The sequence below is a fragment of the Lepisma saccharinum genome, chromosome 7 (genome assembly GCF_977018435.1).
Source record: "Lepisma saccharinum chromosome 7, izLepSacc3.1, whole genome shotgun sequence".
In the NCBI taxonomy this organism is placed as follows: domain Eukaryota; kingdom Metazoa; phylum Arthropoda; class Insecta; order Zygentoma; family Lepismatidae; genus Lepisma; species Lepisma saccharinum.
The window spans coordinates 45,394,323-45,520,845 of NC_139235.1; the positions used below are offsets into that span (position 1 = coordinate 45,394,323).

Genomic DNA, 126,523 nt, shown 5'->3' on the forward strand with positions numbered 1-126,523 from the left:
GAGTGATTCGACCAGTGTGATTCAGACTTTGCAATCGCCAACTTCCCGGCATCCGGTAGTGCAGCGAATATTCCATTGGCTTGTGTTCTTATCTGCCAGTGCTGATGTCTGCTTCTGCTGGGTCCCTAGTCATGTGGGCCTACAGAGGAACAAAGCACCCAGCTTCATGCTACTAAGTCCACCATAGGTGCATGGCTTCATCATCCCATCCTTCACATTGAGAAGAAGTTCTTCTAACCAGACAGCATATTAGACACAGCAGTATAACCCATAGTCACTTGCTGCAAAGGCTGGGTCCTCCGTTGTGTCATGTATGTAATGTAGATTTAAGTATTCGGCATATTCTTGTTTAAGGTGCCGATCTTGCTTACCTCCGGCAGACTTTTACCTTCCCAGCTGTTTGTCATCCCTGTTGGATGATGACAGCAGTGTTTTGTCAAATATTTTTAGCTTCTTGAGATGAGCTGGTCTCTTCCAATGTCTGTGAGGAATATTTCAGTATATTCTCAACTTTTTAAAGTGTTTGCCTTGTGCAGGTCCCTTTACGGCCTTGACAGACTGCAGTTTCCATGGTGTAACTGACATCGAAATAGCTGACAGCACGTGCGGTGTGACATTGTCACATTCAACACACATCTTTTCTTTACTCCGTTGAATAAAAATCTGAATAAAATCGGTTTCACAATGTGAAATGAGAATTAATATGGGTTTTAAAAACTCCTGCAAAAAGCTTCAAAACAAAACCAAGATTGTATTTGAAGGACTACCCAAAACTAAATAAAACAAAACAAAATTGACAAGAAAACGTTTTTCGCAAATATAAATGAATCTGAAAATTAATGAATTGTATTTAAAACCTTAATACCTGCACTATTTTAAAATTCCATCATGGTCAGGATAATTTTTTTTTTAATCACAGAATTTAAATGAAAGCGGTCCTTTGGAAAACACCAAAAAAAGTCACTTTCTTGGTCTCACAACAAAAATTGGGAAGTATACTACAAAAAAAAAAATGTTTACCAAACATTAACACAGAATTGAAGAAGCTAAATTTTGACATAACTTATTTTTATGTAGGTCTACTGACTAACTATAAATTTGAGTTCAAACTTGAGTGTCCATAATCTTTAATCCAATAGTAGTAAGTATAATACAATTATTTGAGATTTCCGAATGATACAATAATGATAAATAAAGTATAATTTTCATGCAAAAATAATGTTTGTAAAATTCTAAAAGAGGGACACCCAATCAAATTCAATAAATATATACACTTGGGAAACGTGAATATTCCATAATGAAGCAGGGTTGGCATTTTGCCCATTTTTTTTTCCAGATAAAACCTGGGGAAAACTGGTTTTTATTATTTTTTTTTCAGGTTATGTTTAAAAATATATATTTTTAAAATGAAATACATTTTCCCCTAGTAGTAATGTATCGTAACATTCAATTTGTATTGCTTTATACCCTGTCCCAACTATCTCTAGAGAAAGTGAATGAAAACAAGTCGCTGCGCAATGAACATCGGAGAGAGAAATGGATTGACTGGAGGGGGGTAAGTGATTGCAGTTACCAGCCTTCACAGCACCGTATACTGCTTCGCTCTGCCCACTCTATTTCCTCCCCTTCTCTGATGCTATGCACACCCTTGCTCCAGAGATAATTGTGACAGGAAATAGTTGACAGAAACAAAAGCTATTTAATATTTCTGTTAACATATTCTGTTCTAAAATATTTACACTGTACTGCAATTTGAACTTAGAATTTTCAAAATTTCCAACAGTTTGATTCTACTCTTCCTGGAGGGCCGATAATTTTTTACGTGGGGTTGTCAACACTGATGAAGTTGAGCATGCGCAGGAGCATGCCCTAGTATTCTGTGCTTGCAACAGAGATAGAATCGTCAGAGTGGGGTTGCATACATGCAGGTAGCAGTAAGGTGGAATGGCTGCCGTAATACAAAATCCCGCCAAATGTGAAGTGAGATCGGTCATACAATTTCTGAATGTCAAAGGACAGAATACAGCTGACATCCATCGGGAATTATGTGCCATTTATGGACCGACAGTGATGAATGAAGGGAAGGTCAGGCAATGGTGCAGAGAGTTTCAGGAAGGGCATTCAAATGTCAATGACGGTGAGCCTAGCAGAAGGCCTAGTGTTCAGTGGAACGAGTTAATGAGAAAGTACATTCCAATTGGCGGTTCACAATATCTGAACTTGCCAAAGAGTTTCCAGAAGTGTCTGCGAAAACAGTGCATCGTATTGTGACTGACAACCTGGGGTATCACAAAATGTGTGCAAGGTTGGTACAAAAATGACAGATGCTCAGAAAGAGCGAAGATTTTTGGCCCACTGGGGGGAGGATGGGGATGACCTATTTTCGCACATAGTGATGGGGGATGAAACGTGGATATCGTATGCCACTGGGGAGTTGAAGCAGCAGTCAATGCAATGGCGGCACTCTGGTTCTCCTAAAGCAAAGAAATTCAAAGAAACACCATCAGTTCACAAAATCATGGCAACCATGTTTTGGGACCAAAAGGGTGTGATTTTTGTGGAATTCTTGGAACGAGGATGAACAATTACAGCAGAGGTGTATTGCAAAACACTGAATAATCTACGATAATCTTATAATACGCAATGATTCAGTCCTCCTTATAATTAAAAGTCAAAATAATGAACGAATTTAAATTATTGCCTCTTTGGATAAGATTTCATGCTATAATATTATTTTATTGATTATTTGGTTCAATACCCAGTGGAGGCACATAGTGGTTCGGATCCCACTTTAAACTGTAGGTCCAGTCCCGATTAACCGTAATGTGCACAAAGTGGATTTAAAACACCAAATCAATCAATTATTGAATAGTTATGCCTAATTACAGTTAACTTCATTTAATTTAATTACATATCAGAGGTAAGAGTAATTTTAAAGAACTAATATTGCTTCATAGTATTATTATTTGATACCTATGACATTCTAGCGTGAACTTTGATAACCCTCCCTGGGAAGAAAGTGGCTAGATTCAACAATATGTATGTATGTATGTATGTGTACGTGTGCGTAACAATTAAGAGAGAAATATGAAGAATGGAACTAGAGAAAGGGAGAGATACAAAAAAAGAAAAAGGCATTAAACAGTAAAGGGAAAAATAAAAATGGAAAAGGAAATCGACAATCAGAGAGAGAGAGGGATACATATAAGGTCTTACATTTATAGTGCCCACCCTAATTTATCAATCTGGAGTTTCTGCCTAACCAATCAAAAATTTCTGGCATCATCCCTGCTATAAAAGTATCTTCAAGTACCATAGAATACCAAACAGAAATATGTCATGTTTTCTCAACAGACCAGTAAATCTTTAAGAAGAAAATGTTAGTATTTAATTGACAGATTGATTTGGTTAATTTTAATTTGCTTTTCTGACACTTTTGGATAATCGCGAAGATGAGAATCAGTGATGATGTCTTGAAACTGATGAAGGGACATTCACAAAGAACACTCATGACCAGACTGGTATTCACACCTGGGGTGAGGCCCCTAGCATAATAGTGCACTGTGATAACCACTCTGTCATGGAGGTCGGCTAATGCTTGTATTTAATTTTTACTTTATATTTGTATGTTCTATAAGGACACGAGTCAATGAATATTCTTATGTGGTGGCACATACCTACTGACTTTCATGCAAAGGTACTAAGGTTGAAAACAATTTAGGTATCTTCCCTTAGGTCTCTCAGTTGTTGTTTTCTTTTGGGAGGGATGACACCTTAATTTACACTACCTCCCATGCATGTAAGAAAACAGACTGGCTCGACAAACACCAATTCGTGTTGAATTCCTATGCACACATAGTAAGGTACAACAATATGGAATCCAAATAACACATTTCAAACACAGTTGCTATTTTAATAATACTCTATTCAGAGAAACCAACACACTTATGCACAAAATTAACAATAAATTTAACTGTATCATCGTCGCCTTGTAATCAAGAGGTCCCGAATTTGATACATGGTGGATACAAATAATGGTTCAGATCCTACTTTAAACTGTAGGTCCAGTCCCGATTAGCCTTACTGTGCATAAAGTGGACTTAAAACAACAACTCAACTAATCAATCAATATAAACATCAACAAACTTAACGGAGAGAGAAATAAAATTTCCTTTTCAGCATCTCATATCTCTAAGATAAACAGCAACAATGAGACTTCCTCGTCTTCTCAAGAATCGACAAGGTGACATCCTTCCCTCAGCATTGATTATGTTTCTCCAGGTACACTGGCTCTCAAACGTCTATAGGAAATGGTCATCTTCAATAGGTAGCCTCATTCCAACAATTACAAGCCTGTTTTCCAATTACAGGTTCCCAGGAGAACAGTAAAGTAAGTACATCAATTATTTGACTCTGAAATCCTGAGATGGTGAGGTTACCTTCAGTACCAGTATAGTTACACAAAATCCTAATACTTGATATTAGACTTTAAAATTTCAAGAAACCCCAAATATTTTTCCATTTGAATTGTTTCGTGTGACCCATCCATAATGCTGGATGACCAGGTTTAAGGGAACATTCTTGAAAATTGACTCTCTAACTTGAATGTGCAAGGCGGCATGTTACTTGAGGCAGCGCATGCGCTCAAAATGACCACCCTCAAATATCATAACATTCCCCGCCCAGTAAATGAATAAAGATTCTGTCAGGACTTGCTCCTAGAATATTGTGGAATAAGGAGTTTTACACAGGAAATGGAGGACGCTTACCTTGACAAAGTAAGTGAAGGTCAAGGAGATGGAATAGAAACAGGTGAGAGGGGTACCACGAGGTGTTTGGTTGGTAATCGTCTGAAGGAGCAACAGCTCGAGCTATAGATTTATTTGTTTACCGAGCAGGGTAAGTTTACATCCTTCACACCCTAATTTGCCATTCTCATTGCTCAGTCAGAAGTGTTTAAATCAAAACATGAGTTTTACATTAATGCTAAGCTAAGTATTCACTCTTGGCAGTGGCGTCTCGTCCCTTGGGGCTTCCGGGGCTTAGCCCCTAAAGAAAAATGGACGTATTGATTTAATTATCAATCACATCACCATAACGCATAACTATCACACAGTCTTTTAAAAGGCGATTTTTACCCACGTAAATTCATCGTCTGTTGCAATACGACAGCGCTCCTAGCGGCATTGATGTCAATTATCGTTTTCCGGGGCAAGTCGCAAAGGAAGGCGTCGCCTACACCCACCTACGCTACAGTGAAGGGCACGTGCTAGCAGAGAGAGGAGGGGAGAGTGCAATGGATTTGAGTGCTGATTCGGGGCTACTTCCGTTGCGTCGCGTTCGATCTCGCGTGTTGTTCTGTAGTGTTTTGGTGGCTTTCGCTATGTTTGAGTGAGTTTGGCAGGGTTGATGTTCGAACACAAATTGATGAAGGACATAGGCTGTCAATTACAAGACACAATGAATTTGTCCGGAAAAATAGGCATATATTAAATAGAATTATCGATTGCTTAAAATTCTGTGGTCGACATGAAGTTGCTATACGAGGACATAATGAAAGAGAACAATCTTTAAACAGAGGCATCTTCCCAGATTTATTATCCCTTCATAGAAGAGGGAAAACTAAAGAGGAAACTTCGTGTTCTTTATTGTAGTGAAGAGTTGAAAAACATAAACTCTATCAGTAGATTGCATTCATTTTTTATTTAAAATTATTTAGAGGGTACCTTTTCAGAAACAGTAAAAATGACAAACATAGTTTTAATAACTCCAGTGGCAACAGCTGAATCTGAACGATGTTTCAGCACATTGAAGCGTATTAAAACCTGCTTAAGAAATGCAATGGGACAAGACAGACCAAATGCCTTGGCACTTGCTTACAATAGAGAAAGAATACATTTCAAACATAGAGGGCTTCAACGAAAAAGTAATAACAAAATTTGCTGAGCAGAAGAACAGGAGTCAACGTTCGTAGAAAGGTATGTTTCACAACAATACCTGTTTATTTTGTAATCATGTGAATTGTCATTATATTTCAAATTCTTTAAAAAAATAAGGGTAAATATGCGATAACGCCCAGACACCTTTAACTCATTAATTTCCTTAATTTTACCACTGGTACTTACCTTTTCTGCATTGCGAAACATTCTTTAACTCTCTTGCTGCGGTCGTCGCATTTATGCACAGCACGCCAGGTGCCTTGCTCCGCAGAAGTCGCATTATTGCAACTTCATACTTCCACTCGCTGCGGGTGTCGCATTTCCGCAGTACGTCACTTTTAGTAGCCTTCTGACATCTGTTGATAGTATTTGGAACTATTTGAACTTGTAGTTTTGTTTTTATCCGTATGATGTCGCTAATTATGCCTCCGTTTAGAATTCTTTGACATACGAGCGTTGAGTGCTCTTACATGTCAGTTTCAAATGCATGTTCGAATGTAAACAACATGGCTTGGTCAAGTCGTCAACACTTGTCTGATAATGATGTTACTCAACTCTTATTTGCCGACTCAGAATCAGAAGGTGAATTAAGTTGTGACGATAATAGCGACAGTTTTTATGAGACTTCAAGTGGTAACAGTGATTGTGTAGTGTCTGATGAAGAATTTGTACCGCCGTCCGTAACATCATGGAGCAGATGTTTTTTTGTTGTTTTTTTTTTCAAAATTTCAAAATTCTTCAAAATATCATACCACCAGGGACTACATACAGAATGGTTTGCCAGTGCAAGGAATGACTTTTGTAAGTTCTCCATAACATATTTTGCAATGTAATTTTGTAAAATTATTCTTTCTAAAAAAATGTTTTTTCTTTCAAAATTTTTCAATATATCATACCACCAGGGACTACAGAATGGTTTTCCAGTGCAAGGAATGACTTTTGTAAGTTCTCTATAACATATTTTGCAATGAAATTGTGTAAAATTATTGTTTCTAAAAAAATGTTTGTAAAATTGTTGTTTCTAAAAAAATGTTGTTTTCTTTCAAAATTTCAAAATTTTTCAATATATCATACCACCAGGGACTACATACAGAATGGTTTGCCAGTGCAAGGAATGACTTTTGTAAGTTCTCTCTCATATATAATGCAATGTAATTGTGAAAACTATTTGTTTATAAAAAAAAAGTAAAGTAAAGTAAAGTGTTCCCCTGTGCATAGCACCACGCCATGAAGGCGTATAGGGGGTGTGGGGGTAACGCCCCACACTTTCTTGATCCGGTCATGAGTGGGGGTGATGTGATCAGCATCACGCCCCTGACCGCCTTTACCCCCCAGGGTTTCCCCCAGGTACCCATGTTATTCGACGCTGGGTGGGCGCCGGGGCCGCTTCCATCGTTAGAAAAGTTCCCGGATTTGAACCGGCCGGGGATCGAACCCGGGACCTTGAGCATGGTAGTCAGACGCGTTATAAAAAAAAAATATTTTCAAATTTAATTACGCAGCCAAGGGATATTGTGTGCCAGAGAATTCCGCAGTGAAAGAGTTAAGGTGAAGTTATGCCTTTTTCCATAAAATAGTGTCAAACTTTTCATATTACAAGTGATTATTTGTCTTCCTTGTTCCGCTTGAGTAACAGACAATATGGCATTCACTCGTCATGGATCATCGCGCCGTGCTTGTGTTTTGTCGTTTTTGGAGTGGGTATGCAGTGTTTCAACCTTCTTAACTGAAAAATACCTACTTTCATGTTCATTATGTCATCACAAACTACTGACTGATAGCCCCAAAAAACCATTCACGATAGCCCCAAAAATCATTCACGATAGCCCCAAAAACCATTTCTGGCAAAGTTAGGTTAGGTTGGGTTAGTTAAAAAAAAAAAGAAAACAAAATTCTCGTAAAAAATGCACGTTTGGAAACACTGACGAGACCGTGACTGACGCTCTCGCCATCTGCACGCACACAATGGAAACAACGGCATAATATGGCAGGCAATGCAAGTTTCTTACGTAAAAAGTGATTAATTCTTGTTCGGCAGCATTCAAATACGAAGTTTTTAGTTTCCCGTGAAAGAAAATACCTCCAAGAACGTCCAGAATGCTAAAGAAACTCATTAAGTACTTTCTCCTGTAAATTTGAATAAATCCATCCGGGCAATAACGTATATTTACCAAAATAAGTCCAGTTTTGTAGTTTAGAAGAAGATAAATACCCGTTTTTTTGTAATTCAAGTAATCTGTCATTACATTTTAAATTCTTTCAAAAAAGTAAGTCCAGTTTTGTAGTCTTGAAGAAAAAAAATACCTATTTTTTGTAATTCATGTGAATTGTCATTATATTTTAAATTCTTTAAAAAATAAGCCCCGGCCAAATTTGAGGCCACGAGACGCCACTGACTCCTGGCCATCAAGTGCTACAATTGGTGGGGGTGAGCAACACCCCTTGGTTCGATCCCCACGTTCCAAAGGCTGGAACGCTATGTGTTGGAGATGCAGGAATTAGCGCGTTGCTTTTCTCGTAATGCCTAATAGATCACTACGTAGATGGCGATGCTTCGGCTTTTCATCCATTTCTACGGAAATGCGGTGAACAATAGATCACTATGTGATTAGAGATGCGAGATTTTCATTTTGCCCTGAATTTATATGACATATCATAATTGTTTTCCCCGCAATTTTTTTCTTTAGGGGGCTATATTATGCAAACTGTGTCAAAACTGTTAAGAGTCGAAGAGCTATATGAAAGCGGATGACCTTGAACAATCTTCGATGCACAGTAGCAAAAGTAGGAGGTACAGACTGGCATGGAAAATGCATGTTGTCGTTCTTTTGTTTTTGAGCGGTAAGAATCAGTTCAGTTTTCGTTGTGACTGTTCGTGTTTCTTCAGTGTGATCGCGAAAATTTGTCAATATATGTGTGCAAGATGGCTACAGAAAAACCTAAGCATTGTGTGCTACAGAAACAAGCATTGGATATGGTGTACAAAGTGTATCAGTTCTTCCAAAGTGAATCTCGCAGTGCAGACAGTCCCTTGTGTTCGCCAGGGAGCTGTGTTGCCAAATGTCAGAAGCGTACAGCGGCTGCATGTGGGATAGGTCTGCGTACAGTTCAGACGATTGTGAAGGAAACCAGGTTGTCGATTGGTGATACAGAGTGGTTCTTTTCTCTCTCGCCTGGGAAACGTCGTAATCGGCAAAATAATGTTATGCACTTGGACGATTTTGATAAAGAGGTATTACATAAAATTATATATGGAATTATAAATTTGCAAGACACGGATTTCGAAGAACTTGAATCAAGTGACAAGGTTGACAGCAGTATGTAATGAGCGTTATTAGTAGAGCCCGGAAGTTTGGCAAAATGCCTCTTTTTATCTACTGCATATATTGATGAAATTTTCCCGGATATACGTTTCTTATGTTGTTTCGAATGTTTTGGAAGCCTTTTCATTTTGTCTATTTTGCCTATTTGGGACCCCACTGCCTATTTTTTATTATAATGGGTTTTTTGCCTTTTTCAATGAATTTTGACATTTTTTTAAAAAAAAGTTTGTATATCAATTATTTTTCTCCCAAAAAACGTTGTTGGCATTTATTTTTCTTCCGTTTATTATGTGAATAATTTTCACCTTATTTAAGTAATATTGAACTCACGCATGTTTCAACATTGCTGAAGGAGAAAAGTAAGAGAAAAAAGTATTTCATGCTGAGTCAGGATATTGCCTTTCGGTTAACATTCCTTGTGCATGATTGACTGCTGAAGTGGACAGGTTGATTTCGAACACAAAGAAAATATTTCTGAAATCTCCCTCTCGAACCCAAAAATTTCAGGAAGTTGCGATTGAGCTTAGTTTACCTCAGCAACCAGTCTTGGCGAGATAGGGAACCTGGTTATCAGCAGCTATATATTATGCTAACAACCTGCAAAAAATCAGTGAGGTGATCGATGCTCTTCCAGAAAATGAAGCAGCTTCAATTCGTGAAGTGAAAAAACTCCTGTGCTATTCAAGTTTACTTTTGCACATTATGGTGCATTGCCAGAGACAATTACAATTATAGTATCCATGAAAATCTTCGAGGAATCTATGCAGCAGATGATGGAAGTGCCAGGAGAAAAGGGGTCAGCTGTTGCGGAAAAGTGCAAACGGGTAGTGAGTGCAAATGAGAACTTGAAACAATTGAAAACAATTTGTGATATTCTAAAAGGTGAAAATGCTGTTACCAAAATGAGTCCAGCTACATTAGCTTGTTATATGTATGCTCCAATAACTTCTGTCGAAGTAGAAAGATCATTTTCTATTATGAAAAACATTCTCTCTGACAGACGACTATCAATGAATGTTGGGAACTTAAAAAGCACCTTGTAGTTATGTGCAATCAAGACGGAGAAAATTGAAATGCTCTTCCCAATTTAGATTTCAACATTTTGCCAGAGATTATAGATAAAAGTAAGCGACTTCTAAATGTGCCTTTTTTTGGTTTATTTTGCCTTTTTTTCATTTTTAGTGCCTATTTACCACATTATAAATGCCTTTTTGCCTGCCTATTTTAACGAAAATAAATGCCTGAACTTCCGGGCTCTAGTTATTAGGGTAGCTACAAACAAGCAGAAATGAAATTCCCTGACTTTTCCAGGTTTTCCAGGACAAAATTTCATTCTTCCCTGACAATTACAAACATAGGCGCCGACTCCATGGGGCTTGGGGGAGCTCGAGCCCCCCAATGTTAATGATGTGGGGGCAGAGCCCCTCAAATAATTTTGCTTAAGAGGATCTAATGTATTATTTTGCTTCTCTTGTAAAGTTTACTCTGAATTGTGGAACATGAACTTAACTTTAAATACACATTTGAAATGTTCTAGACAATCAAATTTGGGGGGCTGAGACCGCTAAACCATCAACTTTGGGGGGGGGCTATGAACGGAGACAGCAAAACACATGACTTACTACTATGTACTAAGTATATAATTATGAGTATTGTTAACATTTTTACTAAAAAAGTTTCAAAATAACTAGGTGATATGACAATTATACCAGTATGTTGTTTAGTGAATTCTGAACAATTTGAGGTCGTAAGCACGACTTTCAGGCCATATTGATATGTACGATATTTAGTTATCCTCGAAATCTCTTCCTCTAGTCCAAAGAATAAGGGGAAAATAATTCTAAAGTCTTTGAGTTTATTTAACACTGACTTGCAGTAAAGTACGCAAGGAAAGCTTATGAAAAGTCTGCATTGTGAAAGCGGGAACGGCTATGATCAAAGGCATTATTGCTAAAGCACGGCATGCTATGTGTTTATTTATTAGTGCAAAATTAAATTTAATAAGTAAAATATTGTAACAAGAACAAAAACGTAAAACTATTTGCATGCGATTTGTGTTAGAATTTATGTAAATAATTAAATAAAACTGTTAAATATTGTAAATATTCGCTATTTTTATGGGTACGTCAACACTAAGGTTCTTTGAACCCGTCACATGTCCTTTCTTTACAAGTCTGTTGCGGACATTAAAACACACCCATGAACTCGCCGGGACTCGAACCCGAGACTTCCGGATCAAAGCGAGTTGAGCCGACCACCCAACATGCTCGGCTACCGAGGAATGAGCAGAAACACGTTTTTCATGTTACATTTCATTTGCATGAGGAATATATTAGCTGCTTAAAAACTGCTATATGAAGACGTAATTTTTATTTTTAAAAAAGGGAGGGAATGAGTCATTCATTCATTTATTTCAGTGATCAGAGCCCCCCAATAATTTTGACAAGTCGGCGCCCCTGATTACAAACTCAACTAAATTGATGTTTTTGCAAATGGAAATAATAAACTCATACAGATTTAGGTATGGATTTGTTAAGTACCAATATTATATTCTATGAAATTTACAATTTCTCTATTCTCTATGATTTGAATTCAAACTGCAAAATAGTGAATTTGGAAAATTATTACAATTCACAAGCTAGGGAACGATTATGGAATTTTATCATACGAAGTAAGTTAAAAATAAAATACGTGATTATTTTTAAAGTTACGGTACGACTAAATGGGATTAGAGTGAAGAGTGATTGACTAAGAAATACAATTTGTAATTTATCAGTCTCCTTATACAATCTCGGTATTATATGTTGATATTTCAACTGAGGTTTGGAACCCTCTGCTTGCAAGAACCGTGAGTGCGAGTTATACCATTATTGCTGACGAAAAGGGTATCTAGGTATTGGAAATTTAACGCAAGCAATTTATAGAATTACGTTGGATAGGCACTTCATTTAGCTAACCAAACATTAAAACGGGAACACTCTGTTAATAGCAGCTTCCAAAAGTTTATATACGAGGGGCATCCAATGGTGCCTGTACGCAGCACTAGTGGCCGGAGAGCAACACACACGTGGGCAGAAAGAAATGGCATGTAGCTGTAATCTGCTACAGTCACAATGCAGCCATTAGGACAGTTCTAGGTTAAAGATTGCAGCTCTCATACAGTCTCCCATCGACTGGGATGAAGGGTAGATGTAGTAATCAGATTTTTGCACGCTCAGAATTTGGCACTGAGCCAGCAGCAATTGTATGAGGTGTGCAGACCGGATGTTGTGAGTGATAGCACAGACCAAGTTATAGTATGGTCAGACGATGGTGCATACAATTTACAGAAGACCAATCGAATGTGAACCCCATACAGCTGAGTACATGCGGGCCCTTTGAATCACTTCAAGCGAGAGATCTTGGACCACTCCCTGTACAGCCCTGGCCTTGCATGTGCAGACTTTCATCTCATTGTTTAACTGAAGAGGTTTCTGGCAGGACAATGATTTGACAGCTACACTGCGGTAGAGATAGTTCCAGTCTTTGTTGTCAGATACATATGCAATGCTACGACAAATGCCAGAAGAACGGTGCTGATTTTTTGCCAAAAATTAGGTTAGGACTCACTGTTACTAATGCAATAAATTACAACTGATATTCTTGTTTTATTGATGCCTAATTGGTAGGGACCTTGATTTTTTGTTATTTTTTTTCAATTTGGTATATTTTTTTATTTTTTACTATTTGGTGTTATTTTCCCTAAAATTCACATTTTCATTTTAGCGTATTTTCTGGCATATATCTGAAATTATACCTTCATGGTGTTTTTAAACTACTGTTTCAAATTGTAAGTCACATGGCCTACGCCTCTTCGTGAGAGTTTGATATCTTGAAAGTTAGTTTGGGAAAGTTATTTTCCATACCCCCTTTTTAGTTTTAAGGTAAGGGTTTTAGATATGTTATGCTATGTTGGAACAGATTTTTGAGGAAAGAGGGGGGAGGGGGCTGGGGGCCCTCGCAAACAAAATTTTGATCTCTTAAAAATTATACTAAATTAATACTACGTATTATTTTCTGGTAAATTTGTAGCAGAGTTAGAAACACTGAGCGGGAACAAACCTGCTATTCCGAAGAAAATCTTCGGAAGCAAATGTAGGACAGCAAAATCCCACCCTTTTGTTGCTTACAAGTTTATAACCAAAGGCATAAAATCTGCCTGCTTTGAGGTTATTACCCTTGCCCTACTCTAAGTTCCTGAAAACCTTTTGCCTTTCGTTGCAAATGACCTTTCCGTTACAGATGGAATCAAAGACTCCACCGAGGCCGAGCGGTCAACAGTAGGGGGTCGAAAGACATATGGAGAGAGTTCTCCAGTACTGACATTGTTATGAGATTTAAAATTGCTCCTTGCTTCAGCTTTAGAGCCACAGATTAGCTTTGTGTTCTTGCTTGCGAGCAAAGTCTGCTATCGGGTTGCTACGGTCACTGTGTATTTGTTCGTGTGCGGGAAGAGCTCTCGTGTTGTTGTGCATTTCCATTTTGAATGGATAAATTTATCAAAACTGGATATTTTAAAACTATCTCAAAACATGTGGAACATGACGACAATGAAGATGATGTTGATCCAAGTTCTAATGTTCCAAAGTTAGACAAAACAAGTGAATGTACTACTGTGAAAACAATTAGTGATCTTGGGGTAGGTAATCCTAGGCAACCACTTTTGCAAAACTACCCAAACACTACGTTCGGAAAGGGAAAGCGATCATTTCAAAAACACTGGTTTGCATCTGCACCATGGCTAGAATATAGTGTAAACTTGACGCATGCTTTTGTTATCCATGCCGTAAATTTGGCACATATTCACGATATGCAGAATCAAGTTTCAGGAAAATAGGGATGCGCAACTGGAAGAAACCATGTGAAAAAATTAAGGAACACGGAGGAACGTCCTAACATCTAAAATGCATGGAACTGGACGAATTACAAAGTGAGTACCAATCAGTTTTGTAAAACAATTATATGTGTGTGTGTGTTCGTAGTTTAACTTAAATTATGAAATGTGTACAGGTAATGGACAAAATAATATGAACACCTTGGTTTGCAAAGGCCTATATACGCCGTCATGGAAAAGGAACAACACTCAGCAGAGATTTCAACCATCTAGTGGCGATGAAAGCAAACATATCAGTCTATCAGAAGCTGGTGTGAGAGTTGCATGCGAGCAGTCAGCTATCCGTCAAATGCAGGTATGTCCGACCTTTCAGACTTCAAAAGAGGCATGATCATAGGAGCCTGCCTGGCTGGAGCATGGACAAAAGCAGCTACACTTGTTGGTGTAGCACGGAGCACAGTGTCAACTGTTCTGACACCCTACAGACAACATGGAAAGACAATGTCTGCAAAGGAGAATAGTGGGTGAAAAACAAAGTTATCCAACAGGGATCGACGTGTGTTAAAGCAAATAGTGACTCGAAAGCACAAGAAAACACTGTCCCAGATAACCGCAGAGATGAACAATCACCTCCAGGACCCTGTATCAACGAAAACCATTCAAAGGGAGCTGCATTCTGTGAACATTCATGGCAGAGTTGCCATCCCCAAACCGTTGGTGACTCCACGTAATGCAGTGACACGAAGAAGGTTGTGCCAAGAGCACAAGAATTGAACACAGCAGCAATGGGAACATGTGATATGGTCAGACGAATCGTCTTTCACATTATTTCAGACCACACGACGTGTTTATGTGTGGAGAACTCCTGCTGAAGCATTTGATATTGACTGCTTAGTGCCTACCGTGAAACATGGTGGGGGGTCTGTGATGGTTTGGGGGGCTATATCTTGGAATGGTGTTGGCCCACTTGTCGTCCTGCATGGGAGAATCAACGCAGATAAGTACTGCACCATCCTGGGTGACCACCTCCATCCCATGGTTCAGACTTTGTTTCCCGATGCATGCCCCATCTTCCAAGATGATAACGCCCCTATTCACACTGCTAGGTGCGTTGATGCATGGTTTGATGAGCACAGTGATGAGGTAGAACATCTCATCTGGTGTCCACAGCAGTCCCTCGATCTTAACATCATTGAGCCTTTGTGGGTTATTTTGGAGGCCAAAGTGCGTAATCGGTTTCCACCTCCAATGACACTTTCGGAACTTGAGACTGTTTTGTGCAAGGAGTGGCTACGTATTCCAGTTCACACTGTACAGGACCTTTATTTGTCTATCCCACGTAGGATACAAGCTGTCATTCAGGCAAGGGGGGGCCCAACCCCCCTACTAATACAAGTTTTCTGCAATTGCATTGGTGTTCATATTATTTTGTCCATTACCTGTATATGTCTGTGTCAAGTGTTCAAATTGAAAAAAATGCTGAGGAGAAAATTTCACAGCTTCCCTTTTCAAATTTTGAGATTTGTACCCGATAGAAAGCCAACTGCGTTGGGCAGAAATTTCTCTTAGAGGAGGGGTCTCAAGAATCCCGTACCTAAAACATATGGACTGATGGTTAGTAAATAACACAAATTTTCCAATTAATGTACAAGAGGTCAGTAATCACTGATCTCGTCTCAGTGGACTTTTATTTAATATCAGAATTATTTTTCTTAGAGGAAGGCAAATTAATCAGGAAATGTTTTCTCATCAAATACATATTGTAATTTGCAAACGAACAACAGTATTAATTTTAATTTAAAATTCAGTGCAGAAACTGACAATTTATATGCTGATATTAATGTAATATTTACTTCAAGTTGAAAGAAGTGATTATGTCAAATTCTTAGCAATAGCAAAATATGATTGAGAATATTTAAGAGGGAAAATTCTTTACCTGGTCAGGAGTTAAATTAAAAACTTCTCCCCCATTTCAATTAGAACACTGGATGTACTTTGATTTTCGTTTCCTGATTTTACATTGCTTTACTGACACTTCTGGCTAATGTCAAAGATATGCAACGGTCATACAAGAAATTAATGAATGGACAGTAACAAAAGACATGCCTGCCTCTCCAGGTGAGGACATCGCATAGTGGTAATGTCGTCACCATATAATTAAGAGGTCCTGACCTGGGTTCGATACCTAGTGGATGCACATAGTAGTTTGGATCCAACTTTAAACTGTACGTCCAGTCCCGATTGGCCTACCTGTGCATGAGGAGGACTTGATACTAAAACTCTTGGGACAAAATCGTAATTCGGTAGCTAACGTGCTCAGCCACTGAGGTGGCTAGAATTCAATAGGTTTTCACTTTGGCTATTTTACCTTTTTTCCTACCTCGTAGGTTAATTTTTACAAGTCGATGTGGATGGATGAATGATGGACGGATGGAAAGGTGATGGGAGCATAGACAAACAGAATGAGTCACCAATGGCTGGTGGCGGTTTGTTTGAACATGGGATCTCTGATTTCCTAGCCCTTTACGCTTACCACTCCGCCACGAACACTGGAATAAATTAAATAAGTAATGCCATTGTTTAGAATGGATGTCGGGGAGAGTGGAAGCCTATCTAATAACAATGTACACTAATGCATTGTTGGCATTGCCAGCACATGTTAACGGTCTACCGATACCTCACACGATGAAGAAATAATCTTTACCCATATTTGCATTGTTTTAAAATATATATATATAGCCCTGACGAACGAATGAACAAAGCTCTATGGTCTAGAGCAGGAATTTTCAAACTTTTTCGTTTCGCGGAGCCCTTAGTGTTTCAAGATTTTTCCATGGTATCCAAATCAGAATGTAGGCCTATCTAATACTTGCTTTGATTGATTGATTGATTAAATTGATGTTTTAAGTCCATTTCATGCATAATAAGGCTAATCGGAACTGGACCTACAGTTTAAAGTGGGATCCGAACCACTATGTGCCTACACCGGGTAACGAACCCTTGACCCCTTGATTACAAGGTGGCGACTCTAACACTACGCCACCGGGGAGGCCCTATCTAACACTTGTAACGCTCTGTTAGTGTGCTTAGGTTGCTTGCCTTAAGTTAAAAAATAAACACACATTTCAAATTCAGAAACATTTTTTATGTAAAATGTTCTAAATAAGAACATGTATTTGGAACAATCATATCAATGACTGAATTTCAGTGAAAATATTGGAACATCTCGCGGCGGCCCCATACGCCTACCAGGGCGCCGCGATGCACACTTTGGGAACCACTGGTCTAGAGATTACAATTTGTGTGAAACTGAGTCCGAGGTTTGAATCCTGAAGGAGATATTATTTTCTTTCACTATTACAATAACTGATCCCATTGTCGTCGTAATCAAAAATAGTTTAAAGTCCATTTTATGCTCAAATAGATTAATTGGAACTGGATTTATAATTTAAATTTGACTCTGACCCATTGTGCAATGTGTCTCCATCGGCACTTGAACCTGACACTCCTTGTTTACAAGGCAATGTGGTAAACCACACCGAGGAGGTCCGAAGTGGTAAACGTGACGTTATAATAAATATGCAATATAAAGCAAAAAAGTGAATTTATTCTTGAGAATGTTAAAAAACAACAACAACAAGAAGAAACAACATTTGAGTCGCCAATAATATTCTGCATATTTCATATCATAATTGTGATGGCGATTTGTGAGTTTTCCTTCATTAATTGCCCTTAATGATCGTCAACATTGTGATTATCTAAAAGTAACAGAAAAGTGGCACAAAATTTAAAAAAATATAATATACGTAGAATAAAAAAAATAGGTGTGAAACTGAAAAAGAAAGGTAATAACAAGTTAATATTTACTACCTACTTTTTGCTTTTTGAAGTTGCCAAATTTTGTCATTTTTGGCGCCAATTTACCTATCTATTTAGCATGCTTTGTGGCTATTATAAACCCGATCCCTACTGATAACACGAACTCAGACAGAAATAAACAAAGTGTGAAAAGACCTACTTCAGTGTCTTCGTGCATGATACTTGCACAAACCATCAACGTCGTTTTGGGAGAATGCAGGGTGCAAGTTAAGAGGTGCACAATTTTCGAAATTACCGCAAAAAAAGTGGCATGCATCTATTTTCCCTACTACATCTTGAGGCACTGGTGTACACATGGGGAAGCTGATGGGGCTATAACTCTCCCGAAATTTCTGTCTCTGGACAACTTTCAAAGGAAAGCTTAAAAGTGGTAATTATGAAATATTTTATACTGTCTCTCACCCCCCTCCCCTCTGAAAAAACCTGCACACGTTAGTGTCTAGAGGAGAGTTACAAATCACTCGCATGATTTAAAGTGCTGTTTGCGCTGGAATACTACTAAATGTGCTAGAATTTAAATTTGACAATAATTTCAATGTTAAAAGCATCATCATTATTAATATTATTAATAATGTTTCTATAATGTCCTATTATTGTTACAATTACATCCCTGCCTAAATTCACAGCCAGAAATAAGATTGATTGATTGATTTATTTTAAGTCCACTTTGTGCACAGTAAGGCTAATCGGGACTGGACCTCAAGTTTCAAGTGGGATCCGAACCACTATGTGCCTCAACCGGGTATCAAACCTGGGACCCCATAATTACAAGGGAACAACGGCACCACTGCGCCATCGGAAAGGGCCAGAAATTAGAATAAAATGCGATCTTCTTTCTTCAGGAAAGCAACATCTTGACAGGCGGCCCTAAGACCAGCACAAAGCTTGAGTGGAGACAATACAACAAGCCTGTTCAACAAATGTTGGCATGATGGTTGCGGACAACCAAAGGTGAACTGCCAGTCATAAAATGTTCCTGTGAGAGGACAGTCATCACTGTATGACTACCCTTTGTGTCGAACCTGACAGGAAATGGCATTCAAATGGCAGGGAAGACTTATGCCTGGGTTGAGTTATTGCACCACTGCTGTTTCAGTGCACCGTTTCTGTATGGTACTATGCAAATACGTTTAAATTTCCCCTTCTCCAGTAAACCTTTGTTTTCGATTCATTTTGTTCATTCTGCTAGATTTTGCTTCTATCCAAGGTGCAAAGTATCAGAACGGTACAATGACCTTGCTGCCCTCGAGCAAGCAATAACTTTAGTGAGGAGGTAGGAGAGCTAGGGGGAGGGAGGCAGGGCAGATTCAAGAGGACGAAGAAAATGTAGCAGTTTACTTACATGATGACTCATGAAAGTATTTGTTATTGCCTGTTTGAAAGAATGAAAGGTATGAAATTAGTAATATTTTTTTTGTTCGCTTCGCTCTCAATATAAGCATTTCTAATAAGTAACAAGTTATAATTGTTACCCCCAAAAAAACTGTGTATATGTGTGCGTGTATGTAATATGATTTGTTAATGATGACGTACTGGATAACAAATAATGAAAAAAAGTAATGTGCTCCCCTGTGCTTTTTGTGCTTTTCGCCATGCCATGAAAGCGTATAGGGGTGTGTAGTTAGGGCTCCACACTTTCTTGATCACGGCCGAAGGTGAGAGTGATGTGATCAGCACCACGCCCCTGGCCGCCTTTACCTGCCAGAGTTTCCTCCATGTACCCACTTTATACGTACGACGCTGGGTGGGCACCGGAGCCGCTCGAACAGGTGAAAAAAATTCCGTTATTCTCTAGAATGAATAGGAAAGATCCTACACAGAATAATTTATCAGATGTCACGAAATCAGTTTAGCACTTCCACAGGGTATATAGTTTTGATAAAAAAGAAGAGGTTGTCATTGAGACAGTCAGAAAGTAAAATACAAGGGTTGATCAAATGAAAAGGTACGAAACGTCGTAACAATGGAATCGTTTATATAATACCGATGCCGCGATGGGAGAACGTAGCGTGATATGTAGGGGTGCGATTGGAGTCGCCACGAGGCATTGGAGCATGGAGGGGAACGCGCATGCGCAGGAGAGAGCAGAGGCTCCAATACAGAGCACCGTCCAAGTGACGTGGCAGTGCGTGTTCGGACAGGATGGCGTTAACATTGGCAAATTCGACTGTTGAGGAGCAGCGAGGCGTTATCCGTTTTCTGACACCGGAAGGTGTTAAACCGGCCAATATTCATCGCCGGATGGTGAACGTTTACGGGGAAGACTGTGTGAGGAAATGGAGTGCCCGTTTTCGTGCAGGCTGTGAGAGTTTGCTTGATGACCCGAAACCAGGCCAGGCGAACACTGTCATCACGGCCGAACTGGCCAGGTTCAAGTGGGAGGAGCTAGATCATCCGCCCTACAGTCCGAACTTATCCCCCTGTGACTTCCATGTGTTTGGTCCCCTGAAAAAGCATCTCATAGGAAAGCGCTTCACCTCGGACAATGAACTCAAGGATGCTGTGAAGGACTGGGTCGCGTCACGGCCAAAGGAATTCTGGGAAAAAGGAATCATTCGGCTTGTTCATCAATGGGATCAATGTGCTCAGGCCTATGGAGGATACTTTGAATAATGTATTCATTTACACCGACAGTATCGTTTTGTACCTTTTCATTTGATCAACCCTTGTACATTAAGGGAAACTGTAAAGTAATAGTTTAATAGTATTACATAAATTCATTTGCTTCCTGAAAATTGTCGAACTCTAATTTTTATTTGACCTCCAGTATTTACATATATATTACATAAACTTCTTAGTAGTTTAATATACCAATGCAATATTATAATGTAATATAATACATATATATCTGTGTGTGTGTGGTGTACATTACACACACAGAGTTATTTACCTTTACTGTCTGGTAATATTTACATAGGAACAAATTTCAGATTTGGCCCCCCAGAACTGATCAACCTAGCTACGTTCCTGCCATCAACACAATGTAAGCAAATGTTTCATTTTTGGACATGCTGCTTCTTGAGAATATTTTGCTTCTAGTCTTGGAAATCTGACCAAATTCTGTCGTGTAATCACTTCATCTTGATAACACAGGGGAACATTCTCTTTCTCATTTTCTGTTGCATTTGATTTTTTCAATTGTTTCTATGTAATTTTTCAACGCTGATTTCAAATATGAATCCAATATTCCCGTACATGCTATATTTATCATGCAATTTGAAACCAAGATTGTATTTGAAGGGCTACCCAAAACTAAATAAAAGTTGAACACAAAATTGTCAAGAAAACGTTTTTAGCTAATATAAAAGAATCGAAAAATTAAGAATTGTATTTAAAACCTTAATACCTGCACTACAGTGTGTCTGAAAAATATATACCAATAAAGAATTTAAATAACTCAACAATCATTAACGACAGAAATGTCAAATAACGTTTATTTGGAAGAGAAAATCATAGAATTTTTTTTTTAACCAAACCAAAGAACAAGAAAAAAAATTCACCTTAGTAGATCTCAATGTGTGCTCCTTTGGTGGCACGACAAACATCAAGGCGGTACTCAACATCCAAGTGTTCTTCAACATTTGATGAGTGACCGAGCCACATGCATCGATAATTCTTTCATGGATATCATTGAGGTCTTGCACAGGGGTTTGGTAAACCATAGTCTTCACATAACCCCAAAGGCAAAAGTCCAAAGGAAGCAACTCTGGTGACCGTGGTGGCCATTTAATGGGTCCACCCCTCCCAATACAATTACCAGCGAAATTGTTTTTAAGGAAGTTAGTAACACAGCAGGCATAATGTGGGGGAAGGGGGGGGGCATCCTGCTGAAACATGTACCCATGAGGTATATGAGGTACAGCATACTGTTGCAACATTTGCAGGTAACTTGCACCTGTAACTGAAGCTTCCTCAAAGAAAAAGGGCCCAATTACGGAATCTCGTGTCAAACCACACCACACATTCAACTTTGGATTGTCGTGTTCATGTTCAATAACTGCATGGGGATTCTGCTCACCCCATATTCTACAGTTATGCCTATGCACTTTTCCGGAAATGTGGAAGGTAGCCTCATCTGAAAATGTTACGCGTGTCAGGAATTCATTGTCATCATCAACGCGTGATAGCAAGCGGGCTTCTCTGGAAAGCTTCCTGAACTGCAATCACTTTATCCTCGCTCACACGCTTCCGACCACTACCTTTCTTCCTCAACAAAGAACCTGTTTCCAGCAATTGTTTATGTCATTTAACAATGTAATGACGTTCTGGTGCTTCCTGTCCATATTGTTGCTGGAATCTTCTTTGTACCGTTACAGGAGACTTCAATTCTGCAAACCAAAAGCAGCACTCAACTTTCTGACGAACAGTAAACGGCACCATTGTACAGGCTACTCACGAACAAAGCCGCGCATGCGTTTAATTATGTTATGATTTTTTTCCTTCTGGTGGTAAAAAAAAATTCCTTTCTTCCCTCTTCCAAATAAACGTTATTTGACATTTCTATCGTTAACGATTGTTGAGTTATTTAAATTCTTTATTGGTATATTTTTTCTCGGACACACTGTATTTTAAAATTGCATCATGGTCAGGATAATTTGTTTTTAATCATAGGATTTCAAAGAAAGCAGTAATTTGGAAAACACACACAAAAAAACGCCACTGTTTTGTCCTCACGACAAAAATTGGGAAGTATACTAAAAAAAATGGTTACCAAACAATAACACAGATATGAAGAGGCTAAATTTTGATGTAACTTATTTTTATGCAGGTCTACTGGCTAACTTTAAATTGGAGTTGAAACTCTAGTATCCATAATCTTTAATCCGATAGTAGTAAGTATAACACAATTATTTGAGATCTCAATACAAAATGGTGCAATAATGATGAATGCACATTTTCATGCAAAAGTAATGTTTGTGAAATTCTAAATCAGTGACACCCAAATCAAATTCAATAAATATATACACTTGGGGAAATGTGAATATTCCATAAAGAAGTGAATTCTGGTGTTCACTACATGTATATTTTACTTATGAAATAAGTTTTGCTAGAAACATTCACTTAATGTCATCACATAAAAAAAATGATATTGTGAATAAGTTTACGAAATTGAGAGTAAATATTATGTTAAAAGAAATTAATTTAAGCTTCTCTTTCAACTTCCTCAACTTTGTCATGGGTATGGTTAGAGCAATCTATTAATAAACAAAAAAAAACCTCTTCCTTGCATTGCTTCCTTCAGTTGTGCACGAAATTGTTTCAGCTGTCTATTTGGGCCTACAATGAAATAGCAGAAAGGACATTGGTAATTTGATGTGTCTCATTATTTGTTTCATCCCAATTTTTATATACCTGCTATATTAAAATAATGATATGCTATCCAAAAATCAAGTTTATGTTAGATCTGCTAATGAGAAACAATCACAATAATCAATACAGAGGTAAATAATTTGATGTAACAGTTATGTGCTATGTAGGAAAGCTACAGGATTAGTGAGTAGATAATTAGTGGTTAATGCTATTTATAAATTCTCTCCCTACATATATATTTTTTCCTATCAGTTATGCAATCATGTGATTTTTCTTGTGATTAACTTACGTAGAATTAATAGGAGGGAAGGGCTAGAAGGAAAGCTTTGATTCGAGGACATCAGAGATCTATAATCTGGCACAATAAGAATAGTTTAAATTTTAGAAGTATCACATATCTAGTGGAAAATGTCAACAGAATCTGTAGATACAGATGAAGTAAGAAAAAAGTTATGTCACGAAATATCTAGAAAACGTTTTTGTTTGTTTTTAATCACTCTTTTATGCTCAGATAGGCTGACCTACAATTTAAAGTGAGGTATGAATCACCGAGTATTATTATACATATTTCCACCAGGACCCCTTCATTATAAGACAACAGCATCATACCATTACTGGAGGAAAAATACATTGAAAACTCAGGACAAATGTGTAATTTTATCTCAACAGAAGATACGTAGATGGGAATATTTGAGATTTTCAGAAAACAACACCATTGTTCAAGGAGTTAGCTGCCTTGATCCATTAATGACACACTGTGAAATTAAAACTTTTACCTTGACTTTCGAAGTGTAATGAACTAATGAAACTACGTTTGTGGAAGAATACATTGTGGCAGTTTCGACTGATTTGATATATTATATATCACTCTTCTGCAAGTTGTGGCCATTATTAATGGTGAAATTGAATGGTGATTAGATGAAAGTGACGAAGGGGTGAACACAAACACGCACACGTGTACACAAACCACAAACTTCACAAATGATTATCTTGAGTGTGTTTCCAGATGCCAGAGACTACATAGTTAGCCTGCGAGAATGAAGTTTCCAGGATGTACTATGCAGGGGAGAGGTTGAAATTTCAGTTTCAGTTTGAATTGAGTTTAAAGCACCTCTTATGCACAAATAGGTTAATCAGACTGAAACTACAGTTTAATGTAGGACCGCTTGATTAAAAGGCAACGATTTTACCACTACACCATCGGGAACACAGGTGTGTGTTCGAAAAGGTCACATCATACAGCCCAAGTCATCTCTGAAAAAGAGATAAATTTCTGGGTACGATGATCTACTTTGATGAATTCTTTGTATCCAAAAACGCTTTCTACAAAATGTCAACTATTTGTTACCTCAATACATGTTTTCATCTAACCATATTCTCTTAATTTTCTCAAGAGAGAGAACTTAGCAAATAATCTCTTCTTCCGAAAAGATTTTTCAATTACTGCATTGGTTTTTTCATGCAGATATCAAAACTTTCCTAATATACTTAGTTTTAATCCATATACATTTGCCAGTTGTAAAAACGTTGTAATCAAATAAATGTGATCATTAACGTCCAACAAGTAAACAATACTTCTTTAAGTTAAGAAGCCACATGATAGGGGCACTATGCTCAGATAATCATTCATTTCAATTATGAAAAACTAATTTAATTCTTCACCATTATCTACCATCCATCATTTCTATCACTGTCACCGAATATATAAAATGGAGTATGTGCCTTGTATTTTTGCTCTTGAAGGACATAATGTGCTGCAACACAAGTTTAAAACTAATTCACAATTATTTCGCAATATTGAAATGCATAATTAGAATGCATGCATACACAAACACTGTCTTGAAATAATTGTTCATAGGAGACGAAGCAAAAGGAAGTGAAACAAGATGCAAGATAGATTAGAAAAGAGGAAACACACACACACACACACAAGCCCCCTAATGAAAATTTCAATAAGTTGACAGAACTTTCGGACAATAGCTAAGAAACTTGGCAACAAAATTCAATTTGGCTGTATTTCGTTCACTTTAATGTAGATCATACTTTTACTGACTTTTTGGTAATAATAAGCAATCATTCAGTCCTTGTTATAATTAAAAGTCAAAATAATAATTATCGTCCATTTGGATAAGAAGTTTTTGCATGCTATAATTGATTCTTATAATCTCATTCCTAAAATAGTAGTTACTTATGCCCAATTACAGTTAATTTCATTTCATTTAATTGCATATCAGAAGTAAGAGTAATTTTAAAATATCAGTATTGTTACATTAGCATTATTATTTGATACCTATGACATTCTCCCTGGGAAGAAAGTGGCTGGATTCAATACGATATATGTATGTATGTATGTATGTATGAATGTATGCGTATCAATTAAGAGAGAAATATGAAGAATGGAACTAGAGAACAGGAGAGAGAGGTAGCAAGCTGACAAAGAAAGAAAAAGGCATTAAAAAGTAAAGAGAAAAGTTAGAAAAGAAAAAGGAAAATCGAGAATAAATATATGTAAAACTCATATAAGGTCTTACATTTATAGTGCCCACCCTAATTTATCAATCTTGTGTGGTGGCACATACCTACTGACTTTCATGTAAAGGTACTAAGGTTGAAAACAATTTAGGTCTCTCCTCTTAATCTGGTCTCTCAATTGTTGTTTTCTTTTGGGAGGGATAACACCTTAATTTACACTAACTCCCATACATGTAAGAAAACAGATTAGCTCGACAAACACCAGTCCGTGTTGAATTCCTATGCACACATAGCAAGGTACAACAATATGGAATCCAAATAATACATTTCAAATACAGTTGTTATTTTAACCCTTAGTACGCCGCTCGGTCTGACGAAAGTAAGCCCAGTGTCGCCGAGGCTTTGAGCGGGAAATTTGAATTTGTATACATAATGGAGAAAAATCGTAATAACTCTGGCACTATGGGACCAATCTACTTCAGATAACTTTTGTTTTGCAGGCAATACATCGGTGCATGCAACCATGTAAAATTTGTATGCCCCAACCGCGGGGGGGTTTACGGGCAGGGGCGCATCCCCCGAATTTCAATGAAAAAAAAACATAAAAATGTGAAGTTTGCCCCCTCTTCTCCAGCTACTTTGGGGAGAAAACTGGAACTTTTGCTTTTTTTTTCAAAGAATGGACCTTCCGCAACAGAATGAAACTTGATTCATGATCGTGGGTGCAATACAATTTGAATAATAAGGCAAAACGTAAAACTCTAGCGAATGGGACCAATCTACTTCGGATAACTTTTGTTTTGCGGGCAGAACATCAGTGCATGCAACCATGTAAAATTTGGATGCCCCAACCGTGGGGGGGGGGGGGTAGGTGTGGTTACGGGCGGGGGCTGCATCCCCCAAATTTCAATGAAAAAATCATAAAAATATGGAGTTTGCCCCCTCTTCTCCAGCTACTTTGGGGAGAAAACCCGAACTTTTGCTTTTTTAGTTCGCACTTGCATCTTGTGTAGCTACTGTGAATCTATTTCTCCCTTTTGACTTGGCTCTTTGTGAAAATATGTCCGGAAGGAAACGATTGTGCGTTAGGGAAATCGATGAGCTGTTATATGATACGAAGTGTTTATGGTGAGGCGTTTGTTAGTCCTAACAGAGGAGGGAAGGGAGCCTTTGCAATCGTTTATTTTGTCTATACTTCTGGATAGACACATGCTTTAGACTCATGCTTCTGGCCTCTGGCTATCGTCAAGCTTCATTGCATTTCTAACATAGGGGCAACAACACCAAACCTCATCCAATCCCCTCTCTCCTTGCCCTACCCCCCCCCCACCACTACTTCAGCTGGATCAACAGGTCTAAACACAAAGAAGAATGTGTGCCTTATCAGTACTAAATCACAGCGTTGGAAGCTTGGAGGAAAACAGCATCGTAAATACCAAGCATTTATTGTGTCTGTCAACTGACGAGCGAACACGTGTTTGGGTGAGCCCAAACACATGACAAGGAGGGGGGGGGGGGAGGATTTGGAATTTTCGAAACACGATTGCAAAACATGTTCCGAACGAACTGTCAGTGTTTCAACCTCAATATACAAATATAAGTGTGGCAAACCCTCGATAATTGTATCTAAAGCTGTTTGTAACATATGTGTTACAGCGGCTACAAGGGACATACTTTTTTTGTAACATATGTGTTACGGCGGCGAACTAAGGGTTAATAATTCTCTATTCAGAGAAACCAACACACTTATGCACAAAATTAACAATACATTTAACTCCTATTATTTCAAACATAGCATACGCCTTCCAGATGGTGCATTTTTTGTGTTGTTGCCTTGTAATCAAGGGGTCCCGGGTGGATGCACATAGTGGTTTGGATCCCACTTTAAACAATAGTTCCAGTCCAGATTAGCCTTACTGTGCACAAAGTGGACTTAAAACATCAACTCAATCAATCAATTAATTTAAACACAACAAATTTAATGGAGAGAGAAATAAAAATGAGACTTCATCGCCTTCTCAAGAATCAACAAGGTGACATCCTTCCTTCAGCATTGATTAGATTTCTCCAGGTACACTGACTCTCAAACTTCTATAGGAAATGGTCATCTTCAATAGGTAGCCTCATTACAAGCCTGCTTTCCAATTACAGGTTCCCAGGAGAACAGTAAAGTACATAAATTATTTGACTCTGAAATCCTGAGATGGTGAGGTTGCCCTCAGTACCAGTATAGTCACACAAAAGCCTAATACTTGATATTAGACTTAAAAATTTCAAGAAACCCCAAATATTTTTCCATTTGAGTTGTTTCGTGTGACCCATCCATAATGCTGGATGACCAGGTATAAGGGAACATACTTGAAAATTGACTATTTAACCTGGGAGAATGTGTACGGCGGCATTTTGCATGAGGCGGCACGTGAGATCAAAATGACCATCCTCGAATATCATAACATTCCCTGCCCGGTAAAAGAATAAAGATCCTCTCAGGACTTGCTCCTAGAATATTGTAGAGTAAGGAGTTTTACACAGGAAATGGAGTATGCTTACCTTTAACAAAGTAAGCAAAGGTCAAGTAGATAGAACAAAACCAGGTGAGAGGGATAATACGAGGTCTTCAGTTGGTAATCGCCTGAAGGAGCAACAGCTGGAGCTATAGAGTTATTCGTTTACTGAGCAGGGTAAGTTTACTTCTTTCACACCCTAATCTGCCATTCTCATTGGTGTCAGAAGTGCTTCAATCAAAACATGAGTTTTACATTAATTTCTAAGCTGGCCCTTTTGGGGCCGTCTCTACCATCAAGTGCTACAATGGTGGGGGGTGAGAAACACCCATGGTTCGATCCCCACGTTCCAGAGTCTGGAAAGCTATGTGCAGGAGATTCAGGATTTATCACGTTGCTTTTCTTGTAACGCCTAATAGATCGCAATGTGGATGGCGATGCTTGGGCTTTTCATCCATTTATATGGAAATGCGTTGAAAAATATATCGCTATGTGATTTGAGATGTGGGATTTTCATTTTGCACCGGATTTATATGACATATCAGAATTGTGTTCCCCATGGATTTTTTTTCCTTGGGGGCCTTTATTATGGAAAGTGCGTCAAAACTGTAAATGATGTTTAATGTTGATACTCGGCTTTAATTCAGAGTTGCTCCCCACTCCCCCACCCCTCGATTGGTTAATCAACCTGAAGCCATGGTCGATCACCAACACAATTTAAAATGTGGAGGAAAATAAAATAAGATGTTTTATTCAGTAGCCACGGGTGACCAGGGAATAACCCTGAGCCCCAGCTTCTTCGCAGTTATTCGTGGCAGGTTGGCAATTTGGTGCATGGAGTGGCCATTATGTTCTATGTCGGACTTGAGGGAGCCTCATTCTGCCCAGAATGTGGCCAGCCTGGGCACATGTCGATGAACCCCTGTCATTCCGCTCATGGTAGCGCTGTCGTTCACTCGAACCCAGTATGATGGTCATGTCTCGATGGCTATGACAGAACTACCACCTGGGAAATTTTTTCATCATTCTCAGGATTCAGACTCAATTGCAACATGGTGTATTCAGCAAGTCACAGCAGAGAGTATGCTGAATCAATTGTTTTTTTTTTTTGTTTTTAAAAAAATTAATTAAAGTTATTTGAAGTTTCAATTTTCTTTTCGTATAAAAACAGACCGTAACATGTGAATCACCAGAAAAGTAACACCAGTTGTGTTTATATATTTTAAGCTGTAATCTGTTAAGATTATTGCAAGGAGGATATTTAATTTGATTTTGTATAATTTTGAAATGCTCAAGGTCAAGTGGTCGACTCACTCTTAGTTAAAATGACTGAAATCTCCTCACCCCTGAAGATGGGAGCCTTGTAGTGAAAATTGACAAGGAGATAGTCAAGAGAATAGATGAGTTAGTAGCATTGCATTTTATTTCACCTTATTTAAGGAGTAAACTGTTTCATTACTGAATTATGTTAATATGTGAAAAAACAAAATGCTAATTGTTGGCTATGCATCGTCAGTTGAACTATAACCCACTCATTAATTATATGTTCTAGTTAAGAAATAATAATAGGTGTTTTACTTGTATGCACAGAAATAATGAAATACGTAAGAGAGTGTGCACGTGTTTCATATATAGGTTTTGGAGCATTTAATGTCTGCTATTATGCAGAGCGTAAGCCGAATTAATAGTAGTAAGAGTGACACTATCATTCCTTTAGTTTAAGGTTGTACATGTCTTCCCACAGGAATTAATTGTGTACAAAGAGGTACCATTAGTCAGAGGAATGACACTGTCATTGTAGCGCAATGACATAAGAATGATTTAGTCTGCATGACTTTTAGTCTGTTAAAACAGCATAATTAAGAGTAAGCTAAATCTTAATAGAAAAGAGAGAATTCAATTCTTCCTAGGATATAACGTCCTGACAATCTACTGATAGGAGACAAATTTACTACAAGAATTCCTCTTTATCTATTGTTTGCAAGAATTAATGTAACAAAGGATGGACTTTTGTGTACCTAGGTCATGTATTAAATAAATAAAATGGTTGTCCAATGTTCACAGCAGAAACTGAGTCTTAATTCACTTTAAGCCCTAAATCGCCAATAATTATTGCATTATAATTTATGACACTTACATAACAATTTAACTGTTATATCTGTAAAAGTAACTGTTGAAAATATACAGTAAAACCTCGTTAATCCAGATTAATGGGGGGATAAGTTGACAGGTTTAACAAAAGTCTGGAACAACTGAAATAACCTAAGGGACAGTTTTTCAATGTCCTGTTAATCTTTCTGTTAACTAAATGCCAGTTGGAGATAACAGCCAGTCTTAACCAGCACCGGGTTTTTCAATGTGAAAGTAACTGCCATTTAACTAACCCATAGTTCGTTCTCCAAAACAGTGTGTTGGCAACTCTGAAGCATGGAAATTACAGGAAATCGATCTGCACGCCATCTGTTAGTATAGTTTCAAAACCGCGTTGACTGGAACACAGCCTGGCATTAAATATAGAACTACAAGAGCGCCATGCTCGAAAGCACGTTATTGCATTGGGATTGGGAAATAATTGGAACAATGGCTGCGTTGTGTATCCATCCTGTATGCTTACGAAATAAATTAACGAAAGCCAGCACTACAAATTTGGTTTTCTTCTAATAAAGGTCAATTCCACGTGGTGGAAATGCTGTTATGAGGCACAAGCACAGATACTTTCTTGTAGAAGAAGCATGAAGAACTCGAAAATCGAAACATTAATAATACCAGTCTGTTGATATAAACACTATTAATATGTAAATATTGTACATTTGACTGCATGCTTTGTACCTCTCTACGCATGTCTGTTTAGCAAAAAAATAACATGTTAATAGTACGCAGGCTTTGTAAGCTTCTAAAAATATGAAGGTATGAGTAAAAATAATTTTAAAATAATTTACTGTAATATTTCTCTGAGAAGATCATTCAACAATAAAACATAAATTGAAGGCAACACACGTAATAAATATTTGAAAAGAAAAAAAAGATCCGTGACCAGGACTCAAACTCGTATTACAAAACACAACATGCTCTCCAAGGTGGTGCCGCTAACCACTGCACCAAATTACTGTAAGGATATTGTCCCGCCTGGTAGATCAGATACACTGGTCATTAATTCTCCAACACACGACCTTGCCAAGCGAATTCTAGCAACTACGCTGCTTAATTTCAATATTTACATGGACATTGGTAAGCTCTGCCAAACAAAACAAGTCTTTTTCTGTACCAATTTAACAGTTTTATGAATCATATCTTGTTTAATCTGACAGTTAAGGTGCGAGTGTTGAACTTTGATACCTGCATGGGGCACCCATATTGCTGTTCTTGACTTCTAGCCACATTTCAAACCTTGCATTCTGTTTTTTTTTTTTTTTTTATTATTTCCTTTTGCCTGTCCAGATTAATTGAAGTCTCCGGCTTATCAGGGTTCAGATTAATGAGGTTTTCCTGTACTTCTGCTGATAAAACTCTTGTTACAATTACAGCTACTTGATCTTAAATAGTAACTGTTACTTGCCAGCACTGTAAATATTTTACAGCAGTCAGATAACTTTGGAAAAGTAATCTGTAGTCACATGCGGTTGTGTTGCTAGCAATTCAGAATGGACTAGGGATGGCCAAATGGATACGGATCCGAAAAATCCAGATCCGGCCGGATCCAGATCCAAAAGTTCAGGATCTGGATCCAGATCCGAAAATTCCAGATCTGGATCCGGATCCAAAAATTCCAGATCCAGGTCTAAAAGTTTTGGATCTGGATCCGGATCTGAGAGTTCCGGAACCGTGGATCCGGATCCGGGTCTGAAAGTTTCGGATCTCAATCCCATTATAATATTACCACACCTTAAAAGGTATTATGATCTTCGATTACAAAGAAATTTTTCGTTAGTCCTACAAGAATTTTTTTCAAGTGTTGTTCCTAAAATACTTTGCTACGCATCGGCTAACACTCTCGTGCACAAATGTCAGAGGTGATTTTGTAAATGCCATTGAAACGAATATGTATTCATTCGAATGTATTGGAAATGAAAACACACATAAATGTGAGACATTCCATTCCAGAATGAAACCTGTAACACATATAACAAGATAGAAATGTTATACAAAAATTATACAGTTGTTCTACAATTACAGTTTTACAAATTAAAATAAAACATTATAATAGCCTACTATATGCAGTGTTAAATAATTACAAAGTGTAAGACTAACAAGGGAGGTTATCTACGTGTCCCCCTCCGATTTCCATGAAACTTGGCAGGTGTATAGTGGGGCTCAATGGAAGAAATATGTGTTTTTTTGTTTCAGCTAAAAAACGGTTTTAAGGAGCAAAACCCCCTCAAATGTCAAGACGAGGACAATTTGAAGTGAGGATCTGACCCCTGTGTCCCCCTCCGATTTCCATGATACTTGGCAGGTGTGTGTATAAACGGGTCCAAATGAAGAAATATGTGTTTTTTTTTGTTTCAGCTAAAAAACTATTTTAGGGGGCAACCCCCCCTCAAATGTCAATATGAGGACAAATTTAAGTGGGCATTTGACATAGTATCCCCCTCCGATTTCCATGAAACTTGGCAGGTGTATAGAGGGGCCTAAAGGAAGAAATACGTGTTTTTTTTGTTTCGGTTAAAAAAACTGTTTCAGGGGGCAAAACCTGCCTCAAATGTCAAGATGAGGACAAATTGACGTGGGGATCATCTGACCCCTGTGTCCCCCTCCGATTCCCATGAAATTTGACAGGTGTATAGAGAGGCCCTATGCCCCCTGTTTCTTCCTATGCCATATTTACGTGGTTTCGGGGTCAGATCCCCACTTCAATTTCTCCTCTTCTTGACATTTGAGGGGGGGCCTCTATAGACCTGCCAAGTTTCATGGAAATCGGAGGGGGAGACTTAGACCTCCCTTCTAAGTGTATTAATTAATTACAAATCGCGCACGCGCACACACACACTATATATATATGTATATTAGCAGGTAACAATATGTTATAAGCACATTCTTACTTTCCAAAGAAGCGCATGTGGGATGGTAAAACGGATCCGGATCCGAAAATTCTGGATCCGGATCCGGATCTGAAAAATTTTAGGATCCGGATCCTTAGGATCCGGAACCAACTGGATCCGGATTTCGGATCCGCGAGGATCCGGATCTGGCCATCCCTAGAATGGACATATGTGTTATGATGATGAGGTACAGGCTAATTGCAGCAACTATTTCCTATGGAGTTTACAACTTCTTTCCACTACAAAAACCTTCTTCTTCTTTTTACAATTTCCAACTTAAAATACTGTCTATTTCATGTTAAAACACATGCTCAAATACAAAATGCTTGCCTCCAACATGAATCCTTGAATTTGTTGACAGAACTGGATTGTGTCAAAAATATTTCTCAAATGCAGAATAGAAATAGAGCTTCTATCCTATATGAATTCCTGAACGTTTTGTAAGATCTCCCTTGTGTCAAAGGCTCTTCAACAATATGAATTTTTGAATGTTTTTGAAGATATGCCAACTCTCTAACTGTTTTTGAGTTTTAGAGTTGTAGCCTGTGGAAGAAGATGGTGTGCAACAGAAAATGTGATCCAAATCTGAGAAATGTGCAACGAAGCTAACTTCAGAACCCAATAACTTCAGAACTATTGATCACAGCCTGGTGATATTTACACACCATACAAATCTCATTGCATCAAAATACCCACAGCTTGCTCACATTAGCAAATAATAAAATCAAAAATATGGCCTTAAAATATTATATGTCAAAACATGCATATCTTATGTGACTGAAAAGACTACTGTAATCCATCCAGGAAAGTGGTCTTATCTTTCCTAGTTACATCATGTGAGCTAAAGAAAAACACATTACATTCCTTACATACCTTGCACACAGCTCATGTTACATGTGATTGAAGATACAAAAAGAATGGAAAAATTACAGGAAAATGGTGGAATTTTGAAATGGTGTACCACAACAGGGACAGATGATATCAAAGCCAAGTTGAGCCAAACCAAGAGTAATGAGACCTTCCCGTAATGTGTGTCAACTTGTTACTCCATGGGACTAGTGCACAGTAAATGTAAATCCTTAATCACCGAGTGCATTTTCAGGAGAAAGTTTAAAATTGCCCAAGGTTTTAAATAAAATTTTATATCTTGGTAACTACGTTACAAATTATATCTCGTCATTTTAGTAGTCAAAGCTACATGACTATTGTTGAAAAAAAAATCTTATTTTCCTAAATAGATGATGAAAGTAAAAAAAATATCTTATTTTCATCCCAAAATTAATAATTTATCAGGCCCCACGAGAAAGTGAGGGTTCAAAACAGTACCTGCAGATTGCCCGATATGCATTACATTCTCATACCAAGAATTGCACACTTGCTGCAGATACTTTCTTAGAAAAATATTCCCAAATGTAAGAGCCGTGATGTTTTTTTGGCACGGAACTATGAATGCTTGAGTAAAAATTACATCTTGTTATCTTCAGTACACACTAGACTACACACTTATGGTCGAATAAACTTAAATTTCATTTATAAAATAGAAGAAGATAAAAGTTTAAAAAATCTATTTTTTTTTAAACTTGAACTTCGTCAGCCAGCCACATAGGCAAGGGCAGGATGGGAGTGTTAAAAATAGTACATATTGCCAAATATGTGTTTCATTCTTGTTTCGAACAGCCCACTTGCTTTTGATGCTCTCGGAGAAAAAAAATAATATCTAATGTAAAAACTGGGATTTTTTCATGGGAGAAATTGTCCCACTTTGTTCAGTAGAAATGTAACCAGAATCAAATTAATTAAACTTTACTAATTATTAATGGGATGCCTCAAAGCTCATGTAGCAGTCAAAACATGTAGCTCCAAAAAATACCTGTCACAGTATCATCCAAAGTTGAAAAACCAAACGTGAAATGTATGTTACATTCCGGCGTTTTTAAGGTTTGAAAACATGTAATGCAAAAGATAACCACAACTAAAAAATTGGGCTTGAACCTCACAAATATCACTAAAAAGGAAGTAGACGATTGCATACAGTTCTTGTATACATAAATACACACACAGAAACAGACATTAACAGTGAGAGTTAAATGTCATTGGACACGCATTTATTTCAGAAACAGAATGGAAAGTTAAATATCTGAGGACACCAGAAAAAAAGGCCTACCTTCCAGGATAGAACTGCAACATGCAAGAATAACAAGTTGGAATTTTGACACACATTAGGGTAATGTCTGATTATGTGGTGAGGCTTGAATATCATCTGTTCCTTTTGTGGTACACCATTTCTAATATCCACCATTTTCCATTATGTTTTCATTTCTTGTATCTTGAATCACATGTAACATGAGTTGTGTGCTAGATATGGAGGCAACCTAATTTGTCTCATCAGTGCAGATCAGAGTTACTAGAAAATATAACACCACTTTCCTGGGTGGATTTTCAGGTACACAAAATATGCATGTTTGGATATGAAATGCTTCTTAAGGCAAATTTTGGATTTATTTAGAGCTGAGCTGATACCAACTAGAACAGGTTGTCTACCAAAATAACAAAAACAAAATTTTTGACTTTTTAATGACTTTTTCTTGACCTTTCATTCCATTTTCTTGACTTCCCACCACCTTTCTCTTAACATTTATTTAATTACCCACTACTTAGGTATAGTTGGAAGTAAAAAAAAATGTATATTCTTATTCAATGAAAGATCCCTACCACAGGACAGGTAAGATAAAAACTGAAGCTGTACTTTAACAAGAAATTTAGACTTGCTTTAATCCATGTAAAAAATAATGCATCAGACTTCATCTTGGATGGAGAATAGCCACATTACTTTAGTTGATATTTTTACAAAACTTTATGCATGCAGGTATGTAATAATTAAAAACAAAATAAACAAATCTTAACCACAACTCAATACAATTTTAATTTCCAAATATTCAATTTTATCAAATCCCAGTACAAGTATACAGGGTGTATTGTAAGTAATAGCGCAAACTGACACAGTTGAAATAAGTAATAGCTCAAACTGACACAGTTGAAAGTACACAATAATAGAAGCAAACAAGTCTCAGTAAACATGGGTCTGCAAGCAAGCCGTTTGAGATAATTGCAAATGTGTGGTTACAAGCTGCCACTGACTTCATTGTTTGTAAACGTTGTCCTAGTTGGTAAAATGTACTCTTCGTTACTGTAAGGTTCCATTTTAACTATGCAGTACAGCACAACTGACGTGACTCCCACAGTATGATTAGACTGTGTACTGATTGTATCCATCCTGTTTGATTACAAAACCACCTCTTGGGAAAAGAGCAAACCTTGGAACGCGCAAGGAGTAAAGCACTCTGTGTTTACAAAATGAAATCAGTGACAGCTTCCAAACACACATTTGGAATTATCTTGAAAATGGCTCGTTTGCAGACTCATGTTTACTGAGACTTTTTTTCATCTATTATCGTGTACTTTGAAGTGTGTCAGCTTGCGCTATACACCCTGTAAAACAAAGTAAATTCACTATACTGGAAAAAAAAAATAGCACAAATTCTTGACAAGCATAATTCCTTGACTATCTTGACCTACCTGTTGATTTCCCGACTTTTTGTTTACATTCTTGACAGGTAGACACCCTGTAGAACTGGCATAGATGCTGATCACCAATTCCCACCAATACCAATACTGATACTTCAAAATTTTAATAATTAAAAGTTATTCAAAAATATTGAATAATATGTATTAGTGGGTACGTATTCCACTATAATATTCATCAATTTAACAACATTTTAACTTTAATATATTCAAGAATCACATAAGAATATTAAATTACATATTATGTTATTACAAAATTTAATTTTTTCACACACAACTAGTGCAAACCAAGAAGAAGCTTTGAATTTTCCATAATTTGGAAGATAATGAGACTCTGCGAAAGTGTCATCCAAATCCACAATTATGACCTGGAAACATTTTCGAAATTGGTCAACCTAACATAGAATGAACCACACGGCTCTGTCCAGTATGGATTCTTGAATGTCCTCTAAGAAGTTACGTGATAAGATGATATTTTACATGTTGTACAAACTTAGCACATTTGCACACGTACCGATAAGATCGATGGCATATCCTACTTCGACATCGAGTGCACCAAGAAACAATGGGGCTAAATGGTAAAGGAGCACACGTAGCTCCGTTTGACAAATTTCCTGGAAGGACCTTTTGATGGTCGAATGCATCGGAGCTCCCCTTGACACATCGAGAGTCAGGACCAGGTCCCTGCGCCTCAGGCAATGAAAAAGAGGACACAGACCCAAGTTATAAAATTTAGCTTGAAGTTATTTTGAGGCAGGCCAGCAATCCAAACCCTACCATAATGATGCTAGAACCTATCACAAATTGAGTTTCATTGACACCTAGCACTCTGCATTTGCATAATGGGAAAATCTAACATAATTTGCTGACTTGCTCCTCTGGGAAGGAGAAATTAACTTCAAAGAACGATATTTTGAGAAATTAAAAATAAAATGACATACAGATTTTAAATCCAAACATGCCTTTCCAAACACACTCTCTCCTATTCATCTTTTCTTTATTCTCCCATTTACCTCGCAAGGAACATTTCATGGAAAGAATTGGTAGAAAATTTTGGGGCATAAATAAAGTGCATGTTCCACTTTGTAGTTGATAAATCATCTCAAATTTTCTCTACTTTAATGTTGAACACATCTCGGAAAACAGATGCATCACCTAAAATTACAAGCATCCTAAAAATAATCAGTAATAAATTACTGTTACTAATTATCAATAACAATTCATTGTTATTGTTTTTTAGATCCTAGCAAAATTCATCAGCATTTAGCAGAATTTCACAGATTAAACAGCTCTTTCTTATTGGGAGGTTGGCAACAGAGGGCAGAAACCATCTGGCTTTCATGCCTCCAAGGTCATGGCGAGAACCCCAATTGTGTCTGTGAAAAAACATGCTGTGAGGGTTGGCATTTTCACAGAAAACTACCCTGGCAAAAGAACGGTACGTGTGCAAGTGTGTTTAGGGTTTCTCTCCACTATGAATTCCTGAATGTACTCTAAGATTTTCCTTGCGTGCAAATGCCTTGTTACATGTTGAACACACATACGGCTTTTCTCCAGTATGAATTCTTGAATGTTCTCTAAGATTTTCCTTGCATGCAAATGCCTTGTTACATGTTGAACACACATATGGCTTTTCTCCAGTATGAATTCTTGAATGTTCTCTAAGACGTTGCTTGTAAGCAAATGATTTGTTACATGTTCTACACACATAGGGTTTCTCTCCACTATGAATTCCTGAATGTACTCTAAGATTTTCCTTGCGTGCAAATGCCTTGTTACATGTTGAACACACATACGGCTTTTCTCCAGTATGAATTCTTGAATGTTCTCTAAGAATTTCCTTGCGTGCAAATGCTTTGTTACATGTTGAACACACATATGGCTTTTCTCCAGTATGAATTTTTGAATGTTCTCTAAGATTTTCCTTGCGTGCAAATGCTTTGTTACATGTTGAACACACATATGGCTTTTCTCCAGTATGAATTCTTGAATGTCCTGTAAGAATTATCTTGTAAGCAAATGATTTGTTACATGATGTACACACATAGGGTTTCTCTCCACTATGAATTATTGAATGTCGTCTAAGATCTTCCTGCCGTAAAAATGCTTTGTTACATGTTGAACATGCATACGGCTTCTCTCCACTATGAGTTCTTGTATGTCTTCTTAGACCATCACTGTGTGCAAATGATTTGTTACACACTGAACATACATACGGCTTCTCTCCAGTATGAATTTTTGAATGTACTCTAAGATTTTCCTGGCGTGCAAATGCTTTGTTACATGTTGAACACACATACGGCTTTTCTCCAGTATGAATTCTTGAATGTCCTGTAAGAATTATCTTGTGAGCAAATGATTTGTTACATATTGTACACTCATAGGGTTTCACTCCACTATGAATTTTTGAATGTGCTCTAAGATTTGCCTTTCGAGCAAATATTTTGTTACATGTTGAACAAACAAAAGATTCTTTTCTAGTTTCATTTCGCACATCAACCACAAGATCACATTTGTCATCAAACAAATTACTGCCACCCCTGCAAATGGTAGGAGATTTCAATGGAAGTAACATCAACTTGAAGTTTTTGCTTGAAGATGAGTAAGGTTCTTGCTGAAAGTGACTTCTAGTCAATTTGCATTCCAGTGATAACCTGAAAGCAGAGATATCTTATGAAACAAAATTTATGACAGGATATTTCAGAAAAAGCACATTAACCTTTCGGGACACACACTTATTTCACTTTCGTGAGCAGTGACATGTACTTTTTACAACAGATATAAATTAACTGCATTCACAAGCTTACTTTAATTTGTACCTCTTGACTCTTTTTCATATTTTTGTATTCATATTTTATTTTATTTTTAACTGTTTTAATCTATTTATTTAATGGATAAGATTTTTTTTAATTTTGGAGGCACCATGCACAGTGGATTGGATCTCACTTTAAACTGTAGGTCCAGTCCCACTTAGGCTATATGTACATAAAGTGTACTTACAACACCAATTTTGATATTCCAAATTCGTTTATTATTTTATGTTGGTGACAAGATTTTTTCAAGAATACAAAAAACTTTTGTAATGTAAGAGATTATTCATTACAGTATTTTAATAATTCACTTGAACTTACATGAAAAAAATAAAAACAAATTCAAAAGTTACACAAACAATGAAATTATGTAAGTATAAATGGTTGCAAAACCATTTATGACTAAATTCGCTCGTCTTCTTTCCCTAGGTTACCATCAATACAATGTAAGCAAATATCTCGTTTCTGGACATGCAGCTTCTTGAGAATATTTTTTTTTAATCTTGGAAATCTGATCAAATTCTGTCATGTAATCAAATCACTTTGTGTTGATAACACAGAGGAATATTTTTTTCTTATATTCTTTTGCATTTGATTTTTCAACTTTTTCTATGTAATTTTTAAACGCTGATTTCAAATATGAAACCGGTTTTCTTGTACATGCTATAGTTATCATGCAATTTGAAACTTTTACTTTTGTGAAAAAGGGGATAGGTGGATAATAACACTTAGATTTACCCGAACCATGCACTAAAACACCTTGGATTGATTCTTTGAATGTATTTTCAAGTCCAGTTTATGTGTAGAAAGAATAATAGTGACCGGACCTGCAGTTTAAAGTGGGATCTGACCATTGTGTGCTTCCACCGGGTAACGAACCCAGGATACTTTGATGACAAGTTGACAACATTCCCACTACATCATCTGAATGGCCCTAAAACACTTTTTTTTTTTTCCACTTTTTCATAACAGATCATGGCTTCTTCACTTAGACATAAGAAAGCAGTTGAGTTAATAGCATGCAGGCTGGAAGAAAAGATTATACTGCACTGATAAGCAAAAGTGTCATATTTCCGAAAGTGAGAGCAGATTTTTGTGGACTTCTTTTCAGAATACAAGCACTCTGTTTACTGCCATGATATCCCAGGACTTCTCACCCAATTAGGTCTTACCTCGTATAGTCCAAAGTATGGCGATTATTTCTCCATAGTTCTAAGTACATTTTTGTGTGATCTCTTGCACAACAGGAATATTTATGGATTAGTTCCAGTTGGTCACTCAGTGCATTTGTGAGAACATAATTACATAAAAGAGCATGTCAAAGGCGACAGGACAAGAATATGATGGCAGACTACAGTTGCCAGCGAGATTGCCCTGAACAAGTTCTCAAAGCAAGAGCTACAAGCACAAATTCTTGCCTGAATAGAAACTATTTGAACTTTAAATGCCACCGATATCAAATTTCTTATATTGCCTTCTGTCTGCATGTAGCCATATGTGTTATTTTCTTTTTTTAAAAAAGCCTTAACTTCATACTTGATAGACGCATGATATGAGGAAGAAGAATTTTATTCTATAGCATGTTATTGATTGGTTGTCATAGTAACGAGTTGTGTAAGATGTACGTGAATGGCTTCCAGGCATTAAAGTTACATTGTTTTGAACCTACGTGCTTGTATGTCTTGTGCATGTATAGATAAGAAATCACAAACACAACACAACAAGGCTTACATCTATGGCACAGTCGTACAGGATATTCTTGGTGAGAAGAAGTAGTATGGATGAAGACGTCATGAAGAGTACGTGACAATCATCATTCCAGCATAGGTTTATGCAAGAAGAAATTGTGTCGGCTTGATCAATTTCTATGGTAAGAACTAAGATTACAAGCTTTGTGTATTATTTACAATAATTGTACAAGGCCAAGGTTCAAATCAGTGTGATACAAATTGTGTCTACGGCTAGATTACAATAATTGTACAAGAACAAAGTTAAAATCATGTGATATGGATTGTGTCTATGATATTGTGATATTTAGTTGTCCACAATTATAAATATGCTCAGAGTTCCGGCCACATGCGAAAGAAATATATTAAATAACGAGGTTTGAACAATCTTGTTTGGCTCATGTTAATGAAGCCAGAAAAGTACCCATACTGATTTCAGTTATAGGGTCTGAAACTTTTAAAGTGTTAAAACCTATCCTTGCACCTGAACCAGTCGAACGTCAAACGTATTCGACCCTCAAGGACAATTTGCTTAAACATCATGGCCAGATAATAAACAAATATGTGGAACATTTTAAGTTCAGGCAATGCATGCAAGAAAGCGACGAGAATGCAACACAATTTATGGTACGTGTTAAGCAACAAGCACTTAAATGTAGTTTTGGACAGTACTTACAGGAAGCCATTGTAGAGCAAATAATTGTAGGCGTTCGGTCTGATGCCTACATTGACTCCAGCAAAATGTCAAGATGTTGTGCTTCAAATGGAATTAATTGAAAGGGAAACACAAATGTTCGTACATCGTGAAAAGGAATGCAGTCCTAATCTAGTTGCATTTGCTGGGACACAGAAATTTAAACCAGGTTTCCAGTCCTCACAAGCACAGAAAAAGAACTTTGTTGAACCTCAGGATAGAAATTATAAAAGCACTGAAGAATGTGATAGATGCTCCAGAAGACATGATCCTGGACAGTGTCCAGCAAGATATTCGATATGTTCATTTTGAAAAAAGAAAGGTCATTGGCATGTATAATGCAAGTTTAGGAAAAATAATGGTGGAGTTGCGAGTAAGACAATTACAACTGATCAAATATCTATGTCTAATATTAAACATTTAGATGCTTTTGTTGAATAAAACATACACAACGAATCTCATGAGTTGTCTTTATTGCACGTTGAAGTTAGTGATTCTCTTGCGCCAGGAGATAGTACTTACACTATTTCATCGAACACAGAAAATACACAAGTGGAAGATGCAACACTCACTCGTTCAGAAGCAAGGAGTGTTAGTTTCAAGCCAAGAGCACAAGCTATAGATGGTGCTAATGTTCTTGTGTCACCAGAACCCTGCTAATTGATCTGTGTATTGCGAATTGTACAGTGTGAACTAGATACTGGATCTACAGTTACTCTGTTTAATAACAAGTCTTTCAAACAATTATTTCCCCATCGGTGAACACAATTCACTACAATAAAGTTACGAGGTGTGAATAATAATACATTGAAGTTGAAAGGTCAAGCTTTCATTGATTTTTCATTGAATGATGTATTGTATAAATTACCGGTTATTCTCTGTGAAGAAGAACTGTGTTACCCGTTGATTGGACATTCATGGCTCGACAGTATTCATCCAGCTTGGAGGAAATTGTTAACACAATGTAACACTGTGTTGACAAACACTGGGTCTGAATGAAATAATAATGCAGATATTAATAATAAAATACCGGAAAGTGAAGGTTTGAGAGAAGATAATTTATTATCTAGCAAATATGCTAAAGTTTCTGATGGTGATCTATCAAAACCCGTTACACAGTTTAAAGTTGATAATTTAAATATTTGTCAATTGGCAAGGAGGAAAGTAAGAAAAGGTCCTGTGAATGAGTGGCCAAGTTTCACGCGTGGGGGAGAGAGTACACATAGAGCACTTTTTCTTCAGAGAAAATAATTTTCTCATTCTAGTCGATGCATTCAGTAAATGGGTTGACGTATGGCCAGTTCATTCTCTGGATTTGGCTGAAACCATACGTTGCATATTACAGTCTTGTTCTTACTTAGGTCTACCAGATAATATTGTGTCGGATAATGGTCCTGTGTTCAGTAGCCTAACTTTCCAGAACTTCTGTTCACAATATGGAATAAGGCACTTAACCATACCTCCGTACCGTAGTCTGAGTAACAGAATGACCGAAAAATATATTCGCACCGTTAAAGACCATTTGAGAAAATTGGTATTGGAACACCCCAATTTGAGTTCTTTACAAATGGACGCGAGGATCACGGAAGTTCTTCTGTTTTTGAGAAATTCCAGATTAGAAGAAACTCAAAAGTTTGCCTTCTACTTCCATGTTGGGATTTCAACCAAGACTCTGGTGGATGGTAACAAATATGACTGAGCAGGAAAGGCGAGTGGATCGCCCATCATTTCTTGGATCATGGCAGGGCCGAGTAGAGAGGAAGAGACTTGACCAAACTACATATCTTCTGAATGATCCAGTCTGGGTGCAGACCCCGAAGGTAAATTCACCATTCGCCACATATATGCCGAATTTGCAAAAATTTCATATAGTCTGAATCTCTTGTTCATTCCGCGTACAACGGTATATCACTCATCTCTCTAGGGCAATTAGCTTCCGATCTACACTTATTTAATTGAAACTCTGCATTTTGCTCAAAATCGGCTCGGTACCCAGAGGCTTACTTGTGAAAAAGGTCTTGGGCGGCAAAAGGTTAATGACCCCCCACCCACACACACACACACAATTTAATTTACCTTCAATACTGTTACTTTTGAAAACTTCTGATAACCCATCAGCCCCCCCCCCCCCCAACCGGGGTCAATTCTAGCTTTGAGGCCTGATAAGTGGAAAATAAATACTGCCTTTCCTTACCTTCCGAAGGTAAAAATGTGCAAGTGTGAAGATAGGAAGCCACCCCGTTGTAGCATATTTTCTCTCTCGTTTCCACTTTTCCTGTTTATTCGACAGATGGTTTACCTGACAATAACGCTTGTCAGTAACACAGTACACTAGAAATTACGGTATATACATATAAGGGTGTCCCAGAAATAGGTGGCATAACTTCAGGAGCATGTTCCTTACATGTTAACAATGAAAAAAGTTGATATGAACATAGGTCCGGAAATGTTTTGTTTGTGAGTTATTCGCTGTCATAACATGAGCTCACTGGAATTTGTCTGTCTTCCACAGGTGGTTTCCTGTAACACAACCAGCTATTTGATGAGTGGTACATGCTGAGTGGGCCTTGTTGAGACCATGTACACCAATCAGGAATGAGCAGATATGCACTTCATGTATGATTTGGCAGATGACAATGCTGTAGAGGCCCTTCTTTTGTACCATGAAAGGTACCCACACCGAAGATGCCCAGGAAAGTTAGGAGTTGTAGCACATTGCTGCAATTACCGTTGGCAGAACACAACACGTGCAGGGTAATCTGCTGGTGATAATGCCTGTACACGTTGCAGATGGTAGGGATACAACTGTTGTTCTCGAAATACTCTCCAGATAGTGGAATGAGGAATATCCACTTGCATTGCTAACATTCGTGTGCTGATTTCAGGAGTTGCAGTCACAATATCCAGAATCTCCTCTTCTTGCACAGGAGTCGTAGATCGAGGTTGTCCTCTTTCAACAACATGAGGTGCAAAATTGCCAAATTCACACAGGCGGCGATGGATACTCACAAATGTTTTCCTATCTGGGCATCTTCAGTGTGGGTACCTTTCGTGGTACAAACGACAGGCCTCTACAGCATTGCCATCTGCCAAATTATACATGAAGTGCATATCTGCTTGTTCCTGATTGGTGTACATGGTCTCAACAAGGCTCACTCAGCATGTACCACTCATCAAATACAGGGTGTCCCACTCGTAAGGGGCCCCGGAAAAAGTGTTATAAAAATCTTAATAAAAGAGAAACCAAATTTGTACATGACATACCTTTATGGTTGAGAAATGAAGGTACATTACAAGAAGTGCTCCCCCCACCTGTATACACAGTTTAACACGGCGCTGCATGTTCGTGAATGTTGCTGCCAGAGTATTCAGTGTGACTGCCTGGATTTCACGGCAGATGTTCTCATGTAATTCATCGATGGTGCGTGGTTTGTTCTTGTACACACTACCTTTAAGGTGACCCCACAGAAAAAAGTCAGGGGGGTCAAGTCCAGTAACCTTGGGGGCCATAATCCTCTTGAAATCACTCAGTGAGGGGAAAATGATTCCACCGCAGCCATACTCGCATCAGACGTGTGGCATGTTGCCCCATCTTTGGCAACAGTAGAACCAGTTGGATGACAAGGAACTGACACTTGGCTGGTACCAGCAAGATGGGGCAACATGCCACATGTCTGACACAAGTATAAGTCAGTAAGGCATCCGACTGCCATGCAGGAGACGCAGGTTCGATTCCCATGCAGGGTGATCTAAGGTCAGAATCTCCCTGGCCTCGTCTTCGCATAAAGCAGCTCTGCGGCTCACCCAGCCTCAAATCAATGGGCACATGGGGGCAACCCTGGAGGGTAAAGGCAGCCGGAGCATGGTACTGATCACGTCACCTACTAAAGAACCTAGATCGAGAATGTGTGGGACCCTACCCTCACATCCTTTAACTGTGCCTTCGTGGCATGGTGCTATACATGGGAGTTTTACCTTTTTATAGTGTTTGCAATAGTATTGAAATATTATATTGGCATAAATACTTGTATTTTGTGCCTGAAATGTTTCATTGCATTAGTATAGAATCGCCTTTATTGAGTGGGTGTGTTTAGGCCTCACAGGCTCCTCTCACAACAAACACTTGTCAAATACATATTGCAATTGATATTTTACACAACACTTTCTGAAAATCAATTTCACAGTAGAAAAGTTAAATTATAAAAAAAATAATAGACATGCACATATAGTGATTTAAGAGCTGTCAAAATGATTGGTTTAATAGTTAATTGGTCTAAAATGCACATATCCACAACCCGAAATCCGGACACTTGGGTCGACCTGCCTGCGAAGCGGTTAGCATAGCATGCTAAAACACCGGGTGCCATGGGTTCGAAACCAGACCAGGACATAGGAGTTCTTTCTGAGTGGCAGTTCAACAATTTCATCTACTCCTCATTCTTCATCATTGTTGCAATTATCCAGTGACAAATAATAACCATTCAACGGACACTCGGTTCTAGGATCCAGATCCAGGTACCTGGTTCTGGTTACCCCAAACTTAACATTGTTGGCTATCTCTGTATATATGTATTTATACGTGGATTTTTCCCTATGGCGTAGTGGTATAATGTCGCTGCCTTGTAATCTAGGAGCCACGGCCAATACCCGATGGAGGCCCCTTGTGGTTCGGACCTCACTTTCAACTGTAGGCTGGCTAGCTTTCTTGCATAAAACGAAGAATGTAAGAATCGGCAATAGTGTATTTTACATTAACAATAATAATGTCACAACCAGCCCCGTTATGGGAATGCCACTGCTTTAGAAACATAATTCACCCTCACAGGAAGTTGACGCATATTCTCGCACCACATCCCAACTTCATATTCTTGTGCGTTCGGAACACACTTCACCACTTTCATTCCACCATTTCCAGTCTACAATTTAAAAGTTCAAAACACATGTTGGTTTCTGTTTATCTTCTAAACCTGTTGTGTGTTGGGACGAAAACACCTTCCATGTTCCAACCCTCTTTCTACAAGGTCATTAGCCGACCACGACTGCGAGCATCTGCAGTGAGCTTGCCAGCCGGGAGCAGGGTTGCTCAGCCAAGACAAGTGAAAAAAAAAGTGATCAAAATGAATTAATTAATTTTAGGGGCGTTCATGCATAAAAGGAAGATATCAATCCATGCTTATCTAGAAATATCCTTTCTCAGTGTTCAGTTAAAATTCGAAAACGTTCTGTCAACTGGTTCTCGAGATAATCGTGACTAAAGTTACCCCCATAAGCTCACATGGAAAATGCTCAAACTTTTCACCGGAGTAGGTGATCGCTTTACAACAAAAAAGAGGCTCCACGAGGAGATGATAGATGCATGATAAGAGGAAGAAGAAGAATTTGTATTTAGTAACCAGTTGTGTAAGATATATGTGAATGGCTTCCAAGCAAATTATATTGTTTAATTTGAACCTATGTATTTGTACTAGGGATGGCCAAACAGATCCGGATCCGAAAAATCCGGATCCAAAAGTTCCGGATCCAGATCCGGGTCTGAAAGTTTCGGATCTGGATCCGGATCCGAGAGTTTCGTATCTCAATCCCATTATAATATTACCACACCTTAAAAGGTATTATGATCTTCGATTACAAAGAAATTTTTCATTAGTTAGTACTACAAGAATTTTTTTTCAAGTGTTGTTCCTAAAATACTACGCATCAGCTAACACACTGGTGCACAAAAATAATCTTACTTGTTTAACATAAAATGTCTGAGGTGATTTTATAAATGCCATTGAACCGAATATGCATTCATTCGAATGTATTGGAAATGGAAACACACATAAATGTGAGACATTCCATTCCAGGATGAAACCTTTAACACATATAACAAGATAGAAATGTTATACAAAAATTATACAATTGTTCTACAGTTACAGTTTTACAAATTAAAATAAAACATTATAATATATGCAGTGTTATATAATTACAAAGTGTAAGACTAACAAGGGAGGTTATCTAAGTGTCCCCCTCCGATTTCCATGAAACTTGGCAGGCATATAGTGGGGCCCAAAGGAAGAAATACGTGTTTTTTTTGTTTCAGCTAAAAAACCGTTTTAGGGGACAAAACCCCCTCAAATGTCAAGATGAGGACAAATTGAAGTGAGGATCTGACCCCTGTGTCCCTCAGATTTCCATGAAACTTGGCAGGTGTATAGTGGGGCCCAGGTTATATGGGGCAAAACCCCTTCAAATGTCAAGATGAGGACAAATTGAAGTGAGGATCTGACCCCATTTGTCCCCCTCCGATTTCCATGATACTTGGCAGGTGTGTGTATAAATGGGCCCAAATGAAGAAATAAATGTTTTTTTTTTGTTTCGGCTAAAAAACTGTTTTAGGGGGCAACCCCCCTCAAATGTCAATATGAGGACAAATTTAAGTGGGCATTTGACCTATGTGTCCCCCTCCGATTTTCAAGAAACTTGGCTGGTGTTTAGTGGGGCCCAATGGAAGAAATACGTGTTTTTTTTGTTTCAGCTAAAAAGCGGTTATATGGGGCAAAACCCCTTCAAATGTCAAGATGAGGACAAATTTAAGTGGGCATTTGACCTATGTGTCCCCTTCTGATTTCCATGAATCTTGGCAGGTGTATAGTGGGGCCCAAACGAAGAAATACGTGGTTTTTTTTTTGTTTCAGCTAAAAAACGGTTTTACAGGGCAAAACCCACCCAATTGTCAAGATGAGGACAAATTGAAGTGGGGATCTGACCCCTGTGTCCCCCTCCGATTTTCAAGAAACTTGGCAGGTGTATAGTGGGGCCCAATGGAAGAAATACGTGTTTTTTTTGTTTCAGCTAAAAAGCAGTTATATGGGGCAAAACCCCTTCAAATGTCAAGATGAGGACAAATTTAAGTGGGCATTTGACCTATGTGTCCCCTTCTGATTTCCATGAATCTTGGCAGGTGTATAGTGGGGCCCAAACGAAGAAATACGTGGTTTTTTTTTTGTTTCAGCTAAAAAACGGTTTTACAGGGCAAAACCCACCCAATTGTCAAGATGAGGACAAATTGAAGTGGGGATCTGACCCCTGTGTCCCTCTCCGATTTCCATGAAATTTGGCAGGTGTATAGAGGGTCCCAAAGGAAGAAATACGTGTTTTTTTGTTTCGGCTAAAAGACTGTTTTAGGGGGCAATACCCGCCTCAAATATTAAGATGAGGACAAATTGACGTGGGGATCATCTGACCCCTGTGTCCCCCTCCGATTCCCATGAAATTTGACAGTTGTATAGAGAGGCCCTATGTCCCCTGTTTCTTCCTATGCCATATTTACTTGGTTTCGGGGTCAGATCTCCACTTCAATTTCTCCTCATCTTGACATTTGAGAGGGGGGGGGCTCTATACACCTGCCAAGTTTCATGGAAATGGGGAATGGAAGACTTAGACCTCCCTTGTAAGTGTATTATTTAATTACAAATCGCGCACGCGCGCACACACACTATATATATATTTGCATGTATGTACTATATTATATATATACCAGGTGGTTATAATTAAAGTGACGGTGTTCAGAGTGGTACAGTACGGGGCTGTAATGAGAGTAACAGTCTGAAACTTCGTAGGTATGCTAATGAAAGAATGCGCTTGCGAATTATGCAAAAAATAAAAGTTCCAATTATGGTCAATAGTTGGTCGCAGCATGTCTAGTGAAATCTGAGCGACATGTTGTTGTATGCTAGCCTTCATATCAGGCAGAGACCCTGATAGACACTATCTTTTAAATATCCCCACAGTCAGAAGCCACATGAATTAAGGTTGGGGGATCTGGATGGCCATGCATCTGGAAACTGCCTAGAGATGATGCAGTCATTAGTGAAGGTTTCTCGCAGCAAATCTTTCACGTGGCGAGCGACATGTAGTGTTGCCCCATCTTGCATGAAAATGGTGGTGTGTTCACAGTTCTGTTCTTGCATAGCTGGAATCGCGTGTAGCACAAGGAGGTCCCTATAACGTGCAGATGCCACTGTACACCTAACAGGCCCTCGAGGTGTCATCTCCTCAAAGAAAAACGGGCCAAGAATGAAGAAGCTAGTGAATCCACACCAAGCAGTCACGTAACCTGAGTGCAATGGTTGTTCCTGCACAACATGTGGACGAGTGGAACCCCATATGCGACAGTTCTGAGTATTCACTGCACCGTCCAGAGTAAAATGCACCTCGTCAGTCCACAGAATATTCCCCGGCCACATGTCATCCACTTCCATGCATGCCAAAAACCGATGGGCAAACTCATGGCATTGTGGAATATCTTGGGGTTTCAATTGATGCACAGTTTGAATCTTGTAGGGATACCAGTGTAAAATGCACCGCAAAACCTTGCGAACTGTTGACCTAGGGAGTGACAATTCACGTGCCACAGCTCTAGCACTGGTTGCAGAAGTTGAGGCATGTGCTGCACGGTCAGCTACAGAAACTTCGTCCGCCTACCTCTCCTTGGTGCAACACCCAATTCACCCATTTCCTCGAATTTCTTCAGCACATTAATTGACATGGGCCCTCTTCTCAGCCCTTTCTGTTGGCGATATTTCCGCCGTGCAGCGCTGCTATTGCTCCAATTCTGGTAAAACAACTTCACTAGCAGTGCACGGTCCTTCTTTGCAACAGCCATTGCTTTTTACATGGAAAAATTCAAACTTTTTAATGTTCGGCGAACATTCACATCACTAAAGGGAAGTAAAGCAACAAGCGTCACCAACAACAAACAGGGAGCTCACACAATGGTTAGGCAATGCCACCAACTTTGATGTCAGAGTTACGGAAAATTCCACGTTTTGACTGCTTACAGTGCCATTTTGTACCATGGTGGCGAGAATTGGAACTTTTTCTTTTTTGCATAATTCGCGAGCGCATTGCTTCATTAGCATATCTACAAAGTTTCAGACTGCTACTCTCATTACAGTCCGTGCTGGACCAATCTGAACACCGTCCCTTTAATTACCTGATATGTATATTAGCAGGTAACAATATGTTATAAACACATTCTTACTTTCCAAATAAGTGCATGTGGGATGGCAAAACGGATCCGGATCCGAAAATTCAGGATTCAAAAGTACCGGATCCGGATTCGAAAGTTTTGGATCCAGATTCGAAAGTTCTGGATCCGGATCCGAAAGTTCTGGATCCAGATCCATCCGAAATTACCAGATCCGAAAAATTTTAGGATCCGGAACCAACCGGATCTGGATTTCGGATCCGCCAGGATCCGGATCTGGCCATCCCTAGTTTGTACGTCTTGTGCATGTATAGATAAAAAATCACGCACACAACAAGGCTTACAATACTCATATTTTACAATATTGAATACATGCTTAATACTCCAAAAAGTGCTTTTATCTTGTCATATTTTCAAACTGTGATGCATATTGTGATGCACTTACATGAGTTTGTGAATAAATTAAGTATATCTTCGCCAAGATGGTATCCAAGATGGCATCCAACTTTAAAATGTTGGATTGAATTTTGAAAAATGGATAAAGTGAAAAATAAAAATGTTGAATTGCAAAAACACTAGAGCTTACAGAGAAAACTGACCTCAGATTTGAAATCATTGCAATCAATTAGGTTAGAATAAGTGCTGGTATCAATGCAACAAAATTATTGTTCCCAGTGTAATGATCTGCAAGGCGTCTCTCCACTCTTACTGCTCTCCCAACTTGGGAGTTTCCTGCACCTCTCATAGACACATCTTTAATTGCCCTCCCAAAGGCAGACCAACCAATGGTTGAAAACTAGCACAGGTATTTGAAGCCTCATGCAAAATACCCCAATTTTAATGTGTTTTATACATATGGGTCCAAGAGAGTTGAATCAATTGGTTGCATCTTTGTCCTAGACTCTCAAAAGTTCCAATTACTCATTACATCATGTCTGTTCTATCTATACAGCACAGTTGCACGTCATCCTCAAGGTACTGGACTTTGCTGACGTCAATGATCTGAGGAAAGTACTTGTCTGGAATGATTCGACCAGCATGCTTCAGACTCTGCAATCGCAAACTTCCCGGCATCAGGTTGTGCACCGAATATTCCAACGGCTCGTGCCCTTATCTGCCAGTGATGATGTCCACTTCTGCTGGGTCCCTAGTCATGTGGGCCTACAGAGGAACAAAGCACCCAGCTTCACACTATTAAGCCCACCAGAGGTGCATGGCGTTCACCGTCCTGTTCTTCTCATTGAGAAGTTCTTCTAACCAGACAGCATATTAGACACAGCAGTATAACCCATAGTCACTTGCTGCAAAGGCTGGGTCCTCCGTTGTGTCATGTATGTAATGTAGATTTAAGTATTCGGCATATTCTTGTTTAAGGTGCCGATCTTGCTTACCTCCGGCAGACTTTTACCTTCCCAGCTGTTTGTCATCCATGTTGGACGATGATAGCAGTGTTCCATCAAATATTATTAGCTTCTTGCGATGAGCTGGTCTCTTCCAATCTCTGTAAGGAAGCTTTTAGTATATTCTGACTTTTAAATGTGTTTGTCTTGTACGGGTCCCTTTACAGCCTTGACAGACTGCAGTTTCCATGATTTAACTGACATTGATGTAGCCAGCAGCACGTGCGGTGCAACACTGTCACATTCAACACACATCCTTAATCCATTGAATAAAAATCTGTATAAAATTGGTTTTACAATGTGAAATGAGAATTCATATGGGGATTAAAAACTGCTGCAAAAAGCTTCAAAACAAAACCAAGATTGTATTTGAAGGACTACCCAAAACTAAATAAAAATTGAACACCAAATTCACAAGAAAACGTTTTTAGCAAATATAAAAGAATCTGAAAATTAAGAACTGTATTTAAAACCTTAATACCTGCATTATTTTAAAATTCCATGATTGCCAGGATAAAAAATTTTTAATCATAGAATTTCAAAGAAAGCGGTCATTTGGAAAAAACACACAAAAAATGCCACTCTTTTGTTCACACAACAAAAATTGGGAAGTATACTAAAAAAAATGGTTACCAAACATTAACACAGATTTGAAGAAGCTAAATTTTGATGTAACTTATTTTTATGCAGGTCTACTGGCTAACTTGAAACTCGAGTATCCATAATGTTTAATCCGATTGTAGTAAGTATAACACAATTATTTGAGATCTCAATACAAAATGGTGCAATAATGATGAATGCACATTTTCATGCAAAAATAATGTTTGTGAAATTCTAAAACAGACACCCAATCAAATTCAATAAATATATATACTTGGGGAAATGTGAATATTCCATAAAGAAGTGAATTCTGGTGTTCACTACATGTATATTTTAATTATGAAATAAGTTTTGCTAGAAACATTCACTTAATGTCATCACATAAAAAAAATGAATAAGTTTACGAAAGTGAGAGTAAATATTATGTTAACATGTTACAAGAAATGAATTTAAGTTTCTCTTTCAACTTTGTCATTGGAAGCGAAAGGATAGTCCATACCTGGGTATCATTGGAGCAATCTATTAATAAACAAAAAAAAAACTCTTTCTTTCCATTGCTTCCTTCAGTTGTGCACGAAATTGTTTCAGCTTTCTATTTGGGCCTACAATGAAGTAGCAGAAAGGACATTGATAATTTCATGTGTCTCATTATTTATTTCATCCAATTTTTATATACCTGTCATATTAAAATAATGATATGGTATCCAAAAATCAAGTTTATGTTAGTTCTGCTAATGAGTTGGTTGGTGTTTTTTTAAGTCCACCTTATGCACAGTAAGGCTAATCGGGACTGAACCTACAGTTTAAAGTGGGATCCGAACCACTATGTGCCTCCACCGGGTATCGAACCCTGGACCCTTGATTACAAGGCGAGGACGTTACCACTGCACCATCAGGGAGGCCCAGTTCTGCTAATGAGAAGCAATCACAATAATCAATACCGAGGCAAATAATTTGATGTAACAGTTCTGTGGGTATGTAGGAAAGCTACAGGATTAGTGAGTAGATAATTAGTGATTAATTCTATTTATAAATTCTCTCCCTACATATATTTTTTTCTTATCAGTTATGCAATCATGTAATTTTTCTTGTGATTAACTTACGTAGAATTAATAGGAGGGAAGGGCTAGAAGGAAAGCTTTGATTCGAGGACATCAGAGATCTATAATCTGGCACAATAAGAATAGTTTAAATTTTAGAAGTATCACATATCTAGCGGAAAATGTCAACAGAATCTGTAGATATAGATGAAGTAAGAAAAAAGTTATGTCACGAAATATCTAAAAAAACGTTTCTGTTTGTTTTTAATCACTCTCTTATGCTCAGATAGGATAATAGGGCTAGACCTACAATTTAAAGTGAGGTATGAACCACTGAGTATTGTACATATTTCAACCAGGACCTCTTCATTATAAGACGACAGCATCATACCATTATTGGAGGAAAAAATACATTGAAAACTCAGGACAAATGTGTAATTTTATCTCAACAGGAGATATGTAGATAGAAATATTTGAGATTTTCGGAAAACAACATCATTCTTCAAGGAGTTAACTGCCTTGATCCATTAATGAAACACTGTGAAATTAAAACTTCCACCTCGACTTTCGAAATGTAATGAACTAATGAAACTAAGTTTGTGGAAGAATACACTGTGGCAGTTTCGACTGATTTAATATATTTTAAATCACTCTTCTGCAAGTTGTGGCCATTGTTAATGGTGAGGTTGAATGGTGATTAGATGAAAGTGGCGAAGGGGTAAACACAAACATGCACACGTGTACACAAACCTCACAAATGATTATCTTGAGTGCGTTTCCATGTGCCAGAGACTACATAGTTAGCCTTCGAGAATGAAGTTTCCAGGATGTACTATGCAGGGGAGAGGTTGAAATTTCAGTTTCAGTTTGAATTGAGTTTTAAGTCACCTTCTATGCACAAATAGGTTAATCGGGACTGAACATACAGTTTAATGTAAAACCCCTTGATTAAAAGGCAATAATGTTACCACTACACCATCGGGAAGACAGGTGTGTGTTCGAAAAGGTCACATCATACAGCCCAAGTCATCTGTGAAAAAGAGATGAATTACTGAGTACGATGATCTACGTACTTTGATGAATTCTTTGTATCCAAAAATGCTTTGTACAAAATGTAAACTATTTGTTACCTCGATACATATTTTCATCTAACCATATTGTATGAATTTTCTCAAGAGAGAGAACTTAGTAAATAATCTCTTCAATTCCGAAGAGATTTTTCAATTATTGCATTGGTTTTTGCAAGCAAGTTTCAAAACTTTCGTAATAGACTTAATTTTAATCCATATACATTTGCCAGTTGTAAAAATGTTGTAATCAAACAAAAGTGACCATTAACGTCCAACAAGTAAACAATACTTCTTTGAGTTAATAAGCCATATGATAGGAGCACTATGCTCAGATATTCATTAATTTCAATTATGAAAAACTAATTTAATTCTTCACCATCCATCACCGAATATATAAAATGGAGTATGTGCCTTGTATTTTTCCTCTTGAAGGACATACTGTGATGAAACACAAGTTTAAAACAAATTCACAATTATTTCGCAATATTGAAATGCATAATTAGAATGAATGCATACACAAACACTGTCTTGAAATAATTGTCGCACACGAAGCGAAAGGAAGAGAAACAAGATGCAAGATAGATTAGAAAAGAAGAAACACACACACACTTGCAGTGATGAATTTATGGGGTGAACCATAGGGAATCCTTTTCGGAAATTAAAAGCCCCCCAACGAAAATTTCAATAAGTTGACAGAACTTTCGGACAAAAGCTAAGGAATTTAGCAACCAAATTCAATTTGGCTGTATTTCATTCACTTTAACGTAGAGCATACTTTTACTGACTTTTTGGTAATAATAAGCAATGATTCAGTCCTTGTTATAATTAAAAGTCAAAATAATGATTATCGTCTAATTGGATCAGAAGTTCATGCATGCTATAATTCATTCTTATAATCTCATTCTTAAAATAATAGTTACTTATGACTAATTACAGTTAATTTCATTTCATTTAATTGCATATCAGAGGTAAGAATAATTTTAAAATATTAGTATCGTTACATTAGCATTATTATTTGATACCTATGACATTCTTCCTGGGAAGAAAGTGGCTGGATTCAACACTATACATGTACAGGTAATGGACAAAATAATATGAACACCTTGGTTTGCAAGGTATACGCCATCGTGGAAAAGGAACAACACTCAGCAGAGATTTCAACCATCTAGTGGCGATGAAAGCAAACATATCAGTCTATCAGAAGCTGGTGTGAGAGTTGCATGCGAGCAGTCAGCTATCCGTCAAATGCAGGTATGTCCGACCTTTCAGACTTCAAAAGAGGCATGATCATAGGAGCCCACCTGGCTGGAGCATCTGTGACAAAAACAGCTACACTTGTTGGTGTAGCACGGAGCACAGTGTCAACTGTTCTGACAGCCTACAGACAACATGGAAAGACAACGTCCTCAAAGGAGAATAGTGGGTGAAAAACAAAGTTATCCAACAGGGATCGACGTGTGTTGAAGCGAATAGTGACTCAAAAGCACAAGACAACATTGTCCCAGATAACCGCAGAGATGAACAATCACCTCCAGGACCCTGTATCAATGAAAACCATTCCAAGGGAGCTGCATTCTGTGAACATTCATGGAAGAGTTGCCATCCCCAAACCGTTGGTGACTCCACGTAATGCAGTGACACGAAGAAGGTGGTGTCAAGAGCACAAGAATTGGACACAGCAGCAATGGGAACATATGATATGGTCAGACGAATCGTCTTTCACATTATTTCAGACCACACGACGTGTTTATGTGTGGAGAACTCCTGCTGAAGCATTTGATATTGACTGCTTAGTGCCTACCGTGAAACATGTTGGGGGGTCTGTGATGGTTTGGGGGGCAATATCTTGGAATGGTGTTGGCCCACTTGTCGTCCTGCGTGGGAGAATCAACGCAGAGAAGTACTGCACCATCCTGGGTGACCACCTCCATCCCATGGTTCAGACTTTGTTTCCCGATGCATGCCCCATCTTCCAAGATGATAACGCCCCTATTCACACTGCTAGGTGCGTTGATGCATGGTTTGATAGGGTAGAACATCTCATCTGGTGTCCACAGTCCCCCGATCTTAACATCATTGAGCCTTTGTGGGGTATTTTGGAGGCCAATTTGCGTAATGGGTTTCCACCTCCAATGACACTTTCGGAACTTGAGACTGTTTTGTGCGAGGAGTGGCTACGTATTCCAGTTCACACTGTACAGGACCTTTATTTGTCTATCCCACGTAGGATACAAGCTGTCATTCAGGCAGGGGGGGGGGGGGGCAACCCCCTACAAATACAAGTTTTCTGCAATTGCATTGGTGTTCATATTATTTTGTCCATTACCTGTATGTATGTATGTATGTGTGCGTATCAATTAAGAGAGAAATATGAAGAATGGAACCAGAGGACAGAAGAGAGGTAGCAAGCTGACAAAGAAAGAAGAAGGCATTAAAGAGTAAAGAGAAAAATAGGAAAAGAAAAAGTAAAATCGAGAATCACAGAGAGGGGGATACATATAAACTCATATAGTGCCCCCCCTAATTTATCAATCTGTAGTTTCTGTTCAGAAAATCAAAAATTTCTAGCGTTGTCCCTGCTATAAAAGTATCTACAAGTACCATGGAATACCAGACAGATATGTCATGTTTTCTCAACAGACCAGGAGCTCTTTAAGATGAGAATGTTAGTATTTAATTGACAGATTGATTTGGTTTATTTTAATTTGCTTTTCTGCCACTTTTGGATAATCGCGAAGATGAGAATCAGTGATGATGTGTTGAAATTGATGAAGGGACACTCACAAAGAACACTCACGACCAGACAGGTATTCACACATGGGATGAGGCCCCTAGCATAATAGTGCATTGTGCTAACCACTCTGTCATGGAGGTCTGCTATTGCTTGTTACTTTATATTCGTATGTTCTATAAGGACACGAGTCAATGAATATTCATTCTTATGTGGTAGCACATACTTACTGACTTTCACGTAAAGGTACTAAGGTTGGAAACAAGTTAGGTATCTCCTCTTAATCAGGTTTCTCAGTTGTTGTTTCCTTTGGGGGGATAACACCTTAATTTACACTACCTCCCATGCATGTAAGAAAACAGATTGGCTCGACAAACTACAGTTCGTGTTGAATTCCTATGCACACATAGCAAGGTACAACAATATGGAATCCAAATAATACATTTCAAATGCAGTTGCTATTTTCATAATCCTCTATTTAGATAAACCAACAAACACACTTATGCACAAAATTAACAACACATTTAACTCCTATTATTTTAAACATAGCATACGCCTTCCCGATGGTGCATTGGTAGCATCGTCGCCTTGTAATCAAGGGGTCACGGGATCAATACCTGAATATAAAAAAAGGACGTTAAAAACTGTACTTGCGTATGTGAGTATGTTGTTCCAATATTTCTTACTGTAGAACGACGTTTCGGAGATTAACTATCCCCTTCTTCAGGTTCGTATGAAAAAACTAAAAAACCTGTATGTATCACTATACAACTTGCAGGTTCGGCCATTCCTACCCAACATGCAGGTTTTTTAGTTTTTTAACATTTTTAACATGAGAATAGGTTTATTGTGCATGTTTTTTTAGTGAACGACGAGCTTTTTATATACCTCTAGGGTGAGGATATAATATTTCGAATGTATCCACACCAACCCTTGTCCACAATTTTTATATTACATTTCAACGTGATACTATGCTAAGTACCTAGTTTTTTCATACGAACCTGAAGAAGGGGATAGTTAATCTCCGAAACGTCATTCTACAGTAAGAAATATTATAACAACATACTCGCATATGTAAGTACAGTTTTTAACGTCCCTTTTTTATATTCTGGAATTGTGAGTAATATGCACCAAACCTACAAAATGCTATGGGTTCAATACCTGGTGGATGCACATAGTGGTTCGGATCCCACTTTAAACTGTAGATCCAGGCCAGATTAGCCTTACTGTACATAAAGTGGACTTAAAACACCAACTCAACCAATCAATCAATTTAAACATCAACATACTTAAAGGAGAGAGAAATAACATTTTCTTTTTAGCATCTCATATCTCTAAGACAGCAACAATGAGACTTCCTCGCCTTCTCAAGAATCGACAAGGTGACATCCTTCCCTCAGCATTGATTATGTTTCTCCAGGGACACTGGCTCTCAAACTTCTATAGGAAATGGTCATCTTCAATAGGTAGCCTCATTCCAACAATTACAAGCCTGCTTTCCAATTACAGGTTCCCAGGAGAACAATAAAGTACATAAATTATTTGACTCTGAAATCCTGAGATGGTGAGGTTGCCCCAGTACCAGTATAGTCACAAAATCCTAATACTTGAAATTAGACTTAAAAAATTCAAGAAACCCCAATTTTTTTTCCATTTGAGTTGTTTCGTGTGACCCATCCATAATGCTGGATGACGAGGTTTAAGGGGACATACTTGAAAATTGACTATTTAACCTGGGAGAATGTGTGCGGTGGCATCTTACATGAGGCAGCGCGTGTGGTCAAAATGACCATCCTCGAATATCATAACATTCCCTGCCTGGTAAAAGAATACTGGTTCTGTCAAGACTTGCTCCTAGAATATTGTGAAATAAGGAGTTTACACAGGAAACGGAGGTCAAGGGTATGGGACAAAACTTGGTGAGAGGGGTAGCATGAGGTCTTCGGTTGGTAATCGTCTGAAGGAGCAACAGCTGGAGCTATAGATTTATTCGTTTATCGAGCAGGGTAAATTTACTTTCTTCCCACCCTAATCTGCCATTCTCATTGCTCAGTCAGAAGTGTTTAAATCAAAACATGAGTTTTACATTAATGCTAAGCTAGTTATTCACACCTGGCCATTTTGGGGCCATCTCTACCATCAAGTGCTACAATGGTGGGGGTGAGAAACACCTGTTGGTTCAATCCCCACGTTCTAAAGGCTGGAAAGCTACATGCTGGAGATTCGGGATTTAGCACATTGCTTTTCTCGTAACGCCTAATAGATCGCAACGTGGATGGCGATGCTTTGACTTTTCATCCATTTATATGGAAATGCGGTGAAAAATAGATCCCTACATGATTAGAGATGCAGGATTTTCATTTTGCACCGTATTTATATGACATATCAGAATTGTTTTCACCGCAATTTTTTTTCTTGGGTGGCTTTATTACGTTAAGTGTGTCAAAACTGTTAATGATGTTTAATGTTGATACTCGGCTTTAATTCAGTCCTTCCCCATTCCCTCACCCCTCGATTGGTTAATCGACCTGAAAGTCAGGGTCGATCACCCACACAATTTAAAATGTGGAGGAAAAGAAAATAAGATATTTTATTCAGTAGCCACGGGTGACCAGGGAATAGTCCTGAGCTCCAGCTCCATCGCGGTTATCTGTGGCAGGTTGGCAATTTGGTGCAAGGAGTACCCGTCATGTTCTATGTCCCAGAATGTGGCCAGCCTACGCACATCTTTCGATGAACCCCTATCATTCTGCTCCTGGTAGCGCCATGGTTCACTCGAACCCGGTACCCTGGTCAGGCCTCGATGGCTATGACAGAACTACCACCTGGAAATATTCATCAATCTGAGGATTTTAACTAAGGTAGAAAGTGGCATTTAATTCTAATAGCCTTTGTCCTTACAGGGGTGCCTTGAATTAATTAATTAATATCTCAACTAGGACTAAAAGTCAATATTAAGGTTATGGCAATGAAAGATACTAATTTAGTGTTAATTGATTCAGACTCAATTGCACCACGGAGTATTCAGTGAGTCACAGCAGAGAATATGCTGAATCAATTGTTGTTGTTTTTTAAAAAAAAAAAAAATTAATTAAAGTTATTTGAAGTTTCAATTTTCTCTTCGTTTAAAAACAGACCGTAACTTGTGAATCATCCAAAAAGTAACGCCAGTTGTCTTTATGGGTTTTAAGCTGTAATCTGTTAAGATTATTGCAAGGAGGATATTTAATTCTATTTCATATAATTATGAAATGCACAAGGTTAAGTGGTCGACTCACTTGTAGTTAAAATGACTGAAATCTCCTCACCCCTGAAGATGGGATCCTTGATACTAATAATTGTAGTGCAAATTGACAAGGAGATAGTCGAGATAATACATGAGATAGTCGCATTGCATTTTATTTAAAGAATAATTTGTCTTATTACTGAATTATGTTAATATGTGAAAAAACAAAATGCTAATTGTTGGCTATGCATCTTCGGTTGAACTATAACCCACTCGTTGATTAAATGTTCTAGCTAAGAAATAATAATAGGTGTTTTACTTGTATGCACAGAAATAATGAAATACGTAAGAGAGTGTGCACGTGTTTCATATATATGTTTCGGAGCATTTAATGTCTGATACTATGCAGAGTGTAAGCCGAATTAATAGTAGTAAGATTGACGGTACCATTCCTTTAGTTTAAGGTTGTACATGTCTTCCCACAGGAATTAATTGTGTACAAAGAGGTACCATTAGTCAGAGGAATGACACTGTCATTGTAGCGCAATGCCATAAGAATGATTTAGACTGAATGACTTTTAGTCTGTTAAAACAGCATAATTAGGAGTAAACCAAATTTTAATGGAAAAGAGAGAATTCAATTCTCCCTAGGATATAACGTCCTGACAAGCCATTGATAGGAGACGAATTAACTACAAGAATTCCTCTATATCTATTGTCTTTATCTATTAAATAAATAAAATGGTTGTCCAATGTTCACAGCAGAAACTGAGTCTTGGTTCACTTTAACCCCTAAATCGCCAATAATTTATGACACTTACATAGCAATTTAACTGTAGTAACTGTAAAAGTAACTGTTGAAAATATACAGTAAAACCTCGTTAATCCAGACAAATGAGGGGGTTAAGTTGATGGTTTAACGAAAATCTGGATTAACTCAAATAACCTAAGGGCCAGTTTTTCAATGTCCTGTTAATCTTTCTGTTAACTAACTGCCAGTTGGAGATAACAGCCAGTCTTAACCAGCACCGGGTTTTTCAATGTGAAAGTAACTGCCAGTTAAATAAACCATGGTTCATTCTCTAAAACAGTGTGTTGGCAACTCTGAAGCACGGAAATTACAGGAAATCGATCTGCATGCCATCTGTTAGTACAGTTTCAAACCACGTCGACTGACACACAGCCTGGCATTTAAATATACGTAGAACTACAAGAGTGCCGCGCTCGAAAGCACGTTATTGCATTGGGATTGGGAAACGATGGGAACAATGGCTGCATATCCATCCTGTATGCTTACGAATTAAATTAACGCAAGCCAGCACTACAAATTTGGTTTTCTTCTAATAAAGGTCAGTTCCACGTGGGAGAAATGCTGTTATGAGTCACAAGTGTAGATACTTTCTTGTAGAAGAAGCATGAAGAACTCTAAAATCGAAACATTAATAATACCTGTCTGTTGATATAAACACTATTAATATGTAAATATTGTACATTTAACTGCCTGCTTTGTAACTCTCTATGCATGTTTGTTGAGTGAAAAAATAACATGTTAATAGTAAGCATGCTTTGTAAACTTCTAGGGAGAATTCACACTGAAGAAACACGCGACATGCAACATGCGACATGCAACACGAAACACGTGTCGCTTGGAAGCCAACACTCAGTAATCAATGCAACCTTTCGAACCGAAGAGACATGGCAAGATGCACGTTTCGCATGTCGCTTACGTGCCTCTCCGACTGTGCCGTTTTCTCAATACTGTGCATCGTGTTGCTTCAGTTTGTTGTTTCCGCATGCGCAGCAAATGCTTCATTCCAACAAGCTGTATTTAGACTCTAGAAGAGAGCTCAACCGTCATTATGTTTGAACCTCTAATTTGTTGATATAATAAAGTATCGATATGTACAATGTTTTAAGAATGCTTTAAGATTTAAACACAACGTTCACTTAGCTTTATCAAGTTTTTTGATGCAGTTATCTATCGGCTGTAATTTGCCTTCAACATCGTGAAAAGAGGCCGTGTTTTGGCCATTTACCTGACTGCTTTTATTTGAAAAAGTCAGCTTATGAGGCACTTTAGTCCAAAATATATTAGTCAACATGGTAAAGTACTATAGTGCATTGTTTTTCAACCGCCCGGTGCTGTGCCCTCGTATCAATTATACTGAGCCCCAAAATGTTCTGCTGAAGCTGGTTGACAACTATCATAATACCAATATCATATTTGAGTTGTGAGTTTTCATTTTTTAAGTCCATTTTATGCATTTTATTTAACCCGGTGCCTCCCCGGTTATCGAACCCGGGATCACATAGTTACAAGGAGACGACGTTGCCACTTTGTCTTCCATATTTTTATATTTGTCAACAATCCTACACACGTAATCAAACTATTATTACTCTTATGATTATGCTAGAATTTATTTATCAATATTTAATTTCATAGGTACATGTTAATTCATGCATAAAATCTTATATACTGTAAAGATTTATGAGGAAAATTTTTCGGCTAAGGGCATTGACTTTAAAAAAAATACCGTGACAAGTTTCACGAAGGTTGAGAACCATTTCTCTAGTGTTTAGGTATTCGCTTTATTCAGGCTGAAAAGTCTAGCGTATAGAGTTTGAGGTCAGTGCATATTATTTCTCAGTTTTCTCGTGCACAACATGCCTCTCCCAAGTTTCAATAACTTGCACAAATTTTATAACGCAATTTACATATCACAATGTCTCTTGTTACGTTATTTTTGGGTGACTAATAAACTGATTAATGCAATTATATAAGTACCATCATGCAAACTGAGCAAAGAAACCAGTGTCGCTAGCCGTGTGCATCTTGTTTCTTCGGTGTGAAACACTCATGTTGTATGTTGCATGTTGCAGGTCTCGTTTCGCGTGTTGCGTGTTTCTTCGGTGTGAATTCTCCCCTAGAAATATGAAGGTACGAGTAAAAATTATTTTAAAAAAATTTACTGTAATATTTCTCCGAGAAGATCATTCAACAATAAAGCATGAATTGAAGGCAACACACGTAATAAATATTTGAAAAGAAAAAAAAGATCTGTGACCAGGACTCGAACTCGTATTACAAAACACAACATGCTCCCCCAAGGTGGTGCCGCTAACCATTGCACCAAATTAATGTAGGGATATTGTCCTGCCTGGTAGATCAGATATCCTGGTCACTAATTCTCCAACACACAACCTTGCCAAGCGAATTCTAGCAACTACGCTGCTTAATTTCCATATTTACATGGACATTGGTAAGCTCTGCCAAACAAAACAAGTCTTTTTCTGTACCAATTTAACAGTTTTATGAATCATATCTTGTTTAATCTGACAGTGAAGTTGCGAGTGCGGAACTTTGATACCTGCATGGGTCAGCCATGTTGCTTCGCAACTTCCAGTTAGGCTGGTAACTGCAAGAAGGAGTAGCAGTAAAGATAATCTCCACCAGAGTTCCAGTTACGAGCTAACTGTACATTTAAAAATCGAAATTTTCACAAACTTCCAGTTACGTGCTAACATGAACTTTAACTGAACATTCATAAACTGGTACTAAAAGAACAGTAAAAGTGCATTAAAATTCTGTTTATAGCAACAAACCAAGTTTATTATGGTGTATTTAAAGAGCATAGGCCTAAATACACTATACAGTACATTACAAAGTCTGCAGGAAACAGAATTTCGTCAGTGGTTGACTGTCTTTTCTTTGGGAAGTTCTCTTCTTGACTTCTAGCCACATTTAAAACCTTGCATTCTGCTTTTTTTTTATTGCCTGTCCGGATTAAGTGAAGTCCAGCTTATCAGGATCCAGATCAATGAGGTTTTACTGTACTTCTGCTGATAGAACTGTTACAATTAGAGCTACTTGATCTCGAAAAGTAACTGTTACTTGCCAACACTGTAAATATTTTATGGCAGTCAGATAACATGAGTCACATGAGCTTATGTTGCTAGCAATTCAGAATGGGTATATGTGTTATGATGATGCGGTACAGGTTAATTGCACCAACTATTTCCTATGGAGTTTACATCTTATTTCCACTACAAAAACCTTCTTCTTCTCTTTACAATTTCCCACTTAAAAAACAATCTATTTCATGTTAAAACACATGCTCGAATACAGAATGCTTGCCTCCAACATGAATCCTTGAATTTCTTGACAGAATTGGATTGTGTCAAAAATATTTCTCAAATGTTGAATAGAAATAGAGCTTCTATCCTTTATGAATTGCTGAACGTTTTCTAAGATCTCCCTTGTGTTAAAGGCTTTTCAACAATATGAATGTTTGAATGTTCTTGAAGATATGCAAACTCTCTCACTGACTCACTGCATATTGAACACAAAATATCGTTTCTCTCACTATTAATTCTTCAATATATTCTAATATATTTCTTCTGTGCAAATGTTTTGTTACATGCTGAACGTAAGTTTTGGATTTTGATGAAATTTGACAAGATGGTTCAATGATGTCCGGAAGGTTTCTACACAAAATATTAGATTCCCTTCGGAAATAGTTTTAGAGTTGTAGCCTTTGGAAGAAGATGGTGTGGAACAGAAAATGTGATCCAAATCTGAGAAATGTGCAATGGAGCTAACTTCAGAACTATTGATCACAGCCTGGTGATATTTACACACCAAACAAATCTCATTGCATGAAAATACCCACATTTTATTCATATTAGCAAATAATACAATCAAAAATATGCCCTTAGAACATTACATGTCAAAACATGCACCTAGTTACCTCATGTGGGCCCAAGGAAAACACATTACACTGCTTCCATATCTTGCGCACAGCTCATGTTACATGTGACTGAAGATACAAAAAGAATGGAAAAATTACAGGAAAATGGTGGATTTTTTAAATGGTGACCACAATAGGGACAGACGATATCAAAGTAGGGATGGCCAGATCCGGATCCGGTTGGTTCCGGATAATTAGGATCCGAATCTTAAAATTTTTTGGATCCGGATCCACAGATCTGGAATTTTCAGATCCAGATCCAGATCTGGTACTTTCAGATCCAGATCCGGTACTTTCGGATCCGGATCCAGAATTTTCGGATCCAGATCTTTCGGATCCTGATTCAGAATTTTCGGATTCGGATCCGGTACTTTTGGATCCGGGTCTGGAATTTTCGGATCCGGATCCATTTTGCCATCCAACATGCGCTTCTTTGGAAAGTAAGAATGTGTTTATAACATATTGTTACCTGCTAATATACATATATATATATATAATATACATACATACACACATATATATATAGTGTGTGTGCGCACGTGCACGATTTGTAATTAATTAATACACTTTCAAGGGAGGTCTAAATCTCCCCCTCAAATTTCCATGAAAATTGGCAGGTGTATAGAGGCCCCCCCCTCAAATATCAAGATGAGGAGAAATTGAAGTGGGGATCTTAAACCGAAACCACGTAAATATGGCAAAGGAAGAAACAGGGGGCATAGGGCCTCTCTATACACCTGCCATGTTTCATGTAAATCGGAGGGGAACACAGGGGTCAGATCCCCACATCAATTTGTCCTCATCTTGACATTTGAGGGGAGGTTGACCCCTAGAACAGATTTTTAGCCGAAACAAAATAAACACGTATTTCTTCATTTGGGCCCATTTATACACACACCTGCCAAGTTTCATGGAAATCGGAGGGGAACACAGGGGTCAGATCCCCATTTCAATTTGTCCTCATCTCGACAATTGAGTGGGTTTTGCCCTGTAAAACAGATTTTTAGCTGAAACAAAAAAACACGTATTTCTTCCTTTGGGCCCCACTATACACCTGGCAAGTTTCATGGAAATCGGAAGGGGACACATAGGTCAAATGCCCACTTAAATTTGTCCTCATATTGACATTTGAGGGGGGGTTGCCCCTAAAACAGTTTTTTAGCCGAAACAAAAAAGAACACATTTCTTCCTTTGGGCCCGTTTATACACACAACTGCCAAGTATCATGGAAATCTGAGGAGGACACAGGGGTCAGATCCTCACTTCAATTTGTCCTCATCTTGACATTTGAAGGGGTTTTGCCCCCTAAAACCGTTTTTTAGCTGAAACAAAAAAACACGTATTTCTTCCATTGGGCCCCACTACACACCTGCCAAGTTTCATGGAAATCGGAGGGACACAGGGTTCAGATTTTCAATTCAATTTGTCCTCATCTTGACATTTGAGGGGGTTTTGCCCCCTAAAACAGTTTTTTAGCTGAAACAAAAAAAAAACATGTATTTCTTCCATTGGGCCCCACTATACACCTGCCAAGTTTCATGGAAATCGGAGGGACATAGGGGTCAAATCCCCACTTCAATTTGTCCTCATCTTGACATATGAGGGGGTTTTGTCCCCTAAAACCGTTTTTTAGCTGAAACAATAAACACGTATTTCTTCCATTGGGCCCCACTATACACCTGCCAAGTTTCGTGGAAATCGGAGAGGGACACTTAGATAACCTCCCTTGTTAGTCTTACAATTTGTAATTATACTATACATATATTATAATGTTTTATTTTAATTTGTAAAACTGTAACTGTAGAACAATTGTATAATTTTTGTATAAGATTTCTATCTTGTTATATGTGTTAAAGGTTTCATCCTGGAATGAAATGTCTCACATTTATGTGTGTTCTCATTTCCAATACATTCGAATGAATACATATTCGTTTCAATGGCATTTACAAAATCACCTCTGACATTTTATGTTAAACAAGTAAGATTATTTTTGTGCACGAGTGTGATAGCCGATGCGTAGCAAAATATTTTAGGAACAACACTTGAAAAAATTCTTGTAGGACTAACTAATGAAAAATTTCTTTGTAATCGAAGATCATAATACCTTTTAAGGTGTGGTAATATTATAATGGGATTGAGATACGAAACTCTCGGATCCGGATAAAGATCCAGAACTCTCGGATCCAGATCCAGATCCGGAACTCTCGGATCTGGATCCAGATATGGAACTTTTGGATCCGGATCCAGATCCAGATCCAGATCCGGATCCGTTTGGCCATCCCTATATCAAAGCCAAGTTGAGCACACTACGTAATCAGACCTTCCCGTAATGTGTGTCAAAATTCAAACTTGTCATTCCATGGCACTAGTACACAGTAAATGTAGACCCTTAATCACAGAGTGCATTTTCAGGAGAAAGTTTAAAATTGCCCAAAGGTTTTAATTAAAATTTTCGGAGTGCATTTTCAGGAGAAAGTTTAAAATTGCAGAAAGGTTTTAAATAAAATTTTATATCTTCGTAACTACATTACAAATTATATCTCATCATTTTAGTACAGTCAAAGCTACATGCCTATTGTTGAAAAAAAAAATATTCATTTCCCAAATAGATGATGATGAAAGTAAAAAAAAATATCTTATTATCCCAAAATTAAAAATTTATCAGGCCCCACGTAGGCACTACCAGAAAGTGAGGGTTCAAAACAGTACCTGCACATTGCCCGATATGCATTACATTCTCACACCAAGAATTGCACACTTGCTGCAGATACTTTCTTAGAAAAATATTCCCAAATGTAAAAGCCGTGATGTTTTTTGGCAGGAAACTATGAATGCTTGAGTAAAAAAGTCTTGTTATCTTCAGTACACACTAGACTACACACTTATGGTTCGAATAAACTTAAATTTCATTTATAAAATAGAAGAAGATAAAAGTTTAAAAAATCTATTTTTTTTAAAACTTGAACTTCGTCAGCCAGCCACATAGGCAAGGGCAGGATGAAAGTGTTCAAAATAGTACATATTGCCAAATATGTGTTTCATTCTTGTTTCGAACAGCCCACTTGCTTTTGATGCTCTCGGAGAAAAAAATAATATCTAATGTAAAAACTGGGATTTTTTCATGGGAGAAATTGTCCCACTTTGTTCAGTAGAAATGTAACCAGAATCAAATTAATTAAACTTTACTAATTGCTAATGGGATGCCTCAAAGCTCATGTAGCAGTCAAAACATGTAGCTCCAAACAATACCTGTCACAGTATTATCCAAAGTTGAAAAACCAAATGTGTAATGTATGTTACATTCCGGCGTTTTTAAGGTTTGAAAACATGTAATGCAAAAGATAACCACAACTAAAAAATTGGGCTTGAACCTCACAAAAAATCAATAAAAAGGAAGTAGACGATTACATAAAGTTCTTGTATACATAAATACACACACAGAAACAGACATTAACAGTGAGAGTTAAATGTCATTGGACACGCATTTATTTCAGAAACGGAATGGAAAGTTAAATATCTAAGGACACCAGAAAAAAATGCCTACCTTTCAGGATAGAACTGCAACATGCAAGAATAACAAGTTGGAACTTTGACGCACATTAGGGTAACGTCTGATTATGTCGTGTGGCTTGGATATCATCTGTTCCTTTTGTGGTACACCATTTCAAAAATCTACCATTTTCCATTGATGTTTTCATTTTTTGTATCTTCAGTCACATGTAACATGAGTTGTGTGCTAGATATGGAGGCAACCTAATCTGTCTCTTGAGCACACATTACGGTTACTAGAAACTATAATACCACTTTCCTGGGTGGATTTTCAGTTGGATATGAATGTTTCTTAAGGCAAATTTTTTATTTATTTAAAGCTGAGCTGATACCAACTGGAAGAGGGTGTCTACCAAAATAACAAATCCAAAATTATTGACTTTTTCATGCCTTTTTCTTGACCTTTCTTTCCTTTTCCTTGACCTTTTTTTCCCCTTTTTCTTAACATTTACTTCATTACCCACTACTTAGGTATAGTTGGAAATCAAGAAAATGTAACGGGTGAATGAAATGAAATTTTCCTATGTATGTTTGTTCGGAAATTATAACATATTTTTCGGGTTTGAAAGCTAGTGGGACACCCTGTATATTCTTATTCAATGAAAGATCGCTACCACAAGACTGGTTAAGATAAAAACTGAAGCTGTACTTTAACAAGAAATTTAGACTTGCTTTAATCCATGTAAAAATTAATGTTTCAGACTTCATCTTGGATGGAGAATGGCCACATTACTTTATTTGATATATTTACAAAACTTTATGCATGCAAGAATGTAATACAGGGTGAGGCAGTCAAACGGGAAGATTTAAAAAATTCACAAAAAATGGAGAGAGCAAATATTTTTTTTATTTTTTGAACATGAATGTACTGTACATGAGTTGAAATTACTAGTGTACCTGAAAAATGTGCAATTTTTTTTAATATGGTGTCAGTAAAACGACGTTCTTGGTTTTGCACACATTGTCGGAGTCTCAGATTGATTGATTGAATTGGTGTTTTAAGTTCACTTTATGCACAGTAAAGCTAATCGGGACTGGATCTACAGTTTAAAGTGGGATCCGAACCACTATGTGCCTCCACCAGGTATTGAACCTGGAACCCCTTGATTACAAGGTGATGACACTACCACTGCACCATCGGGAAGACCTCGGAGTCTCAGACTAAATCTGCCCATGACGTTGCGAGAGGCAATGAAATGGAATGATTACAGGAATGGCTGGCGGGCGTGGTTGGGGGTTATGAAAGTGGGGGCATGACCTTGAGATCTAACACGGTGTACAAATCAGGCAAGGATTTTTCTCCCTCAGAAATTCATTTCTGCAATCCACTAAACGTTATTATTTTGTTTCATCCTACTAGGAGCATTCGGTGTCTAGTGCCAGTGCCATGAATATGTCCGATGTCAGTCGAATAGCATTCAACTGATCGGTAATTCCTTCTGTTTCCCAGCTGCCAGATGAAAATGTGAGCAGTAGTCCTCCAAGGACCACATGTTATGCATCTATGTGATGTGTTCAGTACGCTACTCTTTGCATGGCTGAGCACAGAGCATAATGCACTTGTTATGCACTCCCACAAGAATTTCTGGAAATATTATGTTACAGGTCTCCAGGGTGTGTTCCTGCAAGTGATTTTTGTCGTGGATTTTCAGATTTCAGATGTTCCACAGTTAGAAACCAGGGGGTTAGGTCGGGTGACCTGGATGTCCATTCCTCTGGACAATTCCAACCAATCCAATGACCAGGTAATTCATATCGACACATAGATGAATATTTGCTCCATACTGTGATGGAACTTCATTATGTTGGAAATAACAGGGGAAACTGCCATCTTCACTAAGAATTGAAGAGAAGACTCTCCTGCAGCATTTCCAGCTAGCCCTGTGCATTTAGGGAGAATATGGGTACAGTGAAAACCACCTGCAGCAAGGAGTCCTGGAGGCCCACACATAATTAATTTTTCCAGATGTTTTGGTGTATAACGACTAGGCAAAGTGCCTTCAACGAGCATAACGGGTAACATCGTGTGGTCATTTGGATGTAGTTGTTTCAAATTTTTGAGCTAATAACTTTTGTACCACACAACATGTTGCAAAACAAATGTAATTGCACAAATAAAATTCTGTGGTGAAAAAAATGGCCCGATTTGATATATCATATGTGAGTCACATATGATACGTAACCCAAAGGCAAGATACATCAGAGAGCAGATTTCAATATGGCGGCTATGTTGTAGTTCTATCTTGGAATGTAGGTCCCGTCACACCCTTTTATATGTGGTACTCGGATATTTAATTATCAATTCCTTTTCTGAAATGAAAGGGTGTCCTATGATTTTCAATTCACCCTGTTAATGTATGTCTAAAGAACTGTAAATAATCGTCTACTTCCTTTCTAGTGATTTTTTGCGAGATTAAACCCCAATTTTGGGGTTGTTACAAAAAAGTGGTCATCTGTTCCAATACATGTTTTTTAACCATAAACGCCAAGATGTGAAATATGTCACATTTGGTTTTTTCGACATTTGGAGCATACTGCGACTCAGGCAATGTTAAGAGGTTCATGTCTTGAGTGCTACACAAAGAGCCTTAAGCATCCTATTAGTATTTAGTAAAGTTCAATATGATTCTGAATCACATCTGGCAAATTTGCCAAGGCCCTCAAACATTTCAACATCCGAGTGGCACATAAACCCATATCCCAAATCGGAAGAGCACTACCCAACTTCAAGAGATACTACCTACCCAAATTTGCATCCCCTGGTATCTACAAGACCACATGCCAATGCCACAACACCTACATTGGCAGAACCATCCGCACTGTCCAAGAACGGATTATGAAAATACCTTCTTTAATTTTTGCAGTACTAATCGCAGGAAATTTGGACAGTAAAAATTGAAAACCCCTGCCATCTCTGTCCATTGCTTTCACAAAATTCTTCATGAAGCCCAATTTCAGATTGAGCGGTGGTAACAGCACATTGTCAATGTCAACAAGAGGATCATGCGACACATTTTTTTTCACCTGGATTGAGCTTTATCTCGAAGGCCACTGTTTCACTACATAATGGTCTTTCCATGCCCTACTGTCCCAGTGACACAAGAAACAGCAATATTTTGTAACCAGTCTGCATTCCCAACACAAGCCCCAGAACTTTGAGATCATCACAGATTTTCCATTTGTGGTTCGAATAGCGAATATACTTCAGAAGTAGTCTCATGTTCTTGTAGGTTTCTTTCAACTGAACAGAATGGGCCACTGGTATCGAAGGTTTCTCGTTTCCGTTATGCAAGAGAACAGCCTTGAGACTACTTTTTGATGAATCTATGAATAGGCGTCATTGTTTCGGATTGTGAATCATTCCAAATTCTGTAAGCAGCCCATCAATGTCATTACAATATACCAGACTCTCTGCCATTGAGAAAAAAGTGGAAAGACCAAGCTGTCGTTTAAGGAATGATATACTAGTGTTTGGTTGTAGCAGGTTTCTTTCTTGAAGATGACGAGACCCATTTCTTGAAGATGACGAGACCCAAGTAATTCTGCTTGCCTTTTTGAAAGATTTAGATCTCTTACAAGATCGGTCAATTTTGCCTGTGACAATTGCTGTGGTTGTGGCTGTTATGTAGATGACATGTAATCAAGATATTTGTGATCTATTGTTTGGTCACTACTATCGTCTGTTTCATCTTCCAGTGTCCATTCCGCTGGTGACTTTGGAACTGGGAGCCAATCAGAATGGGGAACTGGGTGCATTGCAGATTCGGGGAAATGGGCACATTGCAGGTTCCAAATTTTGATATGAAACTGTGTGTTTTGATTTACTTGAGATTCCTGTTACTTTTGTTAAATAAAAAGTAGCAATCTGTTATGTGGTCTCTAGGTTCCATCCACAACTGTGGTATGGCAAATGGCATAGATGGGTGGGTTCCATGCAACCAGCCTCTTAAATAGCGGGAGCAACGTGAGCAACAGTTCTGTGGTGCCGAACACTTACCCTCGTCTACCTTTGATTCAAAATACAACTCGTACGCCTTTTTGACGAGCGGGGAAATGGGATGTCTTTGGAACTTCGTCATAAACTCACCACACACATAACAGAAAAGGTTTGGTGAATTAACACACTTCCTAGACATTGCTGAACACAAGAAACATGCGAACACGAACAAACAGAATTCTTCACATTTTGCACAACACACACTGCAGGAACAGACACTGTGTGATCCCACTAGCAACTGACTGATGCAAATAACTGCAACTCCACTATACCTCAATCAAGTGGCTATCTATCCCTTTCCTCTCCACCCCCTCCCCTATGCACTGTCGAGCCCTAGTAACAGGCTGTGCTGATAAGCGCCGTGACAACAATAACATGCAATCATGCGCTGATAAAATTGTGTTTCCAGATAAAAGTTTAGGTGATAGTGAAAAACAATTTCCACTATCGTCATTAGGGCACTAAACTCCATAGGAATCATATGTTTTTGTTCTGCAGCAATTTTCATTGTTGCACAGTGTAATTAGACCTCGGATTTTAGATTTTTAACCTATTTTTTCCTTTACAGGTATGTTAGAAATAATAAGTTATGTCAGCGTTTCAATAAAAAACGCAACAACTGATGAAGTTTTATAGTGCCTAAAAAAACTTATTTTTCTTGTTAGAACCTATTTTAGGTTTATGCTCCTAAATCGAGCCTTTCATTATGTTGGCCTTGTATGTGCTCTGTCTGCACTCTACATACTATATCTTTCTCAACTCCTTTTCCCTCTCTCTTAGAGCCTTCAAAATCTTTGTTCTGACCATACTATCATATGCCTTTCCTATATCTAGAAATGCCATAATCTAATCATTTACATACCATCAGATGGGGTTATTTCAAACGAACAAGGTAATTTCGAACAAAACGGCATTTTTTTCATTTATGTTGTTATTCCTGAAGTTTTGAAGTTAGAATTACCGCACTTGCATTGTTCGAATGTAAAATGAGTGTTCTCACCGGCTTCCGCGTGTTTCCATTGTTAGTGAAAAACAACGCACGCTGAGAGCGGTTTCTATTGTCGGCTTCATTTTGGCTTGTTGAATTCTTGCAGAAACTTCTTTGTCTGCAAGCCGATCAAATGAATCAGGCTGTTGGTGATTGTTGTTTCGTATTTGTCCTGTTTATTTTAAAAGTGAGTGTGAAGAGTTTGATGAATTCAACACTAGGTCGCACACTGCACACAGTTTTCCCGAAGTGTGTAATACGCAGTGGTAATTTCAGACAATGCTGTGTGCATATAAAAGAAAGTTAGGAGCGCAGATACACTGCAACTACGAACAATATTAAAGTAGATGCAGCAGTAAAAGCCATTAAAGCTGGCAAATTGACGGTCCACCTTAGAAAATAAGGTAAATCGAACAAACCCAGAACCCATCAGAGCACCATCTGTTCTTGATCCTGAAGAAGAAGAAATGCTGATTCATGGTATCTTAAAAGGCAGCACAGTGGGGTTACCTTCTCATTTCAAATGATTTACGTTACATTGTGAAAGGATACTTGGACAGGTTGGGAAGAAAAGAGAAACGATTTCAAGAGAATCTGTCAGGCGTCGAATGGGCAAGATCATTCTTGAAGAAACATGCAAATGTTCTTTCTGTTCGTCTGTCTGAGAATATCAAGAGAGCTCGTCCTGAGGTCAGTTCAGAGACTGTTCAAGAGTTTTTTAATCATGTACAACATGCTTTAGAGAAGATCCCACCTGAAAATGTCATCAATTATGATGAAATGAATTTGTGTGATGACCCTGGAAAGAAACACATGATTGTTAAGAGGGGCACAAAACATGCAGAGGGTAATAGACTCTTCTAAGACTAGTATTTCTCTCATGATGTGTGTTAGTGGCAATGGGAAGCTACTTCCCCCATACGTCTTTTACAAGGCCGAACATTTATGGGACACATGGCAAGAAGGTGGCCCACCTTGTACGAGATCCAACAGAAACAAAAGTGGGTGGTTTGACCTTCCGATTTTTGAAGATTGGTTCCTTATGGTAGCACTGCCATATTTAAAACAGCTGGAAGGGAGTCATTATTGGAGACAATTTGTCCAGCCATGTGTCTCTATCAGTGGTCCAGTAATGTGAAAATCACATAATTTCTTTCAATTTTTTACCAGCAAATAGTACACATATTCTTCAGCCGTTTGGGCCACTTAAAAAAGCATGGAGACAAGTACTGACGACCTGGAAAATGTCCACACATATTTCTAGAGATGCCTTTCCTGCCCTCCTGAAAGAAACTGTACAGAAAATAGAAGCACGAAACGCTGATATCATAAGGAGCGGCTTCCACAGCACTGGGTTAATTCCTTTTGACCCACAGACGGTCCTCAAAAGATTTCCAGAAACGTCTGGTAAAAATGAAAAAGAAACATCCTGGTCGTCCAGTTTCGAAGCTTTACTATCTGAAGCATGCTATGGCTCTAGTAAGAGGACAACACTTCACAGTCGCAAATTGAACGTTCCTGCATGACAATCTCTCTTTGGTTGCCACTTCATTCACAATCAAGTTGTTGTCAGAAACCAGGCAGAAAATGAAGCAGTTGTTACAGAAAAGCAGAAAGAATATGACAATGTGGAAATTGAGGCAGAAATTCAAGAGAGAGAACTATGAAGATTCTGGAATTTCTGGACCGGTGCTTGACTTAGAAAGTTTTGTTGTAGTGAACTACAATTATGACAATGGAAACACGAAACAGAGAAGACAGTATGTTGGCGTTGCTGTTGACATAGGAGCACGGGACGTGACTGTAAAATTCTTGTGATCGAACAGTGGAAGTAGAAGAATGTTTGTGTTTCCAAATTTTGAGGATGAGAATGCAGTAACAAAGGACCAGATTGTCAAGATTCTACCAGCACCAAATGATAAACGAGGAGTTTTCATTTTTGATGAAGATGTTATCTAACTGTTCCTATATAGACTAAACTACACAGAAATGTATTGTATTTTCATTTTGCTTTTTGTATTGTATTATCATTTTGCTTTTTGTATTGTATTATCATTTTGCTCTTATGTATCGTTTTGTTCCTATGTAAATTTTTGTAAGATCAGTTTTGAAACAAAAAGAAAAATAGTAGAGAGTTATAAAATTCCCGAAATTAAAAAAATTACCCTTAATAAAAGTGTTGAATAATATTTTTTTCCTAATTTTGAGTCCAAAATAAACTCATACGTGGGATAAATTCGGACAAACTCCTGAAACAAATAACAATCCAAAGTTACCCCAGTACCACCTACTGGGGTAACTTCGGACACAATTTAACATTTTTTTAACACCATATAGTGAATTACTCTATACATTTTCCAATATTCAATATGCTCCTTAAACATGTAGCTAGCCGAATAACATAAAATTATGTACAATTCCCTCATCATTAGTGAACAGTAACAAAGAAACTGTAAAAAGTGTCCAAAATAACCCCATCTGACGGTACTCGCAGTGCCTTTCCTGCATTTATCTTATGGTAAATATCAGATCTACTGTTGATCTGTCTCTTGTAAATCCATACTGTTCCTACCTCATGTTCAGCTCTGATACTTCCCTTATTCTTTTCTCTAATATTTTGTCATACACCTTTGCTGAGTGGCACATATATATGTTATTCCTCTGTAGTTTTTACATTCCTTTCTGTCACCCTTCTTGAATATGGGAACTATCAGTCCCTTTGTCTAATCTCTTGGCACTTCTCTCTCTTGCCTCACTGTTTTCAACACTGTACAGCCACTGCATACCAATCACTCCTGCTCCTAGTATCATTTCCACTGGCACTCCATCTACTCCACATGCTCTACCTCTCATAATTCTCTTCAGTGCTTCCTCCACTTCTTTCCATGTGAGATTCCTGTTTTCTTTATCCTTCACTTCTTCATGTTCGCTTCATTTTTTCCATGTTCAGCAATTTCTTGGAATGATTTCTCCAAATTCTTCTTATTTCTTCACCCTCTTGTACATTTCCCCTTTCATCCCTTAGCTTACAGCTGTCTCCTCTTTCTCTTCTCTTTTCTCTCACTAATCCATACAATACTTCCTTGTTCCCATCTACATCTTCTTCTAGCACTTTGGTCCATTCTTCCATCCACTTTCTTCTTTCCTCCTTTACTACTGTTCTTGCCTCTTTCTTCTTCTCCACACACTCTTTTTGTGCATTTTGTGATTTAAATTTAAACCATCTTCTACATGTGTGGTTTAAATTTAAACCATGCAGGTACAGAAGAGAAGGGGGAAAATTTTGATGTTGTTTAAACATCAAACATCTCTCAGAAGTTTCCTGTGAATAAAAACACTGGTTCCTGGGAAACGTTTGTGGATCTCCTTGTGTAATAATATTAGGCACAGGGTGTACCAAAAGTCAGTTGACCAAACTTTAAATGTCATCATATTAGGGGTAATTATTATTCTTTTGTTGTTGTTCGTGTGTGTTGGAAATTATTTTCTTATTCTTTCCCTTGTGAGTTAAAGTATCATGAATCTACAAATAGTGTATCCAGTGCCACCATACAGTTGTTACATGAAAATCAGATTGAGTTGAAATCTTGGATGGTTGGGAACCTTCATGTGACAGGAAGGGTGTGGGCTAACGTGCAACGTTTTAAGTGAAATACATGTGATAACAACAAACAAATAGTTAAGACATTCTAATGCACAAGTTTCACCTCAAATTGGAATGAGCCACGGTAGCTGTCGATAGTGTGTCTGACCACCATGGAAGAGATTTGGGTTCAATCCCTAGCAGGGAACAATTGAGATTTTTTCCACCTGTTCAAGTGGCTCCTGCACACACCCAACATCATAAAAAGTGGGTACCTGGAGGAAACTCTGTGGGGGAGGGGGTAAAGCAGCCAGGGGTGTGGTGCTGATCACATTTATTTTAAACTCATTTCGCAAATGGAACACATATGCACCACAGGGAATCAGCACAAATACTTCATGCACTCACCTTTCTGTGTCTGCAGCTGGACCTTCATCTTCAATTGTAAGTTCACTCTTTTTCACACATTCAGGTTCTACTTTAACATTGTCACTCCCATCACTTTTGAATGCAACAGAACCAAACTGTGCAATGTCATCACTCGTATCCAAATATTTACTATCCTCCTGTAAAAATTCACTCATTCCTGCACCAGAATGCAAGTATACGTAAAAGGAGCTACCAGCAACATCCACTGACTCTTCCACTTTTATTTCTTCCTTCGCTGGTTCAGATTTAATATCTTGTGATGGTGATGCTGGCTGCCAAGTGTTTTCAAATGGCTTTTCATGAGGAGGAACATCTTGGGGTTCACTTTTGACTGAGGAACTGATAAATTCAGGCTCTGCATTCAGTACAGGAGGTGATGAGTGTTGATCAAACTCCATCTGTGTTGATGAGGGTGAGACACTTGAAACCTGAAAAGACAATACACACATACACATCAACTTGGACTCAAATTCATTAAACAAAAAGTACTATAAGTACAGGGTGTCGCAAAACAACTTCAACAATGGTTAGGTGCTGGTAGATATCATAAAAACTAGCAATTTTCCTTATAAACATTACCTCATAAGAACTTAGTTTCTGCACTATAAGCGCTTAAAATACTACCTGAATGCATGCAACCCAACACAGTAAGCGATCGCTCTGAACTAACTTCCAGGGGTGCCTGGTAGGATTGCCACTAGCATCTCATGTTGAGAGAGGTGACTTAAAAACACCCAATTGGGAGTCTTACCTGAGCAAAATACAAAAGAATAATGATGCTTGCGATGGTGTAACAACTATTTACAAATTGACCAATACAAAGAATTTTGAATGAATGCAGACTGAAATTCAAGTGTTCAATGTTCATTCTAAAATGCCTCCACCATTTTTCGAGTGCCATACAATATACATAATCGCAAGGGGCACGTGTGACAGATCATTTTCATTCGATGATAAAAATCAGCTACAAAAACACCAAATAAGGAAACTAATTCCCACATGTAAATACTGTATGAATTGCGATAATCTCTGTCTATGAATCAAAGTCATTCGATTTCGTGGAGCACTGAATAAACTCGCACAGGCACCAAAATTCCTGTAATTCATTTCGATGAAAAATCAAATTCTTGTTTTAACTTCATTAATAGAGCACTTGAGATGACCCAGTTTGTCTAGATAAAGAAAAGGCAAGCAAGAGAATTTGTTGTAACACAGTTTTTAATTCACATGTTCCTAGAGGATTGATACTGTAGTACTGAAAATAAAATTTCTTGAAACTCACTTTTGTAATACCAAATAATTCTCCTCACATGTATATATCGGTTGTCACTAAAGTTCTTAGGCAGTATGTGTATAGTGAATCCTTCTTGCCACTCTTTTTCAGCATTCATATTGTATGTTGCTAATTTAGTGACCTTTGCCTCATAACGCTTTGCTCCGTGATTCTTACACTGGTAGTGTAGACACTAATTCCGAGGTTTCTTTGAATTGCACAAATTACTCCCATTTCGCCGAAACCTGTTTAGCTTAATGTCAACTAACTAAATAACTCTCTACCCTTCTTGAACCCAAAGGTTCATGGCTGCAGGCCTTCCATCTGTCCCTACCCTGAGCAAGATCTATATACTCTTTTCCATCCCTACCAATTTCCTTTAGGTCCATCTCAACATTATCCCTCCATCTTCATCTTGGTCTTCCTACTGGTCTCTTACCATCAGGTTTCCCAACAAGAATCCTGTAAATTCTTCATTCCTTTCCCATTCGTGCCACCTAAGTCTTCTTGATTTAATCATTCTAATAATATCTGGACATGAATACAAATTATGTACTTCTAAATATGTAACCTTCTCCACTCACCTGTATCCTCATCCCTTTTAGGTCCAAAAATTTTCCTAAGGATCTTATTTTCAAATATTCTCAATTTATGTTCCTTTTTCAATGTAAGGGACCACGTTTCACATCCATATAATATTAAAGGCAAAATTACTGTTTTGTATATTTTAACTTTTGGTTTCTTAGACATTAAATGAGAAGACAAAAGTTTATGAAGAGAAAAGTAACATGCATTTCCTGAATTAAGCCTGCTTTTTATTACCTCTTTAATACATTTTCATTTGTTAGTATTACTCCTACGTACTTGAATTTGGAAACTGGTTCAAATGAGTTGTTATCAATAATTAGATTTTGATTATTACCTAACACTTAATTAGATTTTGATTATTACCTAACACTTAATTAGATTTTGATTATTACCTAACACTTGGCTTCAGCCTGTAAGCAAATATATGGTTTTCTCTTTGCTAACTTCCAAACCTATCTCTTTAGCTGCTTTGAAAAATATTTTAGCATTATTCTTAATTGTATTTACATCATCCCCCAGAAAGCCTACATCATCTGCATATGCTAACAGCTGAGTCATACCGTTTAATTTTAGTTCTTCGTTAGATTCTTTTACCTTTCTAACATTGTATTCTAAGGTAAAATTAACCCATCATGAATTGTAAATTTTGTCAGATATATTAATATTCACATGAATTTTACTTTCTGTTTCACTGGTGCATATTTTTATCATATTAACAAGCTTCTTAGGTATTCCAAACTCTACTAATATATTATATAATTTATCTCTTTTGACTGAATCATATGCTTTTTTAAAAATTAATAAATAGCTAATGGACATTTTGATTATATTCCCACTTTTCTCAAGGGTCTGTCTGATGTGAAAAATTTGGTCTGCTGTTGATCTGTTACATTTAATTCCACATTCATAATCACCTATAATTTCATTAGCATATGGGGTTAGTCTTCCTAAAAGTATGTTAGATAAAATTTTATATGTTGTTGAGAGTAGAGAAATTCCACGGTAATTATTGCAGTTCATTTTATCAACTTTTTTGAACACAGGAACAATTATGGATTCTTTCCATTGTTGAGGGATTTCTTCTTTATTCCATATTAAACAAATTAATTTATGAATTTGACTTACCGAATTCCCACCATTTTTAATTAACTCAGCTGGTATTAAATCAATGCCAGCTCCCAACAATTGTTCATGCATTTAAGACAAAATCCATTAAGACAAGTCTTATTTCTCTCTCTGCAAATTTACAATGCATTACAGAAAACAATCATATTGCGAATGGAGCGAACAAGAAAATTTTTAATCCTTTTTTTTTTTTTTTTTTTTTTTGCAAACTGAGAACAATATTGAATTAATAGGGTGCAAATAATTTCACGAGGTGCCATGGCATTCTCTCTTTTACAACTTTTATCATTTTATCATTTAGATTGTTCCGCGGCCAGGGCCAACTCCTGCCGCACCCTAGCTATGGCTCTGAACTTGACGAGACTAAAAAAAGCAGGCATGCAAGCGAAGCGAGCGAGAAAATTTTATAAAGTGCATTTTTATTTTCTTAAAATTTGAAATCGAGGGGAATAATTGCCACTCTGAGCCCTCTGCAGGTACTCTTGGCCATCAATGTTTGCCACCTTGCCCTCCTTAGAATTGATTTCCATTCAAGGTTGGGGGGGGGGGGCAATGCCGCCTGCCCCACTGTGGTTGCGCCACTGACATGCGCACACAAATATAGTAACAATATATAGTGTGTGTGTGATTCCAATGTATCCAAAAATTCTAATTTAATTTAATTAAATATATCTAAAACATTTAATTTGAGGTCCTTACTTTACATTTGCCATTTCACACACTCAGACTCAAAATACATCTACAAACACAAGTCACACAAATGTTATGGTATATATTTTAACCTGCGAAAAATTGTTAATTGTGTAAGAATTTCAAACTCAAATCTACCTAATCATCTGCAAGAAATCTTATCTTGCAATAATCTTCCATCTGTCAGATTGCTCTACAAACGACAGTAACAAAGTTAACAGATCGAGAGAATTCTGTTTTATTTTTCACACAACATTATTTTCCTTCCTCTATAAAAATAAAAACTCAACATGTGAAAATCTCGCTTCAGGGCATTTATCAATATGTATAAATTCAATAGGTTTTGGATTAATAAAAGTTGCAATTTTTCACGCCTACGGAGAAAACTTCAAGCAGAATTCACGCATAATTCCCGGAGCCAATAATTCACACAGAATTCCTGGAATTCCCGGTGAGTAGCCACCCTGTATTATTATCTTTATCTTCCTTTGGTGCATGATTGTTTATTAAAATAATTTCACACCACCTACCTTGTAAAACTGCATATGATATCCCATCATTAATAAATTCTACTGTTTTAAGGGCCGAGAAAATTCTATTATTTATGAAGAAGCCTGTTCCAAAATTATGATTTTCAGTACCACCATAGAAAAAAGTATAATTTTTAATTTTACAATTACCTTCTCCTGGCCACCTAACTTCCTAGACAGCTACTATATCTAATTTATACTTAACTATCTCATTAACTGTACACTGAAATGCCCCAGGCCAGTAAAGACTCAGAACATTCAAAGTGCCTAATTTAATATCTTTATTCCTAATGTAGATCTTATTCTTAGTCCAGGGATCTCCCAAAGTAGTCCCTGCCCGGAGATTTGAATGGGAGACTATTTTACTTCCAGAATATTTTACCTTGGGAACATCCATGGCCTCATATAGCTGATTCCTGACATGTGTTTTTACAGTGCAGAGTTGTCAACTCTACGTCTAACCCCCAATATGAATGGAGGACCGCACCTGTCGTTGGTCAGCGGATCCCTCGGATCTAGCTGGGAGGATCACATTGTAGTCCACCAACCATACCCTACTTCTGCCAATTGTGGGATGCTCAGAGAGCCACGACAGGACAGCTCTGTAGATCCCAACAGAGCAAAATGTTGACCATTTCACTCTGTTGGTTGACTAACTGCAGTGAACAAGCCACTGGGTGATGGGGTCTTCACATCCCTACGATACAGGGAGTGGAATTTATATGGCCCAAAAATGATTGACCAAATTTGTCTATTTTTATGCACGCATACTGCTCGTGAGTGATCCTAAAGTTCTTACTTGCTATTCAAACCACCTGAATTTCTAATGTACCCATTGAAAGTCAATGGTCATGCTACAACCCAGAAGCGTCCATGATTATGCAAGACCAAAGCCGTGCCAGCCAAGATTACGCATACTCCTCAACTTAGCAAAGTAGAAGATCGACCTCATAAATTATATCATTCAAATAGCAGTAAGCGAAAATTCAAACTGAAATTTAACCTGGGAAATAACAAATGTAGGGTTATGAGATAAGAATCGAAAAAATAATTATGTTATCATATCTATATCTTCTGTTAGTTGTCATGGTACGTAACCCAATAGGCGAGTGTGTTGGACTCACTATTTCACCACCTACTCTTCCAGGTTCGGGTCCTGGTTAAGCATAGGTGTTCCTTTGAGTGTCACTTCATCAATTTCACTTCATCATCATCACATTCTCATAAATAAATAAATAAATACAAAAACTTTTTCCAGGTACGGTAAGTGCCTCAATGATATGGGTGTCTACGAAGAAAAATAGCTTAAAGTATGTACTTTCAGAGTAAAAACATTTCCTTCAACTAACTTCCTTACTTTCCTTTTTGTTAAGAAACGGGAAGTGCTTTGGATGTGCCTCTTAAATAGTTGAATAAACAAACACAATGTGACGTTCATGGTTTACCCAAGATTCGAATTTGCAATATTACCTGTGGACATCTCATGATGACATAAGTTTACAGATTACACGATAACCTCCTCAGGGACAGAGTTAAATTGAGCGGTTGCCTGAGGACCTTGCCACTGAAGGTTCGATTCTTGTTCTCAGCATGGGAGTTTGTTTGAGTCTTCATTGTTGCAATTAGCCAGAAGTTAAAGAAAGTGACAAACTAAAACTAGAAAAAAAAAGTTTACCGGCCGTCACTGAATACAAATGTGGGTGATTGGCGAAAAGAACATAATGAGATGATTCACAACGAAGAGCAAGAAATTACGTATACTTTTGTCCACATCTCAAACCCTTTTATACCACCTTACATAATCCTATGCAGGGCTCCAAGTGACTGGGGGGGGGGGGGAGAATGTGCCCAGCTACCTAAATTTTCGCAAAGCATCCTCATGGTCACCATGCTAGACCATAGGGGCATTCCCCAAAGCTAGCTCCACATAATATTTTCCACTTCAAGCACTAATCCTTAGTCTTTAACATTAACACAATGCTAGTATGAAAATTATCCAATTCATTTCTGGTATAACACAACTATTACTGACATTAAAAAAGATAAATATATATACAGTGTGTTTCAAAAAGAATTACCCAATTTTAAAACCTTAATCTGTACAACCACACACTGCCAGTGAATGAAACTTCCACAACTTGACCCGTAGTGGTCTATAGTTTTAAATGACTGCTGCTAGATAACACTAGTAGCACCCAAATAGATGCTCACCTTAGTCGTTCCCAATAGGGATGGCCAGATCCGGATCCTAAAATTTTTCGGATCGGGGAATTTTTGGATCCGGATCCGTTTTGACATCCCACATGCGCTTCTTTGGAAAGTAAGAATGTGTTTATAACACATTGTTACCTGCTAATACACACACACACACACACACATACATATATATATATATATATATATATATATATATATATATATATAATATACATACATACACACATATATAAAGTGTGTGCGCGCGTGCTCGATTTGTAATTAATTAATACACTTACAAGGGAGGTCTAAGTCTCCCCCTCCGATTTCCATGAAACTTGGCAGGTGTATGGAGGGGCCAAAGGAAGAAATACGTGTTTTTGTGTTTCAGCTAAAAAAAAACGTTTTAGGGGGCAAAACTCCCTCAAAAGTCAAAATGAAGACAAATTGACGCGGGGATCTGACCCCTGTGTGCCACTCCGATTCCCATGAAATTTGGCAGGTGTATGGAGGGGCCCAAAGGAAGAAGTACGTGCTTTTGTGTTTCAGCTAAAAAACGGTTTTAGGGGGAACCCCCCTCAAATGTCAAGGAAGGAGATTAGTATATTTCCCAAAGCTTAAGGGAAAAAGTTGGAAAAAGGATATATGAATTCATAAATTGTCAAAAAGCTGAAATAGAAGGAAATCCAGAAGGAAGTCCAGATCCAGACCATCCATTAAGAAGGAAGTCCAGATCCAGACTGTCCATTAAGAAGGAAGCTCACGTAGGAAATCCAGAAGGAAGTCCAGACCTGTCCATTAAGAAGGAAGTGCAGATCCAGATCTGTCCATTAAGAAGGAAGTCCAGATCCAGACTATCCATTAAGAAGTAAGTCCAGATAGAAGAATATACAAATTGAAGAAAATAAATAATAAAAAACATATTGAAATAAAACTCGACTGTAGATGAGAATTATAGAGAAAAGTAGCTCATCAAGTAAATATTCTATTTCCATGTATCCTTGTTTATATAATATATTCCTTTAAACGTCTCCATTGGAAGGCATCCTGTATCAGGGAGGTGCAGTCTGGCGTTCGGAAAAGTTCGGAACCATTCGTGAACCTCCACGGATGACGTCAGCCACGCGACATCTCGAAGACGAGCACCAGCTACGGTATAGGAATTCACACTTCTTCCGTGTTTTTGAAAAGAAATTTGTTTTAAAAATCGAATGAATGTTCTGACGTGTGTGTGTAAGTAAATGTATATGTATAGAGGAGCAGAGTATATCTAGTAAACTGTATCGCTGAAGGTTAACTATCAATAGAATTAACATGTAATGAAAAGCGGAAAAGCCGGTTCGGGGGTGTAGCAGAGGTTTATTCAGAATGTTCTATTTGAGGTGTGTAAGAGGGTGAAAAGCAAGGATGTATTTAGGAGGGGTCCAGGGGGTCCGGACCCCTCCGAAAAATTTATCAAGCACTTAAATCATGAAAAATATATTCGTTTATCCGTTGTTGTATAATTTCCTCTGAATGTATTGGAAGACACTGATTTTATTGGAATCATATGCTATGAAGCACACGAAGGACGTATTTAGGGGGTCCAGACCCCCTTCCCCCCACACACACACCCGAATACTTATTAAGTACGAAAATTAAATAATGAAAATATACTCGTTTAGCATTTGTTGTAATTTCCTCTGAACTTTTTAGAAGGCAAGGATTGTGTTGGGATCATACGGCTTTGAATGACATTACAAAGAAGATTTATGTACACTACTACTCAAAATAATATGCATAAAATTGTAAATAGAAACTTACTTTTCTCCAACTACATGTAACATCATTTTTGTTATTCGATAAATATTCAACTATTCATCTATTTGGCATTAATTTTATTATCAGGGCACTTGTTTTTATGTAAGTTATTCCGATCTTAACTACAGGTAATACAAGAAATGAATATGTGCTTTTATCTTTATTCTTATACAGTCTTTTTACCTAATCGTGTAATAATAATATAATATTAATTCATGTATTGTAATTAGTATTAATTTGATTAATATAACCATTATTAATATTCATATTATTATAATTCCTGCGACACTTGGTTTGAACCCACCCGAAACATATTTCTAGATACGTGCCTGGTGAAAAGGTATACTTAGAGCCAAAATGACAGCAAATTTGTCCTTTTTTAAAAAATCATGTGGGGTGTTAGGGCGAAGTTGGTGGATAAATCGCTGAGGCAGAGACAGTACAACTGCATTTTTCATACTCCGAAAGTTGCGGAAAAGCGGTGCTAGATACCAAAACATAAATACAAAGGAGAAAGAAAATGTACTACCCTGCATAAGTTAAAATTAATTGATAAATGTGACTTACTATGCCCAGGAAAGAAGCATTAACAAGACGCCAGGAAATATACAAAAAGTACACATGTAGCAGACATAAATAATCCAAACACTATTGTTATTTCACTTCACGCTCTGTTCACGCTTCATTGAGAACCTGGGTAGATGAATTTTTATATCCCAGGAAGCGTCAACACACACAAAATATTGAGTACATGTTTCTCATTTGTTCTCAAAGTCAAATATACATTAATGTAAACTAGATTACAAGCTTTCCCCTCCAAAGACAGTCCTGCCTGACTACAGTTTCAGGTTGGCATAAATTAGACAACAACCGTTTTTTATCTTTCTTGACCTGACTTCGATTTTGTTTAATTTTCGAATTTAAATGTCTGATACAAATGAATGTCCGAGTTTTGACAAAGAGATCTATAATTTCCTTCTTTATCATAGGAAACCTGGAAAGTAATAATGATCTCATTGTTTCCATTACTCAACATTTCCGGCTTAAATCGCCAGGAGAATTGTATAAACAAAATGCATATTCCATTTGCTCAACGATTTGAAAAATCTTCAGTAGGTTTATACAGGGTGACAATTAATGAACTATATGAAATAAAACGGAAATTAGTGACAAACCACGTAGTACACAAACTGTATTGCACACGTAAACGGCACTACAGACATTCGGATTTAGGTTATGACATGTTCGGTATGTCTGCCATCTCTGGCGATGATGTGGGGCAGACGAACAGCAAAATTCTGCATGACCCGCTGAAGTGTCGAAACATCGATGCTGTTGATGACCTCCTGAATGGCAGTTTTCAGCTCGGCAATGGTTTTGGGGTTATTTCTGTACACCTTGTCCTTAACATAGCCCCTTCCAGTGGCCTCTGGGTACCCCAGAGCCAGAATGCGGTCCCCAAAATACTCCTCCAGGACATTTTCACTTGCAAATGGCCGACATCAACACGTTGCGTGCGCATACGCATACAAATTCCCATCATGCCCTGTGGCCAGCCACGCAGTTTGGACGTCATCACGCGAACCGTTCAGAAATTATGACGGTTTTATTTCATATAGTTCATTAATTGTCACCCTGTACATGTAGGTTAAAGCTTTTCTTGTGCTAATGCACTTACAATATCACTTCTTGACAACAGTTTCGGTCTGCTTTTGTGACTAAGAAGACATTCGATTTGGTTGGTGGAAAACACTGGTCGAAGAATTTCCCTTATTTTCTTACTCACGTTGAAAGCAGATTGCTTTGATTTGTGAAGTTTTACTAACTGTTGCCTCAAACTTTTATTGCTAATTTGTAAATTCTTCACTTTATGTAATATACGATTGCATTGTTTCTTTACTTTGTTTACTTCTTTAGCACATTCATCCTGTAGTGTCTGCAGTTTCTTCATTTGTTCTTCAGCACATTTAAATTTCTTTTTCAGAGTTTCCAACTCACTATTTTGTTGGAGATTGAGTGTATTGAGTATATTTCCAGTACTCAAAGTCTCTGAGTTATGTGCCATGCAAATTCTTTTGCGAGGAGATAACTCTTCAAGTATTCCCACTGCTCGCTTTCGATTGAATTTGATTGAATTGTTGTTTCAAGTTCACTTTGTGCACAGAAAGGCTAATCGGGACTGGACCTACAGTTTTTAAAGTGGGATCCGAACCACTATGTACCTCCACCGTGTATTGAACCCGGGACCCCTTGATTACAAGGCGATGACGCTACCACTGCGCCATCGGGGAGGCTGCTCGCTTTCGAATCTGACGTTTATTGGCACGTCGACTTCGATCAATTATGTAATTTGGCTGTTGCACACTACAATTCACCATACAACCACGTAAATTTAAACTTGGTACAGCGTTTTTATTAAGCTGCGGTCTGCACGTAATGCTCAGCAGTTCTGCTTTTAAGTTTCGTGTAATCGGCATCCAGCTGTTTTGGTGTAAACAGGATCTAATATCTTACATTTTCAAACCCACATCTTGCACGTAATCGGATCCTTTGGAAACGAAAAATAGCTTACACCTAGTGTATTTTTGCCGGCCCCCGTGGCGGAGTGGCTAGCACATCGCTCTATGACGTCTGATGTCCCGGGTTCGAATCTCGGCCTGGGCATGGATGTTTGTGAGTGTTCATTCATCAATTTCATCATGTTATCACTCATCCTCATCTTCTCAAATTAGCCAAAAGTGGCACAAAAAGCGAAGTAAAATAAAGGAGATCAATCAATCTACTGTATTTCTTACGTTGTTCGGACACAAAGCAACAGCAGATTTGCGCGGCATCTTCCTGAAGTGTTACTGTTGTTGAAAAAAAAACAACTTCACTATCACACAAGCTACAGAAAAATGAAACACCAAGTACTTTCACGCTCCCTCGCACAAATGCAGATCCTATAACAAGCGGAATGGTCAGTGACAGCGTCACCCCTGTCCCGTGAGTGACGTCAGGGTTGGGACCGCCCACGACCCTCTTCTTTCAGCTTTGGGAGGGAAGACTGCGCTACTTTCTCAACTATATTATATACTTACTTTGTCCTGTATGGTTTCGTTGTCTACAAAGAACCCTACCCTGTAGATATTCTAGCTGAGGTTAAGATTAAGATTTATGCTTCTTGCACCAAATGGAGGTAGCAAATGTCAGACAAGGAAGTGTAGTGAGTGGGAACGGTTTTATGTTATTCAATTAAAAACAGCAGTGCTCTGAAGCAGAGGACGAGAGTTCAAGCACCCTAACAATATGTTTAGGCAAGAAGAACGTCGTCTCCCAGGCAGACGGTCAACGCAGTCTACTACATTACCTTATTGCAACATCACCTTCGTTCCGCAATAAGGAGGAAGCGACGACACATTCTGGCACGGTCTCCCATCATCCTGCATGACAATGCAAGGTGTCACACTGCGAACACTGTGATGGCACTCCTGCATAACTGGCAGTGGGAGGTACTGGAACATCCAACGTATTCACCCAATATGAGTCCATGGGATTACAACCTTTTTCCCAAAATTAAGGAACTACTGTGCGGGAAGCACAACAACACACGCGAAGCCATCATATGTGCTATAGGGCGTTCACTGCAGGACATCGACAGAGATGGACGCGTTGACAGTGTAGGACACCTTCCATACATGTAGCAGAAGGTCATAGAGATGGGGGGGGGTGATTACATTGAAGGAATGTAACACATGCTCCTCTACCAATACAGTCAAGTATCAATTATACCAGTGTTGCCATTACTTTTTATCCAACCCTTGTAGGTATGAGAGGGGCTCATGAAATTAGTGGACACAATACGTTCAACTACGTAAGGAAATATGGATTTTAACAAAAAACTTAGTGAACTGAGGTGTTGGCTGGTTGGGGTAAGAGATGGATGATCGCTACCCGGAAGAAGTCTTTGAAAGGGATATTATGGTGGTTGGTGTGGACGGTGACAGTGAAGTCTAGGTTACACGAGGAGGAGCGGTGGTTATTGATGCGGAGGTTGAGGGCAATTGATGTTCCCCCTAGGTAAAAAGCACCACAGATGTTGCAGGTGAGGATCTAGATCAGGTTTGAGGTGTGGCAGGTCCCTGGGTCCCTGCGTGCTGCGCAAAGATGTGAGATTCCTTCAAGACAATGTCCTGCTTCAAATGTCTGACATTGCAAAAATACAAGCAGCTATCACATTGTGTGGCTCTGAAATACTGTCCACTTTGATCTTGCACCATTATATATATCTTGTTTCCTTCCCTCAAATCATTTATTTCAGGGACAATGAACTACTAATTTCATTTTAAGATAGTGCGTTTACTCACTTAATTATAATTAAGAAAAGATATATAATAAACACTTACGTGAGTGAGTATCGTTGTTAAAAACAAACTTTAAAACAACGTTTCGCAGAGCTACGCTCCACTTCTTCAGGTTTCTTTTTAATCAGTACATTAAATGCTTCGTCACGTAAACAAATCCAGGATTGGGTAAAAAGGTTTTGGATTAAAAGAAGTAAAATTACACGACTGTTAATAATGCCTTAAAGGCTTGGCAATATTTCTAGAGGAGCTGTGTTCCCATCCTACCTACACAGATGACTAACTGCTGTTACACACGTGTGTTACATTCCTTCCAATGAGAACTCTATCGTTTCCGATGCAGCGTGTCACTTCCGGCGTGACATGGAATTTCACAGACTAGTCATCGTTTTTACCCCATCATTTAAACATTTTGATCCATTTTTCATCCAAGTTGCCGTCGTCCCTATTTATTTTTTTCCCCTGTCTATACAAATGTATGCTGCTTCATGAACGTTTCTGTCGCGTTGTTTAAAAACTCTCTTTACCACTTATCTTTTTCTAAGTTTATGTTTCTTTTCTATAACATGCTCGGATAGCCCCGTTTTCGGTACTAGTTCCTTTATGTCTTTGTCATGCTCATCCCAGCGTATTCCCATGTTCCTACCAGTTTGTCCTATGTATTCTTTATTACATATTACATGAACATATTACCCTATACACACCCTTCTCATCCCTGTCCTCTTTACATCCCTTTACATCCATTTTGTATTCGGTAAAATACTTCTCAATATTTCGGGGTCGTCTCATTTCCCCTTTTAATCTGAAGTCTTTCAGGATTCTATCAAACTTTTCCAACATCCCTTTTACATACGGAATCCCCACATATTTGTACTCTTTATCCCCTTTTTCTTTGATTTCGCTTTCTTCATTTCTATCTCCGTCTTTATTCAAAACTTTGTGGGCCCCCTTCTTTATTCTTCTCATTTCCTCGGTTTTATAACCATTTTTCAATCCCACCTTCATTATCTAATTTTCTTCTTTCTCCCTTTCTTCACTACAGTTACAAAGTCTAACAGCTCATGTGTAAAAATTCGTAAAAAGATTATACTTAATTTTGTTTGCATGTTCAGAATCTTTGTGTATATATCTATCCCCTGCCAATACTTTGTGATAAACCCCTGTTATAACTCCATATTTAACTCATTTGATCCTCAAATCCAAAAAGTTAATTACACCATCTTTCTCCTTCCCACTTGTGAATTTTATTCTACTATCCAGTTCTCCCAGAATTTCAAAAGTAGGATCCAAAATTTCATTTATCCCCGATTATCAAAATGTCGTCAACGTACCTACGAAAGTATTTAATATCACTATTAACTTCATCTAATGCATTCTTCTCAATAAAATTTAAGAATATACTGGAAACTATTCCTGACACAGGGTTACCCATCCCTACTCCTTCTATCTGTCTGTATATTTTACAATTAAAACTGAAACAATTGTACCCTGAAACAAGTTGGAACCATCTTACAAAATCCCAGGCTGTAACAACATCAAACCCCTTATCCATAACCCAAAGCTGAAGACAGTCCACAGCTTTATCTCAAGGAACACTGGGATATAAGTTAATGACATCAAAGCTACGAATTTCATCTTCCTCATTTATATTTATTTCATCTAATCCTTTCTTCACCTCCCAAGAGTTCTCAACACTGTATTCAGTCTTCCCCCCAATCTCCCTTAATCTCGACACTAAAGTTTTTGCCAATTTATACCCCAGGTGTGTGTACATGGGTATAATTGGTCTCATCGAGATCCCTTCCTTATGCGTTTTTGGAATGCCAAAAGAGGAAGGAATGTAACACACGTACATAACAGCAGTTAGTCAGCCATGTAGGTAGGATGGGAACACAGCTCCTCTAGAAATATTGCCAAGCCTTTAAGGCATTTTTAACAGTCGTGTAATTCTACGTCTTTTAATCCAAAACCTTTTTACCCAGTCCTGGATTTGATTACGTGACAAAGTATTTAATGTGCAGATTAAAAAGAAACCTGAAGAAGGGGAGCGTAGCTCTGCGAAACGTTGTTTTAAAGATTGTTTTTAACAATGAGACTCACTCACCTAAGTGTTTATTGTATATTTTTCTTGATTATACTAATTTCTACAGCAAAGTTTTACTTCAAACACCAAAATCACGTTTTGTATATAAATAGCATACATTGATGGGGAAAATGTAGAACATTGCATCGTGATTACACAGAGAAAGGGTAAAATTTGGAATTGGGAGAGTACTATTTTGTCAACTAGGTCACCAAGATTGTTCATGCGACTACCCACATGTTGAAAGCATACCACATATTTAAATGCTATTCCCATCCTCATGTTAGAACATGGAAAATACTTAAGTTTTCATGTAAGTAAAAGACACACTCACATCATATACAATTACCAAGATAGGGGTGTAAAGGGTACCTTCCACATAGGTGCCCAAAAGTCAACCTCACTTTCACATAGTACACCCTGGACTGAAGACTAACGAGACTCTGGCAACTGGCACTATGGCCAGTATAATTTGTGTTGTCCTGTTTTTTGTCCTTGTGTGTGCTGAGTGCCCGTTTACAACCTCAGCTTTTAACAGAAGTCAGAAAATTTTAAGATTTTTAGTTATGCAACGTTAGAGGTGTTATTTGTAATGATAAGGGGCTGGCCCCCGTATAATGTGAAGGGTGCAAAATAGCCTACATGCTGACGCACCCAAAATTTTAAATTCAAATTCAACTACCAAGATAGTGTCTCTACCAGAAATGACTTTTTTATTCTTACATTGAATAAATAGTCAAACATTACCTTTACTTCACACACAAATGTTTGGTGTTTGAAGAGATCTTCTGGAAACCACATCTTGATGTCAATGAATGAGAAATGGTGTGTACATGGCCTTTTATGGCTCATGTTCTCAATCATCTTCAGTGTAAATTAACGTTAAATAATGCTGACTGTGCAAAGATATTTCTTTCATATTCAGAAATTACATGCTCAGTTCAGGCACGTATCCAAGGGGGGGGGGGCTCAAGGGGCACAAGTCCTCCCCACCCTGAAAGTTTTCGGTTTACACTGGATAGAATGAGGATTTTTGGTTCCTTTTGTGTGTGTGTGAAATAAAATAATGTGTCGAAAATTTAAGGAGATAAATAATAATAGAGGCAAGATAGATTTTTATAACCCTGTTATTAATTATAGCATGTATCCAAGGTATCAAGGGGGGCCAATCCCCCTCCCCAAGGAAATGTTTCAGTTTACACTAGATAAATTAGGTTTTTGGCTTCTTGAATAATGTGAAGATAATTTAAGGAGAGAAATAATAATCGAGGCAAGATAGATTGTTTTACAACCAATTTATTAATTATAGCACGTATCCAAGGTGGGAATCAGGGGGGCCAAGCCCCCCCCCCCAAAGGAAATGTTTCAGTTTACGCTAGATAAATTAGGTTTTTGGCTTCTTGAATAATGTGAAGATAATTTAAAATAGAGAAATAATAATTGAGGCAAGATAGATTTTTTACAACCAATTTATTAATTATAGAACATATCCCAGGTGGGAATCAGGAGGTCAAGCATCCCTTCTCACCCTAAGGAAATGCTTCAGTTTACAGTAGATAAATTAGGTTCTTGAATAATGTAATGATAGTTTAAGGAGAGAAATAATTATCTAAGCAACACAGAGAATGTTCTATAACTTTTATTGATAATAGCAGGTATCTAAGGTGGGGATCAGGTGGTCGGGACATGAGCCGAAAATATCAAAAGGTCTCTAAAGTGAATATTTCAGCAGTACCGAATATATTGGACCAGTTTATTAAAAAAATAAATAAGCTCCACAGATCAACTGTATATCAAAATTTTGAGTGTCCAAATTTCATGTCCGAGACTTTAATGGGATCAAAAGGACTTTTATTTAAGCTACCTGTGTTCGACACACACATACATTTAACCACCACAAAGGGACAGCTGAAAATTTTTTGAATGTCGAGAAGAGAAAGCAAGAAGATGTTGCATATGTAGACAATTTAGCGGAAATTTCAGGCTCTGCAATAGGGTGTATCGAAAAAAACTTTTTTCGAAATGTTAAGGTGGCTAGTGCGGAAAAGTGGCCATTTGTGACCAAAAACACATCTGATTTTTTTCAGATTTTTTGGAGGTCATTTAGGTGGCGCGCATTGACCTTGAAGTTTTGACCGTAATTTGATTATGCAACACGCACAACAATTTCACAAAAATGTCATTATTTGGCTATTTCATGTCTTTTTTCTGCATTATGGTCGTTTATTGTTTTGTTTATGGCAAATATGTTACAATCGTGCCTTAGGGGTGGTTTCCTATGCTGTTTACGTATGCTTTTGGTCAAAAATTGTCAATTTAAGGCTAAAAACTCCATTTTTTCTATTGATGGTTTCCAATTGGTTTCGACTGTGTTTTATTCGAAAGTTTTCCGATATAAAAGACTAAATAAAATATTTTGGCTTTCTAATTGCTAACAGTTCCTCAATTACTGTCCAGCGCTTCGCTTATTTTCATAGCTTATTATGCCTTGAAAATAACCCAGAGCTCACCACGAGGAGGTGGCTGGACTGCGAGCTCCAACCATGTTGGCAAACATAATTTTATTAAGGTGCAGGCCAAGATTTTCTTCTAGTTTTCTCCTTGAACTTTATAGTCACTTTTTGTTCGAAATGTCGGCATATGTTCTCTAGATTCCAATTTTGCTTTGATGTAGCCATCACATGCGCTGGCGCCTAAACGGAAGAAGCAGCCTCTGTGATAATTTTCACAGAAGTTATTAATGTGACAAAACCTGAACGGTTCCAGACTCCCTTCTCAGGATCAAACAAGGACAACAATATAATTTGCCACTGGAAGAATATCCAGTTAATCATTTTAAAGAGTTGTAGTAACTCGTTTGAAAATGGCTTGTGTATGATTTCGTTTTAGTTTTTCATTCAGTTAGGATATGTGTTGGTTTGTTGTATTTTGATTTGATTTGATTTAGTTTATTTTACTTCGCGTTTTGTGCCTCTTGGCTAATTTGCGAAGATGGGGATGAGTGATGAAATGATGAAATTGATGAATGGACATTCACAAACAACCAAGCCCGACCGGGATTCGAACCCGGGACCCTTGGCGTCGCAGCACGATGTGCTAACCACTCGGCCACAGGGTCGGGCATTTGTTGTATTTTCTGCAAAGCTCAATGAACTAAAGGCTTGCGTCCTCAGCTGGTCGATCATACAACACTTGCAACATTCGCTTTCTTGTCCTGCCGCTGCGTGCCTTGAAACTTTAGTCTTGGGGCTGGTGGAACAGGTGGATGTGAGCTGTTCCCTCGGAAGCTATTTCGCAGCGTTTAGCCAAGGCATTTAGCAGACACTTAGACTGTAGATTTTCCAGTTCGTTATGAATGTCAGACACAAGTTCTCAACGAGATTAGGAAGTTATAGACTTTCTACACTCAAAAGTATCACTTATGACGCGATTAAACTTCAGCACAAAGCAAAAACTGGAAGAAAAGCGAATCCGCAATATCTCTCTGAGGGAACAGCTAGTGTGTTCAGTTTCGTGGTGCCGTGGGGATTCTTGACCTTCGCACGTGGTCGGAAATACTCGGCGTCAGTAGAGGGTGAGAACCATGATGCGTTGGGGGTAGGTGACGTAAACAAACATCCAGCCACGGTGAAAGATTTTCTTCAGTGCTATACTTTTGGAAACGTTGATTTCGGGAGAAAGAAGTGTTCTTATTATGTTAATATAAATAATTTAAATAGCTTAAAAGCGCGATAAATAGGACGGAACAGCCTGTACCCTCTGTTCCATGGAGGTACCGCCACTGCCTGTAGTTAAGATCGGAATAATTTACATAAAAACAAATGCCCTGGCAAATGAAATTAATGTCAAATAGATGAATAATTCAATATTTATCGAATAACAAAAATGATGTTACATGTAGTTAAAGAGATGTAAGTTTCTGATTAAAATTTTATGCATATTATTTTGAGAGTACATAAATCTTCTTTGTAATGTCATTCAAATCCGTATGATCCTAATGTAATCCTTGCCTTGTAAAAAGTTCAGAGGAAATTAATAACCATTGATTATGTAACGAATGCTAATATTTTCATTACTTCATTGTAGTACTTGGTGAGTCTTTCAGGGGGGGGGGCGGACCCCTGCACCCCCCTTAAGTACATCCTTCCTGTCCTTCAAAGAACTATGATCCCAATATAATCCTTGTCTTACAATAAGTTCAGAGGAAATTATACAACAAATGCTAAAAGAGTATATTTTCATTATTTAATTTTCGTACTTCGTAAGTCTTTCGGGTAGGGGGAGGGGACTCCTAATATGTCCATCGTGTCCTTCAAAGCCCTATGATTCCAATATAATCTTTGTCTTCCAATAAGTTCAGAGGAAATTATACAACAATGGCTAAACGAATATATTCTTCATTATTTAATTTTAGCAGTTGATAAATCTTTTGGGGGGAACCCTCCCCCCCTCTAAATACGTCTTTGGTTCCAAGATAACTTGAAGCATTGGTCTCACATTGTATTTGAGAAAAATTGGTCATCATGTATAAAGATAGTAGACGACAGACTGGTTTAACATGTCTTGCGAGAACTTTAAATTATGCTCATATTTGACTAGGTTATATTTTCGTAGATTAAAAAACACAAGTCTCAGCAATGTTACGGCATCAGTTGAGTTTTAAGTTTTTAATAAAAACTGTAATGTAGTGTGTGTGTTAGGAAGGGTAGGTGTAAGTCACCAATTTTGAGACCACAATAACTGCAGCAAATTTAGAGGTTTTTAGATGAAATTAATCACAACTACAAGTAGATACACCTCGGGTATGATTCTGTTTTTCATTTGAATTTGTTCAAAGTATTTCAAGATTGTAGATAAAAAATAGATTCCAAATTCTGATGACACTTTCAAATCTCTGCCTAAACTACATTTTTGGAGATTAAGAAAATATACTTTTAGGGCTTCGCTTAAGCTATAATTTGACAATAAATGTTTTGAAATATAGTGTATGTTTGGAGATTGTTGTGGACAAATTGGAGGTCACCAATGTTTTGACCATGGGAATTGCCATTCTCATAGCAGCCTGATATTTTGGAAGATGTATAAGGTATTCATTTGGGTAAAATCAGCCAGACAATTAAATATGGCAAACTTATAATTTAGCATGGTTAATACATGGAGGAGGTATCTTGCTTGAAACATTCAGAAAAATAATGGGAAAATACAACTGTGATAAACTGAACAAGCATAGTATTTTTGGATTATTTAATGATATGATATTATTTATGATGCCAGGACCCTTGGCATCGTAGCACGATGTGCTAGCCAGAATGGAATATTCACTAATAATATTAACTAAAAATGTGCTTGAAAAAACATATACTTTAACATGCCTAAATTTGAGTTTCATTATGTAGGAAGAAGGTAGCAAACCTGATTGATAAAATTAAGTCTGTACAAAGTTACAGGTATTGCTTTTTTTTTCCTGGGAAGAAAGGTTCCAGCACTATTCAAGTTGGTATGTTGTGTTACCGGGTTGTTTGTTAATGTATTCATCTTAACAATTACTCAAAATTGTGTTACGTTCATAAACGATGATGTATCCAAGCACACACACACATGCATTTCTCTTGTTTGTTTCACTGGTTGATTGATTGATTTGCTTTATTTTACTCCCCTTTTCTGACACATTTGGCTAATCGTAAAGAAGAAAAGTGATATGATGAAATTGATGAAAGGACACAAAGAATACCCATGCCAAGGCTGGGATTCGAACCCAGGACTTCTGGCATCATAAGCATTTATCTTGTTAGAATTATTAGTCCTCACCTATAATAAGGTGCCAGATGGAGTACTGTTGTTGACTGCCACATAAAAAAAAACATTGGTCATAACATACTTTGTACCCTCCCCGGTATTCTGATTCTTGACCAAAGTATGTGCCTCCTCAGGGAATGCAACCCTGAAAAACTCATCACAAAGGAACAGCATTAACTATTACACGCTCCAGGAAGAGTACGTAGAATCAAATTGTTGGACAAATATTTTAGAACAGAATATGTTAACAGAAATGCCAAATAGCTTTTGATTCAGTCAACTATTCCCTCTCACAGTTATCTCTGGAGCAAGGGTGCACATAGCATCAAAGGGGAGGAAATAGTGGCTGGAAACTGCAGTTGCTTACCCCCACCAGACAACCCATTTCTCTCTCTTCGGTGTTCATTGGTGGAGCCATCTCACGTTACTACTTGCGCAGACTTGTTTTCGTTTGCTTGCTTCAGAGATAGTTATTTAAAGCAATTCAAATTGAATGTTACTACTAGGGGAAAAATGTATTTAATTTTAAAAATATATATTTTTAAACATAACCTGAAAAAAACAATAAAACCAGCTTTGCCTGGGTTTTATCTGAAAAACCCATCCGGGTTGGGATTTTTCGAAATAAACCGGGCAAAATGCCAACGCTGATTAATATATGCAAAACTGTTTGATACTTCATATAGTATGTAGCCGGTATGGAACATATTTGAAGGCTCTGAGCGACCCCTAAATATTTTTCTATTGTAACAAAATTTTGCAGAGAAAGTCCAGGCCTAATGGAACAAAATTAGCAACTATGTATTGAAATCGTAGATTTTTTTTTTTGCCCATGTTATGGTGACCACCCTACTGTAGCCATTATATTTACTTTGTAATTCCTACATGTAAATTTGCTGACATTTACCACAGACAAATATTGTGATCCGCCTCTCCCTTCCCAGTTGAAAGAGCCTCCCTGATGGCAAAGTGGTAGCACATAGTGGTTTGGATACCATTTTAAACTACAGCTCCAGTCCCGATTAGCCTCACTGTGCATAAAGTGGACTTAAAACACCAACCAACCAACCTTCCCAGTCGAAAGACTGACACCGATGTTTGGCAAGTCTTGCAACGACTATGTAAAAAAATATCACACTTCACCACTGAATGGACCTCATTAGCTTACATTCACCTAATCTTTAATTTTGTTACAGCATGTTCACCTGATATTTACTCACTCATTTCGAACACAATCAAACGTCAGATATCTTTATCACATTTTTAATTTTTTTCCACACAATCTCAGCAAACAACATTTTTTTTAAAAAAATGGCCAGATTGGTAGTTGAGCCATGAATATTCATGATTAATTTCATGAGGTACACACGAACACAGTCAACTAGGTGGAAATATAAAATATGATGCATGGATATTCAAATGATTTTTTGGTCAATACAACACCCTATGAAGCCAGAGGATAGAATTTCAAAAATTCGTCAGGCATGGATGTATCATACTGTTTGTCCCATTAATTATTCTGATACTGCAGAAGCAGTTTTGAAGGCTGGGAATTATATATTGCGACCTGAAATATTCTGTGAACAACAACAAATATTGAAAAACTGCTTTCACAGATATATAGGTATGAGAGGGGCTCATGAAATTAGTGGACATGATACGTTCAACTACGTAAGGAAGTACGATTTTTAACACAAACTTACTTTTTTTAATGGAAACCCCATTTTACTTTTAGCTCATTTGAAATTACGGAAAAAATCATTAAGAATGGCATTTGTTACATTGTAATACATCAAGTAGTTCTCAAGTAATTGTAACTGATGGCGGAATGTTTAAAATTTATACTTTTTAATTAAAAAAATATTTGTTAACTCCGAAAGATGTATCAGAACCTTTTAGATAATTTGTCAGTTTACTTATGTACAAACTACACATTTTATTGTAACCTGCAGTTGTTGGAACGGAACAACTTTCCTAAGCACAACGCATAGTATGCAGAAGAGTAACATGTTTGTTACGATACACAAATGGTGTCAAAGGGGGATATGCATGTTACAACACACAAATCAACTTGTGAGAATGTTCGTTTCAAGCGTCAATTTCAGGTTACAATTACTTGACATATTTCAATGGAACAAACGCCATTCTTAATTACTTTCAAATGAGCTAAAAATAAGAAGGGATTTCCCTTAAAAAAAACTAAGCTTGTGTTGAAAACTATATTTCCTTACGTAGTTCAACGTATTGTGTCCACTAATTTCATGAGCCCCTCTCACACCTATATATCTGCGAAAGCAGTTTTTCAATATTTGTTGTTGTTTACAAAATATTTCAGGTCGCAATTTTAGATGAGACACCCTGTGTGTATATACCTGCCTGATCTCGGGTCTCACTCGTTCATTTCGTCATTTTTCACATTCGTACTTACCTATTGTGCATTGCGAAACATTGTTTAAGGTGGGATTTTGCTTTTCTCACGAAAATAATTTCAATTTTTCACATTACGAGTAAATATTATTCTTACCTTTTTCGCTTCTGTAACACACAATATGGGGGGCACAGCTTGAGCAGCATCGTGGATCAGTGGGTATACAGTGTTTCCAACCTTCTTAACAAAAAAATGGGAGTAATTTTACAATACCGGAAGTTTGTTCAATTGCTTTCAAATTTGGCATACTCGCTAATTTTGGCTTCGTAATCACGAATCTGCGGTTAAAATTTGGCAGTCACGACTAGAAATTGCAAAACAAGTCGAAAAAAGTAAACACCCTTGATTTATGAAGAAAACAACTATTTTTGGTAACAGTTCCACATATCGGAAACACATTTCTTCATTTTTACAGAAGAAACTACTTACGGAAATGAGTTTCTGCAAGCTTTCCAATGTTCGTCGAGGTATTTTCTTTCATCATGGAATCTATTTGACCGGGAAACCATGTATTTTTCAAGAGAAATAAGTCACCAACGCACAATTGCCATTGCTTTAGATACGTGAATTGCATGCTGCATACGTTTGATGACGTAAGACTCTGTCAGTGTTTACAACCCATTTTTTTTTCACTATTCTTGTCTAACCAAACCAAACCTAACCTAACCTTATCGGGAATGGTTCGTGGGGCCATCCGTCAGCTACCGTGCATAATGGTTCATGGGGCTATCCGTGAATGGTTTGTGGGGATATCCGTCAGGTACCCGGGCTATCCATCAGCTACCCGTGCATAATGTACAATTTCTACAGGTGATGAACACGATAGGCTAGTAGGTATTTTTCGGTGAAGAGGGTTGGAAACACTGTACCAGCTTGTTATATCGGAGACACATTAAAATCGGATATTTTGTGTTTCTCATGGTTCGTACTTATGAATTATGTATAGCAGAACATAGTTGAAGGTGCCATTATGCTTTTTACATGAAAATAACATGATTTTTCACATTAAGAGTAATTCTTTTGGTTCCTTTCTTCCGTTGCAGAACATACAATATGGCACGCACAGCTGTCTATCATCGCATGTTGTGCTTGTGTTTTGTTGATTTGGAGTGAGTATGCAGTGTTTCAACTTTCTTAACCGAAAAATACCTACTTTCGTGTTCATTATGTCATTACAAACCATTGACGGATAGCCTGGTACTACTTTACTATAGGTGAGGTGAGACACCTATAAATCATTTCTTTCTCACTTTTTTACATTGCTAATGTACTATTCTGCAATGCGGAACATTTCTTTAGGTGAAATAATGAATTTCTGACGAAAATAATGTATATTTCTTACATTAACGAGTACTTACTGTTCCTCCTCATTTCTACACACAATATGGCGATAGCTTACCCGTCCATCGCACGTTGTGCCAGTGTCTTGTCGATTTGGAGTGTGCATGCAGTGTTGCAACCTTGTTCACCGAAAAATACGTACATTTAAAAAAAAAATTAAAAACACTTCACGAAATAGTTCAATTTTTGGCAAAGAGTAATTATTAAACCATTGATGTTAGCCCCAAAAACCATCCACGGGTAACCCCACAAACCAGCCACGGGTAGCCCCAAAAACCATTGACGTTAGCCCAAAAATTCATGATAGCCCACGAACCATCACAGGGACGAGGTATGCCTACTAGGTTAGGTTAGGCCTGCTAGGTTAGGTTCCATTAGCACTCCTTTCATTCAATTTAGCACATACGGACAACATCGGTTTTTCTCGATGAAAGAAAATACACGGAATTTTTTTAATTTTAACTTTCCACGCCCTCCTGCATTCCACTTCTTTCTTCAAGATTCCGTGTTGAATTATAAATTCCACGGCATCTTCCACACCCAGCAACAACTTCACAACGCATCCTCGACACGTCATCTTATAGCGAAAACACAGCATGGGTTGAAACACTGACTACGGGGTTTACGTCATCTAACACATGGAACATTGTACTCTTGTGCAGAAAGCAAATGGCGGCACCAGCAATAGCACGTCGGAAAGAGCAAAGTAAGTATATAATATAGTTGAGAAAGTAGGGCAGTCTTCCCTCCCGAAGCGGAAAAAAATAGGGTCGTGGGCGTTCCCAACCCTGACGTGACTCACGGGACAGAACTGACGCTGTCACAGACCTTTCCGCTTGTTATAGGATCTGCATTTGTGTGAAAGTGCCTTGTGTTTTCTTTTTCTGTAGCTCTTGTGTGATAGTGAAGATTTTTTTTCAACAACAATAACATTTCAGGAAAATGCCGCGCAACTGTGCTGTTGCTTTGTGCCCGAACAACGCAAGAAATACAGTAGGACAGGCACATATCTAAGCAAAAGTTTTCGGTTTAAACTAGATAAAATGAGGATTTTGGTTTCTTGTTGTGTGAAATAAGATAATGTGACGATAATTTAAGGAGAGAAATAATTATCAAGACAAGACGGAGAATGTTCTGTAACCTGTTATTGATAATAGCACGCATCCAAAGTGAGGTTTAGGGGGCTTGACCCCCCCCCCCTCTCTCCAGGAAATTTTTCAGTTTACATTAGATAAAATTAGGCTTTCGGTTTCGTCAATAATATGACTGAGAATGTTCTATAATCCTGTTATTGTTACTAGCGCGTACCCAAGATGGGGATCAGGTGGGTCGAGTCCCCTCAGGTAATTTTTCAGTTTACACTACATAAAATTAGGTTTTTATTTTCTTGAATAATGTGACGATAATTTAAGGAGATAAATACTTATGAAAGCAAGACGGAGAATTACCCTGTTGTTGATAATATTGCACGTAAACTTTACTTGAGCTTTCAGTGTTGTCGCAGTGAACTTGAGCACTATGTAGAGACTTGTCAGTATTTGGCAGCTGTAAACAAAGGTAGCTCCACACGTAGGGCGATTTGTTGTAATTTTTAACCTCTGGAGGATGCGAGAGGGAATGTTCTTGAATAAGAGGAGTCGAACTACTGGCAATATCTATGAATCGTTTATCTGCGGAACATTCTAGAATATAATGAGGATAAATATGTGTTAATTAGAACCATTCCTAAATAGATATACTTTGAGCGGACCTTGGATCCAATGAGAAAAATGGCGTTGTCTCTGACGTCATTTCCTTTTAAGCGTTCAATTCAAGGACTTGTTCATGATGTATTTGATCGTGTACAAGGCATTTTACTTCAGTCTCCAATATGAAATCATAAAAACTTCTGGGGACTTGATTTCAAAAAATATGTCCGAGATAACGAGTGGCGTTCCCAGAATTTTCGAAAGGGAAAGTGGTTACATATACTATTTTTGGTGGTCAGTTCTCATTTAGCCATCTTTTCCTGTCTTCGACATTCAAATGGGGCTATGACCCTACCAGCCCTCCCTTGGGCACATCACTGGAGATAAATAAGTAAGCATTTAACCATTTTGGGAGACGAAACATTAGATATTTTGGGAACGGAAGGGTTTTCACTGTGCATTAATTGTTTCGCGATCCAACTGTATTCTAGAAGACGATTTAGGGGATAGTTGCTCCCCATTTTCATGCCTCCACACTATGTCCTCCTAATGTTAAGCTTTGTCTATCAAGAGAAAGTAAACTTTCCTTGCAAACCCCCCAGTTTTAGAACCAAATTGCCACCACTGGCCTTAAACATACAATACCCCTTAAAAAATGGTGTTCACCCACCTCGCCGAAAGGAATTCCTGGATACGTGCCTGGGTGTAAGCTATTTTTTGTTCCTAAAGAATCCGATTACGTGCAAGATGTGGGTTTCAAAGTGAAGAGATTAGATCCTGTTAACACCAAAACAGCGACAGTGTGCTCATCGCATTTTCTGTATGCCGATTACAAACCGAACTTAAAAGCAGAACTGCTGAGTATTATTACCTGTTAGTGTTGCCCACGGGACGAGACGGGACAGGCTTTTAAAAATTCCAGACGAGACGAGATTGATCATGCGTCCCAAGAACAAACGAATATTTTCGAGACGAGACAGCATTTCCACGAGACGAGACAGGCCGAAGTCTCGTCTCGTGGGCAACATTATTACCTGTAGACCGCAGCTCAATAGAAACTCTGTATCATGTTTAAATTTGCGTGGTTGTGTGGTGAATTGTAGTAGTGTTCAATAGCCAAATGGCATAATTGTTCGGAGTTTACGTGCCAATAAACGTCAGATTCGAAAGCGAGCAGTGGACACACTGGAAGAGTTGTCTCCTCGCAAAAGAATGTGCATGGCACATAATTCAGAGACTTTGAGTACTGGAAATATACCCAATATACCCAATCTCCAACAAGATAGGGTGTTGGAAACTTGAAAAAAATTAAAATGTGCTGAAGAACAAATAAAGAAACTGCAAACACTGCAGGATAAAAGTGCTAAAAAAGTAACTTTTGGATTATAAACATGAAGTTGTAATATCTCGGCCCCAGTGTTTTATCCAACAATTTCGCCCTAACACCCCACACAATGTTTTAAAAAGAACAACTTTGTGGTCATTTTGGCTCTAATTATAACTTTTCACCCCCATAAACACGAATTTACACCACTCAAATAGAAAATTCTGAACAAACCTCTCTGCTCCACCTACGAGCCGGTTTTCCCGCTTTGCATTACATGTAATTCTATTGATAGTTAACTTTCAGCCACACAGTTTACTAGATATAGTCTGCTCTATACATAAACATTTATTTATACACACACACTAGAACATTCATTCGATTTTATAACGAATTTATTTCCGAAAACACGGAAGAAGTGTGATTTCCTATGCCGTTGCTGGTGCTCGTCTTTGACATGTCCCGTGGCTGACGTCATCCGTGGAGGTTTACGAATGGTTCCGAACTTTTCCGAACGCCAGACTGCACCTCCCTGGGAAAGAGATTTTCAAAGAAAACCACATGCATTCGCATTAAATTGGATGAAAACTACATTCCCGAACTCCAAATACGCTACAGAAAATGATTTGCGTAAGTACTTTCTCCAGTAAATTTGAAGAAATCCGTCTCACCTATAGTAAAGTGTTACCGATAGTCCCACAAACCGTTGACGGCAAGCCCCAAAAATCATTCATGATAACCACACAAACCATTGACTGATAGCCCCACGAACCATTGATGGATAGCCCCAAAAACCATTCACGATAACCCCACGAACCATTGATGATAGCCCCACGAACCATTGATGATAGCCCCACGAACCATTGATGGATAGCCCACGAACCATTGACGGATAGCCCCAAAAACCATCCACGATAGCCCCACAGACCATTTCCATCAATCTTATGTTAGGTTGGGTTAGCTAAGCATAGTTTCAAAAAAGGCACATTTGGAAACACTGGTGAGACTGAATGACTTTTGACGCTCGCGCCATCTGCTGGTACATAATGGAAACAACGGCATAATGTTGTCGCTTTGCACAAAATACAAGTTTACTATATCAAAAGTGCTTATTTCTTGTTGTGCAGCATTCTATGGTGAGAAAATACCTCCACGAACTTTCAAAATGCTACAGAAACTCATTTCCGTAAGTAGTTTCTTCTGTAAAAATGAAGAAGGTAACAGTTCCGGGTAAAAATCTGATACTCCCCAGACACCTATAACTTCTTCGTTTTGTCAATTTTTGACATTTGTACTTACCTATCTGCTTCACGGAACATTCTTTAGTGTATTCACGTTTTTTCGATGAAAGTAATTTGCAATTTTTTTTAAAAAAGTGTTTTTGTAACTGAAGAACGTAATTATGTTTCCGCAAATGGTTTGTGGGGCTATGTGTCAATGGTTCGTGGGGCTATGCGAGAATGGTGTGTGGGGCTACGCATATTTTTTTCGAAACCAATTTTTAACTATTGTAACCTATACCTGATCCTACCTAACCTAACCTTACCAGAAATGGTTTGTGGGGCTATGTGTCAATGGTTGAATTTCCACTATGAAACATTCCCACATCACACAAAACACCTTCCAGATGTTAGACAATGCTACGGGAACTTATTACCGTAAGTAGTTACTTCTGTAAAAATGAGGAAATCTGACCTGGGAATAGCAGATTAGTACCCAGTTCCGTATATCGGAAACACGTTAAAATCGGATATTTTGTGTTTCGCATGGTTTGTACTTACCAATTGTGTATTGCGGAACATAGTTCAAGGTGCCATTATGCCTTTTACACAAAAACAAACACAATTTCTCACATACAGACTGATTTTTTTTTATTCCTTTCTTCGCTTCCTTAACACACAATATGGCGGCCACATCTTGACTCACGTTGTGGTTATGCAGTGTTTCCGGTAACAGTTAGTTATATTGGAGACACATTTCTTCATGGTAACAGTATGGTATAGTGAAAACACATTTCACTCGTTTATTTCCTAATTATTTCCATTTGTACTTACCGGTTATGCATAGTGGAACATTTTTGAACGTGGGAAATACTGTTACAGTCTACCGATACACCTGCCAAATATCATCCAACATACAGAAGTAAGACCATTGCTTTTCATTCTCACGATTCAAATTATTATACTCAACCCTGGAATATATGCTAATATTACTTACAATTAGTGACTCACAAGTCAGTATTTCTCTCGGAATGTCTCTATGTGTTCCTTCGTCTTAATAGGCTCAATTTCTAAACTTGTCTTCTTTAGCGTCTCCATTATGTTCGGAAATTTCTCCCCACTTTACTGACGTTAAATTCATTTTCCAGGCGTAGATTAAGTTCTGCGCACATTTCAGTGTCATTCCCTATGGTCCTACCCTCTCACGTCTCATTCAAGAGAGAAAAAAATACATATTTCCTCCTTGGGATATATATGTAATTTGTTTATCTTGTCATGGTTGGTACTCGGTACAGGAAATATTTACAGATCCCTCGCTTTTTGTCTTGAGCGAGTGTTTCACTAAATGTCCTCTATCACAGATCAAAACCATTTATGGCCGGTTTTTCAATGTTCAGTTAATGCTAGGGGTGTGCGGGATCCAGAAAAGTCGGGACCGGGATCGCAAAATAAATTTCCCGTCCCCATCATCTGAGACATCTGATGGAGAAACTTCCGAATTACTAGCAGCCACCCAAGTAGAGGCGTAACCACGAATTTTTGTCTGGAGGTCCAAGTACCAGGATAAATGTACCCATAATAATATTAATAATAATTTTAATAATAATAATGCTAATAATTATTATTTTAATAATCATAAAGCTAATAAAATAATAGTGTTATTAATATAACATTATTATTATTATTATTATTGATTTGTCTTATTTTACTTCGCTTCTTGTGCCACTTTTGCAGGGACGTAGCTAGGTTCATCAGTTTGGGGGGGCCCAAATGTCAGAAATTTATCGATCAAACCATTAAGAAATTTAACAACAACCAACATTATGTATGTATGAGGGTATATATGTATATATATGTATGTGTGTGTGTGTGTGTGTGTGTGTATGCCGGACCCTGTGGCAGAGTGGTTAGCACATCGCGCTGCGACGTCAGGGGTCCCTCTTTCGAATTCCGCTCGGACATGGTTGTTTGTGAATGTCCATTCATCAATTTCATCATTTCATCACTCATCCCCATCTTCGCAAATTACCCAAGAGGCACAAAACGCGAAGTAAAATAAAAAAAATCAATATATATATGAGAGGGAGTGAGATACAGAGAATGAGAGACAGACAGACATTGTTAAATTAAAATCAACTCTCATATACACACACATGCCACTCACCATCGTACGCAGGATGTATTTCTGGCCGGGGGGGGGGGGTGCGGTAGAATTGTAAAAGTGAATAATACACTCTCGGGGGTTAAAATTATACTAAGAAAAATAATAATCCTGGCTAATTTTAATGGGGGTGTGCTTGATTGAGTTGGCGTTTTAAGACCACTTTATGCACAGGAAGGTTAATCAGGACTGGACCTACAGTTTAAAGTGGGATCCGAACCACTGTGTGTCTCTTCTGGGATCCGAAACCGGGAACCCTTGATTTCAAGCGGCGAAGCTACCACTGCGCCATCGGGAGGCCAGTAATGGGGGTTCGCTTGCTTGCTTGATTGATTTTACTTCGCTTTTCTGCCACTTTTGGCTAATTGCGAAGATCAGGATGAGTGATGATATGATGAAATTGATGAATGAACACTCACAAACACCCATGCTAAGACTGGAATTAGAACGCGGGACCCCTGGCGTCGTAGCGCGATGTGCTAACCACTCCGTCACGGGAGCGGCTAATGGGGGTTTGCATATGCCACTTTTTTTTCTTTCTTAGGTCACCAGTCCAAATTCTCCGACAGACCGACACCGAACAGCGGCATATTTATTTTATTTGTAAAACATAGTTTCCACCGATATCCCGTCATAAACTATTTCTGGAAGGAGTACATTCGTGATTCTATTGTGTTCAAGCTGACAGAGACAAATTTTAGAGTACTGCCCCGCACACTTGCATTTAGGGTGTGACTAAATTAAGGAAGGATGAAAAGGAACGGACATACTGTCGGCCAAAGAGAATTCTCTTTGTCGTCGGCATTCAGGACCAGAAGCCAGAAGGCCCACTGGGCTCTTTTCCACTCTCTTGTGTTTACAACCGCGGGAGGGTTTCTCTGACGTCAAGATGAAACTGCCTTCCGAGTATTTCATACTTCAGTACTACAAAGCACGTAGTGCTGTTCTTTCTTAGAGAAATGAGCAGGGGTGTAGATTTATAGACGCTAAAAACTTTTACAACGGCAGGCAAATAGGAACCCAACATGATGAAAATACACGTACGCACTTGATGGCACAAGTGTATCAGCGGCGCAGGAACGGGGGGTACAGGGGTACATTGTACCCCCGCAAATTTTTGAAGGGGGTACTGTACCCCCTAAATCCGTAAATCGAGTTGTACCCCCCTTTGGTAATTTGACAGCAGACGGAAGGTGCTACTTTTAAAATTACCTATTATCAATTCGCCCAATAAAAAAATGCATTATTGTTTATAAATTTTAAGCATCATAGTCCTTACCATAGAAATTCAAAACATTTAATTGTCAACTTATTATACTACATTGTGCTTGCTACTAGTTAGTTCATTGACCTAAGTTCTTGGAAATCTCTTTAAGGAGATGAAAATGGTTTAAAATGTGTGTGGAACGATGGAATCAGATTGACTGTCAGACAATTACGCTGCAGACGATTTCTGCTTTACGTAAGGGGGGGGGGTACACATTTCTAAAGTAGTGGTCACGTCGATTCGAAGATATGATACAAATCTTCATCAGAAGAGTATATGACTGACCCCATTTTCTTTTGAATATTTATAATGGAATTTTCCGAAACGAAACACTTACACGAACGAGACGAGACACGACAGACCAACTTGGGGGGGGGGGGGGGTACAATACATTCCTGTACCTCACCTATATTTTTCATGAATTTGTAAGAGGGTGTTGGGAAAACTATACTTAAACCTATATATTAAGATATATATTTTTTAAAAAATAGAGTGCCGATTAGCCTATCTGAGAATGAGGTGAATTTGGAATAAGTTTTCATAACTTCAGAGTGGAAACCGAAAGAAAAATAAGCACAAACAAGAACGAGAAGGACCTCACCACACAGGAGACGAGATGAGGCTGTGACAATTCTAGACTCATCGCATTGCGATATCATTCCTAGGTGAAATGAAATCTTTCCTAGACATTTAAACAGGGTGCCATTTTCGATTTTATCACAGGGGCTATGTATTAGGTATACTTATAATTGGACATTAATTGCTTAAAATCTAATTGTGATATCGAATGCAACACAAACACAACGCCATTTTATGTTAAACTCTAAAGTCAAATTGTAAGAAAATTACATTAGTCAGATGAATGCACGAGATAAATGAGACTCACTGCAGGTTCTATTGATAGATTTTGGCTTGGATTTACAAGGTCTCTGGGAGTAAGATGGGAATATTTGATTGATTGATTGATTTGGTGATTTTACTTCGCCTTTCTGCCACTTTTGGCTAATCGCGAAGATGAGGATGAGTGATAATCATATGATGAAATTGATGGACACTCAAAAATAACACCCATGGGCAGGCCAGGATTCGAACCTGGGACCTCAGACGTCATAGCGCGCTATGCTAACCCCTCCGCCACGGAGTCCGGCGAGGTGGGAATGTGTTTTGGATTTTCTTTGTAGATGCGAAAATCTTTAACCGTGACGTGCACATGCTTCTGCTTACATTAAAGTTTACCTTTTCACATAAAAGATAAATTGACATATCTTCCTAAAACACACGCATGTATCTGCATTTAATACCACTACATACGAAAATAAACCTTGGCCGGCTCTTCACATTGTCCACCAAAAATTGAAAAGAAAGAATAAACTTTTGAGCGTACGGCTTTCCTTGCTACTTCTGAGAGCTGAAGGATTTCGGTTTTGTAAATGTACCGAATGATATTACTTTCAGTACTTGAAGAGCGTAATTAGGTACAGCTAATTATATTACAAATAGAAGATTTGTCAAATTGTTCACAAATATTACAAAGTTAGACTTCTTACGAATTGATTGGGAACCATCTGAACTCATTTTTTTCTTTTTTAATACAACAGCCTATAGATGTCTGAGAAAATACCAAATAGATGGCTTCTAAAAGGCATTGGATGTGGTACACATCTGCTATAAATTGATTAAAGACATTTTATGCGTAGCCCAAAGAATGGACATGGGAAATTATATTTTTGTATTTTCTGTCGAAAGTCAGGGAGGGTCACGTGAGCCGCTGGACCAATCGGCTTTGACCAGTTGTCTTGGTGAGGGGAAGTTCTCGTGGCATTCTGCGTTGCCAAGTGTATGCCTGACAGCAAAAGTTCGCGGTTAGTGTACGGTTTGTTTGAGCTTCTTTTTTTGTATCTGTGATTTTTATACTAAATTACAGGGTGGGAAATAACCTTTTGCTAGGGGTCTGCAGGAAAAAGTAACAACAATTAAGAAATTATGGTAATACCAAATGTTTACTACGACAATTGTGGTTACAAAAACAAAATTAAAACTTAGTTCACGACAAAGCACCTTGCTTCAAGGCAAATGCTACCCAAGACCTTCTTCGGCGAAGTGGCATTAGTAGAATGACAGCACTTCGTTCCTACGCGTCAGCAAAAATTCGATGCGACTGGTGTTATGTTACATTCTGTTGTAGCGGGGTACGAGAGGTTTTATTGTTGAGTCAGCAGAACGTGTCTGATCACGTTGAAGACATCGGAAGCGGTGGGGGAGGGGGTCAATGGATTTGTCACGTTGTTTCTTGATGTATGCTAACCTAACACGTGCGTATGTTTGTGTGTGTGTGTGTGTGTGTGTCTGTGGAGGAAATGCGCGCGCAACCATTGCGTATGATGCAAAGACATGAAGAAATGATTTAAAGATGGCGCCGAAGGTGCTGTACCCCGAAAGCTTAGCGGCTAAGGTTATTGCTCTGTAAAACAAGAGGCGTCGAGGGTTCGATTCCTGGTAGAGTCAATATTGATTGATTGATAGATTGAGTTAGTTTTTTTAAGTCCGTTTTATGCACGGCAAGACTAATCAGGACTGGACCTACAGTTGAAAAGTGGTGATTCGGACCACTATGTGCCTCCACCGAGTATCGAACCTGGGGCCCCTTGATTACAAGGCGACGATGTCAATATTGAATGGTCTCGATTAGCCTGTGTGTACATAAAGCCAACAAAATGGTTGAGTTCGAAAATCGAGTTGGGTTAGTGGTTAATGTTGTCACCTGGCAATGAAGAGGTCGCGGGTTCGATTCTCTAGGTAGTTAAATTAGGCCAATTGTTTAGTCCCGCCATTATAGGTCCCGATTAGTCCATCTGTGCATAAATAGTGTTTGAATAAAATCAATATGGCGGCCTTGGGGTTAGTGGTTAATGTTGTCGCCTGGTAATGAAGAGGTCGCGGGGTTCGATTTTCTAGGTAGTTAAATGAGGCCAATTGTTTTGTCCCGCCATTATAGGTCCCGATTAGTCCATCTGTGCATAAATAGTATTTGAATAAAATCAATATGGCGGCCGCGTTTTGTGTTTAGCGGGCCGCGGCGCGGGGGGTGTTTTTTATTCCGCGAGATGTTTTAACCAAGTGGTTGAGGGTTCGATTCCCAATGTTAGTGAAAATCGGATATTCAATTGTATTTGTTTAAAAGTTCCGATTAGCTTTTTGTGCACAAAGAGAAAATGAACTAATTGGAAATAGGATGTTTATGCTGTAATGAAAAGGTCCCGGGTTCGATTCACAATGTCAAATTGGCTGATAATGATGTTGTTTTTAAAATAAAAAAAAGAAGTGTTGAGTCCCCATTAGTATTTATGCAGGAACAGATATTAAAAATCAAAACAAAATGCCTTTTGATTACAACGCAAAGACTTTACCGCTAATGTATAAAGATAAATTAGAATCTGTTGTTTTGCCGTGTGGGGCCCCAGTACCGATTAGCTTAAATGCATAAAGAGTAGGTAAAATAAGCAAGATGGCCGTCACTATTGTTTTGTGATCAAAGAGGAGTCACAGGTTCGATTCAATCAAAGGAGGCAACATTCTATGTTTCAATTCCATGTAAAAGTCTAAAGTTATGTTTCGATTAACCTCAATGCATAAAGAGGAATTAAACAAAAAACAAGCAAAATGGCGACAGATGTGATAAAAGAAAAATTGAATTAGTTTTTTTATAGGGACAAGAAAAAATAGCGAATCACTGTTAGAAATAGAATGAAAATAAAGATACTTGCCTTTGCGTGTCCAGCGCTGTGCAGAAAAGCTCTCATGCTTTATCTCCGACAAGTCCACAATACACAATTTTTTTTATTGTATAGTTAATTATTAATGTTGTTATTAACACAGATTCTTACCAGTGTGAAGAAAAGCTCTCATGCTTTATCTCCGACAAGTCCACAATACACACTTTTTCATTATATAGTTAATTATTAATGTTGTTATTAACACCGATTTTTACCAGTGTGAAGAAAAGCTCTCATGCTTTATCTTCGACAAGTCCACAATGCACACTTTTTCATTATATAGTTAATTATTAATGTTGTTATTAACGATTGTTACCAGTAAAAATATAAACCATGAGGATTTTTAAAGGGGTGATAAGTGAAAAAAAAAGCCAAGACATATATTTTATCCCTGTTTATTACCAATATTTACAAAATTCAAAAGAGCCGCACACACACACATACATATGTAAAATGTTTATATTGTGTCACCAGTTTATCAGCATGTTATTTAACAAGTTTTTATTCTTCAAGTTTGTTCACTCACCCACATAAGGAATTGTGTCACTATCATATCCATTTTCTGCTGCAACCACTGAATTAAAATGTTTCACTATTTTTTCCACAAGCATGTTCTCGCAAAAAACAAACACTTCTTTGGAAAGTCTTTTTCCGTCGATGTTTTGTATAGACAAAGGCTCAGGTTTTGTACATCCATGTAGATGGGAAAGCACAAACTTCTCCTTATTACATGCATGGACAGGGGAAATATCTGTGCAACCGAAACATTGTTCGCGAAGGTCGAGAATGCAAGATTCCACACAGTTTCCAAAATATGATTTCAGATACGGCGACACTGTTTCACACATAACTTTCGCATGCTCGATGCACACAAATATGTTCATAAAGTTCCGCCACGAACTTTCTGGGATGAACACTATCTCCAGGGAACCGTAAGCTGGTTTCTTCCTTATAATGATCTGACGGCGATTGTACAGTGTGGTTATCAGCAATTCATGTTGCTCACTTAGTGGGTAGGAAACACGAGGCTGCTCACCTGGAATAGCGATGTAATTGTCGATTACTGGAAACAATTCCTGAAGAGCGTGCCACTCCTGCAACTGTAGTTCAACACCGGCCGCCCCGCTTCTGTGTAGCCTGACCACAGGTTGGAAATCCAGATGAGAGGAAAGTCCGATTGAGATAACCTTTGTTTTCGAAGCGTTCAAATAGTAGACGTGATCAAATAATATCGACTGGCGTATAAGACTAGTTACTTGTTTTTGTTCTTCAGGTAAATGCTGATCGCTCTCTTTCTGAAGAACCTCCTTGAAATTAGTGTACGGTTGAAATCTTTTTTTCAGCGGCATCGAAATAGAGGATTCCATGACTAAGAACTGCGAGATACTGCATGTCGCGGCGTGCAGGTATACATTTGAAGAAATGCGTGGGTGTGTTTTTGAGACGCATGCGCGCGTAGCAAACCAAGCATGTGCTGGACAAAAGAGGTGGAGGGGGCGGGGCCTTACAAAGATCAATGGTGAGAGAAAAATCAGCAGAATATCATAAACGTCATATTGAGGAAATATTGGATAACAAATATTAATTAATTTAATTAAAGCATCAACCGCATTGTCGATCTGAAATTAGGTTTATAGACAGGGGGCAAAATGGAAAATATCGACGATGTTCTAGTATTGGATTGTTTCTGTATTTCCATTTCTATCTCCACCACATTTGAAGCATACTGTTTTATCCTCTTTTTGAATGTAAAATAATCCTGCTTCGGACAGAGCTTCTACAAACGGGAATTCTTTTGATTGCCAGTTTCTGAAAGAGGACAATCTAGCATTGAAAGATCCCATCTCTGGATATTGCGTCATTGTTCTGTAAAGACACAAAACAAGATAAATATTATAAGTAAGCTGTTGTAAACTGTAACGCTACAAAATTATTAATATACTATTAGGACTATATGTAACTTGTATAAAATTTCAAACAGTATTTACTGTCAATATTTTCTAGTATACGTACCGAGTATTATAAATTTAATTTACGAGTCAGCAAATAAGTTGTTATAATATTGTCGTTTTTTATCGGTACTGGGAATAAAATTGGAAATTTATGCATGGGTTTACCAGAGGCTCTATGGAATAAATACAGAAAACAGTAATGCCCACAGTACACAGACCCGTAACTTTGTATCTGATGAGTGTTGTACGTATAGAATTTAGAGTTACTTTCCAAAAATCGCAAATGGTTATGCACATGTGGAGGTTTTCCGTAACTACCAAAAAATTCCCCCCGGGAGTTACTGTCTATGTAAATTGCTACCCAGTGCTTCCCGGGGCTATCTTTGGGATCTGTATTTACAATCAACGCTGCTGGTAGTTCCACATGTACAGGTAATTCATTAGCTGCGAAAACCCCAACATGATGATTGTCAAAGGCTCTATTTGATATTAACCCGTGAAGCAAATTTAAAGTCGACAGCATTGCTGGACACTAAATAGTAATATTGTGCAACTCACCTTTTTATACTTCAAAGTAGACGGTACACGTCACAGTAGATTCCAGAACCAATTTGATCTGGACCACCAAGCTGTTTATCGTTGTTGAAACAATGGAGAGCTCTCTAACACAACGCTGATGCTCGGAATATGTAGGCGGGTTTTACAAACGCGCATGCGTACAGTGTTAATGCTACCTGGCATTTGTTGTGCTGTTGTAAAGTGAATTTTGTACTGTAAGAAAATTGTCTGTGTGTGTGTGTGTGTGTGTGTGTATACAGGGTGTCGCAAAACTCTTTCAACAACGCTTGGGTGCTGGTAGATATCATAAAAACAAGTAACTTTTCCCTATAAAGTTTACCTCAAAAGTGCTTAGTTACTGCGCTATAAGCGCATAAAATCTATCCTGTACGTATGCAACCCAACACACCAAACGCTTGCTCTAACATAACTACCAGGGGCGCGTGGCAGGGTTGCCACTAGCGTGCCTCGTTAAGAGAGACGACTTGAAAACAACAAATTGGGAGTCTTGCCTGAGCAAAATTCAAAACATTGCGATGTTGTAAGAAGCATTGACAGTATTTATAAACTGACCAAGACAACTAATGGGCAGACTGAAATTCAAGATTACTCATTCTAAAATATCTCCATAATTGATTGATTGATTTGGTTTATTTTAATTCGCTTTTCTGCCACCTTTGGCTAATCGCGAAGATGACACCAATGTCTAGACCAGGATTTAAACCCGAGACACCTGGCGCCGTAGCGATCTGTGCTAACCAAATCACCACGGAGTGTTTCGTGTATCATGCAATATCAACAATTGCAAGGGACACGTGAGATAGGGGAAATCCACTAAGGGTCAAATGTAAACATGATGTGCTTTCTGCCTCGGTTCGAACATTTGACATTCGAACAAAAACTGCTGGCTGCTAGTGCATTACACTCTACCATCGTGGTTGCAATCACATTCGCAGCAAAACATTCCTTTACTGCAGAAATGAAATTTTCTTGTCAGTATATTCGTTCTTGATTTTTCTAACGCCAGTATTGTTCCAATTAGTCAAAATATTCGTTAAGATCAGAGAACTAACAGACGTTATGAATTCAGTTTTCTTACAGTGTTCTTTTTACGTTAAGTTCAATGCACCAATAGGTGTAGCGGTTCAGTACCTGCTCCCTTTTCAGAATAATCGGAACTACGAAGACGAATGATCCAGTGGCATATTTCTCCAGGCCGGAGCTCTTATCAGGAACCTTCGATAAAGAGATCATGTGTCGATCACTAAACGTACTCGATCACCGAGGCGACTCAATAGACTTTTGCTGTTCGCAAAATTGTTTTTTGTCATTGTGCAATACGAGTGCCCTTTACAGTTCAGCGCTTGATATAAGTATGCATTTCTTGGCTTTGGCTTTTACTAAGCACTAGTTTTAATGTGTGAATTTATTCATGTCCAAAAAACGTGTTTCATTAAATTAAAAGTCGGCCCCGTGGTGGAGTTGTTAGAACATCGCACTACGATGCCAGGGGTCTTGGGTTGGAATCCCGACTTGGACATGGATGTTTGTGAGGATCTATTCATCAATTTCATCACATCATTACTCATCCCCATCTTCGCAAATTACCCAAAAGTGGCACAAAAGCGAAGTAAAATAAAGCAAATTAATCAATCAATCATTAAATTAAAAAAGCCTTGCAATTACTTACTTGTGAGACGAACATGATTAGCAATAACATTAGCACAGATAGGAATAACTTTCAAATAAATTGTAATAACATTACAGTCTGCGTGTACGAAACGAGGCAGCAAGCACATCATGTTTACATTTGTTCGTTCGTAGATTTCCCCTATCTCACGTGTCCCTTGCAATTGTTGATATTGCATGATACACGAAACACTCCGTGGTGATGTGGGTAGCACAGCTCACTACGGCGCTAGGAGTCTCGGGTTTAAATCCTGGCGTAGACATTGGTGTCATTTGTTATTTCATCATATCATCCTCATCTTCGCGATTAGCCAAAGGTTGAAGGAAAGCGAATTAAAATAAACCAAATCAATTAATCAATTATGGAGATATTTTAGAATGAGTAATCTTGAATTTCAGTCTACCCATTATTTGTCTTGGTCAGTTTATAAATACTGTCAATGCTTCTTATAACATCGCAATGTTTTGAATTTTGCTCAGGCAAGACTCCCAAGTTGTTGTTTTCAAGTCGTCTCTCTTAACGAGGAACGCTAGTGGCAACCCTGCCACGCGCCCTTGGTAGTTATGTCAGAGCAAGCGTTTGCTGTGTTGGGATGCATACGTATATGATAGATTTAAGCGCTTATAGCGCAGAAACTAAGCGCTTTCGAGGTAAACTTTATAGGGAAAAGTTACTTGTTTTTATGATATCTACCAGCACCCAAGCGTTGTTGAAAGAGTTTTGCGACACCCTGTATATATACACAGACACACACACATATTTATTTATTTATGAAGTATATATATATATATAATACAATACAATATAATATATATATATATGTAATTTGAAGATACAACATATCAGTAAAATCTAACTAGAAAAATATTCATAACATTCGACTTTTATATTATATGTAATTTAAAACATTCTTCACAGTTTGAGAAATGGTGTGCTACGGGGAATGGCAATCTGCATACAATGATTTCCCTGGTTTTGTACAATTTCGGGAAGGAATGCCTAATATTGACCAATTTGTGCCAAATTCTGGACCTCATCTTATTATTATCGATGATCAGATGAGGGAATGCGATCAAAGAGTCACAGATTTATTCACAAAAGGGTGTCATCATCGTGATATTAGTCTTTTCTTTATCACTCAAAATCTATTCCATCAGGGAAAAGGGAATAGGTATATATCTTTAAATAGTCATTATATTGTATGCTTCAAAAATCCAAGAGACAGAGCCCAAATTAATTATTTATCTAGACAAGTATACCCGGAGAATCCAAATTTTATAAAAGATGCATATTACAATGCCACCGCTGAACCCCATGGATATTTGCTGTTTGATCTGAAGCAGAACACTCCGGAAGAAGTACGTTTTCGGTCGCGGATATTTCCCGACGATGATATCAATTATGTATATATTCCTACAAAAAAAGTAAGCATAATCACTAGTCGTTTATTCTGTCGTCATGGCTCCAAGAGTGAAACACGCTAAAGTGCTCCAAGTTTTGTCGGATGCTAAACCAGCTCTTCGCACAGCGATATTACAAGCTGCTGATTCTTCCTTAGTTAATTCAATCTGTGAGTCTTGTTACAATGTTCTAAAAGGGAATGTTCCTCTTTCAACACCTCAGAAAACAAGATTGAGCCGGTACAAGAAGGTGATACGTAATCTCTCTGCCAAAGGACACTCTACAAAGCAGAAGAAACAGATACTAGTGCAACACGGAGGATTTCTACCTGCGTTATTAGCCCCTTTAATAGGAGGTGTGTTATCAAATTTATTTAAGTGAAAAAAAATCTGAACATGGAGCATGCCAAAAAAATGGTTATAATACCTCAAGAATTTATGGATAACATGAGACATCCTGTTATGTCTGCACCGTCTACATCCTTATCGCAATTGGATCAGGATATGCAAGTAATTTTGAATCTCAAAGGTCTTTCGGATGATGAAAAATGGAATCGTTACAGCATTGTGCTCCAAAAATTTCTGTCTATTACTCGAAAACAAAGAGAACCTGTGTCGCTACCGATTACAGAATCTACTGAGACGTTGACTGATATGAAAGAATAAATTCTAGCTGCTACACCTAGCATGTATCGTAGAAAAGCCGAACTGTTGTATGAACGTCTTTTACATAATAGTAATATTGATTGGGATAAATATGGGGCAGTTTTTATTAACAATAATAAAATTGAAGGCTCAAATATTGTCGATCTAGTATCGGATATAATTCGACCACGAAAAACAAGCAATCCTGTTGGGCGGCAATTGTTCAATAGAGCTCTGGCGTTATCTAATATTCCTCAAGAATATATTGGAAACCCCCGGAGGCAGGAGTTTATTCAACAGATTGTTTTTGGCAACCCCGGACGCCATGTTCCGCTTTCCGGAGCTAACCAAGAAGAGGCACAAGAATTAACAGAAGCAGAAGAAGAAGAAAAGGAACCAATTTCTTTTGTATCATCATTTCCAGGGCACAAACGTAAACGTACTGTTCCAGTTTGGTCAAGATACAAACCATGAGCGAAAAAATATTAGAGAATATCTGGTACAATCCATCTCATCCAGCATCCTATTCTACAGCTTCAACACTATGGAAAGCTGTAAAAAAATCCATACCATTGTCAACAATCAAACATTGGTTGACAAAGCAAACTGCATACACTTTGCATAGACCTGTAAAGCGTCGATTTCCGAGAAACTTTTATTTTGTGCATAATATTGATGACCAATTGCAGGCTGACTTGAATGACATGCAGAGTTTGCGGAATCACAACAAAGGGTACAGATATATACTCACAGTTATCGATATTTTTAGCAGGCATGCTTGGGCTGTCCCTGTAAAAAATAAAACTGGTGTATGTATAAAAAAGGCTTTCCAGCAAATTTTCTAACAAAGCAAAAGAAAACCTTTGAAATTACAAACTGACAAAGGGCGTGAGTTTACCAACAGTATTGTGCAGGAATATCTCAAAAAACAAAATGTAATTTATTTTACAACAAAGAATCCTGATATTAAAGCTAGTATTGTTGAAAGATTCAACAGAACTTTAAAGGAACGCATGTGGAAGTATTTTACTAAGCAAAGAACCCGCTGTTATGTTAATGTACTCCCAAAGCTTTTGAAAGCTTATAATCATAAAATTCACTCGAGTATTAAAATGGCACCAGCAGATGTTACTCCTGAGAAGGTTTTGAAAGTATGGCACAATATGTATGACAAAAAACTCAAATCCGATTCATCTCCACTATTGTCATTGAAGATGCCATTCAAAATAGGAGATACAGTGAGAATAACAAAAACCAAAAAACGCTTTGACAAAGGTTACATGGAAAATTGGACAAGAGAAATATTTGTGGTGGAACGTATTTTGAAAAGAAATCCTCAAGTGTATGAATTAAAAGATCTACAAGGACAAAACCGATGGAACATTTTATACGGAAGAGTTGCAACTGGTCCGCTTACCGGATATGCATGAAATTGATAAAATCCTTGCGACCAAAGGTAAAGGAGCCAGTAAAAAGTTGTTAGTTCATTGGAAAGGTTACTCCAGATTATTTGACAGTTGGATTAGCGCATCGTTTTTGGAGTCAAAAAAAAGAGAGAGAGGCATAAATTTTTGTAGGTATTCTCATCAGTGGTACAAATAACCTTCATAACACATCATGAGAAAAGCAAACGCTTTCTACCTTACTTTGCCTAGTAACAGTTCCATGAAATATTTCCCAAGTAATACTCTAACTAATTACACCACAAAGCTTCAGAACCGTGTGGAGTTGGACACCAACAAATGGGAGATGGCATTGGTAGAAGTGCATTATGCTTATTCAATACTAAACATTACAAGATTTAACAACTATATTCAATATAAATCTATGGATGATGTCAAATGGAACGAACTTCGAATATCCAAAGGCTATTACGCATCTATAAACAGCATTGTTGCAGAAATCAATAAATATTCTGAAACATTAAATTTTAGTCTCCGAAATCATCCTGCGTACAAACATGTGACTGTTGATATATCTACCAAGCAGAGAAACATAAATGTACGATTGTCACCTCAACATATCGAAAACAAGTAATGCGTATCCCTGGGGGTATTCCTCACGCGATATATTGTTTCCTTCATCCATATAGTGTATCCCTGTTCCAGAGAATAATGTGTGATATGCTGTTATGTACTTGTTGTTTTCAAAGTCTGGTTGAAGTGGTTTGCCGGGAATTTGGACTCCATCAACATATAAAGTAAAGAAGTTGTAATTGAAATGTTGAAAATTGAATGGGTTTGTAGACAGAGTGCCGTTGAATGCATCGTTGGTAACAAACCCCACAACTAATCGTTTCGGAAGACGTCCAAGTATCACATTGTCAATTGTTTTTGAAACAATATCTTTTGGAATAGTTACAGATTTAAGTTGTACTCTTGTTAGAGGGTATTTTGCTGTATGTTTTTGCAATATGCGATTGTGACTAAGTTTGATGGATGAACTGACCGATATTTTTCTCGCATATAGTGTAGCTTCCAGAATTTCCACTTTGCCTTCACTGTCATCTAATCCCATCAAGCAGAAAGTGTTTTTCGAAGGAATCAGCTTTATTCGCATTTCCACTCCATTGATCAAAAATTTCTCTTGATTGAAAATATCAGAATGCAAGTAACCAAACATATCAAATGTTTTACTCTGTTTTGTTAGTTGGTTACGTTTTGTAAAGCCTTTGTTGTCTTCCGAAACGTTATCAAAAGCGCCTGCTGTATCCTTGTACCACAATGCACTTTGGAGATGAGATGATTTTGCAGATATGTCATAGTTCAGTGCTTTTTCAAAATAAGACCTGTATGGGTGCACGTGAGATGGAAACGAGATGAGTTTGTTATTTAAGTAGATTTGTACTTCGCTGAACATTGCATTGAGAAAATCATTGACAGGCCTAATTGTTTTATCTGTGGGTAGCAATAACTGACCATTCGCTTTTACAATTCTGGCATCTATATTCAACATTGTGTGTGCTAAATCAATATAATCATCACCATGTACACGTATTACAAACTCGGTGGGGGCATTATCTGCCAGAGAACTAACAGGTTTGTATCCGATGGTGTGGTGTTCTAAGATGCTTGTCTGAGTAGGTTTTACCGAAAAAATATCCAATTCACTTTTAAAACACTCACATGATTTCTCCCTAATTAGCGCCATATCTAATCAAAAATATCTGATGTTATTTGAATTTTCTTACGGTTGCGTTTGGTTGTTTTCTTGGTGTTTGTATTGGCACTGGATCTCTTCTTTCTCCGAGCGGTCCTTCCAGTTCGCTGTCCCGAAGCAGAGTGATTCCTTTTGAAATGTTTATGCCCCTGATAACCTGAACCAATCATTTCCTTTAGCTTTATTTCATCTTTTCTTTTAAGATTTGATCTGGCATCCGAAATTCTGGATTGTAGTGACTGTTTTAGGGGTGTTTTGTCTACAACATCACCTAACACATTTACCCCTGTTTTTAACATTTTTTTCCCTACAGCTATCGCTCCTTTCTTAATAAGAGGCAAAGCTGACCGAAAAAGTCCTCCAAGAAAACTTCAAATGCCATGTCCTTTTTGATAGGCAGCACCGTAATATATGTTACCCACACCAGATCCAGCTTGTTGATGGTAGTATTGAAAATATGGGTCATTCATAATCAGAGCTTTTCACAACAACATCTAAAATGAAGTTTCAAACACACTAGTCCGAAGGAGAATGGGATGTGTGCACCAGTGCTGTCCCTTAAGTCAATTTCTATTTGTTCGAAATTATGTTTCTGCACTGGGATGTAATGCGGTGAATCGAATATTTGCACACCATCACTTCCAAAAGTATGTTCCATAGGATTAATGTTTATAATACGTAATAGAGGGGCGATAGCATCTCCCACCATATGTGATTCCACAATATCTGTGTAAATATACATCTGGGAAGGAATTTCTCTCACAACATTTGGAGGCGAGCGTCCAATTTTTACTTCTGATAGATCATCGGTCGGTTTAAAACCTAATATCCGTGCCAGTTGAGGTGACAATCGTACATTTATGTTTCTCTGCTTGGTAGATATATCAACAGTCACATGTTTGTACGCAGGATGATTTCGGAGACTAAAATTTAATGTTTCAGAATATTTATTGATTTCTGCAACAATGCTGTTTATAGATGCGTAATAGCCTTCGGATATTCGAAGTTCGTTCCATTTGACATCATCCATAGATTTATATTGAATATAGTTGTTAAATCTTGTAATGTTTAGTATTGAATAAGCATAATGCACTTCTACCAATGCCATCTCCCATTTGTTGGTGTCCAACTCCACACGGTTCTGAAGCTTTGTGGTGTAATTAGTTAGAGTATTACTTGGGAAATATTTCATGGAACTGTTACTAGGCAAAGTAAGGTAGAAAGCGTTTGCTTTTCTCATGATGTGTTATGAAGGTTATTTGTACCACTGATGAGAATACCTACAAAAATTTATGCCTCTCTCTCTTTTTTTGACTCCAAAAACGATGCGCTAATCCAACTGTCAAATAATCTGGAGTAACCTTTCCAATGAACTAACAACTTTTTACTGGCTCCTTTACCTTTGGTCGCAAGGATTTTATCAATTTCATGCATATCCGGTAAGCGGACCAGTTGCAACTCTTCCGTATAAAATGTTCCATCGGTTTTGTCCTTGTAGATCTTTTAATTCATACACTTGAGGATTTCTTTTCAAAATACGTTCCACCACAAATATTTCTCTTGTCCAATTTTCCATGTAACCTTTGTCAAAGCGTTTTTTTGGTTTTTGTTATTCTCACTGTATCTCCTATTTTGAATGGCATCTTCAATGACAATAGTGGAGATGAATCGGATTTGAGTTTTTTGTCATACATATTGTGCCATACTTTCAAAACCTTCTCAGGAGTAACATCTGCTGGTGCCATTTTAATACTCGAGTGAATTTTATGATTATAAGCTTTCAAAAGCTTTGGGAGTACATTAACATAACAGCGGGTTCTTTGCTTAGTAAAATACTTCCACATGCGTTCCTTTAAAGTTCTGTTGAATCTTTCAACAATACTAGCTTTAATATCAGGATTCTTTGTTGTAAAATAAATTACATTTTGTTTTTTGAGATATTCCTGCACAATACTGTTGGTAAACTCACGCCCTTTGTCAGTTTGTAATTTCAAAGGTTTTCTTTTGCTTTGTTAGAAAATTTGCTGGAAAGCCTTTTTTATACATACACCAGTTTTATTTTTTACAGGGACAGCCCAAGCATGCCTGCTAAAAATATCGATAACTGTGAGTATATATCTGTACCCTTTGTTGTGATTCCGCAAACTCTGCATGTCATTCAAGTCAGCCTGCAATTGGTCATCAATATTATGCACAAAATAAAAGTTTCTCGGAAATCGACGCTTTACAGGTCTATGCAAAGTGTATGCAGTTTGCTTTGTCAACCAATGTTTGATTGTTGACAATGGTATGGATTTTTTTACAGCTTTCCATAGTGTTGAAGCTGTAGAATAGGATGCTGGATGAGATGGATTGTACCAGATATTCTCTAATATTTTTTCGCTCATGGTTTGTATCTTGACCAAACTGGAACAGTACGTTTACGTTTGTGCCCTGGAAATGATGATACAAAAGAAATTGGTTCCTTTTCTTCTTCTTCTGCTTCTGTTAATTCTTGTGCCTCTTCTTGGTTAGCTCCGGAAAGCGGAACATGGCGTCCGGGGTTGCCAAAAACAATCTGTTGAATAAACTCCTGCCTCCGGGGGTTTCCAATATATTCTTGAGGAATATTAGATAACGCCAGAGCTCTATTGAACAATTGCCGCCCAACAGGATTGCTTGTTTTTCGTGGTCGAATTATATCCGATACTAGATCGACAATATTTGAGCCTTCAATTTTATTATTGTTAATAAAAACTGCCCCATATTTATCCCAATCAATATTACTATTATGTAAAAGACGTTCATACAACAGTTCGGCTTTTCTACGATACATGCTAGGTGTAGCAGCTAGAATTTATTCTTTCATATCAGTCGTCTCAGTAGATTCTGTAATCGGTAGCGACACAGGTTCTCTTTGTTTTCGAGTAATAGACAGAAATTTTTGGAGCACAATGCTGTAACGATTCCATTTTTCATCATCCGAAAGACCTTTGAGATTCAAAATTACTTGCATATCCTGATCCAATT

At 37.9% G+C, this 126,523-nt stretch overlaps 1 protein-coding gene across 1 annotated transcript; it reads right to left on the reverse strand.

Annotated features, from left to right (window-relative positions):
• Positions 1 to 37,084: 37,084 nt before the first annotated feature.
• On the reverse strand, positions 37,085 to 101,500 carry LOC145989837 (uncharacterized). The gene is made up of 3 exons (XM_083125239.1): positions 101,433 to 101,500; positions 78,464 to 78,912; positions 37,085 to 39,575 (listed from the first exon to the last, which is right to left on the reverse strand). The coding sequence occupies exons 2-3, from the start codon at positions 78,880 to 78,882 to the stop codon at positions 38,378 to 38,380; spliced, it is 1,617 nt and encodes a 538-aa protein (XP_082981365.1). The 5' UTR covers positions 78,883 to 78,912; positions 101,433 to 101,500; the 3' UTR covers positions 37,085 to 38,377.
• Positions 101,501 to 126,523: the final 25,023 nt, after the last annotated feature.

What these genes read in the sequence shown, in the direction of transcription:
- LOC145989837 (XM_083125239.1), bottom strand. Translation starts at nt 78,882, where the DNA reads ATGGAGTTTGATCAACACTCATCACCTCCTGTACTGAATGCAGAGCCT. An exon ending in CCAGCTGCAGACACAGAAAG is followed by an intron (nt 39,576 to 78,463) that starts GTGAGTGCATGA and finishes CTCTGCTTTCAG; the next exon opens with GTTATCACTGGAATGCAAAT.